Source organism: Bufo gargarizans, chromosome 3, assembly GCF_014858855.1.
Source record: "Bufo gargarizans isolate SCDJY-AF-19 chromosome 3, ASM1485885v1, whole genome shotgun sequence".
Lineage (NCBI taxonomy): Eukaryota > Metazoa > Chordata > Amphibia > Anura > Bufonidae > Bufo > Bufo gargarizans.
This window is the reverse complement of record NC_058082.1, coordinates 365287462-365431640: the sequence shown is the minus strand read 5'-3', so window position 1 is coordinate 365431640 and position 144179 is coordinate 365287462. Positions and strand designations below refer to the sequence as shown.

Sequence of the window (144179 nt, the reverse complement as noted above, 5' to 3'; positions counted from 1 at the left end):
ATTTTCGCGCATGCGCAGAATTTTCGCGCATGCGCAGATTATACACAGAGACGCGGAAGCCTCGTGTTGTAATGTGAGAACATCGATATGCACCAGTAGTGAGGAGGATGGGACGGAGTCTCCTGCAGCATGGTAAAGTAAGGGAGCAGAGGATGAAAGTATGTTATTAGGGATCATGGAGTGGGCAATATGTAATATGTAAATGTTTGTAAGAAGTAATGAGGGGGTTAATGGGTAGGGCTCAGCAGTAACCAATGCGGAGCCAGGGGACTTACCTGTCTCGAGGCCGGAGTGGAAAGAGCACTGGGAGTCGTCCGCTGTAATGAAGGGGGTCGCTGCCTACAAGTAAATCTGCAGTGGAGAGGTATACGCGGTGGAGTGTGACGTTACACTTGGACGGGCCGGCTGGCTGAAAACCTGGTGAGATCGGCCCTGTGTGTTCTACCTACTGACATCCGCTCCAGCTAATTAGCGTTTTGTATACCCACCCTGCGCACATAGAAATTTGCCCCCCCCTTGATCCATTCGACCCGGCTCTCCTACTTACCTTCGTCTCGCTGCCCCTGGTGCCACGCTGGTCGGGTGTGTGCCTCCGGTTTGTCTCTGCTGATTGGCGATAGGGGAGGACTCTGTGGTCGCCTTCGGTGAGGCTGACGGCCTGGGAATAAGAGCCGGACATAACCTTCGTTCTCTTTGGATATAGGGGATACAGGGGATATAGGGGTACTCTGTGGCCTCATGTGATTCCATCATTGCTCAAGGGTTGTAATATATATATACCCCTATACACCATTGTTCAAGGGTTGTAACATATATACACCCCTATACAGTGAACGTGCACTGGTTACATCACCGGAAAAAAAAAAAAAAAAAAAAAAAATCTATAAAATGTGTATTATAGAAGAATACGGGGGGCTAATACGGTTTGCTGGACATGTTTGACATTTTTCCTACAACAAGCCAATAGAGGCCTCCTGAGGCGACACATTGGATTCGCTGGACTATCCCTGATATAAACCTCCGGTGACTACTGGAGACTATTGCCAATTACCCTGAAAATTCTGAGGGAAGGAAGGAAGGACTTGGTCCATCTGGTCCATCGCTCTACTCTTGGGCAGTTAAATGACTACTAGGCGAACTTTTGGCATGCGCAGAGAGTGACGAGGGGAGTTGCGACCTCTTCCCCTTACTAATTTACTAACTTTTTTTCTCCCCTCCCTTCCTTTCTTTCTTTTTTGTGTTATTAATATAATTAGGCGCCCTCCCCCCGCCTGCTCTCCCCTTTTCTTTTTTTTGACCTTTTGCAAGACCTGGGTACCTACTGGACCTATTGCTATGTTAATAATTGCTGTTGTTATTTTATGTGTACATGCATATATATATGTTCTAAATAGCAGTCTATATCTATACCCCTTCTAAAAAGGTCTTTGATAAATTAATGCTTTAGGGAGGGAGGAGGGAGGCGGGAGAGAGAGGGGAGGGAAAGGGGAAGGAAAGGGGAAAAAAAAAAAAAAAAAAAAAAAAAAAAAAAAAAAAAGGGGGTACAGTGCTAGGATATTCACGTCAGGGGGCGATATTATAAGTGCGTCTGCCTTTTGAATTGCCTGCCTTCCTTCCTTTCCATCCCACCTCTTTTTTTCCTTGTACGGATTATCCGTGACTCATATATTGGAACTATGCCCGCTAAATATAATAGGAGATCTGGGGGTATGGGATCCCCGAGGGCTGGTGATGAGAATAGTTCACAAGCGAGATTGGACAAATATCTAAAATCGCCTCCATCTAAACAGAGGGGGGGGAAAAAAATACCTGAACCAGTGGAGACACAAATAGATCTGCCTGCACAGATTGAGCAGTCTGCGCGATTTGACATGATTGAGAATAAATTAGTGGATATACTATCGGCAGTGCAGACTACCAACCAATCGGTTTTAGATGTTGCCAGCACAGTACAGACATTACAGATTGAGCTTATCCATATCAGAGAAGACATGAATAAAATCAGGGCCGGCGTTTCAATAGTTGAAACCGAACTATCCAAGGTCCAAATAGAACAGCGACAAATGTCAAAAAAAATAGATGAATTGGATAAGGAAAATAAACGGATTAATATAAAATTGACTGATATGGAGGATAGAGCACGCCGAAATAATCTTAGAATATTGGGTCTCCCAGAGGGAGTAGAGGGGGGGAACCCCGCGGTATTTATGCAAAAATGGCTGATTGAAATGCTGGGACCCTGTGGAGATACTCCTGGATTTTGTGTAGAGAGAGCGCACAGAGTCCCTGCAAAAAAGGCCCCGCCGGGGAGCCCCCCCCGCCCCCTCTTGATTAGGATACTATCGACTAGTGATAGAGATTGGGTTCTTCGACGTAAGCGGGAATTGGCAGAGGTAACTCTGGACGGCCATATGATACGGATATACCCTGATTTTTCGAAAGACACTCAGAATAAGCGTAGGGAGTATTATGACATTAAAAAAAGATTACGGGATGGAAACATCAAATACTCTATGCTATACCCGGCTAAGCTAAGAGTAGTATACAGAGATACTGTAATGTTTTTCTACTCGCCCGAAGAAACCCTGGAGTGGTTAGACACTGTTAGGAATTAGATGTTGAGTCTTGACTGATATGGCAGGAGGCTGATCGGGTGTAGGGGCTGGGGGAACAATTGGGGCGGCCCACGGATGGAGGGGCGAAATGTAAGAGGTTTACAATGATGCTTCGCATCCGTGAACCAGTAATGGGGGTATGGGGGGGCGGGTGTCAATTGGGAGGGGTGGGTGGTAGGTGGGGGTGGATTCTGGTCTGGGTGCGGCTGCCCGCGGGGGGCGATGGACGCCTCATTCATAATTCATGATGATTAATAATAGAGTTATGATATGGAATGTACGTGGGCTGGCGGATAGAACGAAACGGGTTGTGGTCTTTGATTTGATTAATCGTCACCTCCCTGCAATAGTGGCCCTATTGGAGACACATGCCACACCAAACATTCCAGAATATTTAATAAAGAGATGGGCGGGGCATCAGTTCCACTCTGGCTTCTCGCCATATTCCCGTGGGATCAGTGTGTATGTACATCAGAATATTGATTTTATTCCGCTTGATCAGTTGATCGATAGGGATGGGCGATTCATCTTCCTTTACGCCCAATGGAATGGTAGAAAGTGTGTCCTGGCCTTTTTGTATATCCCGCCACCATTTACAATGAATGTTCTAAAGCAACTTGCCCTCTTTTTGCATAGTAGGGAGCGGTCTCCGGTATTAATATGCGGCGACTTTAACTGCGTACTGGATCCGGCGCTAGATAGATTTTCGTCTGCCCGGAAAAATACGCAGGAAAAGTATGCCCTATTTCGTGGGTTCTGTGAGGAGATGGGACTAATAGATGTCTGGAGACGGCTCTATGGTAATAGACAGGTGTTCTCCTGTTTTAGCAGAGCGTATACTGCTATGTCCAGGATTGATATTGCCTTGGCTAATGGCGAGATGCTTGAATCTATTCTAAAAATGACATATGAGATACATGGCATCTCTGACCATTCACCAATTGTACTGGTGATGAAGACCGGACAACAAGTCGGTAGTAGGCCGTTTAGATTGAATGAACACTGGTTAACTATATTAAATGACTCTGTAGGGATTGATAAAGAACTTATACAATTTTGGCAGGAAAACATCGGTACAACACATGTTCACTATGTCTGGGATGCCATGAAGGCATTTATACGCGGGATATACTTCTCCCGAATAAAAAAGAAAAAAAAAGTCTTCTTTGAGGAACAAAGGAAGTTGGAGGTAAATATTGCATACCTGGAGGGCTGTATTCGCATACAAAATGATGCTAACACACGCATTAAGTTAAAATCTGCTAAAGATCAATACTCCATCTTTATGCGGGAGAAAGCTCAGAACCAACTGTTTTTTATGGGATATAAAGACTTTTGTGAGTGCGGCACTCCGGGTAGATTATTGACCTCCATTATTGCGAATCAAAGACCCTCCCAAAAGATCCAACAATTATTGACAGATGATGGGCATAGACTGGGAGGTGGAGTGGAGATGGAGGGAGAGTTTTTTAAATACTTCGATAATCTATATCGCTCTGGCGTGGCGGATGCAGGACCTCAGATAGATGAATTTCTGAAACAAGTTAAGATCCCGGTACTGTCGGATTTGGACTCGGCCGCCTTGGGCTCCCCCATCTCTTTGGGGGAGCTACAGGCGGCCCTACAAGAGACTCGGGGCTCCTCGGTACCCGGGTCGGATGGGCTCCCGTTTGGCGTATATAAATGCCACGCGGGGGTACTTCTCCCCGGGTTATTACAAGTCCTGAATGGATCCAGTGAATGTGGAAAACTGCCCCCGTCCATGACTGAGGCAACAGTCACACTGATCCTAAAGAAAGGAAAAGACGGCAATAAGGTTGAGGACTATCGGCCTATATCACTGCTTAATGCGGACTATAAAATTATTGCCAAAGCTCTTTCTAATAGGCTAAAAAAAGTAATGACCCGGTTGGTCCATGTTGACCAGACTGGATTTATACCAGGGCGACAGATACAGACTAATATACGTCGGACCATTCTCAACATCCAGATTGGGGGGGGGGAGGACCACTCCATCCTGTCATTAGACGCCGCTAAGGCGTTTGATCGGGTGGAGTGGCCCTTCCTCTGGCGTGTTATGCATAGGATGAACCTGGGTCAGACATTTATTGGATGGGTCAAATTGCTATACAGTGGCGCCACCGCTAGAATCAAGGTCAATGGGGTACTCACCCCTGCCGTCTCCCTAAAGCGGGGGACGCGCCAGGGGTGCCCACTCTCTCCGCTCCTCTTCTCGATCTTTATGGAACCATTTGCTTGCAGGATACGCGCAGAACCTGGCATTGTGGGCTTTGGGGGGAAGGGTACGGATGATAAGATCTGTCTGTATGCAGACGACGTGTTACTCTACCTGAATGACGGATGGAGAAATGTCCCCGATGTCATACGGATAACAGAGGAATTCGGTAGAGTCTCCGGCTATGCGATAAATTGGGCAAAGTCTGTGCTCTTCCCCATTAATCGGACGCCCCCCCCGAACGACCTACGGGTAAGAATCATTGCTCCAACTGATCATTTAGATTATCTTGGGATAAAAATTAGTAATACCATCAGCGACTATAATAAGTTAAATATTATCCCCTTAGTCGGGAAGATAAAAGAAAAAATAAGGATCTGGCAGAAACTCCCACTGTCGCAGATAAATAGGATTGCGTTGATTAAAATGATTTTACTGCCATGGATACTATATACGGTAAGCTCTTGCCCGGCTTGGATTGAGGACAGCGTTTTCAACCTGATTGATCGATTGATAAACGACCTGATATGGGGCAGGAAAAGGGTTCGCATTAAACTACAATACTTGCGAATGTCAGCTAGCAATGGAGGCTTAGGCTTGCCCCATTTTCAACTATATTATTTGTGTGCACAACTACAGTGGTGTGGTAACAACGGAGATGGAGCATTACTGCCCCATATTCTAGGGCAACGACATCAACCCACGTATAACATATTTAATATACTTGAAACTGGAATTCTCCAGCGCACAAATCAGTCTTGTCCCATTGGGGCTGTGCTGCAGAAAGTTTGGAATAAGATTAAGAAATTGACTCTGGCTCCGAAAATTCTGGACTTCTCCCCGATATGGGATAATCCCGCGTTAATGGAATTCTCGACACTTAATGCAAAGGAATATTGGACGCAAAAAGGCATCACACTAGTTTCACATATATATATGAAAGGGAAAATTAAACCAATAAGGGAACTGAATCAATTGACACCAAGAACTGCACTAGAGCACTATAGATACTCTCAACTATATCACGCACTAACATGTACGCTTAAAAAAATACCCATAAAAGACACCCCAGGGTTTTTAGTATTTTGTTATAATTTAGTCGGGAAGAAAATTAAGATTTCACTAATATATAAGAGATTTATTGAGGAATTAAGTATTACCACTAAATTTAAAAGTATAGATAAGTGGAATGCGGACATAGGGGAATGTAATCCCTCACAATGGCGGGAAATATATCAAAATATCAAGAAGGCCTCCTCTTCACGACAACATCAATTGTTACAATTTAAAATAATACACCGTTTATATGTCACTCCGAGCCTCTTATCCAAAGTATATAGCAATAAGGGTTTAGAATTTAGCTGCTTGAAATGCTCCCTTGTAGCCGCCGGGATCGTACATATGCTGTGGGACTGTCCTGTGATTAGGACCTTTTGGGATAGTATATTTCAGATAATGACGGCACAAAACAGGATCAGCCCCCCCCCTAACCATTCAAGTAGCTGTGCTTGGCTTTCTCCCCCTTGAATACAAAAAAAAAACCTCCAAAACTGAACAGGCTTACTGGTTGAGGGGCTTTCTATTGGCCAAGGCAATAATCCTGAGACAGTGGGTGAAAGATAGACCTCCGACAATTAATGAATGGCAAACCTTAATGACAAGAATAACAAATTTCGAGAGTATGAAACGATGTGGGGTGCATTTTGCTACTGAAATGGGAATATAGAGAAAGTTGATATGGGGAGAGGAAATTCCCTGACTGGAACTGATGCTCCTTTAGTGCTATCAGTGAGGCTACACTCCCACATTAATAAATATACCCGATCTTCTTGAATAAAAATGTCACTGAACATGGCCCACATTAACTGGATCGGATACTATAAAACTCTGATAGATATCTTAGATGGGGGTAGGAGTGCTCCATCGCCCCGCGGGGCCGCCGCACCAGACCAGACTAGATGGGATCGGCGGGTGGGGGATAATGGGGGGGGGGGGGGGGGAATGGGTCTACCACTTTTCTATTGTTTCTTATCCTGGGGATAGAGTTGATGAACCTCGACATGTGATTAGGAAAAGATATTATTGTCAGGATAACCTCGGCTATAGATGTTTTTTATATATGTATGTCACCATAATATGTAATTAGACACACTGTTTTAAATGCATTGACATATGTATTGCTATATGTGCTCAAAATAAAAAAATTACAATAACAAAAAAAACAAAAACAAAAAAAAAAAAAAAAAAGATGTCATCCAAATAGACCACCACACACTGCTGCAACAGGTCACGGAAAACATCGTTGATGAATTCCTGGAAGACTGCGGGCGCATTGCACAACCCAAAGGGCATAACCAAGGATTCATAATGACCGGTCCTGGTGTTAAACGCGGTCTTCCACTCATCGCCCGCCTTGATCCTTACCAGGTTATATGCCGCCCTCAGGTCGAGTTTGGTAAAGACCGTGGCCCCTTTGAGGCGATCGAACAGCTCGGAAATCAAGGGTATCGGGTAAGCGTTCTTGATCGTGATGCGATTGAGACCCCTGTAATCGATGCAAGGCCTCAACTCACCGCCCTTCTTTTTCACAAAGAAAAATCCAGCCCCTGCCGGGGACGAGGATTTGCGAATGTGTCTGCGTGAAAGCGCCTCCCTCACGTACTCCTCCATGGCCTCATTCTCCGCTACCGACAGTGGATAGACCTTGCCACGAGGAGGAACGGCACCAGATTGTAACTCTATGGCACAATCGTATGGGCGGTGCGGAGGTAGGGCAACCGCATGCACCTTATCGAATACATCCCGGTACTCCTCGTATTCAGGAGGCAACAGAGAGTCCGAGGAAGTACACAGCAACTTGACAGACCCATGGATGCAACTAGCCCCACACTGCGGTGACCACGAGAGGATCTCGGCCGATCTCCAATCGAAAGTCGGATTATGCTTCTGGAGCCAGGAGTACCCCAAGACCACCGAGTAGTGTGGAGACGAAATAACCTGGAGACAGACCGACTCTCTGTGAACGGCACCAATGGCCATCCCCACTGGAAGGGTCTCATGAGTCACGTGTGGCGGCAGAAGGGGTCTGCCGTCTATCGCCTCAAGAGCCAGTGTGGAACCTCGAGGCTGCAGAGGAATGGAATTGGCGGCAGCGAACACACTATCAATGAACAAACCACCAGCACCAGAGTCCACCAACGCCTGGGTCGTCACCGAGCCCCCGACCCAGGAGAGGACAACAGTAATCAGTGGTTTGTCAACACGGGAAACCGGGGACGAGGAGACTCCACCCAAGATCTGCCCCCGACAGGATCTCAGGTGCGAGCGTTTCCCGGACGGTTCGGGCATGCCAAAAGAAAATGCCCACCGAGACCACAGTACATGCATCGGCCCTCGCGTCTCCGGAGTACCCTCTCACCCTCGGACAGGCGAGCAAACCCCAGCTGCATGGGTTCACCCCCAGACAAGTCATCCCCAGGAGGCGTGGGAGGAGAGGGAGGCACGGGTGGGACAGCAAACGTAGGCGCCAATCTGTTAGAAGACCTCCGCAGGCTCTCCTTAAAGGAAGGTCTCTCCCTGAGTCTGGTGTCAATCAAAATCAGGAAAGAAATAAGAGACTCGAGCTCCACTGGTAGGTCCTTAGCTGCAACCTCATCCTTCAAGGCATCCGAGAGACCATGAGAGAAAGCAGCGACCAGAGCCTCATTATTCCAGCCCACCTCTGCTGCCAGGGTACGAAACTCAATGGCGTATTCAGCTACGGATCGTGAACCCTGTCTGATGGACATAAGGAGCTTCGCAGCAGAGGCAGCACGAGCCGGCACATCGAATACCTTCCGAAGAGAAGCAACAAAACCGGAAAACTCGGCAACCACCGGACTGTTGTTCTCCCATAAAGGGCTGGCCCAGGCCAAGGCCTTGTCCGAGAGCAGCGAGATCAAGAAGCCCACCTTTGATCTCTCAGTAGGAAAGGCATGTGGCAGCAACTCGAAATAAATGCCCACCTGGTTAAGGAAACCTCGGCACTGAGTTGGCTCTCCCCCAAAGCGCTGTGGAAGGGGGGCAGAACCGGTCATACCCCGAAACACCGCAGGCGCAGCAACAGGTGTCGGGGTAGACTCTGGCGCAACAACCGGAGCGGCAGTAGGAGCGGGCCCAGGAGCGACAACCGACCCATCGGCAACGGAAGCTAAATGAGCCGTGCGTTCAAGCAGGGTTTGCAACGCCACAGCGAACCGACCCAACAGGTGATCCTGCTGATCAAGTCTGGCAACCAGCGTAGGTAGCGAGGATGGCCCTGTACCGTCAGAATTCATGGCTTGGTCCTAATGTCATGGAACCATGAACCAGACGTACAACAAGAGATAAGTGGAAATAAGAAGGCTTTATTGAAAATCAAGTTGTCAGGCAAAAGTCCAAACGGATGGCTAAACCGAAGCAGGGTCTTGCGAAGCCAGAGGTCAGGAACCAGAAGGGTAGTCAGACGAAGCCTGGATCAGGAACCAGCAGGGTAGTCAGACGAAGCCAGGATCAGGAACCAGAAGCAGCAGCAGTCTTAGAAGCATGTGAACACAGGAGGACCAAGCAAGGAACTGAAGCCACAGACCTCCTATATATATATGAGCTAGGCATCCAGCTCCTCCCAGTGGGAAGGAGAAGCCGCAGGGTGGGAGGCTACAAGAAACCCAGAAACCAAGATGGCCGCCAGCACATGTCAAACGAAGGAGAACAGCAAGAAGGTAAGACCATGACAGCGACCCCATCATGTGCCAGTAACAAAAGACACCCATCATGTGCCAGTAACAAGAGCCCCCACCATCATATGCCAGGAACAAGAGCCCCCCTTCCCCATCATGTGCCAGGATCAAGAGCACCTTCCAGGCCCCCAATCATGTGCCAGGAACAAGAGACCCCCCATCATGTGCCCGTAACAAAAGCCCCCCATCATGTGACAGTAACAAAAGCCGACCCAATCATGTGCTAGGAACAAGAGCACCCCCCCAATCATGTGCCAGGAACAAGAGCCCCTCCAATCATGTGCCAGTAACAAGAACGCCTCTCCCATCATGTGCCAGTAACAAAAGCCCCCCATCATGTGCCAGTAACAAGAACGCCCCTCCCATCATGTACCAGTAACAAGCCCCTCCCATCATGTGCCAGTAACAAGCCCCTCCCATCATGTGCCAGTAACAAAAGCCCCCCATCATGTGCCAGTAACAAGTCCCCCATCATGTGCCAGTAACAAAATCCCCCCATTATGTGCCAGTAACAAGAGCCCCCCCATCATGTGCCAGTAACAAAAGCCCCCATCATGTGCCAGTAACAAGAGTCCCCCCATCATGTGCCAGCAACAACAGTCCCCCCATCATGTGCCAGCAACAACAGTCCCCCCATCATGTGCCAGTAACAAAATCCCCCCCATCATGTGCCAGTAACAAAATCCCCCCCATCATGTGCCAGTAACAAGATCCCCCACATCATGTGCCAGTAACAAGAGCACCCCCATCATGGGCCAGTAACAAGAGCCCCCCCCATCATGTGCCAGTAAAAGTATTGTAATTGTACAAATAAAAAAAATACAAAAAACACTTATACTTACCTCCATGTCAGCGATGCGATGCAGGCCTTTTCCGGCCTGTACACAGTGCCTAGTGTCAGCAGCCTATCAGAGACACAGAGAACGGTAACGCCTCTACCTCCCCTGCCCCGCCACAACAAATGGCGATACAGATGACTATGGACATGAGCGCTTCCACAATGGAAGCGCTCATCTCCCTGTGCCCTGCCTCCACCGCCTAGCGGGCTGCTGGGCCTATTTTCACACAGGGGCCTGGAGCTGCAGCTCCATCCGCCCCTGTGTTAATCCGGCCCTGATCTGTGGTGTAAAGTAGGTGGGTAAAACTAAGCGTGAGTTGAGGCGACGGATTGGGGAGCACATAGCTGATATAACAAAACTGAAGGACATGCCCATTGCACGTCATTTTGAGGAATGTCATGACGGGAGAGTGGCATCAGTGAAATTTCAAGGCATCAAATTGGTTAAGAGATCACCGAGAGGTGGCAATATTGACCGGATGTTACTTCAAAAGGAGGCCCAGTGGGTATTCAGGCTAGATACAATCAAGCCCGCTGGCCTCAATTATGCGATTTCTTTTGCATCATTTATTTGAAGAGCAGTCTGTTTTAGCATAGGAAATTTTACGCTCAAGTCCCTCCACTTAACGATGGCCTATTAGAATCTCCATGTGAGATTATGTGTGAAGCTTTAGATCACCTCCACTTGGAACTCATGAACCAGGAAGCTCAGGATGAGCAGCTGAAGGCTTAGTTCTGGGGAATACACTAAAAACAAGCAAAATTCAAGTCATGAATTAGTAAGTTGCTGAACAATGTGATATTATGTGTGAAGCAGTAGGCCACCTTCATCTGTAATTCATGAACCAGGGGGGCAGGATGAACAGCTGTAGGCTCAGTTCTGTGAAAGTCACTGAAAGCAAGCAGAAATTCAAATCATGAATTAGTAACTTGCTGTACCATGCGATACAATGTGTGAGGCGGTAGGTTAACTTTACTTGCTATTCATGAACCGGGAAGCTCAGGATGAGCAGCTGAAGGCGTAGTTCTGGGGAATACACTAAAAACAAGCAAAATTCAAGTCATGAATTAGTAAGTTGCTGAACCATGTGATACTATGTGTGAGGCAGTAGGCCACCTTAACCTGTAATTCATGAACCAGGGGGCCCAGTATGAACAGCTGTAGGCTTACTTCTGGGGAATAGACTAAAAACAAATTCATTCCTGGAATACTTTATTCTCCCTGGGATAGCTGCCGTAACTTCTTCGCAGAAGTTCGGGTTTGGGTTAGGTGTTGTGTAGATTTTATTATTTCCCCTTATAACATGGTTATAAGGGAAAATAATAGCATTTTTAGTACAGAATGCTTAGTAAAATTGGGCTGGAGGGGTTAAAAAATAAATAATATAACTCACCTTAATCCACTTGTTCGCGCATCCCGGCTTCTCTTCTTTCTTCAGGACCTGGGTAAAGGACCTTTGATGACATCACTGTGCTCATCACATGATCCATCACCATGGTGATGGATCATGTGACGGACCATGTGATGAGCACAGTGACGTCACTACAGGTCTTTTTCCTCAAAGAAGAAGAAGAATGATTTGTGTCCGAAAACATACGATAAGGTACCTCTTTGGCGCACAGGGACGACCACAGTTTCAAGTTTTTTTTGGTATAAATACTATTTATTGTTCAGTTGACAACGCGTTTCGGAGTTTATAACTCCTTTTTCAAGTCTAAAGTGAAACAACAAAGAAAAAAAAGAGAAGAATTGCCGAAGCCCAAAAAAACCCAAAAATCCACAGAAAGGGCCCCCACACAGTTGGGGAGGGATATATATATATATATATATATATATATATATATAATATATCCATAAAAAGATTCAGGCAGCACTCCCTTTAGTGCAAATATAGAAATGCAGGTGCCCGCGGTGGTCCCTCGATATGGGACAAATTCAGTAGAGAAGGAAAGTCCGCAGCACTCCTTTAAGTAAAAAAGTGAAATTTATTCACACGTCAGACAACGTTTCGGTCCTCTCACAGGACCTTTTTCAAGTCAAGTTGACTTGAAAAAGGTCCTGTGAGAGGACCGAAACGTTGTCTGACATGTGTGAATAAATTTCACTTTTTTACTTAAAGGAGTGCTGCGGACTTTCCTTCTCTATATATATAATATATATATATATATATATATATATATATATACACATATAAAAAAGCGCATAAAATTATGATGGATAGAATAGAATGCAGATATAATAAATAAATCAATTGATTAAAATTAAAGCATATAAAAATATATATAAAAAAATATTGCGCGTTGAATTTTACACATTCTGGATAGTTGGTGGACCTAGTGCTAGCCCAAAAATGAACGCAAAAAATGTTCTAACCACTTCTATTCGCAAGGACTTAGAGTACTCCAGTCTGTCAAATTTGGACGCTGTTTTAGTAAAGTATATATACATATGTACATACGCACAGGGATGGTGTAGGGGGGGGGGGTATAATGTTAAACCATAATATACAATATACATAGGTATTATACTGATGTAGTAGGACGTGGTGCTTGTGTAGTATAATATGGCGACATAAAATGGAGTGTGATGGATAGATGTCGGTACTATTAGAATAGTGATGTTGAGAAATTCATTAGTCTAGTCTCTGCTTATAGTTAATCCTTTTATTTTTGTTGGAGAACAGGAGGAAAATATAGGGTTTACCTTAGGGGTGCCAACAGCAAAAACCAACAGGCAAAGGATGGCCGGTGGCTACAGGAGGAAAAATGGATAAATAAATAATTAAATAAATGATAATAACATAATTGGATAAAAGGCCCAATGTCTAAATGTATAAAGAGAAATGAAGATAAGCTGCAGAGGGAAGTAACAATGAAGTTCTACAGGGCTGTTGGACGGCTTGCTAAATAATTAAATTATTGAATAAATAATAATAAAATAAATGAATAAGAGGCCCAATGTCCAAATGTATAAGGAGAGTTGAAGATAAGCTGCAGCTTATCTTCAACTCTCCTTATACATTTAGACATTGGGCCTCTTATTCATTTATTTTAACCCCTAAAGTAAACCCTATATTTTCCTCCTGTTCCCCAACAAAAATAAAAGGATTAACTATAAGCAGAGACTAGACTAATGAATTTCTCAACATCACTATTCTAATAGTACCGACATCTATCCATCACACTCCATTTTATGTCGCCATATTAAACTACACAAGCACCACGTCCTACTACATCAGTATAATACCTATGTATATTGTATATTATGGTTTAACATTATACCCCCCTACACCATCCCTGTGCGTATGTACATATGTATATATACTTTACTAAAACAGCGTCCAAATTTGACAGACTGGAGTACTCTAAGTCCTTGTCAATAGAAGTGGTTAGAAAATTTTTTGCGTTCATTTTTGGGCTAGCACTAGGTCCAGCAACTATCCAGAATGTGTAAAATTCAACGTGCAATATTTTTTTATATGCTGTAATTTTAATCAATTGATTTATTTATTATATCTGCATTCTATTCTATCCATCATAATTTTATGCGCATTTATATATGTATTTTTTTCTCTCATATATATATATCCCCCCCCCCCCCCCAACCGTGTGGGGGCCCTTTCTGTGGATTTTTGTGTTTTTTCGGGCTTCGGCAATTCTTCTCTTTTTTTCTTTGTTGTTTCACTTTAGACTTGAACGCGTTATCAACTGAACAATAAATAGTATTTATACCAAAAAAACCTTGAAACTGTAGTCGTCCCTGTGCGCCAAAGAGGTACCTTATCGTGTGTTTTCAGACACAAATCATTCTTCTCGCCCTTAACAATCTCTAGGAGTTTTTGGCAACTCCATCCAAAGGACTGAACAGGTACCGGCAGCACGGACCTCCCCCACCCTCCCAAACTATTGTGTGTCTACCTTTACGGACGTTGCGCCTACACATGCACAACACTCAAAGGTGATCACATTCCATCCATTACACTTATCTGCTTATCATCGCTTACCACCCTATGAGCGCCTCTCCCTTTTCTCTCTTGCCATAATTGCTCAAAGAAGAAGAAAGAAGAGAAGCCGGGCTGCGCGAACAAGTGGATTAAGGTGAGTATATCTAGTGTGCCCTTACGGCGATTAAATATATAATTTAATCTTGTGCTATCTTGTATCTCGATCACGAATCCCCACGTCCGTGTTTTGGCCTAGTTATAAGCTTCCGCGGGTTGGTTTCTCACCCTATATAATCCCGTTAGCGGACCGGGCTTATATCAAACGAGAAGCTGGTGGCAGATACCAAGGCTGAGACAGTGCTGTTTTCACTGCAGCAGTGAAAAGGCTCTCTCAGCTTGTTGCCTCTCTGTGTCCGCGCGGACAGGAGGTGTCTGTGTAACCTGTACCAAGCTGACCTTACCTGCTCCTCTAGAGGGCGTAACGTCACGTTTTGACCATACCGCGTCTTGCGAGCTCGATGCAGGCGACGTCAAGCGGGCACAAGGTGTGGTATTCGTCACATATTGGTGGCAGCAAAGTGGTATTGATATACTAGTGTGTGTGTGTGAGACCCATACTCCCAGACACTAAAGACGACCAGCAGTAGGTTTTGCTGCTGGAGTCTGAAGATCAGCTCAACACTTGACAGTCTGAGTACAAATACAATAAGGTGTGTGTGCATCGGGGGGGGGGGGGGGGGCAGTCTGTTTCAGTGATCATCCATGGCAATGATGGCCAGTTACACACGGAGCAAAGTTAAGGAGATGGCCAATGCTTTGAATGGTGGGGAAGACGCAGTCCAAATAATGGGCCCAGAGGAGCTGAAGGAGCTCATTGCCACATAGCAGTTCTTGTGGAATTGCCCGGAGGACCTACAGCAGTACCTCCGCGACGAGAAGCCAAAGGAGGCCTCCGCAACAGCACCCCTGGCCGATCAATACACCAACAGGACTTCAGAGGCCCGGAAACCTGTCGGCTGGAGAGGGGGGTAAGACGCGCGCTGCACCTAATACCCCTGCCCCTAGGCCCAAGTGGGCACCAACCCCTGCTACACTACGACTGTGCCACCTGTGTAAGCAGCCAGGACACTTCAAAGCCATGTGTCCCCAGCGCCTGAGGAATCCGTCCCAGTCATCAACCCGGAAACCGTCCACCGTGTTGTGTGTGGGTGGAAGTGGTGGGAGGTCCCTTGACAATTTTCAACCGGTCACCGTGGGCCAGGCCGTGGCCATGAGACTTAGAGACACCGGCGCTGAGATGACTGGTACGGCCTGAACTGGTGGCACCCCATGATTTATTGCCTGGGGGATCCCTTACTATCCCCGGGATCGGAGGAGTAGAACCATCGCTGCCCGTCGCCAAGGTCTATTTGGACTGGGGAGCCGGTCGAGGAGTAAGGGAGGTGGGGGTATCCTCAAATATCCCTGCCAGTATTTTGCTGGGGACGAACCTGGGGCAGGTTGTGTCCAAGTACGTGGCCGCCGACACCCCAAGGACCGATCCCCCAGAATATGGTCATGTCCACCCCTGTTGATATTGTTCATAACATGCCTGTTGATGGGGATGTTGGGGTGGGGGATGTAATGTGTGCCTCTCCCCTCAAGGAGGAGGGCGTTATTGACGCCAGCTGTGGTGAGGCTCTAGGGTGTGGCCAGCAAGCATGCTGGGACCTGTTGTCCTCAGGTGTGGCTACTGAAGGGAAAAGCAGGGGGCAGACAGCTGCGGGGGAGGAGGATGCAAATGAGGTCAGGGCTGTCCCAGGAGAAGTAGGGCTGCCAGGTGAAGCCTCAGTGCAGGGTTCCTCCGCCACTGGGATGTTAGAGGGCCAGGTTAGTTAGTCTGGACTGGCGATTTGGTCGGAAGCCGATGGGGAAGCAGGCACTACCAGCGGCCATAGCTGCGGTCACACTCAGTGGGAGTGCTGGGGCCCCTCAGGGATCTGATGGCTTCCGACCAAGTGGCTGCCAAGTCACATGGAGGCCAGGAGACAAGTCCCGGGGACCTGACGGAGGACGCAGCAGCCTTGTCTATTTTGGCCACGTCCAGTCAGGAGTTTCAGGCAGCGTTATTGGCTGACTCCAGCCTGAACGCTCTCAATGAGCAAGCAGAACAGCCCCCCTCTGCCTCAGAACTTGAGCGGATGGTCTGGGACCAAGGGCGGGTTTACTGGGTCACGGTCCAGCAGGGCTCACCAGAGGCGTGGCCTAGGGACTGACAGCTAGTGGTACCCTATTAGTTCAAGACGGAGTTGTTGCGGGTTGCACATGAGATTCCAATGGCTGGACACCTAGGGGTCGCTAAGACAAAGGCCAGATTAGCCCAGCACTTCTACTGGCCAAAGATGGGGGCCGATGTGGGTGCCTACTGCCGTTCATGTGACACCTGCAAGCGGATGGGGAAGGCGGGGTGGCGCCCCAAAGCCCCACTGGTAACGCTGCCCATAATTGAAAAGCCTTTCAGGAGGGTGGCTCCGGGAAGCGCTTTATACTGACGGTAGTAGACTATGCCACCCGGAGGCGTAACCTTGTCATCCATTTGGGCCGACAAGGTGGCCACCGCCTTGCTGGAGACTTTCTCCAGTGGGCTTTCCCCAGGAAATGCTCAATGATCGGGGGACCCAGTTCATGTTGCAATTGATGGAGTCCCTCTGTAGGCAAACACAAGTGCAACATCTGTTGACCAACCCGTACCACCCACAGACCAACGGCCTGTGCGAACGGTTTAATGGCACCTTAAAGCAGATGCTTAAGATAGTGGTAGACTCCCAGGGGTGTGACTGGGAGCGGTACCTCCCACATCTACTGTTTGCCTACCGAGAGGTCCCACAGGCCTCCACGGGGTTCTCCCCCTTCAAGCTCCTGTACAGGCGACATGTGCTGGGGCCCCTGGCTCTGGTGAAAGAGGCCTGGGAGGGAGATGTAGCCATCCCTGGAGTGTCGGTCATCCAGTATGTCATGCGCTTCCAGGACAAGATGCAGGCCTTGTCGCAGCTGGTGCACGATAGTATAGAGTGGGCCCAGGCCGACCAGAAGCGATGGTATGACCAGAACGCTTGCAAGAGGACCGACCAGGTGGGTCAAAAGGTATGGGTGCTGGTCCCCGTACCTCAGGACAAGCTACAGGTGGCCTCAATGCTGTAACGTACCTGGTCACCCTGGACCATGCCCGAGGAAAGCAGAAGGCCTCTCACTAAGAAGCACGTGAACATGAAGACACATCATGAGAGGGAGGCATGTGCCCACCCTGTCTGCAACCTCCCTGAAGAGGGGGAGGAGGAAACCCTCCTTGACATGCTCACCCAGGTGAAAGCAGGTGGGTCCATCGAGGATGTGGAGGTGGGCCATAAGCTCTTGAAGGACCAACGGTCCCAGCTATGGGCCACCCTTCACCCCCTTCCGGGAGTTGTTCAGCAACAAGCCTGGAAGGACGGATTTAGCCGCCCATCACGTGGACACTAGTTCGGCATGAAGAATGCCCCTGCCACTTTTCAGCGGATGGTCAACACGCTGTTTATGGGAGTATGCGGCCACGTACCTGGATGACATTGCCGTCTTCAGCTCCACATGGGAGGATCAGCTATAGCACCTGATGCAGGTGCTGGGGCGGATCCACCAGACAGGCTTGACTATCCAGCTGGAAAAGTGCCAGATGGGCATGAGCGAAGTCCACTACCTGGGGCATCGGGTAGGTGGGGAAAGCCAGAGCCCAGGAAAGTGGATGCTAATCGTATCCTGGCCCACCCCCAGGACCAAGAAACAGGTGATGTCCTTCCTGGGCAACACCGGGCACTATAGGAGGTTTGTCCCCCACTATAGTAGCCTGGCGAAGCCCTTGACGGACCTCACCAAGAAGAAGCTGCCCTCCGCAGCAGATTGGACAAACGACTGTGAGATGGCCTTCCGGGCGCTGAAAGTAGCCCTCTCAAGCTTCACGGTCCGACAAGCAGCCAAATTAACACAGCCGTTTACAGTACAAACGCCAGTGATTTTGGCCTCGGTGCCGTACTCAGCCAGGTCGAAACTACGAGCCATGAACACCCCCGTTCTGTACCTGAGTCGGAAGCTCCTGCCGACAGAGGTGGCGTACTCCACAATGGAGAACGAGTGCCTGGCCATTGTCTGGACACTGCATCGGTTGCAGCCATATTTATATGGGGGCGACACTTCACTGTGGAGATCAACCACAACCCCATCAGCTGGTTAAACACCATATCCGGGACGAATGGGAAGCTGCTACACTGGAGCCTAGCTCTCCAGCAGTATCACTTGACTATTTGCCACAAGAAGGGCCGTGACCACGGGAACGCGATGGGCTATCCTGGCAAGGAAAGGGTGCGGATGGGCACATGGGGGAAACACAGGAATGTGCTGCTCTCTCTAAAGGGGGAGCTGTGAGGAATATGGATTAATATTTACTGTCATATCCTCACACCCACCATTTGCTGAAAGATGGCAGAGGAAATAAAGCTCCACAAAGCCGATGCCAGTTAGTAGAGAACTTCTAGCATGCCACCTTTTTTTTTACATTTCACACCTCCAGACAGCCCGGAGCTTGCCAGACATTTCACACCTCCAGACAGCCCGGAGCTTGCCAGACATTTCACACCTCCAGACAGCCCGGAGCTTGCCAGACATTTCACACCTCCAGACAGCCCGGCGCTTGCCGGACCCCCCCCCCCCCCCCCCGCCCGCAGGAGGTATCAGCCCTTGCCAGGATCAATGCTAACTCACAGAAATGTTGGCACCTACAAACTTCATAAGGAATTATAAATCGCCCGGCCATCGCAGGTGCAAACCGGATACATATTTGTCCCGGTGGCCACGAGGAATGTTCCCATGTTCTTTGTTTGATAGTGGGATGCCAGGGACACCCATCTCCCCACAGAAACCAACTGTTTGGGGAACTTAGGCGGAGCCGTTGGTCCCAGAGCCATCTCCCTGTGACCTTCTGGACTGGAGCTATGAACTCTAAAGGGTTTTGTGGGTCATTTGCAGCCAGTCCAGCGGGGGGGTTGGTGGACCCCTCCCAAAGGCCGGGAGAAGGGCCAGCTACTGATTAAAAGGCTTGTGCCAGCAAGCGGGCGCGTCTTTCTCTGAAGGTCACATCGTCTAATGTGTTTAGGGGGACCCAAGAACTAGCTGAGATCACTGCCCTTCATGTGACTATAGTGACTATAGCGAAGAACACACCACAACCGAAAGGAACTTTCATCTTACCCGGTAATTGACTTTTGCTTTGCTTAACCCTATTGTACCCATGTATCTGTAACCTCACACCACTGTATATATTGTGTTATATCTAGTATGCCCTTACGGCAATAAAATTTATAATTTATTCTTGCGCTTTCTTGTAGCTCGATCACTAATCCCCACGTCCATATTTTGGCCTAGTTATAAGATACTGCAGGTCGGTTTGTCACCCTATATAATCCCGTTAGCGGACCGGGCTTATATCAAACGACAAGCTGGTGGCAGATACCTAGGCTGAGACATCGCTGTTTTCATTGCGGCAGTGAAAAGGCTCCCTCAGCTTGTTGCCTCTCTGTGCCCACGTGGTGTCTGTGTAAACCATGGATGTCAAACTCATGGCCCTCCAGATGTTGCAAAACTACAACTCCCATCATTCCCTGATAGCTGTAGTATGCCCAGGCATGATGGGAGTTGTAGTTTTGCAACAGCTGGAGGGCCACGAGTTTGACATCCCTGGTGTAAACTGTACCAAGCTGACCTTACCTGCTCCTCTGGAGGGCGTAACATCACATTTTTGGTAACACGTGACCATACCGCATCTCATTAGCTCGACGCAGGCGATGTCAAGCAGGCACGGGGTGTGGTATTCATCACAGGGCCCAATACTGACCCCTGTGGTACCCCCCCCCCCCCCCCCCCTAGTGACAGTGACCCAATTTGAGTGTGTACTGTTAATAACCACCCTCTGCTTTCTATCACTGAGCCAGTTACTTACCCACATACAGATATTTTCTCCCAGCCCAAGCATTCTCATTATATATATATATATATATATATATATATATATATATATATATACACACACATACACATATATATATATATATACACATATATATATATATATATATATATATACACACACACACTAACCTTTTATTTGGCACAGTATCAAATGCTTTGGAGAAGTCAAGACATAACATCTATTGACTCGTCCCAGTCAAATCTACAACTTACCTCCTCATCAAAACTGATTAAATTAGTTTGACATGACCGATCCCTCATGAAGCCAGGCTGATAGTATTATACACTTATTTTCATTGATGCACTCTAAAACAGCATCTCTTAGAAAACCTTCAAACAGTTTACCCACAACAGATGTTAAATTTCCCGGCCTTTCAGGTTTAAACATTTTACCATTTATATACCCTATTTTTCGCCCTATAAGACACACCTAGGTTTTTGCGGCGGCAAAATAAGGAAAAAAATATTTTGAACCAAAAGATGTGCTTTTGGCGAGTTTTCAACTAATGGTGGTCTGTGGATGACACACTGTTATGAGGAGGGGAAGGGAGAAATCTGTGGAGCGATTGCGTAACATCACTCATGTTTATGAATGAAGCAGATGCATGACGTGAGTGACATTACGCTGCCGCCTGGTCTGCCTGCTACAGGAATTTCAAGTACCGCAAGTACTACAGTTGATTTCTCTACCGCTGCAAAAAATTGCTATAGTTTAACAAAGCACCCCTGCCTTCAGGTTAGATATGAATACTACAGTGAGCGGGGCCCGGTGTAATAGAATACAGTGACTGCACCGGGCCGTTACCATTGCAATATCAGTTGCCGGCCCCTCATCCCTCCGCACTGATACATCGCAGCCCGCAATGTATCCGTTTTAAATGGCAGCATTCACCCCATAAGACGCAGTCTTATAGGTCAAAAAATACAGTAACTAAAGAATATTTTAGGGTTAGTTCTACTCTGTCAATGAATCTCTCTCTCCGTTTCCAGCTTGGCTGCTTTTATTTGTCTTTTACATATTCTATTTTTTTGCCGGTCCTTTGTTTTAGTAATTTAAATGCTTTCTTTGCATTTTTAAATTTTCCACATTGATTTTTTTTTTCTTGTTCCTTAACATTTTATTCCTGTAAGGTATGTACTTATCAGAGTTTAGGATGCTTTTAAAACAAAACACTATTGAATGACAATTGGAAGGTTATTTTATGGTCACTTCCCCCCCCCCCCCCAACATGCACATCTTTTGTTCTATTGGTTGATGCCAAGTCCAGTATGGTATTCCTCTAGTTAGATCCTGAACTAGTTGGGAAAGGTCATTGCCAAGAACCTGTTTCCTTTTCAAGAGCTACAGCTTTCAGTTTCCTGGTCTATATCTGGGAAGTTGAAGTCCCCCATAATGACCACCTCATTATGATTTGCTGCCTCATCTATTTAGTTAAGAATAGGCCTGCACGATATATCACCAAAGCAATCGTATCGAGATAATCGACGATTACAATATGGCAGCCATAAAAATGCTGCGATTACCTATACACAGAGGGAGGAGGGGCTGGCGTCTGTATTAGGAATGACCGTGGTGACCGGTGCAGTCCCTGTATTCTAATGCACCGGCCCCGCACACTTTTGTATATTATGCAACATGTAGGCATTGTTAAAATATAGTAATCCTGTATAATCTAGCTGTATTACTTACAGCCGAGTTCCGTAGAAGAGAGGAGGCAGGCCGGGTGGCGCGTCATTCACTATGTCATGCACCAGCACCGCACGCGTGACGTAGTGAGTGACGCGCCACCTGCCCTGCCTCCTCTCTTCTACGGAACTTAGCTGTAAGTAATACAGCTGGATTATACAGGATTATTATATTTATTTGGGGGGGGGGGGGGGGGAAGAGATCTGTGGATGGCACATAGCATAAGATGCTATATATGTTTCATCCACAGATGCCCCCAGCACAGTGCCATCCCCAGATCCCCATCCATAACAGTGCAAATAGACCTCTAGCACAATGCCCTTAAAATATCGCATATAGTTATAGCAATTTTTAGGGCCCTAATTGCAATCGCACAAAAATTCCATATCGTACAGCCCTAGTTTAGAAGTATATTGTCTGTGGACTCTGGTATATTAGGTGGTTTATAATAAACTCATATCAGTATTTTTTTATTTATTGTTTTTGCCTCCATGTATTTCTACCCACAGTGACTCCACATGTTCATGTCCCTCACTTATATCTTCCCGGAGTGTGAGCTTTAGACATGACTTTACATAAAGAAAAACCCCTTCCCCCCTCTGCTTTGTTACATTAACTGCCCAATCAAAGCTATCATCCAGCCATGTCTCAGTTATTCCCACTATGCCATAGTCCTCTTCAGACATTACTCGTTCCAGTTCACCAGTTTTATATTAGTCAGACTTCTAGCATTTGTATACCTACAATTACACAAAACTGTATCGTATTGCGGTTCACAAATCACATCTGCAAGACACAGTGGCTCAGTGGTTAGCAGTGAGGTTCGAATCTGACCAAGGACACAGTCTGCAAAGAGTTTGTATGTTCTCCCTGTGTTTTTGCGTGGGTTTCCACCGGGTACTCCAGTTTCCTCCCACACTCCACAGACATACTGTTAGGAGACTTAGATTGTGAGCCCCATTGGGGGCAGTTGGATTCTAACATCTGTAAAGCACTGTGGAATAGAGCAGCGCTATATAAGTGCATACAATAAAAAAGGACAAATCTCGGCTGAGTCTGCAATACGGACAAGAATAGGTCATGTTCTAGATTTTTTTTTTTTTTTTTTTGTGGGGCTGTGGAATGGACAGCACATGGTGTGCTGTCCGCATCTTTTGCGGCCCTGTTAAATTGAATGGGATTGCTTCCAATACTCAATGTGGATTGGATACGGAAAGAACATATGGTCATGTGCATGAGGCATATTATATCTATTTTTTATTTTATTTAATAATAATACAAGACAAAAAGTACTAACATGAACCCATCCTTAGAGAAAAGTGTAAGGAGAGAGGTACAAATGCCAGCATGTCCAAGCTATTATGGGATATCCAATGACATTATAGGGAGATTAGAATAGGAGAAGAGGACTCTGACTCCCAGCACAACCAAGGTGTTATCAGTTATTAGAATATATTACTGGGAGCAAGTAGACACCCAGTATTTCCCTATAATGCTGTCAGTTCAGGTCTGGGGAGCGACAGTCAGTCCATGAGTTACAGCCGACAGACCGTGTATCCCAAACTGAGCACGGTCCTGTGAATTAGCCCCAATATCTGTAGTTGTGGTGTAATTTGCTCCAAATTTATCAAAACATCATGTTTATTAAATTGGCTCATCTTTAAACCTAACACTTTTGTGCAGCTGTTTCTCGCCTACTTTTCAGAGAGTGATGTAAAAAAGCAAAAAAAAGTCACTAGTCTTTTGCACACGTGACCTCAAAAAGGAGCAAAAACCCTATTTTGCCATTTTTTGAAGATCAAACTCTAGAGTACAGGGCTTCATAAATTCCCCCCATAATTTCCACGAATTGCAATACTTAATGTATGGAGAACGTACAGCATGGTGAAAAGACCATGGTTTGTGGCAGAGAGAACATGAAATAAAGAGAGACAACATAAAAATCACACATTTATTTTCCATTTCCTAAATAAAAAAAAAAATAATAAGTCTTCCAAAGTCCATAGACAGACACCAGAAAACTTTACCTTTATACAGTAGGCTGCAGAAGAACCACTGTGTGTGGGAGAACTGTGCATGCAAAGGCAGCTCTGCACACCCATGTATGTACACACTTTTTAATGCTCCTCTTGTTCTATGTGCAGAGCAAAGGCACATGATACATGCATGTATCTCCGTCACACTAGTGTTCACAAACATAGCACTATTATTGCACAATCATTTGTCTTCAACTGTTGAAGCAGTGTGGCTTAAGAGGTGTTTGTTCCCTAAATGTGACTGCAAACTAAATGGGAGGAATGTCCCAGTTGCCAAATACATAACCCATGCTGAAATGTCTTGTATCTGGTCCATCTAAATAGCTTATAATACACATCTACTGACAATGACAAAATGCCAAGCACATGTTTCCAATACACCCAAAGGTTAATAAAATGTGCCGCTCTAGTAATGTGATTTTTTTACCCTAAGAAAGGGGTAGGGAAGCATTTTAAAACACTGTACAAAAAAAGAGCAAGGATTTAACAAGGTAAAAAAAAAAAAATCTCATTTTATTCAATATAAATCACATGATCATTACAGGTGAGACTCAAAAGGGACAGAACATGGAGACGGGGCCACAAAAGGGCTCTACAATGTGGAGAATCACAATGGGGGGATAATGTGACCATATACAGCAGGTAACAGACAATTGACAGAAGCTGTGAATATTGGAGTAGTTGCGGGTGCAATTGCCGTTCCCTAGTATTGAACAATACCTACCAGGTACCTCCTGACGAAGCCTACGTGGCGAAACACGTGTTGAGGTTGAAGCAGTGGGGGAACCGTGTCACCATTTTTCAGCAGCAACATGGGCAGGTAACATGGTATCTGGATTAGGGTGGGACTAGTGGCTTGCAGTTGTTCTATGCCATCTTTATGAGTAGTATTGCACCGTCCTAGTATACCCTACAGCATCCATTGTTTGGACACTGTGAATAAGAGTCAGGTAGTTGTTCAATACTAGGGAACAGCAATTGCACCCGCAACTACTCCAATATTCACAGCTTCTGTCAATTGTCTGTTACCTGCTGTATATGGTCACATTATCCCCCATCGTGATTCTCCACATTGTAGAGCCCTTTTGTGGCCCCGTCTCCATGTTCTGTCTCTTTTGAGTCTCACCTGTAATGATCATGTGATTTATATTGAATAAAATGAGATTTTTTACCTTGTTAAATCCTTGCTCTTTTTTTGTACAGGTTGTAGTGGGTTGGGGAGTGAGGTTCGGTTTTTAGGATATTGTAGGCTCTAAGCATTTTAAACACTGGCCATGAAGCTGGAGTACCTTGATGGTTTACATATTTACTGCTGGTGTGTGGGGGTCTAGGGGTTACATTAGTGTGTGCGCATTGATAATTTCATCATACATTCACATGAACAGAATTGGAGGCTGGAAAGCAAGCTTTAAAATCTAGGTATCTGATATCTTTATAGACATGACTGAGGTTCACAGAGGGATCCTGATATTTTACTATGCCTCTGTTCTTAAAGTAAAACAGGCTTGGATCCGTTTTTAAAACAAGATTATTAAAGTATAACAAGAGCGCAAGACCTATCACCATGTATATAAAAAGCAATAAAATAAACAATAAAGGACACAAAAATATACAGCAATTCAAATTTCTTTGGTTAGAAATATAAAATAAAAAATAATATATAAAAATATGGCAATGAGGGCTAATGAGAACACAAGTGACAAAAAAAAAGAATTCATAAATAGTTGAGAAAGTCTAATTTAAGAATGAATGTATACCAACAGATTCGGAGGGGAGGGATGTGGAGTGTAGAATGACTATTGCCTGTGTCTCATTTGTTTCAGCCCAGTTACATACTGTACAGATCACTCTGCTTTGGGCAGGAAAGGTTGGTTTTCTTCAGGCTGAGGCCCAGGATCACTTAAACATCTTTGTAAGCGCTGGGTGTTAGAACTTTCACTAGGATCAAACACATCATCGGCCCCAGGTGAAGGGGGCTCCTGGGCTACCATGGTGATCCCACCTTCATCGTCGTCTTCTTGCGTTTCATCAATAAGATCCACTGACTCAGGGGAAGCAGGGTCAATGGTAATTACTGGAAGATTTCCAGCATTTGACTTTGGCTCGTAAGCGATAGGATCTGGGTATAAGAACAAGTTAAACTTTTAAAAGGTATAAACAAGTACACCAACACCTGAAGTCCATACCATTGAAAATACAGTGCAAGTAATACGTTGCCACTTTAGCACATAGCAGAAAAGCTGTTAATTAGTCCATTACTTATCACTTAGAATTACTGTTTATACACAACAACATATCACAACTCAGAACAAAAGAAAAACAGAAAAAAAAAGTGAATTTTTTCTGTCTGGTAAAATAACTAGAAAGAATTATACTGGATTACCCACCAGCTTTAATTAGTCACTATTTTGGATTGCTCTCTTATTTCAGTATATGGCGGCCCTGCGGTGTGTAAACATGCCTTTTTTTTATGGGAGAATTGCCAGATAGAGCAATTTATATATGCCACTTATTTTTTTAAACATTTATTTTATACTACACATTCATTTGTGGCCATTTATACAATTAATTAGAATTTTTAATAAATAAGTTATATTCCAAAAGAAATATTTTTTTGAGCAAATGGTGCCAGAAAGCGAGTGCCAATCGAACTATAGAGTTTATTCCTTTTTGGTCTGATGTTCGAACACCCAAAACATCCATATACCAGTATTTGGTGAGCCACTGGTTTCTTTCTGGATTAAGAACTGTCCAATTCTGGTTTGTGGATACTACTAGGTTAAAGAACCTTAAAGCTGCCAACACAAACTTATAAGTAGACCTGGTGTAATAAATGCAGCAAGAACTCTACATAAGGCCCTGCCTGAATAAGCTGTAAAATAGTACATAGTGGCATAAAACAGTGTCTGCTATGCCATCTAGACATTGTTAGACCAAGGCGAATTACTATTTTCTATATACCACAGATATACTTTTATTGTTAATCACATTCTCACCTGAACCAACACGTGCCCTGGAAAGAGTAGGCGAATCCAACTTGTGCACAGGAACGGTTAAGTAATTAGCAGCCTGGAAAAAATGCAATAAACAAATGACTTCATCTGGTACCACTTTCACCTAAAACTACAGCATTTCATAGTTCACATACATTAAAAGTATTGTGCCCATAATGAGAAACATTTATGGCGTATGTATACACAGGTATGTACAATCCCTGTACTGAAGTTTATCACTAGACTGGATCAATGTAGAATAATCCCATAATTTAGACTTTCTTACTATATTTTTGGCAAAACAGATTTTCCAGGTTAAAAGAATTGGACCTAATGTAAAAAAAAAAAAAAAAAAAACTAGATTTTTGTGAACTCGCCTGTAAAATCTCTCTCGCTTAGTTCATTGAGGTATAGCTGCTTGCTGCCACTAGGAGGCGACACTAGGCTAAAAAGTGTTAGCTCCTACTCTGCCGGCTATACCCCCTCCAGCCTGGAGAGAGCATATTAGTTTGTGCTCAAGCAGCAGAAGAAAAAAAAAAAAAAAAAAAAAAAAAAAAAAACACATAAAAAACAAACAAGTAATGCCAGAAGGGCCGAACCAAACTGAGGACCCCACTGGCAAACAAAAACGCCAGCACCTGCAGTTATAATGAAACCGAATGGGTGGCAGCTGTGTCCCCCAATGAACTAAGCAAGAAAGATTTTACAGATGAGTTCACAAAAATCTTGTTTTCTCGCTCGTATCATTGGGGGACACAGAACCGTGGGATGCTCCAAAGCAGTCCAAGGGGTGGAAGAACACATCCCCATGGAAACAGCCTCGTGGAAGCTCAAGACACCGCTGCCTGCAAGACCTTGCGGCCCAGCACAGAGTCCACCGATGCAAAAGTATGCACCTGATAAAACTTGGTGAACGTGTGCAAGGATGACCATGTCGCGGCCTTGCACAGCTGTGAAGCTGAAGCTTGATGGAAACGAGCCCAAGATGTGCCCTGGTCGAGTGAGCTGTAATACCAAGGGGCGGCACCTTGCCCTGGGAGTGGTATGTCTCAGTAATTGCCAACCAGATCCACCTGGCAATAGTCACCTTGGAAGTCGCCAAACCCTTGCGAGGACCTTCCGGAATAATGAACAGAGTCCGTACGGCGGAAAGTTCGAGACAGACAAGTAAATCCTGAGAGCTCTAACGGAAAAACTATGTCTTCGTTGACATGGAAGGCCGAGACTACCTTTGGCTGAAAAGGTATAGGTCGGAGTACTGCCTTATTTCGGTGAGGAATAAGGAAGGGTTCCTTACAGGAAAGCGCTGCCAATTCTGAAACGTGCTTGATGGAAGTGATAGCCACCAAGAATGAGACCTTCCAGGAGAGAATACGGAGGTGAACTGTGTTTAAATGCTCAAATGGAGCCGATTGGAGAGAACACAGAACCAGATTCAAGTCCCAAGAAGGCAAGGGAGGACGATCAGGAGAAACTGTATGGGCCAACCCTTGCAGGAAGGTCTTATCCGGAGCCTGAAGTGCCAGAGGACGCTGTAAAAAAAATTGACAGCGCTGACACCTGTCCCTTCAAGGAATTAAGGGCAAGGCCCAAATCCAGACCTGACTGCAGAAATGAAAGAATGACAGGAAGAGAGAAGCGTAGCGGGGAGAGGCTACGTTTTTCACAGAAACGCAAAAAGGACTTCCAAGTTCTGTAATAAATCCTGGACGACACCTGTTTCCTGGCTTTATCATGGTGCAGATGACCCTGAGAGAGAAGATCTAGTTTGAGTCTCCTAGGAGACAAACTATGTCTGTGTACCACGCACGACAAGGTCAATCCAGAGCGATGAGGATCGTTTGGATGCCCTCCATCTTGATTTTGCGTAAGACTCGGGGCAGTAGAGAGAGAGGTGAAAATACGTACACCAGGAACACCCGCCCCATGGTGTCACCAGCGCATCTACTGCGCATGCCCTGGGATCTTTTGTTCGAGAGAAGATAAGGAGCTTGTGGTTGAGTCTGGATGCCATCAGGTCCACCTCTGGTCAGCCCCACCGGAGACATATCACTTCGAACACCTCCAGATGCAGAGAGGGGGGGTGACAGAACCGGTGTTGGCTCACAGCATGCGGAGCAGACAGAGTCTGGCTGGCCACGAGGAAACTTAATGTTGCATTTCACACATGCATAATAAGTGGCGGCTGTTGGAATGCGGGGGTTACCAGTGGTTTCAGACATGGCTGCTCACTGATGTACTCAAGGCTGGAGGGGGAAGGAACCGTCCTACCAGTATGCAAGGGACCCAGGCTCTGTGGTCCCTGAAGACGCGTGCTGCCGGCTAAAGTCCGAGTCCACTGGTGTGGCCGCGGTCGTCTGAATCCTCCGAGCTGCGGTGGGAAACTTAGCCCTGCACCCTTGGGTCACAGTGGGAGGCCCGAATGCTGCCTACCCTTCCCAAGAAGCCGGGGCCTAAATTTGCAGCGCCTGGCGATCAGGAGTCACTTCCGGTCTGCCAGAGTGATCCGAAGCAGAGCACAGAGGCTCCCGCTTGTCTATACCGGCCGTGGGAATAAATATTCGTGGTCCGAAAAAACAAAAAACAAAAACACACAGGAAGCCCAAAGGGAAGCCGGGACAAAAATACAAAAGGTAATCGGCCGGAGGTAATATGACCAATGTGCCCAGTGCCCCTATCCCAGAAATAAAGAGATCTCTCTGGGGACTTGAACCTATAACATGACCATGTTAAGTCCCCTTACACACACGAGGTGGCCGAGAGGGGATGAAGATGGGGTGAGTAGTCATCCCGACTACTCACCCCATCTTCATCCTCTTCTCTTCACCCCTCCTTCGACTACCAACAGGGTCACATCTTCAGCAGCTGGCACCCAAAGTGGCAGGAGACTGGAATGGCGGGGGGAGGTTTCGCCAGATCAAGGTGACCCTTTGGCTGGCGGGAAGCAGGAGACCTGGGCTTCCCCTGGTCCACTTTTGCTTCTTGGGGAGGTTGAGCGGTGAGAGAATCCGAAATCAGACACCGGTCTAGCTCCCGGGGTAGACAGAGGGGCTCGGTGCCCGTTTCCCCTACCTAAAAGGGAAAGAGATGGAAAAAAAAAAAAAAAAAACTGATGTGCTCTCTCCAGGCTGGAGGAGGTATAGCTGGCAGAGGAGGAGCTAACACTTTTTAGCCTAGTGTCGCCTCCTAGTGGCAGCAAGCAGCTATACTCACTGTTCTTTGTCCCCCAATGATACGAGCGAGAAATAAGATCATGCAATACACTATAAAGCATTGTCACAGACGACACTTTACCATGTCAGAAAATAACAAAAGTATCATCAGGTTCCCACAGGAAATGGAGGCTACATAATTGAAAGCATAAACCGCAAGGTCTTTTTTTAAATGTATAATTCATTGCACAAATTCATTGCACACTTACCCGAAGATCTATCTGATTAATTTTTTGCCGTCTGAGTAACATCTGGTTCCAGGCTTCCTCATATGGATCAGCAACCAATGTGTGCCTGTTGTAAGAGCGTAGCTAGATTTGGATGAACAAAAAATGGTTCTTTTTAGCACAATATAAGAAGGGGTCACACATAAAATAACATGGCTAGAGACAAATCAATATATGATAACACAAAAGATAATTAAGGTGCATAGGGCCTCTGAAATCAACTCACCCTTTGACGTGTTTTTTGTAAGTTGTTGCGGAGAATCTTGCGGATCTCCTCCTCTTTAACTTTAGATAGTGTTGGAATGAATCTATCTGATAGCTTAGGCTTTGGTTGAATATTCCTGCAAAGAATGATGTGTGAATCTTACATGCAAGCTTTCCAAATAGATATTGGTTTGTTTTAAGGGAATTTGAATAAATCCTTATTCTGATAAGTCTCAAATTGGGCAACATACATGCATACAGACCAGTCTCTCATGCATTTCACTAACCCAGCGCACTAACAAATGTGCATTGTCGTAATTATTGGCCCAGAGGAACCAAGCAACACCTACAGAGGTTAGAAGACAGGCTTAGACACACAAGGACAAACTGAGCTCTCTAGAGGGGGTCTATCAAGATGAAAGCCATGGTAAAATATGCGATGATGGACCACCCGACTTTCCTAGGAGCATAAGTGAGATTCCTACTAGGACTTGGTAAGAGACACAAAAAAATGATATTTAATTTTATTAAGACTAATTGGATAATGTGGGTGAAATTATACCATCTAGATTGGCGAATAAATAAATTAACTGATTATCTTCATATTGAGATGTAGTCTTAGGATATTGTGAGGATTCATTCTACCTGCAGAAGAATCTAGACTCAATCTATCAAAGCATTAAATGATTGCTTATATATATATATATTGATAGTAATATTCTTCGCCAAGCTAAATGATAGATTCCCACAGGAAAGACTTGTTCCAAGTTTTTCCGATTTAATAATAATAGCTTTGATCATAGATCCCTGTTTGTCTTAAAGGGAACCTATCACCGGGATTTTGGGTATAGAGCAGACATGAGCTGCTAGATAGTCGCTAACACATCTGCAATATCCATTCCCCATAACTCTGTGTGCTTTTATTGTGTAAAAAAACCCAATGATTTTATATATAGATACACACACATAAAATAATCTTTCTCTGCGCAGTGTAAGAGAACACTGGACTCATCTCTCAAGCATGGAGGAGACAGGAATCATCTAAGGTTACTTTACATATCTATGAAATCGTTTTTTTTACACAATAAAAGCACAGAGAGCTATGGGGACTGGATATTGCGGATGTGCTAGCGGCGATTTAGCAGCCCATGTCCTCAGCTTTATACCCAAAATCCCGGTGACAGGTTCCCTTTAATAGTCTTCCCAAAGTCATATGTGTAAAAATAGTCCAGGATGGGGCTGAAGGATACAGTTATCCCCAAGTTATATCCTTTAATGGATTTGCCCATTCTTGAAGTCATGTGACGTATAGTTGGTTAGAAGGGGGCAGAATATATTTAGCATTCTATATTGATGTCTAGGATTAGACATGTCCATGAGGTTTCCTCTGAACAGAAGTGATGTATATAAATAATTTTCCCATTTTGATATCCTAACCTAATAGCTTTGTTATAATGTGACAAGTTACTTCTACTCACATGTATTAAGCTTGTAATGCTTTATATCAACGCTGAATATATTAATTTGCATATATCAATGTTTATTTACTTATTTATGTTTATACCTTGTAACCAATAAATCTGCATATTTTTATACCACCTGTGTATTATTGTATAATGGAAAACTACACCTTTAGCATTAACGCTAAAAGAACTTCCTATCCGAGGAAATAGTCGGACTCAGATGTGAATTGTATCGATTAGGTTGTCTACAACTCACCAGGTCACGATTTCAAGAATTTATGACAAATTTTATTTTTTTTCAGGATTTTAAGACCATAATTAATAATTCTTAATTGCATTATGACCATAATTAATAATGATTAAATTATGACCGCCCGACAGCACTTACTGCATGGATACGGTAGATACAGCAGACGGGATCCTTCCAATGCCACCACTCTCCACTAACTCTATTGCCTGCTTCATCTCCATTTTATGATAAAAGGCAATGAGCTGTGGCTCTGTAGATCTCTCCCCTGCAATAAGGCACTTCTTCACATAAGTTTTATTGAAGCGGTTCAATCTGCATCAAAAGAGATTTTGTTAGGTCAATACTCCTTTAAATACTGAACTTACATATTGATTATTCACATAAAATAGACAACTGTAAGAAATGTATGATGTTTTCTTCTAATGGACTGACGCTGGCCAGGCACCAGGTTTAGCAGCAGTATCTCTAAAACCTGGCACTCCACGTGTCCTCCAACTGTGGCAGAATGGATATCCAAAGTTGACCGGGTTTATTGGTTGGAGGAATTGGCTCAAAATAGTAGCTTAAATTCCAGAAAACTTGGGAAGCTTAGGTTACGTTTAGAAACTTTAAATACCGACACCTTTATGTACCCTCTTAGGACATAGTCTACATCAAGAAGGAACACTCCCCATTATAGCGATCATCGAATACTTGGTATTTACTAAATTTAAGATCTGTCATACTCATCCCCTACCCACACCCCCTTGTTTTTCATGGAGCAAGAAGGAAGAACCCAAGACACATCCTCGCATATTGCTCTAGGATTCTTATATTACTGCTGACAGTATTTCCTGCAAGATAGTTCCTACCTATTATTAACGATTACTGTTATACCATCAGCCCCTATTGGTATATATTTTCGCGACTGTATACACACACACACACACACACACACACACACACAAGGATCTGGTTTGGATAATTTCTCTGTACTGTATTGTTATTATTGAAACTTGCAATAAGAATAAATTAAAGGCTATGTACATCTTCAGGGGCAATTTTTGTTAATGATTGCATTTTACAAATTTTTGTCTAAAAATAATATTTTCAATTGGCCTTTATTAAAAATATTGAGCCATTCTGTCACTAAGCATTAACAGTTTTTTCTAACTTTGTGCTGGTCATTTAATAAACATTATCTCTATACTAAGGGTGCTGGCACAGAGTGCAGTTCTGACATGCATTCAGGATGCAGTTTTTTTATTGTAGCTAGCTGAAATGAACTAAATCATTTCAACTAAATTGAAAACTGCATCCTGATTCGTGTCAGAAGTGCACTGTGTGCCAGCACCCCAAATTGTCATAAACACTTATTTAAGCCAGATTCTAATCAGTAAGCCAAGAACTGAGCAACAATGAGTTTTTAGTAGGGCAAAGATAAGGAACCCATCAGCTCCTGGTCTGACGGAAAAGACAAAAATTCCACAGGCTGCTACTATAATATCTCAGCTATGTACACAGAAAAGGATTCATATTTTTTTTATAAAGACCTATTGACCTTTTTTTACCTCAAAATAAGTACAATGCAATAATAATAAAAAATGAGGGTCTACATTTAAAAAAAAAAGAAATTCATACCATTTCTGGTGAACAGTATTTCCCACACATAAATAGACTTTTAAGATGCAATATGGGACATGATCAGAATCTGTAACCAGTCATGGTTCGAGGCAGCTTATTGTTCACCTAAACATATTCTCAGTGACTCATTAACACCTCTTCACACCAGCGCTTTTTAGCATTTCGCAATGTGGCGGCCAATTATGGCCTTTTTGACCAATATATAAATATGGAGAAATGTATGAAAGAGTTAGTTAGTACCAATCAACAAGCTTTTGGGTTGTGTTAAACCAGAGTAGGTTCCCCTATGAATAAAGGGCGAGGCTAGAGTCCACACTTTAAATATAATTTGTCACCTGGTCTAGGCTTCAATGACCTCTGCGCTAGTATTTTTATTGCTGTTGTGCTTGTAACAGCAGAATCCCTTGATCAGTTGCAGGATGGACACAAACAGTGCCTAACGGACCCCAATGACTACAGAAGATAATTGGTTTTATAAAGGCTAACAGGTTTATGTTGCCTTATCCAAGGGCAGTATAAATTAGTGACAGAGGCACAGATTCAAGCGCTAGGTTACTTATTTTACGGAAAGTACAGCAAGAAAAAAGGTCCCATTAACCTTCTGCGACAACCTCTATAATGTTTGATGCATACTTTAAGTGTAAGTAGGGTGTCACTGATAGTACAGAGGGAGCCGAACTGCAGCCCAAATGGCCTCCTAGCATGCCCGCCCCCCCGGATGTTTTCATTTGTGCACAGGGAGAAGCAGCAGAGGCAGTTCGGGAACCAGGAGCGGAGGGTCCGGTAAGTAGAATCAGTGTGAGGGGCATTTCCAGGCTCCGATGACCCCTTTAAGTCAGTCATTTACCTTTATGTAGCCTGATCCTTTCGCTGCTGACAGCCAACATTCTCACTGAACTGGGCATACAGAGAAAGCTGTCAATCATCACCTAGGGCAGTGGTGGGCAAACTTTTTAGTCAACTGAGCCAAATATCAACAAAACCGCGATTGAAATTTCTTTTATGAGCCAATTTTTTTTTCCACTACCCTCGTCACTTCCTGTTGTGACGCAGCACGTTCCGACGTTTGGGAGGAGGTGTGTACACCCTCGATTACTCCAGTTTCCTGTGTGATAATAGTGGGAGGAAAAATGCGTTATATGAGATGTACACGCCCTCTCCAGCTTTGCAGAACGCAAATGCGTTCCACAGGCAGGGCCGGTTCTAGGTGAAATGAGGCCCTGGTGCGAAAAACAATAGGGCCGCCCCCCCCCCCAATGCACATTTCTCCAGTCCAAACAGAACCAGGGTGGAAGCGGCCCCGGGGAACATTTCTCCAGCAGTGCCAGTACATGCACAGACATCCCTCTCATGAATCTGAGATGTCTGTGCATGTGCTGGCACTGCTGGAGAAATGTGCCACGGGGCCGCCCTGGTTCTGTCACATCTCTCTCATGACGCCGAGTCATTCGCGCCACCCCCCCATTCACATTTTATCCAGTTCAAACAGAACCAGGGCATCCCCATGGCACATTTCTCCAGTCCAAACAGAACCAGGGTGGGCTAGTTACAGTACACTGGCTGGCACTACTGGGACGGGTGAGATGGTGGGAATGGGATCCAGTAACTAAGTGGTTACTGGCTATATACCTAAGTGGTTACTGGCTATATACCAGTAACTGTTGGAACTTGGCTGCCTCCTGTCACAGTCTCAGAAGAGTCTGTGGGCGGCGGGCCGCAGGCCTTCCCTGGCAGAGTCTGTGGCTGGCTGCCGCTGGTTCTTCCTCTCTGCTCTGGGGGCGGAGCTGTGGCAACGTCAGACAGACGTGGCACGCTCACTCACAGCCATGCTCATCGAGTCTCTTAGAGGCAGGCAGAGCGCCGCCCAGGACTCCATGTGCAGCTGCGCTTAGCGTAGTGACAGTAGCGGAGTTAGAAAACTTAGCAGCGCCGCCACACAGGTCACCTGTAAGAGCAGCATTCAAGGGGCTAAAGAGCCGCTTGTGGCTCGCGAGCCGCGGTTTGCCGACCACTGACCTAGGGGAATAGGCAGCTCATGAATACTAAAGAAACCACAGTGCATGTACAGCACTGAGGACTCCAAACAGCTCTGGTGCAGCAGAAACTGGGATTTTATGAAAATACAGCTAGAAAAAGGCACTGGAATCAGGGCCCGTATCACCATTTTATACTGCCATTGGACATGCAGCATAAACCTCGTTAAAGATTTCCTTTAACAGTGAACAGCGACAATGTGACTTACTTGTCCTTCCAGTGATGATGGCCATAGTGACCACAAATGTCTTCAATTCCAGTCAGAAGATGATCAAGAAACTAAAAAATAAAAAAAAATTACTAATCTAGTATCAAGAATTTTTCTGAATACCATACATGTGTTGACACTCAAGCATGTTTAATAAAAGACAATTGAATGTCATGGTGTACAGATAGCTCCACGGCAAATAATTACTAGTTTCAAAAGTTATATGGTTCAATACGACCATGCACCAATATAATAATAGACCATCAACATGTTAAAGGGGTTATCCCACTTAGCGTTTTTATACTTACCTGCTGCCACCGCGCGTTCACTTCCTGGATTCTGGCTGGGGGCGGGCTTCATCTTGATTGAAGTCTTCTCCCGGCCGGGTCGCGCGCTGGACTGAATGCGCACGCCGCCGCGCATGCGCAATGGTGACTTATTTCTGGCCAGTATAGTACAGAGCCGGCGTGCGCGTTCGCAGCTCTGTACTATTCTGGCCGGGAAGAAGTCACCGTCGCGGGTGTGCGTTCAGAACAGCGAGCGGCCCGGCCGGAAGAAAAGGCGGCGTCTTCTGGGCAAGTGCGACCATCGAGATTTTGGAGAAGAGCGGAGGTCGTAACCAGGGGAGACCGAGTCACAACAATCAGGTAAGTGGGGATGAATTTTATCCTAATCGGTGGGAATTTGTTAATAAAGTATATTTACAAAAATGATCACTGTCAAATCATTAACAGATTTAACAGTGATCATTATGATGGGATAACCCCTTTAATAAAGGCTAATGGAATTTTTGTCCTGCACTACCAAGTCACTCCCTCTGTATTTTGGATGAAGTTGTGGGGTTTGCATCCAGCAGAATTTAAATAAAGTCTGTTATATTGGTTTGAGCTGCAGTACCCAGGCTGATGCTTCCCCTGTCATTAACACAAAATTGGGTCTAGATTACAGATAAGCGAATCGGTTCATCTCAGCCACAATTCTACACTGCTGCTTGATTGACAGGGCTGGACATCTTGGCCTGCCCCAACAATCCTGCGCTGTTGCTCTGAGTAGAGGCAGAAGCATCGAGTGGTCATGCATATACTACCTGGAAGATTAGCAGTGCATGCACAATCGCTGCTTCAGTAGCAGAGCCTCTGCACTTGCACCGCTACTCGGAGCAGCAGTGCAGGCGCAAGATTGTTGGTGCCAGTCAAGATGACCAGCCCTGTCAAGGGATCCCCACCGGTCCTAAGAATGAAGAGAATGTAGGCCACAACACAACAGATGTGTGCTCTATGTGCATGGGACCGTTTGTTCCCAATCGCTGAGCAACAGTAGAGCTGCAATTACATGCAGCAATCATCTCCTCTGTATGGGGATGAATGACTGGTACTGCTACGGTGTTCCTTAGAGATGCAACATTGACACATTCAAAGAGCTATAACAAAGCTGTAAGATGGCTTTTTCAGGACAAATTGCAGCTTTTATTTGGGGGTTCTATAAATTTATTGTTAAATGGGATGTCCTATGTGGATATGTCCTGATGGGAAAATCTCTACATTTCTAAATAAAAAATAATTTTGTGTTGCACCATTCCAAGACCTATTTTCTTTTTATTCTTCTGCCAATGTAGCCATATGGAGGGACAAGTTGGAGGTTTTTTTTTGCTCCAATTTGGGGTATATATAATTTTTTTGTTACAGGGTAATGGGTGAAAAGAAAAAAATGGCAATTCCACTATTGTTTTCCTTTTCTTCCACACCATGTGCAATAGGTTACCTTTTAACTGGTTCATTATAGTTGCGGCTGTACCACATCTACCGTATTTTTCGCTTTATAAGACGGGGGGGAATAGCAGTGCGTCTTATAAAGAGAAGGTGGAAAGTTTTACATTGCAGACACTGATACATCGCCAGCCGCTATGCTGCACAGCGTGGCCTGCGATGTATCAGAGCTCTATCGCACGGGGTGGGAGGAGGGGCTAGAGACTGGCAGCTGCTGTTTCACTCACGGCAGGGCCCGGTGCAGTCACTGCACTCCATTACACCGGGCCCCGCTCACAGCAGTCTTAATATGTAAAGATTACTCAAGTAAGTGAAGACTGATCCATTTTGACTTAAGACTTTTTTTAAAATTAATAATGCAAACGGAACCGTTATATCCGTTAACAGATACAAGCGTTTGCATTATTGGTGCGGATCTGTCTGTGCAGATTCAAGACGGATCCGCAGCAAACGCGACGGTGAAAGTAGCCTAACCCTCAACAAGTGGCTCTGCTTTGTTAAAGTACTGTAATGGTCTGTAGTAGTACTCACTATCAAGCTAGTAGGCCGGCCGGCAGAGTAACATCACTCAGTCATGCCCCTCCCACTTCAAAAATAAACCTGGCGGAGCAGGAGCGTGACTGACTGAGTGCTATGACCCGGTCGGCCTGCTAGCTTGATAGTGAGTACTACTACAGACCATAACAGTACTTTAACAAAGCAGAGCCACTTGTCTGTAACTAGATGGGCGAGAGGAGCTATAAACTAGCTGGGCGTTAGGGGCAGTGATAGGGGAGAGTCCATGTAACTAGCTGGGTGGGAGGAGCTATAAACTAGCTGGGTGTTAGGGGAAGTGATAGGGGAGAGTCTATGTAACTAGCTGGTGGGAGGAGCTATAAACTAGCTGGGGGTAGTAAGTGGCAGTGATAGGGAAGTGTGTGTAACTAGCTGGGTGGGAGGAGCTATAAACTAGCTGGGTGTAGTAAGTGGCAGTGATAGGGAAGTGTCCATGTAACTAGCTGGTGGGAGGAGCTATAAACTAGCTTGGGGTTGTAAGGGGCAGTGATAGGGAAGTGTCTGTAACTAGCTGGGTGGGAGGAGCTATAAACTAGCTGGGGGGTTGTAAGAGGCAGTGATAGGGAAGTGTCCATGTAACTAGCTGGTGGGAGGAGCTATAAACTAGCTGAGTGTTAGGGGCAGTGATAGGGAAGTGTCCATGTAACTAGCTGGTGGGGGGAGCTATAAACTAGCTGGGGGGTAGTAAGGGGCAGTGTCCATGTAACTAGCTGGGTGTTAGGGGCAGTGATAAGGAGTGTCCATGTAACTAGCTGGTGGGAGGAGCTATAAACTAGCTGGGTGTTAGGGGGAGTGATAGGGAAGAGTCCATGTAACTAGCTGGTGGGAGGGGCTATAAACTAGCTGGGTGTTAGGGGAGATGCTGGAGCTGTGGCAGAGAAAGGAGAGTTCAAATTGAGAAGAAAAAGCACAGGGAAGATTTATATGAGGTAAGCAAGTACATGAGCTTATCTGATAAAAACAATAGTAATGTCAGAAAAACCCCTTTAAAAAGGTACATGAAACGCATGGGTTTTCCTACAAGATCCAAGAATGAATTACAATCTAAGAGGCACTGGACAAAATGCACAGAAATTAGCCTTCTCATTAATAAAGTCAACTCTGTACCACCAGGATACTTCATTTACCTGAGTATGGATCTCTTCATTTATTGAACGCTTGGTCTCTTGCTTCTTTTTCACAGCTAAAAGTTCCACCAGTGGGCGAATTGTCATTCCCTGTATTAAATAAAATAAAAATATTTAAAAAAAACAAGCCAAAGAACACAGCAGTAAATTAACCACTTAAGGACCACAGGTTTATACCCCCCTAGTGACCAGGCCCTTTTTTACAAATCGGCACTCCACAACTTTAGCGGTTTATTGCTCGGTCATGCAACTTACCACCCAAATGAATTTTACCTCCTTTTCTTCTCACTAATAGAGCTTTCATTTGGTGGTATTTCATTGCCGCTGACATTTTTACTTTTTTTGTTATTAATCAAAATTTAACGATTTTTTTGCAAAAAAATGACATTTTTCACTTTCAGCTGTAAAATTTTGCAAAAAAAAACGACATCCATATATACATTTTTCGCCAAATTTATTGTTCTACATGTCTTTGATAAAAAAAAAATGTTTGGGCAAAAAAAAAATGGTTTGGGTAAAAGTTATAGCGTTTGCAAACTATAGTACAAAAATGTGAATTTCCGCTTTTTGAAACAGCTCTGACTTTCTGAGCACCTGTCATGATTCCTGAGGTTCTACAATGCCCAAACAGTAGAAAACCCCCACAAATGACCCCATTTCGGAAAGTAGACACCCTAAGGTATTCGCTGATGGGCATAGTGAGTTCATAGAACTTTTTATTTTTTGTCACAAGTTAGCGGAAAATGATGATGATTTTATTTTTTTTATTTTTTCTTACAAAGTCTCATATTCCACTAACTTGCGACAAAAAATAAAAAAATTCTAAAAACTTGCCATGCCCCTCACGGAATACCTTGGGGTGTCTTCTTTCCAAAATGGGGTCACTTGTGGCGTAGTTATACTGCCCTGGCAATTTAGGGGCCCAGATGTGTGAGAAGAACTTTGCAATCAAAATGTGTAAAAAATGACCGGTGAAATCCAAAAGGTGCACTTTGGAATATGTGCCCCTTTGCCCACCTTGGCAGCAAAAAAGTGTGACACATCTGGTATCGCCGTACTCAGGAGAAGTTGGGGAATGTGTTTTGGGGTGTCATTTTACATATACCCATGCTGGGTGAGAAAAATATCTTGGTCAAATGCCAACTTTGTATAAAAAAATGGGAAAAGTTGTCTTTTGCCAAGATATTTCTCTCACCCAGCATGGGTATATGTAAAATGACACCCCAAAACACATTCCCCAACTTCTCCTGAGTACGGCGATACCAGATGTGTCACACTTTTTTGCTGCCAAGGTGGGCAAAGGGGCACATATTCCAAAGTGCACCTTTCAGATTTTGCAGGCCATTTTTTACACATTTTGATTGCAAGGTACTTCTCACACATTTGGGCCCCTAAATTGCCAGGGCAGTATAACTACCCCACAAGTGACCCCATTTTGGAAAGAAGACACCCCAAGGTATTCCGTGAGGGGCATGGCGAGTTCCTAGAATTTTTTATTTTTTGTCACAAGTTAGCGGAAAATGATGATTTTTTTTTTTTTAATCTTTTTTCCTTACAAAGTCTCATATTCCACTAACTTGCGACAAAAAATAAAAAATTCTAGGAACTCGCCATGCCCCTCACGGAATACCTTGGGGTGTCTTCTTTCCAAAATGGGGTCACTTGTGGCGTAGTTATACTGCCCTGGCAATTTAGGGGCCCAAATGTGTAAGAAGTACCTTGCAATCAAAATGTGTAAAAAATGGCCGGTAAAATCCGAAAGGTGCACTTTGGAATATGCGCCCCTTTGCGCACCTTGGCATCAAAAAAGTGTGACACATCTGGTATCGCCGTACTCAGGAGAAGTTGGGGAATGTGTTTTGGGGTGTCATTTTACATATACCCATGCTGGGTGAGATAAACATCTTGGCAAAAGACAACTTTTCCCATTTTTTTATACAAAGTTGGCATTTGACCAAGATATTTTTCTCACCCAGCATGGGTATATGTAAAATGACACCCCAAAACACATTCCCCAACTTCTCCCGAGTACGGCGATACCACATGTGTGACACTTTTTTGCAGCCTAGATGCGCAAAGGGGCCCAAATTCCTTTTAGGAGGGCATTTTTAGACATTTGGATCCCAGACTTCTTCTCACACTTTCGGGCCCCTAAAAAGCCAGGGCAGTATAAATACCCCACATGTGACCCCACTTTGGAAAGAAGACACCCCCCAAGGTATTCAATGAGGGGCATGGCGAGTTCCTAGAATTTTTTTTTTTTTTGCATAAGTTAGCGGATATTGATTTTTTTTTGTTTTTTTCTCACAAAGTCTCACTTTCCGCTAACTTAGGACAAAAAATTCAATCTTTCATGGACTCAATATGCCCCTCACGGAATACCTTGGGGTGTCTTCTTTCCGAAATGGGGTCACATGTGGGGTATTTATACTGCCCTGGCTTTTTAGGGGCCCTAAAGCGTGAGAAGAAGTCTGGAATATAAATGTCTAAAAATGTTTACGCATTTGGATTCCGTGAGGGGTATGGTGCGTCCATGTGAGATTTTATTTTTTGACACAAGTTAGTGGAGTATGAGACTTTGTAAGAAAAAACAAAAACAAACAAAAAATTTCCGCTAACTTGTGCCAAAAAAAATGTCTGAATGGAGCCTTACCAGGGGGGGGGGGGGGGTTTGATCAATGACAGGGGGGTGATCACCCATATAGACTCCCTGATCACCCCCCTGTCACTGATCACCCCCCCCTGTAAGGCTCCATTCAGACATCCGCATGATTTTTTACGGATCCATGGATACATGTATCGGATCCACAGAACGCATGCGGACGTCTGAATGGAGCCTTACAGGGGGGTTATCAATGACAGGGGGTGATCAGGGTAATCAGGGTGATCACCCCCCTGTCACTGATCACCCCCCCTGTAAGGCTCCATTCAGACATCCGCATGATTTTTTACGGATCCATGGATACATGTATCGGATCCACAAAACGCATGCGGACGTCTGAATGGAGCCTTACAGGGGGGTTATCAATGACAGGGGGTGATCAGGGTAATCACCCCCCTGTCACTGATCACCCCCCCTGTAAGGCTTCATTGAGACATCCGCATGATTTTTTACGGATCCATGGATCGGATCCACAAAACGCATGCGGACGTCTGAATGGAGCCTTACAGGGGGGTTATCAATGACAGGGGTGATCAGGGTGATCACCCCCCTGTCACTGATCACCCCCCCTGTAAGGCTCCATTCAGACATCCGCATGATTTTTTACGGATCCATGGATACATGGATCGGATCCACAGAACGCATGCGGACGTCTGAATGGATCCTTACAGGGGGGTTATCAATGACAGGGGGTGATCAGGGTAATCAGGGTGATCACCCCCCTGTCACTGATCACCCCCCCTGTAAGGCTCCAATTAGACATGCGCATGATTTTTTACGGATCCATGGATACATGGATCGGATCCACAGAACGCATGCGGACGTCTGAATGGATCCTTATGGGGGGTTATCAATGACAGGGGGTGATCAGGGAGTGTATATGGGTGATCACCCGCCTGTCATTGATCACCCCCTGTAAGGCTCCATTCAGACGTCCGCATGTGTTTTGCGGATCCGATCCATGTATCCGTAAAAATCATGCGGACGTCTGAATGGAGCCTTACAGGGGAGTGATCAATGACAGGGGGTGATCAGGGAGTGTATATGGGTGATCACCCGCCTGTCATTGATCACCCCCCTGTAAGGCTCCATTCAGACGTCCGTATGCTTTTTGCGGATCCGATCCATGTATCCGTGGATCCGTAAAAATCATACGGACGTCTGAACGGAGCCTGACAGGGCGGTGATCAATGACAGGGGGGTGATCAGGGAGTTTATATGGGGTGATCATGGGTGATCAGGGGTTTATAAGGGGTTAATAAGTGACGGGGGGGGGGGGGGGGGGTGTAGTGTAGTGTGGTGTTTGGTGCGACTGTACTGACCTACCTGAGTCCTCTGGTGGTCGATCCTAACAAAAGGGACCACCAGAGGACCAGGTAGCAGGTATATTAGACGCTGTTATCAAAACAGCGTCTAATATACCTGTTAGGGGTTAAAAAATTCGGATCGCCGCTGGCAGGCTGGAGATCCACTCGCTTACCTTCCGTTCCTGTGAGCGCGCGCGCGTTCACAGGAAATCTCGCGTCTCGCGAGATGACGCCTATTGGCGTTAGTGTGACCTGGGAGCGCCGCAGCATTGACGCCTTTCGGCGTTAGTGTGACGGGAGGAGGTTAAGAAGCGTTTTGAAAAAGAATAAACAAAAAAAAGTAAACAACCAAGACTTTTTCTAAAATGAGTCATCAACACACCATAAAGTACTTCGACTGGATTGTGGACATTAGCCCCTTCCCGCATTTGGACTCAATCATGCATACAATTATGCTTAAACTGTTACCCAGGGCTTTGACACTTTAATGCATCACAACTAAAGATGAGCGAATGTCATATTTTAAAATTCGTTCACGCTTTGGTTGTAAAAGCAGAATTGCGTTATGGATTCCGTTACCACAGACCATAACGCAATTCTACGACGGAACGCATTTAGAGGCATTTCGTTATTCATTCCGTCGTAATGGAAGTCTATGGGCTGCAAAACTGATTCATCCCACTTCTATTATGACGCATGAATAACGGAATGCCTCTAAAGGCATTAAGTCATGGAATTGCGTTATGGTCAGTGCCAACGGAATCCATAACGCAATTATACTTTTACCACCAAACAAAAGCGTGAACGAATTTCATAACATGAAATTCACTCATCTCTAATCACAGCACCTGATCAAAAAATAAAAAATTTGGTATCGTCATAACCGTATCAACCCACAGAATAAAATAATCATACACAGTATTTTTTTTTTACCTATAAGATGCTCTTTACCACAACCCCAAATTGCAGCAAATACTAATGAGCGCTTGAATTATGGAAGTGGTCATTGGTACGGGAGGACCGGGAAACCGTGAATGCAGTGCTCCCCGAACTCTGTACTGTGATTTCACTTTGTGTGGCATCGGGTCACAGCGCGTGACTGAAAGAGCAGGAGCTGAATCCCCAGAGCAGAGTCCGAAGCAGGAAAGGTACGTTTTTTGTTTGTTGGGGGAAAGGGGTCAGATCTGATATCTATTTCAGGGTCTTCTTAACACTGAGGGGCTGATCTGAGGTCTGATTAACATTGGAAGTGTGATTGGGGCTCTGAACAGAGGGGTGATAAAAACTTTTTTTTTCCTTCTTATTTTCCTTTTCTAAAACCTAGGTACATCTTAGGGTACACTCAAGCGACAGTGTTTTGTGGTCTGCAAAACACTGATACTAGTTTGTATACGTTCCGAATTTTATGTACCGCACAAGGCTGCCACCATGATAGAAAATGTCTATTCTTGTCCGGACCAAAAAAAGGACATCATTTTTTTAAGGGGGCCATGCAACAGAACTATAAAATGAATGGAATTGAAATTAACGGGTCCGCACCTGTTCTGCAAAATTGGATGCGGACCCATTCATACGGTCGTGTAAATGATCCCTTATGGTGAGATCAGTTTTATCTGGCGAAAAATACAGTATACCACATGAGGTAGATATGTACCCCAAAATTATACCAATAAAAACTACAACCCGTCCCGCAAAAAACAAGCCCTCATACAGCAACATTGGAGAAAAAATAAAAATGTGGTCCCTAAAAACAATTTCAGCTAATTCCATATTAGAAAATGCTTATGCCGCTACTTCCTTTATGAATGCTCCGGTGCCCCGTAAACAGCAGTTTATGACCACATATGATGTTGCCGTATTCAGAAAAAAAAGCGTAACAAATTTTGGGGGTGCATTTTGTCCTGTTATGCCTTGGGAAAATGAAAAATTTGGGGTTAAAGCAACATTTTATTAGAAATGAGATTAACATTTTTTGATTTTCACAGCCAAGTGTTGCTAAATTTCTATGAACTGCTTGTTTGGTCAAAGCATTCAGTTCACCCCTTGATCAATTCCTTGAGGGATTTAGTTCCAAAATGGGGTCACTTTTTGGGCTCTTCTTTCTAGGTACCTCAGGGTCTCTTCGAATGTGACATGGTACTCGAAAACCATTCCTGTAAAATCTGCCCTCCAAAAACAATATTGCGCTGCTTTCCTTCTGAGGCCTGCCGTGTGCCCATGAGAAGATTTACAACCACATATAGGAGGTTTCTGTAAACTGCAGAATCCGGGTAATAAATATTCAGGTTTGTTTTGCTGTTTACCCTTGCTGTGTTACAGGAAAAATGGATTATTTCGCGTTAATTCCTGTAGAACACCTAAAGGGCTAACCAAGTTTGTAAAATTCGTTTTTAATAAATTGAGTGTAAAGGGGAAGTTTGTAAAATGCGGTCGTTTTTGGGTGGTTTGCAAAGTGTCAACCCCTTTAACATACTCCAGGAAACCAAAAACATCAATGTTTCCACCTAAAATGGTCTTGCTTACAACTGTTTTTTTTCTTCCTATACACAGCTTAAAAAACGGGTATGGTTACTTACCTGTACGAACACTGTAAAGAATATGACTGTTATTATAGCAGTCAGGAACATTTCCCTGTTGTTGCTATGTAATAAATATCCCAGGGAGAAGGCAATGGCACCACGCAGACCACCGTAGGCAATAATAAACTGATCTTTACTTGTCAGTTTGACTATGCGGAACTTGTTAATAAACCAAGTCAAACTTATGACACCTGTAGGAAGACAAGCAAAAAGAAAGTGTAAATATAAAGTATATACATGCAAACTGTATAAATACATACAAGCTCTTAAGAGTACTATAGATTATAACCAGGCAATGAAATACAGTAAGAATGTGGCAAGCCTATTCACCCTATTCAGTTAGGACACCAAGGATAAATCCACCATAAAGTCATTGAATTTGCCGCTACTGTAAAACTCCACGGGGAAGGAAGGGGGGGAAAGCTGAGCCTCCAGGTGTAACAGCAATGCCCCTGTTGCTCCTAGAACCTCATTTGCATATATACAACTTTTTTTTACCAATGCGGGCACATATGAATATGGGACCAACACAAATGCCTTCAGCTGCCAAGTGCACATGTAACAGGTCGGCCAGGGTCATGGGTAGAAATCTGCTGACAGATGTCCTTTAAGGGCACTTTCACACTAGCGTTATTCTTTTCCGGTATTGAGTTCCGTCCTAGGGGCTCAATGCCGGAAAATAACTGATCAGTTTTATCCTAATGCATCAGTATGTCTTCACTTCACTCACTCTTACGGTATTTGGCCAGAGAAAAATACCACAGCATGCTGCTGTAATTTCTCCGTCCAAAATTCTGGAACACTTGCCAAATCCGGCATTAATTTCCATTGAAATGCATTAATGCTGAATCCGGCACCAAGTGTTGTGGCAAAACTGCAAAACAATATAAATAGCAGATCTGTTTTTCCGGATGACACCGGAGAGACGGATCCGGTGTTTCAATGCATTTGTTAGACTGATCCGGATCAGTCTACAAATGCTGTTTGCACACGGATTTCCGGATCCAGCATGCAGTTCTGGCGACGGAACTGCCTGCAGGATCTTCACAACGCAAGTGTGAAAGTGCCTACCTGTATCCTCTTATGCACATAGTTGCTGAACAGCTCCAGTGCCTACGCTGAGGATGCAATGGAGGACAGACAGAAAAGTGGTCACATGACTAAATAGAGTGACTGCTGGAATACTGGTTACCATGAGCAGGTCTCCAGCAGCTCCGCGACCGGCAGCCTTTGTAGGAAAAACTTGTAAGAATTAGCAGACCCTTTTAACCCCTTCAAGACCCTGCCATTTTTCACCTTAAGGACCAGGCTATTTTTTGGAAATCTAACGTGTCACTTTACGTGGTAAAAACTTTGGAACACTTTTACTTATCCAAGCCATTCTGAGAATGTGTTCTCGTGACACATTGTACTTCATGATAGTGGTAAATTTCAGTCAATATTTTTATTTCTTTTATTTAAATCCCAAAATTGACAAAAAATAAAAATAAAATTTGCAACTTTTCACATTTCTATTTCTCTGTTCTTAAAACAGATAGTGACACCTCATATAATAGTTTTAAACAATAAAGGCATTTTTAAAAACAAAAAAAATTATTTAGTGTCTCCATATTCTGAGAGCCATATTTATTTTATTCCCCAATTGTTTTATGTAGGGGCTCATTTTTTGCGGGATGAGGTGACTGTATTATTGGTACTATTTTGGGGGCATACGCCTTTTTTGATCGCTTGGTGTTGCACTTTTTGTGATGCAAGATGACAAAACAAAAAAACTAAAATTGTTGTTTTAGCACAGTTCAAGTCAATGGGTCCGTGAAAAATCACGGATGCACACAAGATTGTCATCCGTGTCCGTGATCCGTGTCCGTTTTTTCATATCATTTCAATGGCAAACTTGACTTAGATTTTTTTTTTTTTCATTTTTCATGTCCGTGGATCCTCCAAAAAACAAGGAAGACCCACGGACGAAAAAACGGTCACTGATCACGGACCCAGTTTTTGCGGACCTTAAAAAAAAAAAAAAAAAAGGTTGTGTGCATGAGGCCTTAAGGTGAGGGGGTGGATCATGCTATATTTTTTATAGAGTCGGTCAAAACGGATGCTGCAATACCCAATATGTCTGTTTTTCTATGTATTTATTTTTTACAATTTTACCTGTTTATTTTGGGAAAGGGGCTGTTTTTTTTTTTTTTTTTACTTGAAACCCAGTCCACTCTGGGACTTCAACTTCTGGGGTCTGATTCCCTCTGCAGTGCATTACAATACATCCTGTATTGTAATGCATTAAGTGTCAGCTTGTATGCAGACAGCCTGTAAGACCCAGCCCAAGGGCTGGATCTCACAGGCTTACGTAGAAGACAAGCCTCGATTGCCTATGGAAGGCATCGGGCTGCCTTCTCTGCCATCGGGTTCCCGTCAGTGCAGCGCGGGGACCCGATGGAGATGCGGAGGGCAATCGTACCCTCTGAATGCCACAGTCAGCTTTGACCGCGGTATACAAAGGGTTAATACGCCAGCAATGGCGTTTTTCACAAATGCCGGCGTATTCAGCAGGGGCCCGGCTGTCAGTGACTGCTGGGTCCATGCTGGGTCAGGCAAAAGGTAAAACCGCAGCATGCTACGGTTTTATTTCCAGCCAAAAAATCTGAAGACTTGCCTGAATGCCGAATCTGGCATTTTTTCCCATAGGAATGCATTAGTGCAGAATGCCGGTAAAAAATTAATAAAAAAAGTGAGAAAAATAAATAAATGCCGGATCTGTTTTACCGGATGACACCGGAAAGACAGATCCGGCATTTCAATACATTTTCTGACTGATCAGGCATTTTTAAGACTGATCAGGATCCTGATCAGTCTTACACATGCCATCAGTTGGCATACGTTTTGCCTGACCCGGGAGCAGTTCCGGCGACGGAACTGCTTGCCGGATCACTCTGCCGTGTGAAATTAGTGAAAGTAGCCCAAGTTTCAAAACTTATCACTATCAAAATCTGTCCAGCTTGCCTTATATACTTACTGCTGACATCAGCCTAAGTGTGTCCAAACAGGTCTGGACATATCTATTGGGATATCTCCAATATAATGCATTAATACTATAACTAAATAGGCTTTGTATGAACTTAAACCTTTATGGACCTCCGCCGTACAGGTCCCCAAACATGGTGCCCGCTTGCACGTGCAGCGGGCGCCATAGCCTCCGAGTTTCTGCTATTTTAAATAGCGGAGACCCTCGGCACATGTATGCGATCAGCCTTAAAGGGGTATTCTCATCTCGCTTATTCATCCTTCCCTGCAGTCACTCTGCTGGTAACTTCCTGGTTTTCTGCAGATAAGGCTGGGCGGGCTTAGGCAGCTAGAGTGAAGGCCGGCCACGCCTCTGTATGACATCACACTGAGAGCTGAGTCCTGTGCTAGTTCATGTGAAGAGAATGAGTCATCAGTCTGGAAGCCTGCAGTATCTGAGGCCCCTCCCCCTGCTGGGGAATCCTCAGAGAGTGATAAGTGAGCTCAGTGTACAGTAACATGTGGCTGTTCTGCAGTTTTACACACAAAATCTCAGTCTGATCTCTTACAAACCCATTTAGTTTATCAAGAACTATAATTCCATATTATACATTAGCTCAAAAGCTTGTCAGCTAGTAGACTTCTAATCTGTGCTTTTGTCTCCCATAAAACACGACAATCCCCCAGCACTGATGCAGATTTGTTTCCATTACAGCTGTACTCCAGTTGTGTATAAACCTTACACTATGTATCTGTATAGATGCATATACAGCTCAGCTACATGTGGCCACTCCAGCCCCCTAACATCACTTTGGCTGAATGGCTTCCTATACAGCTCTGCTACATCTTTATTCTACTCCTCCTCTAGCACTGTGTCTGAAAAGCTTCATATACAGCTCTGCTACATCTGTCTCTCTTCCATCAGCATTGATGCTGACCCACCACATATACATCTCTGCTAAATCAGTCTATTTCCTTCACCTTCACCATTATTTCCTTCACCGTTAGTACCAATGGTGCCTCAAACAGCCCCCCAATCGTTGGTGGAATTAGCAGTGAACATAGAAGCAATACTCACCCACCGCTTGTCCTCAGACGCTGTCCGTCCGCATTGACTTCTCTGCACAAACTGTTCGGGCGGCCACGTATGCGCAGAACTATATTAGACGCGGCTGAGAAGAAAATGGATTTGCACATGCGCGGCCTGCCGGCAACGTGCGCACACAGTGCGAGTGAGAGGCCGGCTGCAGGATCACAATAGAAACCAGTGCGCAAGTGCGGCCCATGGATGCGGCTGCCGAGCGGTGGCCGTATCCATGGGCAGCAAAAGTAAACAATGGAAAAAGAAAAGTGCATTTCCAGGATAACAGTGCGATTTTTTTAATAACATATTTAGAGAAAAGTACACAGGGGAATAAACAATTTTATCAGATATGATTAGTAAGATGGGAATACCCCTTTAAGGCTGATCGCATACATTTTTCCCTTCAAGATGCCGTGGTCAAATGTGACCACAGCATCTGCGCAGTCCGGAAGTGGAAGTAGCACACTACCGCTATTGTAACAGCGTTCCCCGGCTGAGATCGGGAAACATGTTACTTTAATCTAATAGGCTGAAGCCACAAGCAGGATTCGGTGCCTATTAGATGACTATAACAATACAGGCCACTAGGTGGCAGCATTGTATTGGTAGTATTGTCACCCAAGGTTACTTAAAAAAAAAAAAGTTAAAGTTTTAGCAAAAAAAAAAAAAAAAAAAAAAAAAAAAAAGTTCAAATCACTCCCCCTTTCCTTAAAATAAAAATACTTAAAGTGGTTGTCAGAGTTATAAAAAAAAAAAAATAAAAAAAAAAATGCATAGCAATATATAACGAAGCTAAGCAAGTTTTATGCAAAAAATAAAAAATACCGTATATATTTCCTAATTTCCTTGGTTCTTTTCTGGCCCTTTGTTTACATGCAATAAAAACAATCTCTGCCCCTCCCCCTGCTCTGCTAAGGATACTTTCACACTAGCGTTTTTCATTCCCAGCATAGAGTTCGTCACAGGGGCTCTATACCGGAAAAGAACTGGTCAGTTATCCCTATGCATTCTGAATGGAGAGTAATCTGTTCAGGATGCATCAGGATGTCTTCAGTTCGGTCGTTTTGACTAATCAGGTAAAAGATAAAACTGTAGCATGCTACGGTTTTATCTCTGGCGAAAAAAACTTGCCTGAATTTTTCCCCCATAGGAATGTATTAGTGCCGGATCCTGCATTCAAAATACCGGAACGCCGGGTCCGTCCTGCGCATGTGCAGACCGGTAAAAATTAAAAATAATATACAAGACGGATCCGTCTGTCCGCATGGCAAGCGGAGAGACGGATCCGTTCTTGCAATGCATTTGTGAGACGGATCCGCATGCACCCGTACACAACTACAAAAAAAGTTATAGGGGTCAGAATATGGTTATAAAAAATAAATTGTTTTCCTTAAAAGATTTACATTTTTGTTTTCAGTATTAAAACGCCCCAAAAAATATACAAGTATGGTATCGTAACTGTACTGACCTGGAGAATGAAATTTTACCTCAGTGTAGGTGTAAAAAATGAAACAAAAAAACCTTTAGCAGAATTGCGTTTTTCCCCCAATTCTACCCTATTTGGAATTTTTTTCCCCGCTTCCTACTACATGGTATGCAACCGTAAATGGTGCAATTAGAAAGTACAACTTGTCCCTCAAAAAATTATGGGAAAGGCGGGGATTGAAAACCAAAAATGCAAAAATTGAGAATCCAAGGGTCCTTAAGGGGTTAAAATCAAGACATGTCAGGCAAATTCCGAGTTTATATTTGGAATCAGCATGCTCATTGACAAATTTAAAGCTATTGCCCTCAGGAGCTTCTACATCGCGCAGACAGAAGTATTGCAGGACAGGACTTATTTTTTGCAGGACAAGTTGTACTTTCTAATGCCACCATTAAATATGGCATACAATGTAGTGGGAAGTGGTAAAAAACAAAACAAATCCAAATGAGGTGGAATTAGAAAAAAATGCAATTCCTCCACAGTTTAACAGATTTTGTTTGTACGGCATTTCGTTTGCAGCAAAACTGACACTTGCCCTTTATTCTGTGGGTCAGTACGATTACAACAATACCCCATTGGTGGCAAAGAGTTCGGGTGTGGGCAGTTACTTATGCTGGAAGAGGCGTGCTTGGGCTGTAAAGGAAGGCAGGCTGGGCACTGTACAAGGGGGTGGGAGTTACTGGGCTCCAGAGGAAAATAACACCCCTCTGGGCACCTTGGACACTCATTTGCATAACAAAAAGTGTATTTTAACAAAATGAAGACTACAGCAAGAAATACGGTATTTTATTGTACATGGCAGTAGTAACACCTTAATATGCTCTAACCAAGTGACAGATTCCCCTTAAAATATAAAAATATTTTTCCAAAATGGTAAATGGCGTAATGGAAACAAAGGGTCAAACATTTGCCATTTTTTATTGCTTCTGTTACCCCAAAAACATTTGATCAAAAAGTCACACACATTTCAAAATGGTATCAATAAAAACTACAGATTGTCCAGCAAAAAATGAGCCCCCACACAGCTCAGTAGAAATAACTATTAAAAAAAGTTATGGGGGTCAGAAAATGGTGATGTAAAAAAGAAAATGTAGTAAGTTAAAATGTATTTTTACACTATTTAGACATAAAAAAACGATGCATATGGGGTATTGATGTAATCGTCCTGACCCAGAGAATGAAGGGAAAGTGTCAGTTTTGCTGCAAATGGAAATCCATAAAACTGGAGGAATTGCATTTTTTTCCAATTCCAATTTTTACTGCCACTTCCCACTACATTGTATGCCATATTTAATGGTGGAATTAGAAAGTACAACTTGTCCTGCAAAAAATAAGCCCTCATACAGCTATGTGAAAAAAAGTTATGGCTCAAGGAAGAAAAATAAAAAAAACAAACAAAAAAAACCTCCGGTATCCTAAGGGTAAAGTTTCTCTACATGATAAAGGCCAGTTGCTGAAGTGACAAACCCCCTTAAGTATTTTCAGTAAAAAAAATAAATCTTAAATTTCCTGAGATTTCCTTTAATAAAATCTATACACCGAATACAGGAAAGATGTGTGCAACTCCAAAATGGCAGTCCCCCAATCTGTATACTCCATGCAAACACGCATCAAGAACAGTAGTAAAAGTAATAAAATGTTCAGTACCTAGTACACGTGCCGTCAGACAGAATATAAGGGTACTGATGACATAGGTCCAATTCCAAGAATGGGGTCCAGCCACAGTAGAGACCCCCAGGAAGATGAAGATTAAGGTCTCGCTGACACTGCTCCACATCTTCAGGAAATACTTGATTGTGGTATGAGACTTGTGGGAAATGTTTGCCTCAACATAAGGTCGCATTACTACACCTGAGGCAATGAGACTGCAATAAAAAAATACACAGCGTGTCAGTTAAATTCTACACAAAGCTCTGCAATGGAAACAGTATAATAGGCAGTAGCGAGGTAGAAAATATAAAACTTACGCCATAATTCCAGAAAGATGGAAGAGTTCTGCAGACATGTATGCCATATAACTATAGAGGAAAACAAACAATGGCTCAATAACTCTGATGTGCGATGTGAAGCGGGAAGTGAAGGCTGCGATTATGCCGTATACAAGTCCTACAAACACCCCTCCAAGGGAAACGATGAAGAAACTCAGGAACCCCAGGGCAATATCACGGAATGTCACCTGATCCAAGTTAGAAAACTCTTCAAACAGATGATACAAAACCTAAAAGAGACATATCCATGAACTAGAGGCAGAAGTCTGGAGTCTACAAGAAAACAGCAGTCCTGCATTCCCCCTGCCACACATTGCTTTGTTTGGCCTGGACGGACTCAAACACTAGTGTTGGCCTCCATGTGCAATAGCTGGAAATAGCAATAAAGAAAAAGCTGAATTACTGCACGAGAATGTGAGTACTGTGGTTACTTTCTCTAAAAAGTACCAAAACACAAGAACATAATATACTAATACTTACTGCAAAAAATACATAATAAATTGCACTTGCAATAGATAGGTCATCAATTTCAGATTGGCGGAGGTCCGACTCACTCTGCATCCCCGACTATCGGTTGTTTGAAGTGGTTGTGGCACTAGTGCGAGAGCTGCGTTCTCTTTAGTGTTTACCTGCACACCATCTTCATTGTACTGGAGGTGCAGTGTAATTTCAACTTTTTGTCCCATTCAAGTGAATAGGAGAGGACACTGTAATTAGCCTGCACTACCACAACAATGTAGACTGTGTGCAGGTTAACACAGAAGAGAACGCAGCTCTCCAACTAGCGCCACAGCCTCTTCACACAGCTGATCGGGAGAGCCGAGTCGACACCCCACCGAAGTAATGTTGATGGCCTATCCTGACGAAAGGTCATCAATATCATGAAACCAGTGCTGAACTTGCCAGCCAGTCCTCCTGTAGACATCCCAGTGTCACTCATTATAGGCAGGCTGGTGTATTTACACATTAACAATCCTACAACCAGTATTTTACATGGTAGCGCTAGAGTTCAAGAGGACCTGTCACCACAAGACTCACTGCAATCTGCAGACACCACATTACAGAGCAGGAGAAGCTTAGCAGGTTGATATATATTTGGGTGGGAAAAGACTGTATAACTTGCAAATTATAGGTTTATATCTCTCTGCTTTTTCTAACTTAAGACCGCCCCTGTGAACAGCTCTCAGTACAGGGGAGAGGCGTTATTCTCTGTAAAATGGTGCATTTACACAACTGCAAGTGTTGTGCGGTCTGCAAACTGCAAGTTTGCAAAACACGGGTACCAGCTGTGTGCACACTGCATCATGGTGCAGACCCATTGACTTCAATGGGTCAGTGGTCCGCATGTTGCAGCGAAGCATAGGACAGGTCTTCTCTTTTGTGACACGGATGCAGAAGAGCTTTTCTAGGCTAACCCTATAAAGTGACAATAAATACAACATTATCACATATTACCATCACATATTGTTACAGCCAAATCCTTTTCACATCTAGCAATAAAAGCTCATGGGGCCATGTACACATTCACATTTTTTTTTTTGCAGATCAGTGTGGCTGTTCTGCAAATTATAGATCATCTGTTCTGGCCCATTTTGAGGATGAAAATATTCATTTCTATTGACAGGAGTGAGAAATGCAAAATGGACTTGGAAGGTATCTGTATTTTGCAGACCAAAATATGAATACGGTCGTGTGCATGAGGCCTAAGCATGCAAGACACAACATGGCTATGACAATAGGAGATACTGTAAACCAGCCTAAGGCCTCTTTCACACTTGCGTTGTCCGGATCCCGCGTGTACTCCACTTGCCGGAATTACACACCGGATGCGGAAAAACGCAGGTGAACTGAAAGCATTTGAAGACGGATCAGTCTTCAAAATGTGTTCAGTGTTACTATGGCAGCCAGGACGCTATTAAAGTCCTGGTGGCCATAGTAGTAGTGGGGAGAGGTATACTTAGGCCTCGTTCACACTTCAGTGTTTAGTCAGTGATTTCCATCAGTGATTTGTGAGCCAAAACCAGGTGCAACTCTAAACACAGAACAGGAGCAGATCTTTCCCGTCTACCTCATGTCTGTGGAGGCTCCACTTCTGGTTTTGGCTCACAAATCACTGATGGAAATCACTGACCAAACACTGAAGTGTGAACTAGGCCTTACAGTCCGTGCGGCTCCCGGGGCGCTCCAGAATGACGTCAGAGCGCCCCATGCGCATGGATGACGTGCCATGCGATCACGTGATCCATGCGCTTGGGGCGCCCTGACGTCACTCTGGAGCGCCCCGGGAGCTGCACGGACAGTAAGTATACTGCTCCCCCGCTACACTTTACCATGGCTGCCAGGACTTTAGCGTCCCGGCAGCCATGGTAACCATTCAGAAAAAGCTAAAACGTCGGATCTGGCAATGCGCCGAAACGACGTTTAGCTTAAGGCCGGATCCGGATCAATGCCTTTCAATGGGCATTCATTCCGGATCCGGCCTTGCGGCAAGTCTTCAGGATTTTTGGCAGGAGCAAAAAGCGCAGTATGCTGCGGTATTTTCTCCGGCCAAAAAACGTTCCGGTCCGGAACTGAAGACATCCTGATGCATCCTGAATGGATTTCTCTCCATTCAGAATGCATTAGGATAAAACTGATCAGGATTCTTCCGGCATAGAGCCCCGACGACGGAACTCTATGCCGCAAGAAAAGAACGCAGGTGAGAAAGAGCCCTAAATCCCCCAGAATAGAATGCTCACTATGTTGCGCTAGCCTAAATGATACTAATCTGATAATGTCCTCTTTATGCAGGCTGACAGTAGGCATTTATCAGGAATTAACCGTTTGTTCCTGATAATTCGCTGGTTGTCAGAAGAGGTAAAAGCTGCATTTACATGCAGTAATAAACCTCCGCTGTATGGGGACAATTGCTTGTCCCCAGAAGATCTGCTCACTTAGGTATTTGCACCAGCAATGCTTTTATCTGATGAATGCGCAATTTGCCACTTTATGTCTGTCATTCAGTTCATTTTCTTGTGTGGGTCCTGATGATCCATCACCTTGATTTTCCACCATGTATCCTCAGCATAGGTTATCAATATCAGATTGGCAGGGGTGTGAGCTGTATGACGGGAAGGCACGCGCAGCCAGCAGGAAAAGAGAAGGGAGAAGGCATGTGCACACTGCGCGCCCCTTCCTTTCATACAGCCGATTGGCAGGTCCATGTGTCAGACCCCCACCGATCTGATATTGATTGCCTATCCCGACAGGCTATCAATATTAAAAGCCAGGAGAATCCCTTTAACATTTAAAACCAATGGTACAAATATGAATTTTTCATCTAGAAGTTATGCAACACATGCACACGACTTACCACTGTGACGGCATCATTAAGTAAGGACTCTCCGAACACCAAGATGTGGAGCAACTCATTGATATGGATCTCTTCAAAAACAGCCAAGACAGCAACCGGGTCGACAGCCGAAATGATACTACCAAACAGCAAGTTGTCCAAGAGTCCTACTTTCGTTAGCTCTGCCCCGCTAATCTGGCACACACCATACAACAAAGAGCCTATAAAGAAAGCATTCCACAGTGTCCCCAACACGGCAAACATTAGAATTGTTCCCAAATTTTCTGAGAAGGGGCGCAGTGGAAGGAAATATCCAGCATCCAGGATAATAGGTGGCAAAAGGTAAAGGAAGAAAACATTTGACTTCAAGACTAGAGGCCTTTCACCAACGGCCTTCATAAGGCCACCTACTAGTAGGCCAACGACGATCAGCAGACAGCTCTCTGGGACAACATTGGACAGAGTAGGGATCACATGGAATCCTGCAGAAAAACAGAGCGGCAGTCCTTTATTAAGAGAAAATTATAGAGGCAAATATATTCTAGTTGTAACCACATTAATACAACGACAATTTCCTAGCTGAGAGGGACATAGTAGGTCTAGAAGTGAAAAACAATAGTAAATGCTCGTCTTACAAGCAGGAACATGACTGAAAAGATCATCTCCAATATCGCCTTGAAATACAGGTGAAACTAGAAAACTTAGAATATCGTGCAAAAGGTTATTTATTTCAGTAATGCAAATTAAAAGGCATTAAAATTAGAATTTAGTGAAAAGGTTCAATATTCTAGGCTCAAAGTGTCACACTCTAGTCGGCTAATTAATCCATACCCCCTGAGCAAAGGGTACCTCAAAATTGTGACTTTGGGGTTTCATAATCTATAAGCCATAATCATCCAAATTATAACAAATAAAGGCTTGAAATATCTCACTTTGCATGTAATGAGTCTCTCTCATATTAGTTTCACCTTTTAAGTTGCATTCCTGAAATAAATGAACTTTGCACGATATTCTAATTTTTCAAGTTTCACCTGTAATGCCACGTAAACACACGATGAGTGGCAGCTAAAGCCCAGTACTCTCATATTGACCTCTGTACTGTACCTTTGTAATCTGCAAATGTTTAGTCATAGGGAGGGGGCTAAACGCCCACACTGGGATCACAAGGGTGAGGTAACCCAAGTCCTTTGAAAGGACTGTGCCCGTCAATCATACAGACAAGACTCCAATTGAGAATAGAGTTGACTTTATTAGGAAATTTAAAGGGGTTCTGTCACCCCACTAAAGTCTTTTTTTTTTTTGGGGGGGGGGGGGGGGGTACTTATAATCCCTATACTGCGATATATCAATACATAATGTTATTAATCATTTTGGTTCAGTAGATAATGCAAAAAACTGACTTTATCATATGCAAATTACCTGTCTACCAGCAAGTAGGGCGGCTACTTGCTGGTAGCAGCCGCATCCTCCTCTCATAAAGACGCCCCCTCCTCATGTTTATTGACAGGGCCAGCAAACGCGCTCGTTCTCTGCTGGCCCCGTCTGCATTCAAAATCTGGCGCCTGTGTCAGCACACTGACGGGAGGATGCTCGCTCGGCCGCTCCTTCCTCAATGCGCCTGCGCCGGGTGTAGATGTTACGTCATCGGCGCATTGAGGATGGAGCGCCGAGCGAGCGTCCTCTCCTCAGTGCGCCTGCGCTGACTGAAGACAGGTACGGCGCAGGCGCCAGATTTTGAATGCAGACAGGGCCAGCAGAGAAAGAGCGCGTTTGCTGGCCCTGTCAATCAACATGAGGAGGGGACATCTTTATGAGAGGAGGATGCGGCTGCTACCAGCAAGTAGCCGCCCTACTTGCTGGTAGAGAGGTAATTTTCATATGATAAAAGTCAGTTTTCTGCATTATCTACTGAACCAAAATGATTAATAACATTATGTATTGATATATCGCAGTATAGGGATTATAAGTACACAAAAAAAAAAAAAAAAAAAAGAAGACTTAGTGGGGGTGACAGAAGCCCTTTTAGAAAGCAGTTTTAGGAAAAGCTTGCTTTTTAACGTTTTTTTTTTTATATGTAGTAGTGCAGCTCTTTAGTGCTCTTAAATGTAGCCTAATAATGGCCTCAAACATCAACTTTGGTTCAACATTGAAAAAACATAGCTGAAAGGCTATTTCCCAAACTCTTCCTAAGGGCTCATGCACACAACCGTTGTTGTTTTGGGGTCTGTTTTTCACGAATCCGTTCTGTATCTGAGGTTTTTTTTCCTCTGATTTAAGTCCTCTTCAGTTCAGTTATTCCACAAAACATATCCGTATGCGATTCGTTTTTTGCGGATCGGAAACAGTAACTTATTAATCACCAAACACATTAGCAATATGGGCTGGGCATAGCATTTCTACAGTATGGATCCGCAAAATACGAATGTGTTCCGTATTTTTTTTTTGCGGACCCCTTGACTTGAATGGGGCCTCGGACCGTGATTTGCAGACAATAGGACACGCACTACTTTTTTGCGGAACGGAAATGGAATGGTTCCGCATACGGTTAAAAAAAAAGGAAATTAAGCGGAAAGATAATACATTCAATACATTCGTGTGCATGAGCCCTAAAAAGAAGCCCTGTAGCTGATTCTTGTGGTAATATCATAAATCACATTACCCAGATCAAATAGAGGTCATCTGAGCTGTGGTTTATAGAAACGCCATGGTCATACTTGCCGTATGTTACATCAACAAAAAGTGTGGATTGTATGTAATATGCAAGAAAAGGGGAACTTTCGAGGCACTCACGCCGAATCAAATACTCCCCCGTTTACCATGGTTTTCTCAACACCCCACTTTCTGGCTATGAAGCTAGACACTGGTGAGCTTTGGTTAGCTCTACTGCCTGTACCCTAGATAGATGCTGGTGAAAACTATTCCTCCTGACTTCACCATTATGTTTTTGGGGGGAAATTATGAAAAGTCACTGCCCTTCCCCTCTCATATTCAATATCTGCCAGACATCTGCTGCTGAGAGATTCCCCAAGTCATATAATTGGCCAGTAATGCTCAATTCACTGATCTGGTTGACTTGTCTACTTGATTTGGTCACCTTTAACCCCTTAAGGACACAGCCCTATTTCACCTTAAGGACCAGGCCATTTTTTGCAAATCTGACCACTGTCACTTTAAGTGCTGATAACTTTAAAACGCTTTGACTTAACCAGGCCGTTCTGAGATTGTTTTTTCGTCGCATATTGTACTTCATGACACTGCTAAAATTGGGTCAAAAAAGTTAATTTTTTTGCATAAAAAAATACCATATTTACCAAAAATTTTGAAAAATTTGCAAATTTCAAAGTTTCAGTTTCTCTACTTCTGTAATACATAGTAATACCCCCAAAAAGTGTGATGACTTTACATTCCCCATATGTCTACTTCATGTTTGTAGCATTTTGGGAATGATATTTTATTTTTTGGGGATGTTACAAGGCTTAGAAGTTTAGAAGCAAATTTTGAAATTTTCAGAAATCTTCAAAATCCCACTTTTTATGGACCAGTTCAGGTTTGAAGTCACTTTGTGAGGCTTACATAATAGAAACCACCCAAAAATGACCCCATTCTAGAAACTACACCCCTCAAGGTATTCAAAACTGTTTTTACAAACTTTGTTAACCCTTTAGGTCTTCCACAACACTTCATGGCAAATGGACATACATTTTTAGAATTTAGATTTTTTGGAAAATTTTCCAATATAATAAGTTTTTTCCAGGAAAAAAACAAGGGTTAACTGCCAAACAAAACTCAAAATGGGTTGCCCTGATTCTGTAGTTTGCAGAAACACCCCATATGTGGTCGTAAACTACTGTTTGGCCAAACGGGAGCACGTAGAAAGAGGGGAACGCCATATGGGTTTTGGAAGGCAGATTTTGCAGGACTGGTTTTGTTTATACCATGTCCCATTTGAAGCCCCCTGTTGCACCCCTAGAATAGAAATTTCAAAAAAGTGACTCCATCTAAGAAAGTACACCCCTCAAGGTATTCAAAACTGGGTTTACAAACTTTGTTAACCCTTTAGGTGTTCCACAAGAGTTATTGGCAGATGGAGAAACAATTTAGAAATTTCTATTTTTTGGAAAATTTTCCAATATAATCAATTTTTTCCAGGAGTAAAACAAGGGTTAACTGCCAAACAAAACTCAAAATGGGTTGCCCTGATTCTGTAGTTCGCAAAAACACCCCATATCTGGTCGTAAACTACTGTTTGGCCGAACGGGAGGACATAGAAGGAGGGGAATACCATATGGGTTTTGGAAGGCAGATTTGGCACGACTGGTTTTGTTTATACCATGTCCCATTTGAAGCCCCCTGTTGTACCCCTAGAATAAAAATTTCAAAAAAGTGACTCCATCTAAGAAAGTACACCCTTCAAGGTATTCAAAACTGGGTTTACAAACTTTGTTAACCCTTTAGGTGTTCCACAAGAGTTAATGGCAGATGGAGAAACAATTTAGAAATTTCTATTTTTTGGAAAATTTTCCATTTTAACCCTTACTTTATTACTGAAAAAAATGGGTTAACAGCCAAACAAAACTCAAAATGGGTTGCCCTGATTCTGTAGTTTGCAGAAACACCCCATATGTGGTCGTAAACTACTATTTGGCTAAACGGCAGGACATAGAAGAAGGGGAACGCCATACGGTTTTTGGAAGGCAGATTTTGCTGGACTGGTTTATTTACACCATGTACCCTTTTCAAGCCCCCTGATGCTCCCCTAGAGTAGAAACTCCATAAAAGTGACCCCATCTAGGAAACTATGGGATAAGGTGGTTGTTGTTTTGGTACTATTTTAGGGGTAAATATGATTTTTGGTTGCTCTATATTACACTTTTTTGAGTCAAGGTAACAAAAAAATAAAATTCTAAAATTTTTCTACATTTGCTATTTAGTTTTGTGGAACACCTAAAGGGTTAACAAAGTTTATAAAGTAACTTTTGAATACCTTGAGGGGTGTAGTTTCTTAGATGGGGTCACTTTTTTGGAGTTTCTAGTCTAGGCTACATCAGGGGGGGCTTCTAATGGGACATGGTGTAAAAAAAAAAAAAAAACTGTCCATCAAAATCTGCCTTCCAGAAACCATATGGAGTTCCCTTCGTTCTATGCCCTGCCGCGTGGCTATATAGCCATTTACGACCACATATGGGGTGTTTCTGCAAACTACAGAATCAGGGCCATAAATATTGAGTTTTTTTTGGCTGTTAACCCTTGCTTTATTACTGGAAAAAAAGGATTCAAATGGAAATTTTGCCCAAAAATGGGTGTTTTGGCACCGTTTTTATTTTATATTTTTAACACCGTTCATCCGAGGGGTTTGGTCAAATGTTATTTTTATAGCGACGACTTTTACGCACGCGACGATGCCCAATATGTATGGCTCTCAGACTTTGGAGACACTAAGCAGGCATCCTAAAACTGCGGCCCTCCAGATGTTGTAAAACTACAATTCCCACCATGCCCTGCTGATGGCTGTAGGTTGTCTGGGCATGCTGGGAGTTATAGTTTTACAACATCTGGAGGGCCGCAGTTTGAGGAAGCCTGCACTAAAACTAATATTTTTTTGGGGAAAAAAAATTGTTTCTGTGTCTCCAAAGTCTGAGAGACATAGTGTTTTATGTTCTCTAGGGGACTGTTGGAGATTATAAAAATTTAGTACTCCATGGAAGTGTGATACTCCCTGAAGCAATCGATAACGCAGAGGCCCGGATGATCGGGGCAAGTGTCACACTGAGTAGTGGTGTCCTTCCGTATCCCCCTCTTGTGACACACTCTGCATCTTTTTTGGGTTCGTCCCTTCTTTCCAGTATGGGGGACCACACCTGGAAAGTGTTGGCCAGGGACGATCCGGGCGCCTCCAGTTCCCGAGGTACTCCGGCCTGCTCTTTCCCGGTCCGAAAAGATCAGGTCTTTGAGGACTGCCTCATAGAATTGGAGGAATGTCCCTGTGCTGCCAGCGCTTCGGGATAGTACAAAAGAGTTGTACATGGCAACCTGCACCATGTAGACCGCAACTTTTTTGTACCATGCCCGGGTTTTGCGCATGGCATTATATGGCTTGAGGACTTGATCAGAGAGATCAACTCCTCCCATATACCGATTGTAGTCGACGATACAATCGGGCTTGAGGACCGTTGCCGTGGTACCTCGCACAGAGACTGGGGTGGTGCTGTTACCGTGGATTGTGGACAGCATAAGGACATCCCTCTTGTCCTTATACCTGACCAGCAACAGGCTTCCACTGGTAAGGGCACGGGTCTCACCCCTGGGGATAGGTACCTGGAGGGGGTGGGCAGGGAGGCCGCGTTGATTTTTCCGCACGGTCCCACAAGCGAACGTGGATCTGGCGGCAAGGGACCTGAACAAGGGAATGCTGGTATAAAAGTTGTCCACGTACAAGTGGTAACCCTTATCCAGCAGTGGGTACATAAGGTCCCACACGAGTTTCCCGGTAACACCCAGAGTGGGGGGACATTCTGGTGGTTGAATCCGGGAATCTCGCCCCTCGTACACACGAAATATGTAAGTGTACCCTGAGGTACTCTCACAAATTTTGTATAGCTTCACGCCATACCTCGCCCGCTTTGTGGGAATGTATTGGCGGAAACTGAGTCTCCCCTTGAACGCAACGAGAGACTCATCAACCGCGACCTCCCTTCCAGGTACATAGGCCTGCTGAAATGTGGCCCCAAAGTGATCGATGACCGGCCGTATCTTGTACAGCCGGTCATAGGCAGGATCACTTCGGGGGGGACATGCTGCATTATCGGAATAATGCAGACATTTCCGGATGGCCTCAAACCGGGAGCGTGTCATGACCATACTGTACAGTGGGGTCTGGTATAGGACGTCCCCACTCCAGTATTGCCTGACACTGGGTTTTTGCACTAGACCCATATGCAGCACGAGGCCCCAAAATGTCCTCATCTCGGCTGCACTGACCGGCGTCCAGCCACCGGGTCTAGCCAAAAATGAGCCCGGGTTTTGAGCGACGAACTGTTGGGCGTACAGATTAGTCTGCTCCACCATCAGATTCACCAGTGGGTTACTGAAAAAAAAACTAAAAAAGTCTATTTCAGTAAACCCCACTGTGGGAATCTGGATTCCAGGATTGCCAGCGAAATCCGGAATCTCAGGCTCAAAGTCCACTGGGGGACACCAGCTAAGTTCATCGGCAGGGGGCTCCGGTGAACTTATTTGGTGGGACGGGAAACCAGTACGAACCCCAGGGCGGCTCGTACTAGGGTGGGCCACAGGATCCCTAGCATGTGTGGCCCCTGGCTCCGCCTGGCGGCGTCTCCGCTGCCTTGGTGGCTCATCGTCACCCGATGATGAGGAGGATGCGGATGACAAAAGGAACGTGGGGTCATCCTCATCCTCACTGGGGCTCTCAGAGTCGGAGGCAATCTGGGCATATGCCTCCTCGGCCGAGAACACCCGGCGGGCCATGGGTGTGTGTGTGTGTGTGTGCGTGTAAACCTTTATTCTATGTGCGTGTGTGTGGGGGCACGGGTGTTCACGTACTAAAAAGTCCAGGCAAAAAAAATGGGCAAGTGTTAGAAAAAAAAAAAAAAAAAAAAAAAACCTTGCTGATCAGCGGTTCAACGCTGATCAGCGGTCGGTGGGGTGGTGGGGCGGGCGATGCGCTAACAGTGGACGGACGCTAAAAAGTGCCGGCCAGTCAGCGCACGCAGAAAAAAAAAAGTGGTGGTGGGGGAAGGGCAAGTGGGGTCTGGTAGCTGAAACAAAAAAGTTTGGAATAAATGTGCTTTTTTTTCTTCTTTTTTTTTCTAACTTTTCCCTTCTATCCCTGCCTAAAGGTGCCTCTCCCTCACTGACCCTAACCTACCTGGGTGGCGATGGGTGCAGGAGGGTGATGGATGCCGATTAGGGGGACACAGGAGCTGGTGCTGGACGATGCTGCACGGTCAGGGTGCTGGACAGGAAGAGGAGGGGAGAGAGGAGCGCAGGAAGTTTGAATCTCGCGCCTCTCTCCCCTGCACCAATCAGCACCCTGGACAGCGGCATTCAGCACCAGGGCCAGCTCCGCCTCTGCAAATCCTCGGACTGCGATTGGTGGTGTAAAATTACGCCACCGATCGCAGTCTTTTTCCGGTTCATCGGGTCACAGGACACCCGAATGGACCGGAAACGCAGAAAACCGCAGGTCTGAATTGACCTGCGGTTTTCTGCGATCGTCGATGCGGGGGGGTCAAATGACCCCCCCCTGCATTGTTACAGGATGCCGGCTGAATGATTTCAGCCGGCATCCCGTTCCGATTAACCCCCGCGGCGCCGGCATCGCTATTTAAAGCCATGACGTACCGGTACGTCATGTGTCCTTAAGGACTCGGGAAACATGCCGTACCGGTACGTCATGTGTCCTTAAGGGGTTAAACTTTTATCAGATTTTTTTAATTTTCAATTGCACAAAGAAAAATGGCCTGCTCACAATTTGCAGTTACTTTGCATATGTACTGCGGATGCTGTATTTCATTTACATAGTGACATCAGGTTTCACAGTACGGTGCTATACACAGATTGGCATTCAATTTCTCCGCTGGCTCACAATTTAAAATCTGAAAAGTGATAGTGGTGCACAGAAATTTATAATGGAAAATGCCAACATTTTCCTCATTTTCGGGGTTTGTTTTTCCTAAGGCTACTTTCACACTCGCGTTTGGTGCGGATCCGTCATGGATCTGCACATACGGATCCGCACCGATAATACAACAGTTTGCATCCGTTCAAAACTGATCCATTTATATTATCTTCAACATTGGCCAAATGGGTCCGTCTTGAACACCACTGAAAGTCAATGGGGGGGCATCAGTTTTGCATTGTGTCAGTGAAAACATTCCGCTTTAGAGGCAGACACCAAAACACTGTTTACAGTCAGTCGGCTTGTGGCGGCAGAAATGCGATGACCTGGAGAACAGGGCCTGGCGCAACAACGTGAGGATCCTAGGCATCCCTGAAAGAGCAGCGGGCCGGGACCCTGCCAACTTCTTGGAGCAGTGGTTCAAAGCGTATGCAGTTGAAAGAGCACACAGGAGCCCCACCGCGGCCTTTACTAGCCCGCTTACTCAATTGGAAAGACCAGGACCTTATACTTATCCAAGCAAGGAACAAGGGGGCGATTACGCATGACAACGTGAATGTATCACTGTTCCCTGACTTTTCTGCGGAATTGTAAAAGAAGATGGCCACCTTCATCTCGGCCAAAGACGCCTCCGAGAACTGAATTTGCAGTACTCATTGGCCTACCCAGCGCGCCTTCGCGTGATAGACGGCGACCGGTCAGTCTTTTTCACTGACCCTAAGGAAGCGGAGGACTGGATCTCCAGGCGCCCAAGACCGCGCCGATACTGTTGCTCTGGCCGACATCGCAAGTATATCAAAGCACCGTGAGGTGCCATGTGGGAGCCTTGCTACCGTACATATGCATATTTTTAGTACAATGTGGGACACTTTGCTTCCAGGCCTCTGCGGCCCATCGGCTTTAGGCCCCATGCACACGGCCGTTGTTCACGGCCGTGGAACCGCGGCCTGGATCCCTTCCTGTGAGCTGGAGCGCACGGCGTCACTGGTTGCTATGACGCCGTGCGCTCCCTGCTGCCGCCGCAATACAGTACTACACTGGTATGATCTATACCAGTGTATTACTGTACTGTGCCGGCAGCAGGGGGCGCACGGCGTCATAGCAACCAGTGACGCCGTGCGCTCCAGCTCACAGGAAGGGATCCAGGCCGCGGTTCCACGGCCCGCACACAGCCGTGAACAACGGCCGTGTGCATGGGGCCTTATAGTGTTGTTTAAGGATGTAGCCTGAGGGGGGGGCTTGGTTTACATCCATTTCTATTCCTCTGTTCCCGCAGCTTACTCACTTTATATGTACGGGGAACATTCGGCCACCTGCATGGGCTTACCAACTACTATCCTGTGCAGGTCCCCGAACACTTTGCCACAGAACAACCAAAATAATGTTTGCACTGGTGTGTATCAATGGTTGTTAGTTAACTGCATGCAACGTTACATGTTAATTTTTATGTTGAAGGCATGGTCATCTGCTAGCTGCTACTCAGGTGAGGGGGACTGGCAATTACTAATGTTGCAGAGGGATCTCTACCCTCCTTACCCTGAGGCTCTGCTATACCCGGGTGGGAACTTTGTGCATTTCTCATGGGGTCCCTAACCGTAATGTCCTGGAATGTGAGAGGCTTGGGGGCTCCGAACAAGAGGATAGCTGTATTTTCGCATATAAGAAGGTATAGCCCCTCACGTTCTGAGACTACAGGAAACTCACTTGACATCTGACACCGGGAGTAGACTCATTAAACCAGTCTCTGCAGGCGTTTGGAACTTTGCACTCTAGGGGAGTGTCCATACTTGTCCACAGGAGTCTTAAGTGGGAGGTTCAGCAATCTGTAGCAGATCCTGAGGGGCAGTACACCTTTGCATATGGGTTTATCAACAATGCTCCCTATGTTATAATTAACCTCTATAACCCTCCCCCTGCCAATTTCTCCTTACTTCAAACGATGCTGAGCTTTCCTGCTCAACATCCCACTGCCCGATTGCTCTGTATAGGAGATTTTAATATGGTAATGCAGGAGAGCCTGGATAGATACCAACCAGCCGGAGTGAGAGTAGACGGATCTTTTCCCGTTACTACTCTGTACAGACTTGCTACGGAGATGGGCTGGCTGGACATATGGAGACTTAGAAATCTGCAACAGAGGGAGTACTCCTGTTTTACACCCGCTAGAGGCGCGCGCTATCTAGGATCGATTATTTACTGGGCAATGCTGCAGTCTACACTGATCTGGATGATATTCAGTATGAATCGCAGGGTCTTTCAGACCACGCCCCTGTACTGGCACGACAGAGTGCCGGGAGCCGCCTATGGGGGGGGGGGGGGGGGGGGGGTAAGATGAGAATCCATCCCTTCTGGCTCTTTCTGATGACCCCGAATGACAGAGTCCCTGATCAGCTCCAAGTATTTCTAGAAACACAGGGTGAAGAGACTGATTATTTGCTTCTCTGGGACACCTTAAAAGCCTACCTGAGAGGCTGCTTAAAATCCTCTATTTACTATGTCAAAAAGGGATCTGTGCGCCAGGAGATGGAGTTACACGTAAAACCTGCTAGATATAACTGGAGGAGATCCAGTTGGCTGTGAAGGAGCTGCCTGCTGGGAAGGCGCCAGGCCCTGACGGGATCCCCGTGGAGGTGTATTCCAGATACATAGAGATACTAGGAGCCCAACTCCTTAAACTATACTCAGCATCCCATCAGAGACACCAACAACCTGAAACCTTATACGATGTTACCATTGTAGCAATTCTGAAACCGGATAAAAACCTGAGTGAATGTGGTGCTTATAGGCCGATTTAACTATTCAATTTAGACTACAAGATTTTAACTAGGCTCCTTGCTACCCCTCTAAACAAGGTTAGAACCTCCATTGTACACCAGGACCAGGCAGGATTCATTCCGGGCAGAACGACTTCTGATCATGTTAGAAGAGCACAGGTTGTGGCACAGATAGGGATGGCGGAGGGGAGACGCTGGGCCTTGGCATCCCTTGGCACAGCCAAGGCCTTTGACTTCATAGAATGGCCCTTCCTGCTGCAGATCTTGGAAGACTTCAGTTTTGGACCTAAGTTTGTGAGATGGGTTGAAATCTTATATCAGAGACCTACAGCTAATATACTTGTTAACAGAACACAATCTGAATAATTTACGCTCCACAGGGGCACCAGGCAAGGTTGCCTCCTATTCCCACTGTTATTCGCGGTGGCGATAGAACATCTGGCCTTGAGGATTAGACAGGATGAGTCCTACTTGGGGATATCTCTGGGGAGTAGGGAATAAAAAAAATAGGCCTATATGCTAATGATCTCCTCCTGTTTATGGCTGAGCCTGAGCGTACTCTCCCAAGTGTGATAGCCTTGATAGAGAAGTTTGGCACTTACTCGGGCTTACACATAAACTGGACGAAATCTGCTATTATGCCTCTATGTGAAACCTTGACGGCCAGTCATGTGACCAATCTGCCTGTGGTGGACAATTTCAAATACCTAGGTATTGTAATCACCAGGGATCCTTCCACGTCACTGGCTAGGAATATAGACCCCTTGGAGCTACTGTTTATGGATAAGTTTAAAACGTGGAAGTCCTTGCCGCCATCAGTAATGGAAAGATTAAACTTAGTCAAGATGATACTACTTCTGCAGGGTCTTTACCTCCTGGCGCATGCATGTGCACCTGTACCCAGAGCCTTCTTCGACCGCTTGCACTGATTAACAGCTGCTTTAGTTTGGTGTAGGGCTAGAAGGAAGCTTTACCTTAGGCCTAGTTCACACAAACTTTTTTTTGCGAGTGTACGGGCCGTTTTTTTGTGTTCCGTATACGGAACCATTCATTTCAATGGTTCCGCAAAAAAAAAACTGAATGTACTCCGTATGCATTCCGTATTTCCGTTGAAAGATAGAACATGTCCTATATTTGGCCGCAAATCACGTTCCCTGGCTCCATTCAAGTCAATGGGTCAGCAAAAAAAGGAACACATACGGAAATGCATCCGTATCCATTCCGTTTTTTCTGAACCATCTATTGAAAATGTTATGCCCAGCCCAATTTTTTCTATGTAATTACTGTATACTGTACATGGCATACGGAGAAACGGAAAGGAAACACAACGGAACAGATCCGTGAAAAATGGAACACAAAAAAAGTCAGGCCTTGCCTGACTTTTTCTTGCATTACATTCCCGGTCAGTTCAAGTATATAACCTCATGGGTAACACTGGGGGACTTACCGGGACCGGAGTATTGGTTAAAAGAGTACTTCCACTTGTCCACCTTATGGCCGGTGTTAGAGTCTCCAAATTCAGTACCTGGGAGATTACTCCCTATTCACAAACTGGCCAACCAGGTGTGGAAAGCTGCCAAAATGAATTCATATAAAGATGTGCCTGATGCAGCCCCACTCTGGGATAATCCCATGTTCTCACACCTGGCAGACTTGGAGGGCTCTGCTGTCTGGAGGCAGAGCGGGGTTACCTCCCTGGAGTACTGCGCTCCTTTCAGCAGATCCAGGAGAGGTTTGGGATACCTCATACTCTTACCGCTATCTCCAATTGAGACATGCTCTCAAAGCCCAGTTCCGTGGTGCGGGCCGCAGCATCTCCAAGTATCCCTTGATAGGCGTGCTGAAATCCCAGGTGGATCATATCTGTGCTGTATACACATTTACTGGGAGGCCGTATGTTACTCCAGCCCCTTGAGGTGGAGGAGAGGTGGAAAGCCTCCATACCTACACTCACAGCGGAGGACTGGGAGGAGGCCTTGCTGACTCCTACTAGAGTCTCCCCATCGATTAATAATAGGCCGACTCAGTTGTTTATACTGCACAGAAGCTACCCGTCTCCAGATTGTACAAAATGGGAAGATTGTCCTACAGCAAATGTCACAAAACTGGAGCGGACTTCTGTTATCTGATTTGGGAATGTGATCACTTGCAGGCCTTTTGGAGGAATGTGGTAGATGCCCTATCGGTAATGGTTCCTGATCTGATACCAGTGTGCCCCAAAATATGTATCCTTGGAGTGTTAGATGAGGAGCAGTGGACGCATCAGAGAGCGTTTCTGGGGGAGGCCCTGTTCCTAGCTTGGAAAGCGGTAGCTCTGAGGTGGATGGCTGACAAGATACCTACAGTTAGTCAGTGGAAGGCACTGGTCAACCATGGAAAAAGTAGTTTACATACACAGAAAGTGTCCGCAGAAGTTTTAAAAAGTATGGGGGGGGGGAATGGTGCTCTTCTTCCCAGACCCTACACCCTCTACATATGTACTCCATCGGGGGAGTCCAGACCGTAGTATCTTACCGAATTGTGGACTCTCATGCTCCGAATAACAGGCCCTGAAGCAGGCCTCACTGTAACTATCGATTTGATAAACTCATGTATTATGTACCCACCTCTCACTTATATGTTATGGTATATTATGCAATGAAGCTTGGAACTACCCTGCGTGGAATGTGTCAGCTTTGCAAGGTTGTCTTATGCCTCTTGTTAAACTTCAATAAAACGAGTAAAAAAAAAATAATGAATGATAAACACTCACATAAAAAACACACGAAACTGACACATTTACTGCAACCCTTGTAACAAAGCTAACATGTTATTTAAAGGGAGTCTGTCACCACTATATGACCATATACAGCACTTACATGGCGCTGTAGCACACCTATACATGATTCTAATGGTACCTTTGTTATTTTCTTTAGACATCCAGAAGAAGGAAAAACAACATTTCATATGCAAATGAGCACTCGCAAGTGCCCAGGGGCGGCGTTCAGTGTGTAGGTGCCCAGGCTGCTCTGTCTTATTTTCACTTTACTCCTCCCCAGCCTCTTCCTTTGCCCGCCCTCCTATTCCCTTGCATCATCTTTAGGCCGGTCAAGATCCCACGCCTGCGCACTGCTTCGCCGGGCCGAGGCATGCACACTGCGTTTTGGGTACGGCATCAATTCAACTAGTGCGCATGCGCCAGCCGGCAAAGCAGTGCGCAGGATCTCGGCCGGACCTAGGGATGATACAAGGGAATGGGAGGGCGGGCAAAGGAAGAGGCTGGGGGAGGAGTAATGGTTAAAAAAAAGCAGAGCAGCCTGGGCACCTACACACTGAACACCGCCCCTGGGCACTTGCGGGCGCTCATTTGCATATGAAATAAAACATTGTTTTTCCTGCTTCTGGCTGTCTAAAGAAAATAAAAGTTACCATTAGAATCATGTATAGGTGTGCTACAGCGCCATGTAAGTGCTGTATATAGTCATATAGTTGTGACAGACTCCCTTTAAAACTTTGCATGAAGGTACATAAAATACCTGTTTGCGCTGCCAAAGCAAGCCTGGCCTCTAGGGCGGCGTCATCACTGTGCCAACCAGCTCTATCAATCTGCAGGGACGCCGGGCCAATCTGGTTCGGTGCCGGCATCCCATACATCATGACAATAGGGCTCCTGGACCCATTAGATAGCAGGGACACTGGGCCAATCAGGCTTGTGAGCCAGCGTCCCTTGCTTCCTTACAGCGAGTTATTTAAACAGGTCACAGTTGCCTGTGATTGGTTTTCGGAGCCTCACTAGCATTTATAGTAGGGGTGGGCGATATGGCCTAAAATCTATATTGAGATATAATTTTAAGCATGTGTGATATATTGTTTTCTATATTGGGGGGGGGGTTTAAACTTTTTTTTTTTACTTTTTATTTATTAACTATTGGCCTCCTTAAGGGCTAGAGCCCTTGTCATATTCACCCTAATAGAGCTCTATTAGGGTGAATAGGACTTTACACTCTCCCTGCTGCCCTGTGCTTTGTGCACACAACAGCAGAGAGCTGACCATGGCGCCAGCCTCTCATGTGCCCCCCCCAGCCTCTGATCTGCCCTCCCAGGCAAACCCCCCCCCCAGTATTAATCATTGGTGGCAGTGGCCACAGGGTCCCCCTCCCCCATCATTGGTGGCAGTTTGCAGTTCCGATCGGAGCCCCAGCAGTGTAATGCTGGGGCTCCGATCGGTTACCATGGCAGCCAGGAGTCACGCTACTGAAGCCCTGGCTGCCATGGTATGTTAGTGAGCAGAGAGCAGCGCATTATACTCACGTGCGCTGTGGCCGCCAGTCGCTCCTTTTCATAGGTCTGTGCGGCGCATTGCTAATGCTGTAAGCATTAGCAATCCGCGGCACAGACAGAAGAAGGAGCGACCGGCGGCCACAGCGCACGCGAGTATAATGCGCTGCTCTCTGCTCACTAACATACCATGGCAGCCAGGGCTTCAGTAGCATGACTCCTGGCTACCATGGTAACCGATCGGAGCCCTAGCATTACACTGCTGGGGCTCCGATCGGAACTGCAAACTGCCACCAATGATGGGGGGGGCGACCCTGTGGGATATGGCCGGCACATTCATTGGTGGCGCAGTGGCCACAGTCCCTCCCCTCCTCCTCCTACTCTGTCCTCATTGGTTTTCAGCGGCAGCCGCGCACAGTGGGGAGGGACTCCCTCCGCTGTGCCGGCCGGCTCAGGAGAAAATGGTGCGCGCGAAAATATTGCGGTCCGGCGATATGGCGAAAATCCATATCGTGGCCCAAATTCATATCGCCTATATCGCCCACCCCTAATTTATAGTAATATCTTTTGAAATGATTGCCCCTGATTTTGCCATGGACATTATCTCCTAGCGCTGATTGTGTTTGGTATTGGACTCTGTGCTTGTCTTTGGTCCTGATGTTACTCTCTGGCCTGTTCTTAGTTCTGCTTTTGAATTCTTATTAAGTCCTTGTAGTGTGTCTGGTTTTGACCTGGTCTGTCTCAATACCCCTTTGGCAATATGGAGAATCACAATACATAAGTAGGTTCATTGTATTAACTTGTCTACATAATGCCATTTGATGAAGTGAAACAACCTCTCAGTGATTAGCACTGGTGCCTTGCAGCGCTGGTTCCTAGGTTCAAATCTGACCAAGGACAGCATCTGCATGGAGTTTGTATGTTCTCCCTGTGTATGCGTGGGTTGCCTCCTGGTACTGTTTGTTTCCCACATTTCAAAGACATAGGTCATAGGGAATTTAGATTGTGAGCCCGGCTAATGTCTGCACCGGCAGAATAAGTCAATGCTATATACATTAGTAAAATAAAATAACCCCCTTTAAAGAGGCCCTTTCACCGATTATGACACTGTGAGCTAAGTATAAAGAAATGGAGAGCGGCACCCGGGGATCTCACTGCACTTACTATTATCCCTGGGCGCCGCTCCGTTCTCCTGCTATGCCCTCCGGTATCTCCGGTCACAAAGTTATAGTAGGCGGAGTCTGCCCTTGTTCTGCTGTAGCGCTGGCCAATTGCATTGCAGAGCTCACAGCCTGGGAGAAAATAACCTTCCAGGCTGTGAGCTCTGCGCTGCGATTGGCCAGCGCTACAGCAGAACAAGGGCAGACTCAGTCTACCATAACTTAGTGACTGAAATCTCCGCCTACAATAACTTAGTGGTCGGAGATACCGGAGGGCATAGCGGGAGAACGGAGCGGCGCCCAGGGATAACAGCAAGTGCAGTGAGATCCCCAGGCACCGCTCTCCAGGTTTGTATTCTTAGTTCACAGTGTCATAATCGGTGAAAGGTCTTTAAGTTAAATCTCTACTAAAATGTCTACATCGGGTAGTCATTCACATCAGTAACTTTAAAGGGGCTTTCTGAAATTTTTTACTGTTTTACTGATGACCTATCCTCTCTATGCTTGAGGAGGCTCCTGCGAGCGCTGCAGCCTTTGCTTTACTTTCCCTACGCCAGGACGACATGTTTATCTGTCACAGGCCTAGGAGTAGCTCAGCCCCATAGAAGTGAATGGGTCTGAGCACGATACCAAACACAGACGCTATACTATGTATGGTGTTACAGGGCTCCAGATGGCGACCAAAACGGTCGCCAATGCACCTTAAAATTTGCAGATGGCGACAAGACTTTAGTCTTGTCACCATTTGCGACTATACCGCCGCACTCCTGTGCAGCCTATGTTCTCTTCAGTAGCACAGTGGAGAAGGAAGGAGTCCCTCCCTCTCCACATTGACGCCACTACCACCAATGGGGAGATAGCAGGGAGGAGGAAGGGAGGAGCTGTCGCCACTGCGCCACCAAAGAATGTAAACCATAAGTATAGGCAGCGGTATCACAGCCCCGGCACCCAGCCTCAATAACAGGGCATGCGATACGCGGCAATTAACCCCTTCAGGTACCACATCTGAGTGGTTAATTGCCACAAATCGCATGCCCTGTTATTGAGGCCGGGTCTGTGATACCGCTACAGACAATTGTATAAAGGAGTTAAAGAGGACCTTTCATGGGTCCAAAGAATATGAACTTAGTAGCAGGCTGCATAGAGCAGCGCCCAGGGATCTAAGCGCACTTACTATTATTCCTGGGCGCCGCTCCGTTCATCCGCTGTGGCCCCCGGTATTTTCAACATTCAGAGCAAGGAGGAGGAGACGCCAGTGTCTCTCCGTCTCCATGATAGCAGCGCTGTCCAATCAGAGCGAGGGAGGTTTTTTTTTCTCCCTGGCTCTGAGCTGTGATTACATTCATTGGTGGTGCAGTGCGGCCTCCCAAATCCTCGCGCCCCCCCCCCCCCCCCCATTATCACTGGCCACAAGTCTCTCCCCCCCCCCCCCCCTCCATTTGTGGCAGTGGCAGATTACACTGCTGGGGCTCAGATCGTTACCATGGCAGCCAGGACGCTACTGAAGCGGGGGTGAATAGCACAAGGGATAAAAAAGATCCAGGTTCTCCCTAAGGGAAGAAATGGTTATTAAATAAAAAGTTAAACAAAGAACAAAAAAAAAAAAAAAAAAAAAAAATACTAAATGTTTAAATGGCCCCCTTTCCAGTTTTACATATAAAATTGACAAACCATAAAGAATAAAAATATTACATATCGCCACGTCCCAAAAAGTGTGAGCTAATATAAATATATATTTCCGCTCGGTGAAGGCCGTAAAAAAAAATAAAAAATCTAAACCACGCAATTCGCCATTTTTACCTTGTCCCCCAGAAGATGTCCCTGGATGTGAGAGGTATGTGGTGCTGTTTTCTCCTATATGTAGTGCTGGCTCACTACTGTGACCCGTGTCTCATCTTCTCAAAGTCCTTTTTTTTAAAAAAAATTATATGCATTTTAAATTTGGCGACTAAAAAATGTAATTTGGCTCCTAAATTTTTTAGTTTAGGATGGCTCCTGGTCATTTTTCTTTTTGGGTCTGGAGCACTGTGTTATGCTTGGTGAGCTGAGAGAAAGTTGTCAGAAAAACACACAGAAGTTTTATGATAGTTTTCTAGTTTGTTTTAAAGTCACAAACATGATTTAACTACCGGATGTATTTCTACTTGTGTTTTATAAGGTATGCTACGTTAGCTTCTCTGCCCTGTAGGTATAAGTAACAGGGCGGAGTCCCAGAAAGTGGTTGCACTACATTTTTTCTGGAAGAGTAAAAATCTTCTGGCATAAAAGACAGAAATCTCATCTAGGGGCAGGTATAGATTTCAGTTTAGGCAAATGGACTGACGGAGATGCGCATAATTTATGATGAGGTGTGCACATTGGGATATCAGATCAGTGTAAAACGTCTATAATGAAGTCACCCATGTGTTTCAAAACTCTGTGCAACAATGAAGAAATAAAGGTATTGAGATACCAACAAGGACTGAGCATGAATCTGGAAACTCACAGCTACTGCATGGTTTATAGCGATCCTGTGTTTTATATGGCTAATGGATTGGAGTGTGGTGGAGCTTCACAGCAAGAACAGAGACATACAGTGTGAGGTCTGAATGGTGTCTTGATGAGTGGTTTATATACCAACACAGGATTCCAAGAGTAGTGAGACTATGGAACACTGCCAGAGGAGATTGTGCGATGGGTCACCGATTTATTCTCACAGAATTCTTCCATAATATGAGAAAATTTGACTTCTACCTTATGGGGGTCTGCCCTGTCCTGCAAGGCTGATCCAGGCATTTTTTTTTTCTTCATCAGCCCTACAAACTACTGCAGGAACAAACTAAATGGAGTATTCACATGAGGCAGAAATCTCAACGACTATTACATTCTTTTTGATGGAGCTTTTAGAAATCCATGCACATGCTGAACCAACAACCCCATTCAAATGTATGATATGTAAATTTCTGAACACACACACACACACACACACATCTGCCGCATGTGAATACACCACCCTTCAGATAATAAATTGCTCTTACCAGTAATAGTTTTTCCTGAAACCCATGACGGCACCCATGCGACCGGGACCTCCCATCCAGGACAGGAAACCTCAGAAGATAAAATGGTTCACACCCCACTGATTCTAATAGATCTCCGTAGGCGTGCCAACCAAGAAAATCATCAAAAGAAGTAAAGGAGGGAACAAATTCGGCAAATGATTTCCCTTTCAAACCTACCCCAAAAGCAACTAAACGGTTACTGTGGTTTTGGGGGCGCAGTCATGGGTTTCAAGTAAAACAATTACCGGTAAGAGCAATTATTGTTTTCCCTTCACCCATGACAGAATGAAATATAAGCTGAAGAAAATGAAAACTGCAGGCTTCCCCAAAGACAGGAAACCACACTGAATTGGGAGGAGAGTGTCCGCCCTTTTGTTCTCAGCAGGTTTCCTGTCTCTGGGGGGCGGATCCTCTCTCTCGTGGTGCTGTCATGGGTGAAGGGAAACATTTTCTGACATAGAAGTAGAAGGGAGGGGACTCTTGTTCCGCGGAGTAGAACCCCTTGCCCCACTCTGTCTTAGGGACAGAGCAAACCACCCCCTTGTCCAAGAGGGAAAGAACTTCTAGTTTCAAGGCCTTTCTCCTATCCGGGTTTTTGGGACAGGCTGTCTGAACGAAAAAGTTGAAAAGTGTGGGTGAGAAAGGAATTCCAGCCGGAATCCATTTTCCATCACTCCCAGGACCCATCTGTTTTGAGATATTGCCTTCCAGGCTGGGACAAAAAAAAGTGACAGTCTTCCCCCCCACCTGAGACCTAGCATCACTGTTTATCCTTGGGTTTGAACAAAAAAAAAATAATATTTTAGGAAATCTATCCTCATCTCTCCTGTCACCCTGTCTCGTAAAACCGACTTGGGTCATACGAAAAAAAAAGCATTTTTTGAGGAACTGGAAACCATTTCTTCCTATCCGACGCTTTCTCTAAGATGTCATTAAGGGAAGAACCAAACAACCTAGACCAGTGATGGCTAACCTTGGCACTCCAGCTGTGGTAAAACTACAACTCCCAAGATGCCCCCCTTGCTTGGCTGCTCCCAGAACTCTATATAAATAAATGGAGCATGCTGGGAGTCGTAGTTTCACCACAGCTGGAGTGCCAAGGTTAGCCATCACTGACCTAGACCCTTCACATGGAATAGAGCAGATCCTAGATTTGGAATCCTGATCCCCCCTCCATGATTTAAGCCAAATAGCCAGTCTAGCTGAATTAGACATAGCAGCTGCTCTAGCGGAAAACCGGATTGCATCCGTAGAAGGGTCCGCCAGAAAGTTTGCGGCCTTAGAAAAAGTAGGGAGGGAAGCTAACTATTCCTCTCTAGGTTTTTTGTCTCTAATATGAATCTCCAGTTGATCTAGCCATAGTCTTAAGGACCTAGAGACCCAAGAGGCGGCCACGGCCGGCCTAAGACAAGATGAGGCAGACTCCCAAGCACGCCTAAGATAAACATCTGCCTTCTTATCCAAAGGATCCGCTAAACATCCTAAGTCATCAAAAGAGTAGAGCCGATCTTTTAGCTATTTTTGCCACCGGGGCATCTACGGTGGGAGCTTTATCCCATATTCCTGCTACCAATTTCTCAAATGGGTATTTCCTCTTTACAGAGTTTGGAATTAAAAATTTTCTATCAGGATTATTCCATTCTCTTTTGATTAGGGCTTCCATATTTTTATGAACGGGGAAAACTGTATGCTTTCTAGGGCAAAGACCCAGAAAACCTACAATAGATTTAGGTTGTTTTAAATCTTCTAATTGCATGGTGGCTGACAGCTTTCAGTAAAAAAGCTCGGTATCTTCCGGTAGAAAAAAAGCCCTACCACAGAGTCCTTATCTGAAGAGAAAGAATCCTCAGATTCTATATCCTCTTCTTAATCTGACAAAACTGAATCAGAGTTTTTATAATAAGACCACCTGTCTGGAGTCCTTTGGCGACTCCGACCAAGTGATGTAACGGACGCTTTAACCTCTGACCATATTAAAGCTCTCATATTTCTAGATAAATTGGTTATGGAAGAGTCTCACAACTTATCTATACATGCTTGACATAGCGGCTTAACGTAGGGGGCAGCTAAGGCTACTCTACATGCTCCACACTCCTTATACTAAGTTTTCCCAGACGATTACTAATAGTGTTTTTGCTGCCTATAACAATAAAGCAAAACACCCCCATTAATTAGGAGAGGATAAGTCTCACCATAGCAGAGTCAAGTTTCCCCACTCCTCAGGACCAATACCGGGCTTGCGGGCCTAAACGGTTCCAGGGGGTTGGCGCATCCTGTATCACCTGGTTCCGTAAAGCTGGGGGAAACCCAGATCCTGAACAGCACTGTGTGCATCCCTTTATGGTAGGGTAGACCCGGACCTCCCCAGCCCCTGAAGGCGAGAACCAAAACGTAGAGGGAGCCAGAGCTCCTCAGGTACCTCCTATCCGGAAGACAGGAAACCTGAACTGAGGTGTGATGGGGGTGTGAACCATTTTATCTCCTCAGGTTTCCTGTCCTGGATAGGAGGTCCTGGTCGCATGGGTGCAGTCATGGGTGAGGTGAAAATAATTTTGCTAAATAAACAGCGCATGGTCAAGGTCCATATCTGGATATACCTATCTACCGAGTTGCTGCAAACTAATCAAGAATGTATAATATATTTTGCTATAGCCACTCTGTCTGAAATAAAAAAAACTCTTGTAGCACCTTAAAAGCCTCTCTGATCTAGACAGCTTTCATGATGCACAGTAATTTCTAAAAGCAGAAACACATGCTAGTCACTCACAATTTCCAAACTATTAATTATAAATTGCTCATTTCTGCACAAAGGCTGACATTATACCGGGTTTATTCTGTGAGAAACCATCATTAGGAAGTACAAATGTAATTACTACTGATATAACTGGATCCACAACATCCCTGAGTAAGACCTCTGACCAGCTTTATTCATTATAATCGGGTCACACAAGGAATGAGTAACAGCTCTTCTGACGAGTATAAGGCCTCATGCACATGACAGTATTTTTTCACGGTCCGCAAAACGGGATTCCGTTGGTCCGTGATCTGTGACAGTTTTTTTCGTCCGTGGGTCTTCCTTGATTTTTGGAGGATCCACGGACATGGAAAAAAAGTTGTTTTGGTGTCCGCCTGGCCAAGCGGAGCCAAACAGATCCGTCCTGAATTACAATGCAAGTCAATGGGGACGGATGCGTTTGACGTTGACACAATATGGTGCAATTGCAAACGGATCCGTCCCCATTGACTTTCAATGTTAAGTCAGGAGTCCCTTTTATACCATTGGATCGGATTTTTCTCCAATTCGATGGTATATTTTAACTTGAAGCGTCCCCATCACAATGGGAACACCTCTATGTTAGAATATACCATCGGATTTGAGTTACATAGTGAAAACTCATATCCGACAGTATATTCTAACACAGAGGCGTTCCCATGGTGAATATACTACGAACTGTGTACATGACTGCCCCCTGGCAGCACACGATCTCTTACTGGGGGCTGTGATCCGCACAATTAAACCCCCCCTCCCCGATCATTGGTGGCAGCGGAGAGTTCGGATCAGAGTCCCAGTTTAATCGCTGGGGCTCCGATCAGTAACCATGGCAACCAGGACGCTACTGCAGTCCTGGTTGCCATGGTTACTTAGCCATATTAGAAGCATCATACTTACCTGCTTGCTGCTGCGCTGTCTGTGACCGGCCGGGAGCTCCTCCTACTGGTAAGTGACAGGTCTGTGCGGCGCATTGCTTAATGATTTGCCACTTACCAGTAGGAGGAGCTCCCGGCCGGTCACAGACAGTGCAGCAGCCAAGTATGATGCTTCTAATATTGCTAAGTAACCATGAGAACCAGGACTGCAGCAGCGATTAAACTGGGACTCCGATTGGAACTCTCCGCTGCCACCAATGATGCAAATACACTGGCCACCAATGATACAAATACAATAGAGGGAGGGGGGCCGCACTGGCCACCAATGAAATTGAAACTGGGGAGGGAGGCCTCTCTTACAGGGGGCTATGATACGCACAATTAACCCCTTCAGGTGCGGCACTTGAGGGGTTAATTGTACGGATCACAGCCCCCTGTAAGAGATTGGGTGCTGCCAGGCAGCAGGGGGCGGTCATGTACACCGTTCGTAGTATATTCTAACTAGAAGCATCCCCATCACTATGGGAACGCCTCTGTGTTAGAATATACTGTCGGATCTGAAAAAGCTTTTATGCAGACGGATCTTCGGATCCGTCTGTATGAAAGTAACCTACGGCCACGGATCACGAATGCCAATCTTGTGCGCATCCGTGTTTTTTCACGGACCCATTGACTTGAATGGGTCAGTGAACCATTGTCCGTTAACCACTTAAGGACCACAGGTTTATACCCCCCTAGTGACCAGGCCCTTTTTTACAAATCGGCACTCCACAACTTTAGCGGTTTATTGCTCGGTCATGCAACTTACCACCCAAATTAATTTTACCTCCTTTTCTTCTCACTAATAGAGCTTTCATTTGGTGGTATTTCATTGCTGCTGACATTTTTACTTTTTTTGTTATTAATCGAAATTTAACGATTTTTTTTGCAAAAAAATGACATTTTTCACTTTCAGTTGTAAAATTTTGCAAAAAAAACGACATCCATATATAAATTTTTCGCTAAATTTATTGTTCTACATGTCTTTGATTAAAAAAAAATGTTTGGGTAAAAAAAAAAAAATGGTTTGGGTAAAAGTTATAGCATTTACAAACTATGGTACAAAAATGTGAATTTCCGCTTTTTGAAGCAGCTCTGACTTTCTGAGCACCTGTCATGTTTCCTGAGGTTCTACAATGCCCAGACAGTACAAACACCCCACAAATGACCCCATTTCGGAAAGTAGACACCCTAAGGTATTCGCTGATGGGCATAGTGAGTTCATAGAACTTTTTATTTTTTGTCACAAGTTAGCGGAAAATGATGATTTATTATTATTATTTTTTTTTTCTTACAAAGTCTCATATTCCACTAACTTGTGACAAAAAATAAAAACTTCCATGAACTCACTATGCCCATCACGTAATACCTTGGGGTGTCTTCTTTCCAAAATGGGGTCACTTGTGGGGTAGTTATACTGCCCTGGCATTCTAGGGGCCCTAATGTGTGGTTAGTAGTTTGAAATCAAAATGTGTAAAAAATGGCCTGTGAAATCCGAAAGGTGCTCTTTGGAATGTGTGCCCCTTTGCCCACCTAGGCGGCAAAAAAGTGTCACACATCTGGTATCGCCGTACTCAGGAGAAGTTGGGGAATGTGTTTTGGGGTGTCATTTTACATATACCCATGCTGGGTGAGAGAAATATCTCTGCAAAAGACAATTTTTCCAATTTTTTTATACAAAGTTGGCATTTGACCAAGATATTTATCTCACCCAGCATGGGTATATGTAAAATGACACCCCAAAACACATTCCCCAACTTCTCCTGAGTACGGCGATACCACATGTGTGACACTTTTTTGCAGCCTAGATGCGCAAAGCGGCCCAAATTCCTTTTAGGAGGGCATTCTTAGACATTTGGATCCCAGACTTCTTCTCACGCTTTCGGGCCCCTAACATGCCAGGGCAGTATAAATACCCCACATGTGACCCCATTTTGGAAAGAAGACACCCTAAGGTATTCAATGAGGGGCCTGGCGAGTTCATAGAATTTTTTATTTTTTTGGCACAAGTTAGCGGAAATTGATTTTTTTTGTATTTTCTCACAAAGTCTCCCTTTCCGCTAACTTGGGACAAAAATTTCAATCTTTCATGGACTCAATATGCCCCTCATGGAATACCTTGGGGTGTCTTCGTTCCGGAATGGGGTCACATGTGGGGTACTTATACTGCCCTGGCATTTTAGGGGCCCTACAGCGTCAGAATAAGTCTGGAATATAAATGTCTAAAAAAATTTACGCATTTGGATTCCGTGAGGGGTATGGTGAGATCATGTGAGATTTTATTTTTTGACACAAGTTAGTGGAATATGAGACTTAGTAAGAAAAAACAAAAACAAACAAAAACTTTCCGCTAACTTGGGCCCAAAAAAATGTCTAAATGGTGCCTTACAGGGGGGGTGATCAATGACAGGGGGTGATCAATGACAGGGGGGTGATCAATGACAGGGGGGTGATCAATGACAGGGGGGTGATCAGGGAATCTATATGGGGTGATCACCCCCCTGTCATTGATCACCCCCCTGTAAGGCTCCATTCAGACGTCCGTATGATTTTTTACGGATCCACGGATACATGGATCGGATCCGCAAAACACATGCGGACGTCTGAATGGAGCCTTACAGGGGGGTGATCAATGACAGAGGGGTGATCACCCATATAGACTCCCTGATCACCTCCGTCATTGATCACCCCCCTGTAAGGCTCCATTCAGACGTCCGTATGATTTTTTACGGATCCACGGATACATGGATCGGATCCGCAAAACACATGCGGACGTCTGAATGGAGCCTTACAGGGGGGTGATCAATGACGGAGGTGATCAGGGAGTCTATATGGGTGATCGCCCCTCTGTCATTGATCACCCCCCTGTAAGGCTCCATTCAGACGTCCGTATGCGTTTTGCGGATCCGATCCATGTATCCGTGGATCCGTAAAATCATACGGACCTCTGAATGGAGCCTTACAGGGGGGTGATCAATGACAGGGGGGTGATCAGGGAGTCTATATGGGCTGATCAGGGGTTTATAAAGGGTTAATAAGTGACAGGGGGGGGGGGGTGTAGTGTAGTGGTGTTTGGTGCTACTTTAGTGAGCTGCCTGAGTCCTCTGGTGGTCGATCCTAACAAAAGGGACCACCAGAGGACCAGGTAGCAGGTATATTAGACGCTGTTATCAAAACAGCGTCTAATATACCTGTTAGGGGTTAAAAAAAATCACATCTCCAGCCTGCCAGCGAGCGATCGCCGCTGGCAGGCTGGAGATCCACTCGCTTACCTTCCGTTCCTGTGAGAGCGCGCGCCTGTGTGCGTTCACAGGAAATCTCGGCTCACGCGAGATGACGCCTATTGGCGTTAGTGTGACCTGGGAGAGCCGCCGCGATGACGCCTTTCGGCGTTAGCGTGGCGGCAAGCGGTTAAAAAAAATAAAATAAAAATAGGATAGGTCATATTTTTTTGACGGACAGGTGTGCACACAACGGTCGTGTGCATGAGGCCTTATGCTGTAACTATTACCATTTTAAACAATCCTTTACCTTCCACAACATAAAAGAGGGTCTATCAATTTGACGACCCTACACTAACTTACACCAGTGCCACAAAAGGTCTTAAAGCAGTCTGATGGTCTACTGGTGGTCAAGCTAGCAATGCCCACCTCTGGATCCCCATTGACTGCAATGGCATCAAGCAGTGATTCAGCCAATATGGGGCAAAAACTTGGTGTTTTGGCCAGACATAAACCATTGCATGCAGCAGCTTATGTCTGGCTGAAACCCTGTATTTTTGCCAGAAATCAACCAGATCACCTCCGAACCCCACTGCAGTCAATGGGGATCCAGCAGTGAAGTAGGGGATCCAGCAGGCTGGTCTATGCTGGATCCACAAACAAAGACGTGAACAAGCCCTTAGCAAGCATGGCTGAAGATCTGCAGATTGCGGTTTCTTCAAAAGCGCAAACAACGCCCCACTGGTACTAACCTATGTAGATGTAGGATTGTTCTTATTTGATGACAGGACTAGGCCTTCTACAAGCAAACACGGAGAGCTGGAGCAAGCTTTTAGTCAGCAAGAAATACATAATTATATAATCTAAAAAATAAATACATAACCTACAATATCAAAAAAAGTACATGACCTTTCACAGACTTGCACCAAAAATCAATGCAAAATGCTGGGCAACAGCTTAGGCTACTTTCACACTAGCGTTCGGGGCTCCGCTTGTGAGTTCCATTTGAAGGGGCTCACAAGCGGCCCCGAACGCATCCGTCCAGCCCTAATGCATTCTGAGTGGATGCGGATCCGCTCAGAATGCATCAGTCTGGCAGCGTTTGGCCTCCGCTCCGCTCAGCAGGCGGACACCTGAACGCTGCTTGCAGCGTTCGGGTGTCCGCCTGGCCGTGCGGAGGCAAACGGATCCGTCCAGACTTACAATGTAAGTCAATGGGGACGGATCCGTTTGAAGATGACACACTATGGCTCAATTTTCAAACGGATCCGTCCCCCATTGACTTTCAATGTAAAGTCTGGACGGATCCGTCTGAGGCTACTTTGACACTTAGACTTTTTTTTTACAATATAATGCAGACGGATCCGTTCTGAACGCAAGTGTGAAAGTAGCCTAAGCCACCAGCACAAACTGGGTATATCTAAAGCCGACCATACAAATAAGATGAAAGTTAAGCAAAATAACGGATTTCAACCATATCAGCCATTAGCAGTTCATACATTTTAGATGATTCTTGTCTGCCAAAAGTGTAAACCTTTAACTCGAATATTTCAGCTGGTCAGCAGATGCATACATGGTATGATAATACCCACATTGTACCCAGTTCTAATCTTACGGGGTGGCACATACAGTGTTGTATGGCTTCCTGATATCTACTGTACCTCTGCGTGCATGTATAAACGAGACAAAAACACTGTGGCATGCTCCATTGGACTCTGAAGGTGTGGAGGCAACTTTGATCAGCAAAATTCATTTTAGTAGCATTTGAGAGCATTTTGAGGGCTGCATCGCTGCACAGAGCTGGAAGCTATTCCTTCTGCATCCTTTCCTGACCTGTATTCTTAATAAACAAATCCCCAGCACTATCCTCCTAGGACTAAACGATCTCTGTTGGGAATCAAATTTCCCACAGCTATGAATGGAAAAATGCAAACATTAAACCATTGCAATAACCATATTCCATCAAGATCAACAGCAAACTGCAAGTAAAATAAGTAACAAAAAAAGAGAAACTGCTGCCATCTGTTTGCTGCTCAGACAATTTCTTCACAAGTGATGGCTTTGAGAGGAAGATAAGATTGCATTGGGTCACACAGCACATTGACCAACAGTCCTTCCCTTATGACCTGCTCAAAGTTCTCCCAATGTTGCTGAAGGTCTAGAAGCAAGCAATTAAATGGGCTTACCGGGCATTTAATATTGATAACCAATGCTCTAGATAGGTCATCAATATCTGGATGGCGGGGGTCTGACCCCCACCAATCAGCTGTTTGTGAAGGCACCAGCGCTCCTGTGAGGGCTACAGCCTTCTCAACTTTCCTTCGGCCAGTGACGACATGTTAATGGGACTGAGGGCGACACCAAGTACAGCTGCTATATAATGTACGGTGCTCTGCTTGGTAAGCTGCGAGGAGGCAGCAGTGCTCACACGAGCACCGATTCCTTCTCAAAACAGTTGATCAGCAGGGTTCCCGGGTGTCAGATCCCCACCAATCAGTAGTAAAATGTCATAAAAACCTTTTAATATTGTTAACAAATCCTCAAGATGGGTCATCAATATGTGATTGGTCGTGGTTAGGGATGAGCAAACGTGTGTTATCTAAGAATTCTGTTATGGATTCCGCTACCGCTAACTTATGGTCCGTGGTAGCGAAATCCATAACAGAATTCGTAGATAACCCGAACTTTAAAACACAACTTCACTCAACACTAGTCGTGGCCTGACTACCGATGAGCTGCTTGACGAGACTAAGGCCAGTGACATCATGTTCATCAGTCACATGGCTTAGGGGCAGCTTAGTCCTGTGCAAGTGAATGGGGACGAGCTGCAATGCCAAGCACAGCCACCATGCAATGGACGGTGCTGTGCTTGATAAGCTGGGAGGAGGCAGTGGTCCCTTTAAAAACAGATGATTGGCAGGGATCCGAGGTGTTGGACCCCCACATATCTGATAATGATGACCTATTCTGAGGATAGGTCATCTATATTAAAACACCAGGAAAACCCCTTTAAGGCTGGGGCTACAAGGGAAAAATGTGTTATATAACAGCAAGTGCATTTGTGCAACTTGTTTGCATATAAGATCTGTGACTTGGCAAAAAAAAAAAAAAAAGTATTAAGGTTTCATTTTTATTCATTTAATTTTGGGTGTAAGAAAAATTACTGAGATGCAAGACATTAAAAAGAGGTGCCATTTTTCAGATACTGGAAACAGCACCATCAGGGTATGACCACACAGTGTGGTAACGTGGCCGTGCTGCAGTCGACCACCACGCACCTGTAGATGCGGCAGCAGGCTCTTACTAAATTAATACTGCACTGTTAGGTAGTCTGTATTAATAATGTCCACGTGGCACCTTCAATACTGAACCGCAAATAAAGACCAACTAAACTGTGTGGTCCTAATTAGTTTAATTAGAGCCCGCTGCGGCTCATAGGATGGCCAGTACTCGACAGCAGCGTGGTCGCACCCTTAGCAGAGCTGTGCGTTGAGCACTACTCCCACCACAGATTTTACAAGTGCACGTGAGATCATACAAGTCTTATGAAACAGTCTTTGTTGCCCGTAGCAACCAGTCACAGAACAGCTTGCATGTAAAAAAAAAAAAAAAAAAAAAAAAAAAAGGGAAAGCTCTACCACGATTAGTTGCTATAGGCAACAAAGCGTTTTTCAGATTCAGTCTTCAGAAGTCTTCCCCATAGTGCACACGCTGTCGACACAGAAATGTGACCACTTAGCTAAACACTGGCAACTGCGGGGTCTCCACTGCAGCTTCTGTCCATAGCAGGACCACCCTACTATAAAATGACCACACTATCAGCCAGAGAAACTTTAAAGCACAGCTCTTGAGAACTTTTAAATTTTAATGGGAACTGTAATACTTCATTTTCCCCGCAGCACCACTAAAAGGGCTTGTCTCACTTCAGCAAATGACATTTATCATGTAGAGGAAGTTAATACAAGGCACTTACTGATGTATTGCGATTGTCCACATTGCCTCCTTCGCTGGCTGGCTGCATTTTTCCATCACACTAGACACTGCTCATTTCCATGGTTGCGGACCACCCTGCAATCTATTAGTGGTGGCCATGCCTGCATAGGGGGCCAGCCTACGTGCACTCCCACGGTCCCGTCACCTATTGTGTGCAAGCACGGGCACCACTGCTGGATTGGTGCCCGTGGTCAGAACCATGGAAACCAGCAGTGTATAATGTGATAGAAAAATTAATGTAGCCGGCAAAGAAGGCAATATGGACGATCACAATACATTAGTAAATGCCTTGTATTAACTTCCTCTACATGATAAATGACATTTGCTGAAGTGACAACTCTTTTAGTGGTGCTGTGGGGAAAATGAAGCATTACATAGTTCCTATTAAAATTAAAAAAGTTCTCAAGAGCCGTGTTTCGAAGTTTGTTCTCTGGCCAATAGTCTGGTCATTTTATAGTAGGGTGGTCCTGCTATGGACAGAGGCTGCAGTGGCTTTTATTAAATTTCTATACATGATAAATGCCGACCTTAGATCGCATTAATTAAAATGTATGAACAGTTCCTTTAAATGGTAATTTCATAATACCCTGAATCTATTTAAAAGGCTCTCCTTAGGGTACTTTCACACTTGCGGCAGAGGATCCGTCAAAATGTATGCAAACTGATGGCATTTGTCAGACAGATCAGGATCCGGATCAGTTTTGCCAGAACACTCAGGGCCGGATCCGGCATTAATGCATTTCAATGGGAAAGAGTGCCGGATCCAGCATTCCAGCAAGTGTTCTGGAATTTTGGACGGAGATAAAACCGTAGCATGCTGCGGTATTATCTCCGTCCTGAAAGGGCAAAAAGACTGAACTGAAGACGTCCTGATGCATCCTGAACGGATTACTCTCCATTCAGAATGCATGGGGATATACCTGATCAGTTCTTTTTGGGTATTGAGGACGGAACTCGGTGCTGTAAAAGAAAAAACGCTAGTGTGAAAGTACCCTAAGGGCTTATTCAGACGGCTGTATGCTGTCGGCAAAAACGCGGATCCGTTTTTTGTGGATTAGATGCTGCCCCATTAATTTCTATGGGGCCCTTTTCTTCCATTGCACGGCTCAGCAAAAAAATGAAACGTCCTATACATGTCAGTGAAAAACAGGCTATGTCCCTATTGAAGTCTATGGATCAGCAAAAAAATGGAATGGAATCCGTTTTTTGCAGACATGCTGAACTGTCCACAAAAAAAAAAAAAAAAAAAAAAAAGCATTTTTGCGGACAGCATACGGCCATCTGAGCCCTTAGGCTACTTTCACACTAGCGGCACAGACCTCCAGCAGGCTGTTCCGTCGGATGAACAGCCTGTCGGATCTGTCCTGCCGCTAGGGAACATGTACCCCTGGACTGCGACTCCGTCATTGACTATAATGCGAGCGGGGTTCCAGCGGAGGCACAGCAGCACACAGCGAGAGGCTGCCGGAATAAAACTACGACATGTCCGACATTTATTCCAGCAGAGTCTCACCGCGCACTGCCGTGCCGCGCTTAGGAGACCAGCTGGCAGCCTTATCAGTGGTTGACAGCCTTCCCCATATCAAAGTCCTTACAGAAATAGTTGTCAGTGAATAGAACACCCACATGACAAGCAGAAAATGAGCAGTGATAGCATTGCAGTCAACAATATATACATTTTACAGAATAATTTTCATTATAAAAAGGTTTCCATAACAACCCAGCCATTTCTTTTCACTGCTGTAGGTCACCATTAAAGGAATTCTGTCACCTCGTTTTCAGTTATAGAACTGCGGACATCCACGGCTAGATCACCACTAGCATGTCCACAATATACCGGTCCTATAGGGCTGTACGAACCTTCCTGGTGCCCAGCCATGCCCCCTCTGAAGGAGCCCAGCAGCGCCTATGTCCTCCGAATCTCCTCCTTTCGTCACAGTTAGATTGCCGAAATCTCACGATGCGCGAGCTCGCGCATGCGCAGTGCCAATATAGTGTTCCTTCCCTGTGCTGGCATCAGCCTCAGGGAAGGAACTGCTCATGCGCGAGCTCGCGCATCGCGAAATTACAGCAATCTAACTGTGATGAAAGGAGGAGATTCGGAGGACATAGGCGGTGTTGGGCTGCTTCACAGGCGGGCGTGGCTGGGCACCAGGAAGGTTCGTACAGGCCCTTGGGCACCTTACAAGGCTCATTTACATATCTCTAATGATTTTTTTAACTACATTAAAGGACACAGCCCTATAGGACCGGTATATTGCGGACATGCTAGCGGCGATCTAGCCGTGCATGTCCACAGCTCTATAACCGAAAATGAGGTGACAGAATCCCGTTAAAGGGGGCAGGGCACCATGGAGGCCACTGTTAAAGGGGGCGAGTTGTATGACGGGGGGGGGGGGGGGTCACTTAAGGGGGTAGGACATTTTTTTTAAAATTAATTTCTTTATTCATTTTTCTCAGTATAAAAGGACAACATGACATTGGCCAATACGCCCCACATATTACAAACATGTAACATAGTAGTTATATTCATAATCAGTTAGCGGGGTACTCAGACCCCAGGATCAAGTATTTTAAAACAACAATGGGATCCAATCACAGGGAATTAACATCTTATCAATGAAATGTGATTTGGTGAGTGGTACAGATAGTATAATGTGCAAAGTAGAGATCATGACATTTAAATTGAGGTCAGTAGCTATAACCTAGAGTTAGGTTGATTCTCCTCGAGTCATCGTTACCTGCAACCTGCCTAAGTTCCCCATCAGCTGCTCCGCCAAGTACCATTCTGTTAGTGTAAACGGTTCCATAATGGAGCGTAATTCCGCGATGGACATGAACTTTACCAAGTATCTTCTCCATTTCCGAAACAACTTCTGCGTATGTTTTTCTTTTGTTTGAAAAATCATTGATCTTTCCATATAGAACAAAGCTTTTAACTGGTGGAGTATTTCTGCAATAGTGGGTAATTCCGGTTGCAGCCACCTTTGTAGTATCATTCGTTGTTTTCCTCTTTCCTCCTCTGCATCGTAGTGGAATAGGTACAACAAAGGGTTCAGTGTAAATCTTTGTCCCCATATCTCAAATGCCACATCACTAATAGCAGACCATAGCTGAGTACATTGTGTACAAGACCATAATCCATGGAAAAGGTCCGTATATCCCAGTCCACATTTGGGGCAGTTTGTTACGCGATCAGGCCTAAGTGGATGAGGTGGAATGTTAAAACCGTAGATCGCTTTGTGCATGATGCGTAGCTGGGTGTCTCTCCACATCTCATTAATAATAAACTTACGCACCTTCAGCCATCCTTTTATTATGCACTGAGATACATTTTCAGTGTTCAATTGTTCCTCCCACTGACTAAAGTCGCCCATTTTATTGTACCGCGAGTCTTCCTGCCTTAGACCATAATAAAGATCAGTCCTATCATTCAGAAATAGTATTTCACTTTTGTCAGTATTGACTTTCAGTCCCGAAAATGATCCAAAGCTGGATATTGTTTGAAGCACCTTAGGAAGATGTCTGGCTGGGTCTTCCATAAATAGCACTATGTCATCCGCGAATAGAGCTACCTTCATGCTACGGGAACCAATCTCTAGCCCTTTATAGAGTTCTGGGGAGTCGAGACATCTGGCCAATGGTTCGATAGCTAAATCAAATAGGAGGGGGGACAGGGGACACCCTTGCCGCATTCCTCTTCCTAACGCAAACTCCGGGGACAGAAACCCAGTCATAAAAATCCTGGCTGTGGGATTGGAATAAATCGCCTTCAAATAGGTACGAAAGCTACCCCGAAAACCCAACACGTCTAGTATTTGGTTGAGCCACGACCAGCTTATGCTGTCAAAGGCTTTTTCGGTATCCAGTGTGACCACTGCTGGGGTTAGGCCTTTGTATCTAGGGGATTTCGCCACGAAAGAGCCAGCAACACTTTTCTTATATTCGTTACCGCAGATCTCCCTTTAACAAATCCCACCTGCAATGGTGACACTAGGGAAGGGAGAATTTCCACCATTCTATTTGCCAGAATTTTAGAAAGTATTTTCATGTCCTGGTTGATAAGGGAGATTGGCCTATAAGATGCTGGATCTTCAGCATCTTTACCTTTTTTATAAATAAGGGACATCAACACTGTATTCATCTGATCAGGGATACCCTGTCCCTCCAGGACGGAGGAGTATAGAGTAGTTAAGGTAGGAGTCATTTGCCGATTTAGGGCTTTGTAAAAATCAGATGTATAGCCATCTGGGCCTGGAGCTTTCCCCGTGGGGAACGATTTTATGGTAGCTTGTATTTCCGCCACTGTGATTGGGGCATTTAGTACTAACAATTGATCTTCTGAAAGTGTAGGCAATGATAGAGTTTCCAAAAACTGCCGTCCTAACTCCCTATTATTTTCCTTAAACTTGGCAAAGTATTCCCCCATAACCTTGGTTATCTGTTGGGGATTGTGTATCCTAGTATTTTCGCACGTACGAATGCTGTGAATATGTGTCTTCTGTCTCCTCCCCTTTGCCAGTGACGCCAAAAGTTTGCCAGACTTATGTCCAAATTTATGTAAATATCTATCTAGTTTAGTTTTTTTTACATTGTTCTATTTTTTCTACCCAGTCCTCAAATTCTCTCTGGGCTGTGGACCAGTGCTCTTTATGTATCGAGGTTTTATCTGCTAGATAAGTACTGTATGCGTTCCTCAGTTTCTCACTAGCAGCTTGATATCGTGGTCTCGCTAACTTTTTAATGGGACACATAGGCTATTAGACGGCCCCGCAGGACAGCCTTCCCCGCTTCCCAAAACAGTGTAGGCGTATGCACGTGTTCCTGATTGTCCCCAAAATATTCCATCCACCAACCCTGCAACAACTGTTGAAAGGGACACATTTTAAGGAGGCGGGGCACTGTTTTGGGGGATACTGTCAACACTAGGGTTGCACCGGGTATCCATACCTTCATACCCGGATTGACACGATACCAGGTCTTACTATTTAACGATACTAGGCTGCGCAGCCCAGTATCTGTTAGCGAACAAGGCACACCCGCTCTCAGCGCGTACCATGTTCTCTTAACTAGCACAGTGGAGAAGGAGGGAGTCTATCCCTCCCTCGCAACTATGACGTGGCTGCCGCTGCCACCAATGGGGAGACAGCAGGGGCTGTGGCCACTGTGCCAATGAATGTAAAACATATTAATTCAAATATAGGTAGCGAGTGCAGGTAGCGGTATCACAGACCCAGCCTCAATAACAGGGTATGCGATCCGCAGAAATTAACCCCTCAGGTGCCACACCTGAGGGGTTAATTGCTGCGGTTCAGCTGATCGCATGCCCCGTTATTGAGGCCGGGTCTGTGATACAGCTGCCGACACCCGCTGCCTACACTTGAATTAATGTGTTAATTACATTCATTGGTGGTGCAGTGCGCCCTCCCCCCAGTATTAGTATCATTGGTGGCGCAGTGCGCCCTCCCTCCTCCCCTGAAGCCATGGCAAGCCCCTGCTGCTGTGTGCACAAAGCACAGGGACAGTGTAAGATTCTATTCACAAGAGTTCTAGTCCCTAAGGGGGCTAATAGTAAATAAAAAACACACAACAAAATACAAAAAAGTTGAAATCGCCCCCTTTCCCAATTATACATATAAAATTTACAAAAAATAATAAAAAAAAGGACATATTACAAATCACCACGCCCGAAAAAGTGTGAACTTTGAAAACATTAAAATAATTTCCTCTGCGGTGAACGCCGTAACGGGGAAAAAAAATAAAATTAAATAAAAAACGTGCGATTCGCCATTTTTTGTCACCTTGTCCCCCCCCAAAAAAAATAGGAAAGGATTGTTCTATTATGGGCCAGACGTTCTATAAAATATGGAGTGCACCCAGCTTTTTTGCGTGGTATTTAATGGTATCGAGCAATACTTTATGGTATCTATATCGAATCAAAATTTTGTTCTCGTGGCAACCCTAGTCGACACACACACATTAAATGAAAAAGATGATATATACAATGTGTGTGGGATAGATGAAATTATACATACACGTTCCGCGTTCCCTCAATACGCAACCATCGATTTCAATGAAACTTGGTATACACATCCCTTTCTACCTGGAAAGAAATCTTGTGTGTGTGTGGGGGGGGGGGGGGTCTCAGCTCTCTAGCACGTACCGTTCCCAAGATATTCCCAAAAAAAATGCAAATATGGTACATGATCTACATTAGCCAATAGAAGCCTGCAGGTCCCTCTCTTCATATCCCAACTGCCATACACACAGTTACATGTCCCTTATCGGCCAATAGAAGCTCGCAGGTCCTTAGTCTCCACATACACACAGTTTTACTCCAGGTTTTCTTAACAACCCAGCCATTTTTCTTCCCTGCTGTAGGTCAGCTTTAGGCTAGGGCTACACGACGACAATAAGTCACACAACACATAGGGCACAACTACATGCATTCATCTTGGATGGCTTTTTTGCGACTGTCGTGTAGCAGCATGTCGCAGTGCGACACCATAGCCTATCATTATAAAAATTCTTTAGACAAAATGTCACGCTAGGTGTAGCCCTAGCATTAAAGGGGCAGGGCGCTGTGGAGGTCAAAGTTAAGGGGATGGCTGCTGTAGAGGTTCCATTTTAAGGTGGCGGGGCACTGTGGGGGTGTCAGTATTAAGGGGAGGGGTACTGTAGACTGTCACTGTTATTGGGGATACTGACGATATCTTAACGACACACACACACACACACATTAAATATAGTGTGTATATATATATATATATATATATATATATATATATATATATATATATATATATATATATATATATATACACACATACACACACACACACACCATATAGATAGATAAATGGATTACATATATAAATAAATAATCTATGATCAACAGTTTAAGAATATTTGAAATATGGCAAAAAAAAAATCATATTTAGCATGGCTGGATCTTAACAAGGTTCCAAGTAGAGCTTCAGCATGCAACAAGAAGAAATGGGAGCGAGAAAACATTTTTTTTGAGCATTCAATTTAATGAAAACAACGAATAAACTGAAACAGGCAGTTTTTCAGCTGATCAAAAGTTTAGGACCACACCTCCAAAAAACACTAAACCCCCCCTACCAAAACAGAAATCCAACCTCCAAACATGAACTCAGTAATGAGTAGCTCCGCCGTTATTGTTGATCACTTCAAAAATTCGTTTCGACATGCTTGATGCAAGCGTTTCTATGAGGTGAGTGGGAACATTTCTCCAAGTGGTGAAGCCGGCCGCACGAAGGCCATCTACTGTCTGGAACTGTTGTCCATTTTTGTAAACTTCCCTTGCCATCCATCCCGAAAGATTCTCAATTGGATTTAGATATGGGGAACACACAGGATGAGCCAAAAGAGTGATGTTATTCTCCTGGAAGAAGTCCCTTGTCCTGCGGGCATTGTGTACTGTAGTGTTGTCCTGTTGAAAAACCCAGTCGTTACCACACAGACGAGGGCCCTCAGTCATGAAGAATGCTCTCTGCAACATCTGGACATAAGCAGCGGCTGTAAAGGCCTTAATTTGGGTCGAGGATCGTCCAGTGTTTTGACGGACAGCCAATTGGATCCTCCAGCTCAGTGCTGATGACATTTTTTTGGGGTCTTCCACTTGACTTTTGTTCCATAACCCTCAGGATCATTTAAGAAATTCCAAATGACTGTCTTACTGCGTCCCACCTCAGCAGCGATGGCCCGACCAGGTTCAAAAAGGGAGTTTTTTTGCCTTTGCCCTTACAACGTGTGACTACCTGACAGAAAATGACAATGAATCCACATCTTTGCACAGATTTAGCCTTTTAAAAAGGCATGTGGTCCTAAAATGTGGATCGGCTGAAAAACAGCCTGTTTCAGTTTAAACGTTGTTTTCAATTAATCGAATGCTCAAAAAAATGTTTTGTCTCACTCTCATTTCTTCTTGTTGCATGTTGAAGCTCTACTTGGAACCTTGTTAAGATCCAGCCATGCTAAACATGATTTTTTGCCATTTTTCAAGTGGTCTTAAACTTTTGATTAGCACTGTAATATAATATATATATATATATATATATATATATATATATATATATATATATATATATATATATATATATACATATATACATATACATATACACACACACACACACACACACTTTACAAGTTCCCTTTAAATAAGAGCTGGGCGATTAAACGGAAAGAAAAAAAAAAAAAAAAAAACACACGCAGCCTGATTAATCTTGGCCCTGTCAATTGTCTTGTTTCAGTTACATCCAGCTCCGCTCTACTCCTAGTCCCCCCTCTGGTTTAAAATGTGTAATGCTCCTCCACTCACTCCAACACCATCACAACTAGGAAATGTCACAGGAGAAGTGGTTTAAATTAGACCGCAACATGCGAGGTGCAAGCCCAGTTCATGGTCCAACGGGGCCCATCATTCTATGCAGAGCACAGCGGCCAGGGATGTGCCTTTGGGACAACTGGGATCATACAGCGGAGGCGCCTCCCTCTGTACACCTGAGGAGCTCCACCAGAGCATCTCTCTGGTAATGAGAGGCTCCCTACTTCTCGTGAGCGTCAGGTGGCGGGAGGCTTATCTTGGAGCAGTAGGGTCGGCATCACATGAGGATGGGGAGTGCAAGACACCTAGCCAGAGCACTGCAGATTCGCTGTGGTTAACACTAGGGCGGAGCAGTATCTATGCCCCTAATACCAATTTGGCCAGGGCAGTCGTGAAGCCCCATTATAAGAGCTTGCTTCTTGATATCCGCTGATGGCAGCTTGCAAGGAGGAGTCCTGATGCCTGGTCAGGAAAGCTGGGCCAGGGCCATCCTGTAGTGCAGCATTCCCCAACTCCGGTCCTCAAGGCACACCTACCGGTCACGATTTGAGAATATCCCACAGAATGAATACCTGAGGTAAGTCCTGATACATTGACAATAATTATATCACCTGCTGAATACTAAGGAAATCTTGAAAACATGACGGGCAGGTAGGCCCTGGGGTCGAGGAACACTGCAGTAGCTCCATCATACTAGCTTGGCTATTGCAGCCCTGATGCTTGGTCACAGCAGTCTTGGCCAATGCATGCTGATCTCCATTCGCTACTTGGCCAAGTTTGCATATGTATGTGAAGAGCAGGAGCGGTAACTGTCAGCCGACAATTATATGTACTGCCGGCTATGGAACAGAGTGGCGAAAATCACCACCGAGTAGAGTACATTGAAAGAGAACAGCGGCATCCAAATAATAGTAATAATTTTACCGGCCAAATGTCCTTAGCATGGTACAAATATGTGCATTCCTTCAGAAAAACTATGAATCCGCACGGCGCCCCTGACCTCAGATCACAAGTTCTGCGGCATGACCATGACTCAACATGCCTCCATCTAAGGCTACTTTCACATCTGCGTGTTCAATTCCGGTATTGACATCCAGCAGAGGATCGCAAAACTAGAATTAAAGGGAACCTGTCACCTGGATTTTGGGTATAGAGCTGAGAACATGGGTTGCTAGATGGCCACTAGCATATCCGCAATACCCAGTCCCCATAGCTCTGTGTGCTTTTATTGTGTATAAAAACCGATTTGATACATATGCAAATTAACCTAAGATGAGTCAGAGCTTGAAAATATGACTCTTCTCTGGTCACACAAGTAAGATATGACTCTTATGTTAATTTGCATATGTATCAAATCGGTTTTTTGACACAATAAAAGCACACAGAGCTATGGGGACTGGATATTGCGGATGTGCTAGTGGCCATCTAGCAACTCATGTCCTCAGCTCTATACCCAAAATCCTGGTGACAGGTTCCCTTTAAGTTCAGTTTTGTCCCCATTCACTGATCAGGAAGCATAGGGGGTCATGCACACGAGCGGTTGTTTTGCGGTCAATTTTTCACGGATCCGTTGTTCCGTATCTGAGTTTTTTTTTCTCTCTGATTTAAGTCCTCTTCAGTTCCGTTATTCCACAAAACATATCCGTATGTGATCCGTTTGAGGATCGGAAACAGTAACCTATTAATCACCAAACACATGAGCAATATGGGCTGGGCATAGCATTTCTACAGTATGGATCCGCAAAACACAGATGACATACGGATGTGTTCTGTGTGTGTTCCGTATTTTTGGTGGACACACTGACTTGAATGGGGCCTCGGAGTAACTTCCGTTGCTTTTGGGGATCTATTGAATGGTTCTGCCACAGTCCGCAGAAAAAAACTAAATACGTTCATGTGCATGAGCCCTAAGCCTTCCTGCACATTTTTTTTTTCCCCCGTTTACGTTCCATTTTTTGCATTCTGTATACTGAACAACTCATTTAAAAAAATCCGCAAAAACGGAAGGTACTCCGTATGCTTTCCGTTACCGTATTTCAAACATAGAACACGTCCTATTATTGTCTGCATAACGGACAAGGATAGGACTGATCAGGGGGCCAGCTGTTCCAGTCCGCCAAAAAAACGGAACAAACACGGACGTCATCCGTATTTTTTCAGATCCGTTTTTTGCAGACCGCAAAACACTGAAAAGGCTATACGGTCGTGTGCAAGAGGCCTAAGTCTGATAAGTAGGCATACGTTCCATTTTATTGCATTTGGTGCTGGACACAAAACTGCTGCAAGCTGCGGTTTTATGTCCGGTTTGTGAAACAGAATAAATTAGATCAGGCATGAAAGGCAAGGTAAGTCAATGGTGCCGGATCCGATAAAAAGTGATTAGGCGCCCGTTGACTTACAATGATTTTCATACCGGATCCAGGTTTGTTTAATTATGATTAAATACAACCAGATCCGGACGAAACGGAAGCATCCAGATGCATGAAATGGCACGGATCCGCTTAATTCCGGTTTTGAGATCCTCTGCCAGATCTCAAAACCGAAAAGCCACAACACAAGTGTGAAAGTAGCCTAATTAGTGATTAGCAATAAAATACGCCTATAGTACAGCAAAAATATGGTGCCAAAAAACAATCAAAGTATGGTCAGTAGTCCTGAAATTTACTTGGCTAGAGAGTCAAAATGACAGCGACACATACTTATGACCACGAAACCACGTCTTATAAGTGACAACCAGCATTAGCAGCTGTTCACATCACATGTTTGTCCCAGGTTTAAAGTATAACTAGTGTTTCTATTTTCCGGTATTGAGATCCGTCAAAGGGGCTCAATATTGGAAAAAAAAACAAAAAAAAAACGCTTCCGTTTTGTCCCCATTCATTGTCAACGGGGACAAATTGAACAGAATGGAATGCTGCAAAATGCAATCTGTTCCGTTCTCATACCGGAGAGAAAACCGCAGCATGCTGCAGTTTTCTTTCTGTCGTGGGATGCGGAACAAGACGGATCTATCATGACCCACAATGCAAGTCAACGGGACGGATCAGTTTTCTGTGACACAATCGAAAACTGATCCATCCCCCATTGACTTTCACTGAAGTTTATGACGGATCCGTCTGGGCTATGTTACAGATAATACAACTGGATCCGTTCATTACGGACGCAGACGGTTGTATTATCAGTAACGGAAGCGTTTTTTGTTAAACCCTGCCGGATCCAGTAAAGACGCAAGTGCGAAAGTAGCCTAAAAGAAACACACATTAAACAATATTTTTTTTTGTGACGGGCACCCACCTGAGGCAAGCATTCAAAGTAAATGTTTGACAAAAACCTAATGTGAACACAGCCCAAGTAATTGTCCCCATCAGGCACCGGGCACGGGCTGCCACTTACCCAGCTTCATCAGACAGGCCAGCAGGATCCACAAAGCGATCTCGAACGGTTCCCTGACGTAGTCGTAGTCCAAGTCCAGCACAGGGAACAGTTTGCGGCGGCCGTGGCTAGAGGTGTTCCCAGCACCGACTGGAGTCTTGGCGGTGACCCCATTAGGCTCATGCAGGTAGTCAGTGAATCCCTGCGGCTCCAGCTCCGCAGTGCTGGCATGACTGGGTAGATCGGGCACCAGGACCAGGATGAGGAGCACATACACTGCCCACCGGCACCGGGGGAGCGCTGGCAGGATCATGTCTACAAGGGCACAGCAGCCTCACACACAGCACGGACACCCCGCTAGACCGCCTCTAGACGTGCCATCCTGGGCTCTGCCAGCACTGTACACACGGGGCATGCTTCATAGCAGGACCCTACAAGGAGAGGGCAGTAGGCACATGACCTACACTTCAGCATACAGGAAGCAGGGTCTCTGTGGAAGGCGCATATGTGCGCCGCAGAGAAGTGCCCGGGTGTTCTGCCCGCAGCCTTCACTCTCTGAGCTCTCCTCCAACTGCCAGTTCCTTCCAAACCCTGGAAGAGTAGACGCCTCTACTGAAGGATTAGGGTGGACCCGAGATGTTGGGCGACCTCTGCTGGACTGGAGGCCCATAAAGTGCTTCTCTAATAAAGGGGAATTTTCTTTCATCCTTCTTTAGACCTGATGAATAGCAGGAGTGTGCTACCAATAAGGCCAGTGAAGGCAATCGCCTCAGGCGGCACCAGGTAGGGGCAGCCAAAGGGCCATGGGCTGAAGGGAATGAGTTAGGTTAAGAAATTAGCATTGGGGAGGGACGCAATTTCAGTTTTCACCTCAGGCAGCAGAAAGGCTAGGTGCACCCCTGAGGAATAGATGTGTATTCCCCCAGTATAGAATAGATATAGCACCCACTGTGAGGCCCTATGGTACCTTTTCCATCCGTGTTTAATCAATTTTAAGGCTAGATTCACACTGCAGTATCTGTTTTCTGGACACCGGCCTTGTGCATCCGACTTTTCACAGGCCATTGTCAATATACTTATCTTGTCTGCAAAAAGGACAAGAGTAGGACATGTTCTTTAATTTGCGGCACGGCTGCCCAGATGCAGACAGCACATGGATGACATCCGTATGCTGTTCTCACTTTTTGCGATCCCATAGAAGTGAATGTTTCCACATTCGATCCGCAAAAAACAAAGATCGAACACGGACTGAAAAATATGGTCGTGTGCATGAGACCTTAGTCTGTGTGTTTTTTTTTTTTTTACATCCTTGTAGCATCTGTTTTTCACATACAAGGAAGGGGGCCTATTTTGACCGATCCCACTTTCCAGAGCGTGACCTAGGTGTACATGGATGGCATGGGCGTGTGTGTTCTGGAAAACAGCCCAAAGTAATATATGTGTGAATTTTTTTTCATGCGACCTGGTTTTGTGGGGAGCAGAGGTGTCCAGGAATGGTGCAGCTGTGGGCCCAGGGACAGGTGAGTGGGGGTTTTACACATTAAAGCGGTTGTCTGAGTGTATATCCAATATCCTGTGGATAGGTTATCACTGTGTGATCAGTGGAGGTCTGACACCTAGCATTCTTGCCGATCAGCTATTTGGGGTGGCTTTGGTGCTGCAGTGAGCAGAGCGTCTTACCAAGCACAGCACCGTCCATTGGATAGTGGTTGTGCTTGGTATTGAAGCTCAGCCCCATTCACTTTTATTATTTTATTTTATGCACTTATATAGCGGTGCAATATTGCGCAGCACTTTACAGACATTAGCATCAAGCACTTTAACAGGACTGAGCTGTGCTAGGCAGTGTGGCCGATAAACGTGATGTCACAGACCTAACAAGAGGCCGCAGCTCTTACTGTAGTGCCGCAGTCTCTTCAAACAGCTGATGACCTATCCTGAGAACAGTTTATCAGTACTGTATTGCAGTGACCCAGTGTATCACTACTAACAGGCTAAATACTGTGAATCTCTGTTAAAGGGTCAAGTTCAGTATTTCAAACTCTGTTTACTCTGATGATTTATGAACTGTGAGTCCCAAAGGTCTTAGGGCCTGTTCACATGGTGTTTTTCCCCAGCGGAATTTTTGTGCAACACCCACGCTGAAATTCTCCCAGCGGCCTTATTGTTTTGCCTTCTATTCTTTTAAATGGGAGGCAGTGCTGAAGTTCGCAATGTGGCAATCGTTTGTACTTTCTATAATGGCACCATTTAATAATGCATATGATATAGTGGGAAGCTGGAAAAAATGGTTTGGAATTGGGAGAAAAACAATTCCACCACAGTTTTATGTGTTTTGTAACGTTTCTATGGCATTTCCTATGCTATAACTGACCTACTACCTTCATTTTCCAGGTCAGTACGATTACGGCAATACCACATTTACTCTATACAGGGAGTGCAGAATTATTAGGCAAGTTGTATTTTTGAGGATTAATTTTATTATTGAACAACAACCATGTTCTCAATGAACCCAAAAAACTAATTAATATCAAAGCTGAATATTTTTGGAAGTAGTTTTTAGTTTGTTTTTAGTTTTAGCTATTTTAGGGGGATATCTGTGTGTGCAGGTGACTATTACTGTGCATAATTATTAGGCAACTTAACAAAAAACAAATATATACCCATTTCAATTATTTATTTTTACCAGTGAAACCAATATAACATCTCAACATTCACAAATATACATTTCTGACATTCAAAAACAAAACAAAAACAAATCAGTGACCAATATAGCCACCTTTCTTTGCAAAGACACTCAAAAGCCTGCCATCCATGGATTCTGTCAGTGTTTTGATCTGTTCACCATCAACATTGCGTGCAGCAGCAACCACAGCCTCCCAGACACTGTTCAGAGAGGTGTACTGTTTTCCCTCCTTGTAAATCTCACATTTGATGATGGACCACAGGTTCTCAATGGGGTTCAGATCAAGTGAACAAGGAGGCCATGTCATTAGTTTTTCTTCTTTTATACCCTTTCTTGCCAGCCACGCTGTGGAGTACTTGGACGCGTGTGATGGAGCATTGTCCTGCATGAAAATCATGTTTTTCTTGAAGGATGCAGACTTCTTCCTGTACCACTGCTTGAAGAAGGTGTCTTCCAGAAACTGTCAGTAGGACTGCGAGTTGAGCTTGACTCCATCCTCAACCCGAAAAGGCCCCACAAGCTCATCTTTGATGATACCAGCCCAAACCAGTACTCCACCTCCACCTTGCTGGCGTCTGAGTCGGACTGGAGCTCTCTGCCCTTTACCAATCCAGCCACGGGCCCATCCATCTGGCCCATCAAGACTCACTCTCATTTCATCAGTCCATAAAACCTTAGAAAAATCAGTCTTGAGATATTTCTTGGCCCAGTCTTGACGTTTCAGCTTGTGTTTTTGTTCAGTGCTGGTCGTCTTTCAGCCTTTCTTACCTTGGCCATGTCTCTGAGTATTGCACACCTTGTGCTTTTGGGCACTCCAGTGATGTTGCAGCTCTGAAATATGGCCAAACTGGTGGCAAGTGGCATCTTGGCAGCTGCACGCTTGACTTTTCTCAGTTCATGGGCAGTTATTTTGCGCCTTGGTTTTTCCACACGCTTCTTGCGACCCTGTTGACTATTTTGAATGAAACGTTTGATTGTTCGATGATCACGCTTCAGAAGCTTTGCAATTTTAAGAGTGCTGCATCCCTTTGCAAGATATCTCACTATTTTTGACTTTTCTGAGCCTGTCAAGTCCTTCTTTTGACCCATTTTGCCAAAGGAAAGGAAGTTGCCTAATAATTATGCACACCTGATATAGGGTGTTGATGTCATTAGACCACACCCCTTCTCATTACAGAGATGCACATCACCTAATATGCTTAATTGGTAGTAGGCTTTCGAGCCTATACAGCTTGGAGTAAGACAACATGCATAAAGAGGATGATGTGGTCAAAATACTCATTTGCCTAATAATTCTGCACTCCCTGTATAGTTGTTCTTGTGTTATAATACTGGGGGTGACGGGGGGGGGGGGGACTTTGGAAATAAATGTTTAGGAAAAGTATAAAATAAGGTTGCTTCCCTGGGATAGGGTACACTGTTCGGATTGACTCACCCCGTCTGTAATAAATAGTTTATATGGAAATCGACAGGCACTTTCACATTCGGAAACGTATGGATGCAAATGTATTTATTAAATACTAAAACAATATAATACAATGACTTAAAAAACCTGAAAAATAAGATAATATATAATATACCCAAATAAATATAGGAAATTCTCTGATGGCGTTTTATGGTAGCAAATAGTGTAGTATAGCGAATGATAAGTTCCAATTACTCCCCCGCTCTGATATATAGTAATGATGAATAAATTAAACAGCTTGGTGGAGTGATGGACTAACACTCATATTAGGGAACCGCATGATATCAAGTCTGTCCGGATCAGATAAATATATGAATCAGTCCTTACAAAAGCTTGTATGAGTTGTATAGATAAATCTCACTCTATTCAGTTAGATCATATATTATCTTGTTGTTGGTGTAGTCCAATAATATATATATAATCAGCAGACATACATATCTTGTTTTTCAGCTGAATCATTCTAATGTTCACAGTGTATTTACTCACAGTTCGGTGGTTTATACTGAAGAGCTGTGCCTCGGCGTGGCGTCCCACGTGGTCACTGGCACAAGTCTCTCTTACCTCTGCGTCTTTTCGCATCTTTGTAAGCACTGTGGATACGGCGTTCAGTCAGCTGCTCTGTTTGCAGATCGGGAACACAGCGTCCCACGTGGTCTCTAAAATTGCGTCCCACGTGGTAGACGGAATTTTTTTAGGTGGTAGCAAAAGTCCTCATGGAACGCTCCATCTTATTTCCATTTTGCTGATATAAGAAATGTGTAATATCACATAAGGAGGTCCCCAACTTTATCAAACGCGTTTCGAAACTATAACTTGTTCCTTCTTCAGTGGTCAAGACCTCCACGTTATCAGTGTTCTTATATACATATTGTGATAAGGATCCATGCAAAAAAAAAAAAATGGATCTCAGTTTCGGAATGGAGTCATGTGTGATTGTCATGCGGTTCCCGTTCAATCGCACCTTATATTTCATGCGGTTCCCTTTTCATTATATAAACGCCTTACCATTATTGGTATATTTCTAATAATTCTACTTGTGTATAAAAATATGAAAAATATAAGCAAAATGGAAATAAAAACTCAATGCATCTAATATGCGATTTATATGCGTTTTGGATGTGTTTTGATATATTTTCAATGTAATAAGTCAAGAAACTCCATATCTATACAGATAAACTAAATACTATCTATCTAGAAGTTTTTATTTATTTACTTTTAACCCTTTAATGGCCAGCGCCATACATGTATGGCGCAACCGGAAGTGACTTAACACCTAGCACGGTACATGTACGGCGCGCTGATCGGGCAAGAGCAGCTCCTGCAGCAGGGGTCCGGCAGTCACCCGGCAGTAGACATATTAGGTATTGCCGTGTCCGTAACAACCTGCTCTATAAAACATGACCTAACCCCTCGGGTGAGCACTGAAAAAAAAAATAAAGAAAAAAACGGTGTCCAAAAAAGCTATTTTTTGTCACCTTACATCACAAAAAGTGTAATAGCAAGCGATCAAAAAGACATCAAACAATTAAACTGTCATCTCATCCCGCAAAAATGATACCCTACCTTAGAAAATCACCAAAGAACTAAAAAATAATTTTTTTCAAAAATGCTTTATTATGTAATACTGAAACAAACAAACTAAAAAGTAGTCATATTCAGTATTGTCGTGTCCGTAACAACCTGTTCTATAAAAATACCACATGATCTAACCTGTCAGATGAACATTGTAAATAACAAAAAATAAAAACGGTGCCAAAACAGCTATTTTTTGTTGTTATCTTGCCTCACAAAAAGTGTAATATAGAGCAACCAAAAATCATATGTACCCTAAAATAGTACCAACAAAACTTCCACCTTATCCCATAGTTTCCAAAATAGGATATTTTTGGGAGTTTTTACTCTAAGGGTGCATCAGGGGGTCTTCAAATGTGACATGGCAGCTTAAAATTATCCCAGTGAAATATGCTTTCCAAAAACCATATGGCGTTCCTTTCCTTCTGCGCCCGTACAGCAGTTTATGACTACATATGAGGTGTTTCTGTAAACTACAGAATCAGTGCAATAAATATTGAGTTTTGTTTGGCTGTTAACACTTGTGGTTAGTGGATTTTTTTTTATTAAAATGGAAAATCTGCCAAAAAAGTGAAATTCTGAAATTTCATCTCCATTTTCCATGAATTCTTATGGAACACCTAAAGGGTTAACAAAGTTTGTAAAATCAGTTTTGAATACTTTGAGGGGAGCAGTATCTAAAATGGGGTAACTTTTTTGAAGTTTCTACTCTAGGGGCGCATCAGGGGGTCTTCAAATGTGACATGGCAGCTCAAAATTATCCCAGTGAAATCTGCTTTCCTAAAACCATATGGCGTTCCTTTACTTCTGCGCAATGCCATGTGCCCATACAGCATTTTACGACCACATATGGGGTGTTTCTCTATGGGTGCATTTACACGACCGTAAGTGTTTTGCGGTCCGCAAAACACGGATACTGGCCGTGTGCGTTCCACAATTTGCGGACCACACACGGCCAGCGCTATATAGAGAATGCCTAAGCTTGTCCACGGTTGAGGACAAAAATAGGACATGCTCTATCTTTTTTGTGGGGCCACAGAACAGGACAACGGATGCGGACTGCACACGATTGAAATGAAATGAATGTGTCTGCACCCGTTATTTATACAGTCATGTGAATGCACCCTAAACTACAGAATCAGGGCAATAAATATTGAGTTTTGTTTCGCTATTAGCCCTTGCTTTGTTAGTGGATTTTCTTTTTATTAAAATGGAAAATCTGCCAAAAAAGTGAAATTCTGAAATGTTCTCTCTATTTTCCATTAATTCTTGTGAAACACCTAAAAGGTTAACAAAGTTTGTAAAATCAGTTTTGAATACCTTAAGGGGTGTAGTTTCTAAAATTGGGTCATTTTTGGGTGGTTTCTATTATGTAAGATTCACAAAGTGACTTCAGACCTGAACTGGTCCATAAAAAGTGGGTTTTGGAAATTTTCAGAAAGATTTCAAGATTTGCTTCTAAACTTCTAAGCCATCTAACTTCCCCAAAATATAAAATGGCATTCACAAAATCCAAACATGTAGTAGACCTATGGGGAATGTAAAGTATAAAAAAATATTATAAAAAAATATTTATAAAAAAGTATTGAAATTTGCAAATTTTTCAAAATTGTTTGTAAATTTGGTATTTTTTTTATAAATAAAAATGACATTTTTGACTCAAATTTACCACTGTCATGAAGTACAATATGTGACGAGAAAACTGTCTCAGAATGGCCTGGATAAGTAAAAGCGTTATTACCACATAAAGTGACATGTCAGATATGCTAAAAATTGCCTGGGCAGACAGGTGAATAATGGCTTGGTCCTGAAAGGGTTATAGAGCTTATCATTTCTTTGTGGTTTTTCTTTACTTTTACTTTTTATGGTTCTCACTTTTTCAGATACTTTATGATCTCTCATAAAGTATCGGAAGAACCAGAAAAGTAAAAGTAAATAAAAACAATAAAAAAATGAGAAGCTCTTTAAAAGTAAATAAATGGAAACTTCTAGATAGATAGTATTTAGTTATCTGTATAGATATGGAGTTTCTTGACTTATTACATTGAAAATATATTAAAACGCATCAAAAACGCATAAAAATCGCATATTAGATGCATTGACTTTTTATTTCCATTTTGCTTATATTTTCATATTTTTATACACAAGTAGAATTATTAGAAATATATCAATAATGGTAAGGAGTTTATATAATGAAAAGGGAACCGCATGAGATATGAGGTGCGATTGAATGAGAACCGCATGACAATCACACATTGCTCCATTCCCAAACTGAGATCTAGTTTGGTTTTGCATGGATCCTTATCACAATATGTATATAAGGGCACCGATAACATGGAGGTCTTGACCAATAAAGAAGAAACAAGTTATAGTTCCGAAACGCGTTTGATAAAGTTGGGGACCTCCTCATGTGATATTACACATTGCTTATATCAGCAAAATGGAAATAAAATGGAGCGTTTCATGAGGACTTTTGCTACCATCTAAAAAAAATCTGGGATCGGCTCCGTCTACCACATGGGACGCTGCCCGCTCCTCCAGGCCGGCACTGACCTCATCAATCTCAGAGACAACGTGGCTGTATTCCCGATCTGCAAACAGAGCAGCTGTTTGAACGCTGTATTCACAGTGCTCACAAAGATGCGAAAAGACGCAGAGGTAAGAGAGACTTGTGCCAGTGACCACGTGGGGCGCCACACCGAGGCACAGCACCCCGCTCTTCAGTATAAACCACCAAACTCTGAGTAATTGTCACGTAAGGTAGGTAAGCAGGGAAATAACCAAACACAGGGAAAACAAACAGAACAATTGACTAGGCCCAAAAGCTAGGGAGAACAGGGTCACCTCCTAGCGATCCCTAAGGCTTTCCCTATACTGCTGTGCACATGTGCATACCCTTATGGTAGATATGCACATGTCCTTGTGCCTAAATCTATATACCCTGGGAAAACCTAGAGCAAAAGGGAAAGGTGAAGAGGCGACCTGCTTCTTCAAACAGGAGGAAGCAAGCGTCTCCCTAGAGGCCTAGATAAAAGATACCAAGGGAAGAAACAGAGAGGACTTATCTTGAGCTGAGCTGGAGCAGACGATCCACAACACATCCAAAGCCCACAGGAATGAACTATAACCCGCACAGACCACTGGGAGAAGGAGGAATAGATAGCCTTGCTAACAATCAACCCAGTACACTGGAGGGAAGGTGGAACCAGCTCAAAACAAAGAGAAGAGTCAGACATGTACAGCCAGCCTGGCAGATCACCGCACATTCACAGGGCAAGGCGTGACAGTAATACACTGTGAACATTAGAATGATTCAGCTGAAAAACAAGATATGTATGTCTGCTGATTATATATGATATTGGACTACACCAACAACAAGTTAATATATGATCTAACTGAATAGAGTGAGATTTATCTATACAACTCATACAAGCTTTTATAAGGACTGATTCCTATATCTATCTGAATCGGACAGACTTGATATCATGCGGTTCCCTAATATGAGTGTTAGTACATCACGCCACCACGTTGTTTAATTTATTCATCATTACTATATATCAGAGCTGGGGAGTAACTGGAACTTATCATTTGCTATACTACACTATTTGCTACCCCAAAACGCCATCAGAGAATTATCCTTTATTTATTTGGGTATATTTTATCTAATCTTATTTTTTTGTTTCTTTAAAGGGCTTCTGTCAGCCCACTAAACCGTCTTTTTTTTTTTGTTAATAATAATCCCTATACTGCGAGCTCCCTATACATAAGCTAAATATTCATTTTGGTTCAGTAGAATTTGTTAAAAAGCTATTTTTATAATATGTAAATTACCTTGCTACCAGCAAGTAGGGCGGTTACTTGCTGGTAGCAGCCGCATCCTCCGATCCTAATGACGCCCCCTCTGCATTGTGATTGACAGGGTCAGGGAACGGAATCGTTCTCTGCTGGCCCTATTTGAATTCTAAATCTCGCGCCTGTGCCGTACCTGTCTTTAATCGGCGCAGGTGCACTGAGAGGCGGCCGCTCTCTCGGCCGCTTCATCCTCAATGCGCCTGCGCCGATGACGTCACATCTACACCCAGCGCAGGCGCATTGAGGATGGAGCGGCCGAGAGAACGGCCGCCTCTCAGTGCGCCCGCGCCGATTAAAGTCAGGTACGGCGCAGGCGCGAGATTTGGAATTCAAACAGGGCCAGCAGAGAACGATTCCGTTCCCCGGCCCTGTCAATCACACTGCGGAGGGGGCGTCATTAGGATCGGAGGATGCGGCTGCTACCAGCAAGTAGCCGCCCTACTTGCTGGTAGCAAGGTAATTTACATATTATAAAAATAGCTTTTTAACAAATTCTACTGAACCAAAATGAATATTTAGCTTATGTATAGGGAGCTCGCAGTATAGGGATTATTATTAACAAAAAAAAAAAAACGGTTTAGTGGGCTGACAGAAGCCCTTTAAGTCATTGTATTATATTGTTTTAGTATTTAATAAATACATTTGCATCCATACGTTTCCGAATGTGAGAGTGCCTGTCAATTTCCATATAAACAAAAATAATAATTGCATTGCCATATTATGACCCCTATAACTTTTTTATAGTTACGTCTATGAAGCTGAGTGGGGGCTAATTTTTTTGTGGTGAAATCTGTAGTTTTTAGTTACCATATTTTTCACTCAATAAGACGCACTTTCCCCCCCCCCCTAAAATGGGGGGAAAACAGTAGTGCATCTTATGGGGTGAATATAGGGCAAAAAAATATAAAATGTGCGGTGAATTGCTTGTGCACGGTACATCGCAGGCTGCGCTGCATAGAAACAGCAGAGCCCGGCAGGTGCGCAGCATGTGCTTGTTAGGGACGGCCGAATCGTGTGCTTAGTGGTAGGGAAAGGTCTTCTGTGGAAGGCGCTGGGTGGTAGGGTCAGGTGGTTTGGCTGGTGCAGGGTGATAGAGAACGGCCGGCCCCGTTTGGTGGTGGCGGTTGACAGGGACCGGCCGGCAGATTTGCAGGGAGACGTTGAAGGGAGCGTGAGAGCAGGCAGATGAGGGGCGGAGCAGGCCTTTCTTCCACACATGCCTGCTCCTGTGTACGTGCCCTGGAAGCTGATAAGAGGCTGGATGTCATGGCGGACGAGCACTCAGACACACAGAAAAACCAACAACCAGGCTCTAGGCGAGAAGCAGGGGAAGGGTCACCTCCTAGCTAATCCCTGACCTCTCTCCCTGCACTGCTCAGCCCACATTCAGACCTTGGTGGTAGGAATGATGTGTCCCCATGCCTGGGCTAAAACATCCTAGATTCGCTGAGATGGTGAAAAGGGGAAATAGGAGCAGCCTGCTTGCACAGAACCTGGGTGGGAGAGATGACACAAACACAACCTAGACAGCAAACAACAAAAACTGAAACCACACTTATCTTTTCTGAGCTGGAACAGACAACTTTCCTTCCTTGCTTCCAAGGCCAGACTGATTTCTATAACCCGCCCAGAGCACTGGAATTGAGAGCCATTTAAACTAATGACCCCACCCAGTGCACCTGATGGGAGGCGGATCCAGCACGATGATAAGGTATGAGGGCTGATAGGAGGTATGGGGTCTTATAGGTGGCATGGGGTCTGATAGAAGGAATAGGGGCTGATGATAGGAGGCATGGGGGCTGATGATAGGAGGCATGGGGGCTGATGATAGGAGGCATGGGGGCTGATGATAGGAGGCATGGGGGCTGATGATAGGAGGCATGGGGGCTGATGATAGGAGGCATGGGGGCTGATGATAGGAGGCATGGGGGCTGATGATAGGAGGCATGGGGGTGGTAGGCGTAGCACTATGAAGTGCCTTTTGTGCTGTGGCATTAGAAGAATTTTGGTATTTCAGACTTTTAGTCTAACCAGACTGTCTATTACTCTGTAATTCCTCTAGCGCCGTTCTATAGAAACAGGTTTAAAGAGCACACCAAATTGAAATAACTTTTTTATTAACTTCAACTTTTCTTCATAAAACACTGCCGCCTCCGCAGCAGATAGTCCATGTACATAACACGTGTTGAAAAGATATCAAAATGGCGGTATAATTAAGATGGTGGTTCAACTGTTCAATCTTGTCATTCAACATAAAAAGGTGGATATATTTCTCTCTTGAGTATCTATGCTCTCACTTTGTTATTTAAGCACTTTATGATCTCTCTGAAAGGTCTAGCTAATAGTTCACTTGCAGTATGCAGTTAGCAGTGACTATTTGCAGATTGGTTGAATATGATCTGGTATGGTTGTGTGCAATTTGGATTGCAATATGGAATCTGAATGCTTGCAATTTGTATTTGCAATTGTATGGTTGCAAATGGTGGAACTGTAACTAAACACATATTTATCTAGTTCAGTATACAGTTCTAAACACAATACTGACAATATGAACATTATATAACAGTTTTAGATACCTATTTTGGTCTCTTGATCCCATAAAACTGGACTCTCAGTGGAGTGAATGTCTCTTCAGCTCCTGTCTCTGGTGAATAATGATTCCAGCAGCTCCTGCTACGGGAATTCCCAGACAGGCTGTCTGTGAGGCTGGCTGTGATTGGTGAAAACTCTTGCTGTGTGAGAAGCTGGCTGTGATTGGTCTAGACTTCTGCCCAGAAACAACAGATTGATTCTATACTGTCAGTTGTTTCTACTAAGCTTACCTTTCATTACAAAATGAATCTTAAAGGCATATTATCTTTTTCTGCTTCTGTGAACACAACATTTTACAGTTATATGACATCCAAAACATGATGTCACAGTAAATAACTCTGCTTTTGTCTTTAACACATAAACATAGGAACTGTTAACGTTATTAGCAGGTTTAGCTGTATACACATATAAGCTATACTAGCTAACTAGGACAGGTCTTAGCTGGCCAGCTACAATGGGGGCTGATAAGAGGTATGAGGGCTGATCTGAGGTCTGATTGGGGGTCTTTCACATTGGGGTCTGAGCTGAGGTCTAATTGGGGTCTTATTAACATTGGAGGTCTGATTGGTGGTCTGACCTGAGGTCTAATGAAAAGTATTTTTTTCTTATTGTCCTCCTCTAAAACCTAGGTGTCTTATGGGTCGGTGCGTCTTATAGGGTGAAAAATACAGTATACCATTATAGTGTGTATGACTTTCAGGTCACTTATTTTTCAATTTATTTGGGAGATGAAGAGTTGAAAAAAAAAAATCGGACATTTCGATATTTTTTTTTCCCATTACAGCGTTTACTGTACAGGATAAATACATTTATGTTTTAACCACCTCCCGTCCGCCCATAGGATATAAACGTCCGGGAGGTGGATCTCTATTTCTGAATGGACGTTTTAAAACGTCCGTTCAGAAACTGCAGCTGCACGCTAATCGTGCAGCTGCTGATCGGGTTGCCCGCTGTCAGTGACAGCAGGGCAACCCTAAGAGAAGGCAGGGACAGTGCCCAGGTGTCCCTGCCTTCTAGATCGCTGCATACACAGCGCTCGCCGAGCGCTGTGTATGCAGAGCAGGAAGCGCTATGCTCTTCCTGTTCCGGCCCGGCAGTCATGTGACCGCCGGGACCGGAGCGTGCAGAAGCTGTGTGAGGTCTTTCACAGACCTCGATCAGCCCTGCACTGAGGCTGTACAGCGCTGTATTGCGCTGTACAACCTCTCTGGGGGGTGTATTTCTGCTGTAACTGGGGCTACTATGTCAGCCCCAGTTACAGGAGAAATCAACAGTGAAAAAAAATAGAAAAAGTGAAGTAAATGTCCCCCAGAGGTCTTGTATGACCTTATGGGGGACGAAAAGTGTAAAATAAAAAATAAAAAAATAAAAATGTTGAAAAAATAAAATAAAGGTTTCACATGTAAAAAAAAAATCCCCAAGTAAGGAATAAAAAAAATAGAAAAAATAAATTAGACATATTTGGTATTGCCGCGTCCATAAAAACCAGCTCTATAAAAATATCACATGACCTAACCCCTCGGGTGAACACCGTAAAAAAAACAGTGTCAAAACGACCAATTTTTGTCACCTTACATCACAAAAAGTGCAACACCAAGTGATCAAAAATGCATATGTCCCACAAAATGGTACCAATTAAACCGCCACCTCATCCCGCAAAAAATGAGCCCCTACATAAGAAAATCTCTCTCAAAAAAAAAAAAAAAAAACTATAGCTCTTAGAACACTAAAACATCATTACACTAAAACATTATTTTTATGGTTTTAAAAATGCTATTATTGTGTTAAAGTAGAGAAATAAAAAAAAGTATACATATTAGGTATTGCCGTGTCCGTAAAAACCAGCTCTATAAAAATATCACATGACCTAACCCCTCGGGTGAACACCGTAAAAAAAAAAAAAACGGTGTCACAACAAGCAATTTTTGTCACCTTACATCACAAAAACTGCAACACCAAGTGATCAAAAATGTGTACGTCCCACTAAATGGTACCAATAAAACCGTCACCTCATCCCACAAAAAATGAGCACCTACATAAGAAAATCTCTCAAAAAATAAAAAAATATAGCTCTCAGAACATGGACACATTAAAACATAATTTTTTTGTTTCAAAAATGCTATTATTGTGTAAAACTTTAATAAATAAGAAAAAGTATATATATTGGGTATCGCCACGTCCGTAACAATCTGCTCTATAAAAATGTCACTTGACTGAACCCCTCAGATGAATGCTGTAAAAATAAATAAATAGAAACTGTGCTAAAACAACCCATTTTTTGGTCACCTTGCCCCATATCTGTGGATAGAGACCTACGTAGAGCCTCGACCTGCATAGGTTCAGTTGCTGACCGGGAGTCGCGCTGGGCGGTGGAAGAGAAGGAATAAGTGGGTCTGTGGTCCAAGGACCAGAGTCTTTCTTTCTTCCTCTCGGAGAGTCTTTGATCTATCCGGATGCATAACTGAATGAAGTCATCCAGATCGTCCGGGGCCTCAACTCTGGCGAGTTCGTCCTTTATTAATTCGGACAGGCCTCGCCGGAATTAGCTCCTCTGTGCCGCTGGGTTCCAGGTGGTGTCCGTGACCCAACGGCGAAACTCAGCGGTGTATTCGGCGACGGAGCGTCTCCCTTGCCGCAGACTATGTAGTCGCGCCTCGGCTGTCGCACAGCGGTTGGGGTCGTCGAAGACTTGGCTCATTGCGGTGATGAAGTTGTTCAGGAGCTGACTGTTAGTCTCCACGTATGGTGATGCCCATGCTAATGCTTCAATCGTCAGGAGATTGACCATGAATAGCACCTTCTTCTTCTCGGTGGTGAAGGGGGCCGGGTACATCTGAAAATAGATGCGGCATTGGTTTAGAAACCCCCGATACTGACGTCTATCACCGCCAAATCTTGGTGGGAGTGGCATGCGGGCGTCTGCAGCCGTGCCGCGGACGTCCAGGAGTTGCCTCTGTAGTTCAATAATCTCGCTCTGTTGGCTTTGGACTACGACTTGGAGCTGGGCAAATTTCTCCTGATATGTAGTACCAAATTCTTGAAGTTCAGAGACCTGCTTACGCAGAGTGGCCATTGCGGACTCCATAGTGTGGCTGATTATTCTGTAACAGTCCTACAGGCTCACCTGTGTCAGAGAACCGCTGGCTGGAGGTAGGAGTGGAGCCCAGTGGCAAGGACCGCAGGCAGGTAGTAAGCGTGGTCAGACAATCCGGATGGCAACGGTGGTAGCAGTTCAGTAGGTAGGGATAAGACAGAAGAGTAGTCGGTAGGCAGGCGGTGGGTCAGGGCAGGCGGCAGTAAGCGTGGTCAGACAATCCGGATGGCAACGGTGGTAGCAGTTCAGTAGGTAGGGATAAGGCAGAAGAGTAGTCGGTAGGCAATTCCTGGTCAGCAGTGGACTTCCAGCAGTAGCAAGAGCAACAGATGAGGAGAAGCTTGATCAAGGCTCAGGAGCTCAATAATCAGCAAGCTAGAGTGCAAGGGGCTGGACTTATATAGGGAAGTACCAGGTGTGGGGAATCAAGGGTGATGAGCAAGGCTTGGCAAGACTAAGCTTAACTAATAGGTTTCAGGGAGGAATGTCCAGAGAGGATGGTAGCCTAGTAAGCAGGGCTACTGCCTGGGATGTGGCTGGTCACGGGTTCGAATCCCGACAGTACTCCCCCCCTTCCAAGGTGACCTCCGGGCACCGCAGGGGCAGGCTTACCGGGGTGCCGTTGGTGGAACTCTTTTACCAGTCTGGGGGCGTGGACATTCTCTTCTGGCTCCCAGGAGTTATCCTCGGGAGGGTAACCCTCCCACCCAATTAGGTATTGTAGTCTTCCCCGGTGAATCCTGGAGTCGAGGATCTTTGCGACAACGTATTCTTCTTCACCCTGTACCCTCACGGGTGGTGGTGGGGGCGAGTGGCGGCCTGTGAAGGTGTTCTCCACGTATGGCATGAGGAGAGAGCAATGGAAGACAGGGTGCACCCTAATGGAGTCCGGAAGGTCGAGCCGGAACGTGACCTCGTTGATTTGTGCGGTGATCCGGAACGGACCCATGTATCTTTGGGCAAATTTTTTGGAGGGGACCTTCAATCTGAGGTTCCTGGTGGACAGCCATACCTTGTCTCCCACATGGAAGCCCGGGGTGTGTTTGCGACGTCTGTCTGCTCCCTGTTTAAAGCGCCTCTGGGCAAGCTGGAGGTTGTCTATAATGTTCTCTTGTGCCTCCTGTAGGGTTGTTAGGCGTTCGGCCACTGCTGGGAGGGTGGAGGCAACGGGTAGGTGGGGAATGAACACCGGGTGTGAGCCTGTGTTAGCAAAGAAGGGGCTGTGCTTGGTTGAGCTGTGCTCAGCATTGTTGTAGGCGAACTCGGCCGTGGGGAGATGATCAAGCCAGTCATCCTGCAGGTGGGAGCTGAAACAGCGTAGGTATTGCTCTAGGGTCTGATTAGTTCTCTCCGTCTGCCCGTTTGACTGAGGGTGGAAAGCAGAGGACAGGTTCACTTTAACCCCGAGCGCCAGGCAGAAGTTCTTCCAGAACTTTGAGGCAAATTGTACACCTCGGTCGGAGACCACATCGTCCGGGATCCCATGCAGCCTGAAGACCTCTCTGAGAATAAGATCGGCCGTCTGTTTGGCTGTGGGTAGGCCTTTGTAGGGGATGAAATGGGCCATCTTGGTGAGACGGTCGACCACGACCAGGATGGTGTTCATCCCTTTTGAAGGAGGAAGGTCTACCACAAAGCCCATGGAGATCGAGCCCCAGGGGCGGGAGGGAATCGGGAGAGGTTGTAACAGACCCACGGGAGAGGAACGAGGAGTCTTATTGCGGGCACAGACCGTGCACGAGGAGATGTACCTCTTGATGTCCTCCCTGTATGTTGGCCACCAGAAGGAGCGGGAGAGAAGCTCCTGGGTCTTTCTTGTGCCAAAATGGCCGGCCACCTTGGAGTCATGGTTGAGTTTGAGCACTTCGAGCCGTGCGATTTCTGGTACATATAGTTGTAGGTCCTGATGAAACCAATGACCGTTCTTAAACGTAAGGCTGACATTGCCTGTGGGGTGGGAGAGGAAGGGGTCATTTTCATATCCTTCTTTGATTGTGCCCAGGAGTTCTTTAGAGTAGGTGGCCCCTACGACCCTTCTCTCGGGCAAGATGTTATTTTGGCCCTTGTTACTCTGTGAGGGCTCGGAAAACATTCTGGAGAGGGCGTCAGCCTTGCCGTTTTTTGATCCAGGGCGATAGGTGATGAGATAGTTGAAGCGGGAAAAGAATAGGCTCCATCTGGCCTGTCTGGCTGAGAGTCTCTTAGCGCTGCGGATGAACTCGAGGTTCTTGTGGTCAGTTAGTACGATTATGGGGTTGGTGGCTCCCTCCAGCAGGTGTCTCCACTCGGAGAAGGCATCCTTGATCGCCAGTAGTTCTTTGTTCCCGATGTCATAGTTCTTCTCAGAGGGGGACATCTGGCGGGAGAAATATGCGCACGGGTGTAATAGCATCCTCTCCCCTGTCCGTTGTGACAAAACTGCCCCCACCGCAGAGTCTGATGCATCCACTTCGACTGTAAATGGGAGCTCGGGGTTCGGGTGGATTAGGATTGGGGCAGAAGTGAAGAGGAGTTTCAACTTGGTGAAGGCCTCCTGGGCCTCGGGTGTCCAGGAGAAGGGGACTGCCTTCTTGGTGAGTTGGGTGATTGGTGCTATGACCTTGGAGAAGTTCCGGATAAACTTCCGATAGAAGTTGGCGAAGCCAATGAATCTTTGTATCTCCTTCTCGTTTTTCGGAACGGGCCAGTTCATCACAGCTTGGACCTTCCCCGGGTCCATACTTAGGCCCTCTGGGGAGATGATGTATCCGAGGAACTGAGTGGTGGTTCGCTCAAACTCGCATTTCTCTAGCTTGATATAGAGAGAGTTCTGTCTGAGCCTCTGCAGTACCCTGCGGACGTGTTCGCGGTGCTGCTCGAGGTCTTCAGAGAAGATCAAGATGTCATCCAGGTAAACGACTACAAACAGATCCAGCATGTCCCTGAGGACGTCATTAATGAAGTGCTGGAAGGTGGCGGGAGCATTGCAGAGTCCGAAAGGCATGACCAGGTACTCGAAATGACCATAACGTATCCGGAAGGCGGTCTTCCATTCGTCCCCAGGGCGGATTCGGACGAGGTTGTAGGCCCCTCGAAGGTCGAGTTTGGTGAAGATCTTCGCTTCCCGGAGTCTCTCAAGGAGTTCGGAAATCAGTGGGAGCGGGTACCGGTTTTTTACGGTTATGTCATTAAGCTTTCTGTAGTCTATGCAGGGACGCAGGGAGGAGTCTTTTTTCTCTACGAAGAAAAAGGGGGCTCCCGCGGGAGAGGTGGAGGGCCGGATGAACCCCTTCCTCAGGTCCTCGTCCAGGTACTCTTTCAGAGCCTTGAGTTCAGGCTCTGAGAGGGAGTAGATACTGCCAAAGGGTATTTCGGCCCCGGGCAACAGTTCTATAGGGCAGTCGTAGGGTCAGTGTGGTGGCAGCTTGTCTGCGTTTTTCTTGTCGCAGACATCCTGGAACTCGCTGTATTGAGGGGGTAGCAGATCCTTGACAGATAGTTTTGAGATGGTGGTGTCTTCGGGTGGAAGGACGGGTTTGTGGGAGCAATTTAGCGTGCAGAACTCGGACGGGAATCGTATGCAGCGGGTTTCCCAGTCCACCGAGGGGTTGTGGGTGGCCAACCATGGGATGCCCAAGATCACTGGGAACTTCGGGGAGGCGATCAGAGAGAAGTGGATCTTTTCACGGTGATCTGGTTCTATGAGGAGTTGTAGTTCGGTGGTCTCGTGAGTGGCCGGCCCCGAGGAGAGTGGGGATCCGTCGACGGTTTCCAGGTCAACGGGGGCTGCCTTGATTGTCAGTGGAATATTCTTTTCGCGGGCGAAGGTTAGGTCCATGAAGTTGCCTCCCGCCCCGGAGTCTAACATCGCTGAACAGGGGAGTTGTCGCCCCTCAATCTCGATGAGGATGGGGACGATGAAGTGGGATCCATGAGCCGCCGTGTTGTTATTTTCAGGGGCTGCTGGTGGGGTTGGAGTCTGTGGTTGCTCCTTTAGTTCCGTGACGGCAATAGTCTTTCGGATCTTATGAGGACATTTGATGGCAAAATGACCCGGCTCCCCACAGTAGAGGCAGAGGTTTTCGGCCAGCCGTCTCTCCTTCTCAGCTGTGGATAGAGACCTACGTAGAGCGTCGACCTGCATAGGTTCAGTTGCTGACCGGGGGTCGCGCTGGGCGGTGGAAGAGAAGGAATAAGTGGGTCTGTGGTCCAAGGACCAGAGTCTTTCTTTCTTCCTCTCGGAGAGTCTTTGATCTATCCGGATGCATAACTGAATGAAGTCATCCAGATCGTCCGGGGCCTCAACTCTGGCGAGTTCGTCCTTTATTAATTCGGACAGGCCTCGCCGGAATTGGCTCCTCTGTGCCGCTGGGTTCCAGGTGGTGTCCGTGACCCAACGGCGAAACTCAGCGGTGTATTCGGCGACGGAGCGTCTCCCTTGCCGCAGACTATGTAGTCACGCCTCGGCTGTCGCACAGCGGTTGGGGTCGTCGAAGACTTGGCTCATTGCGGTGATGAAGTTGTTTAGGTTGTTCAGGAGCTGACTGTTAGTCTCCACGTATGGTGATGCCCATGCTAATGCTTCAATCGTCAGGAGATTGACCATGAATAGCACCTTCTTCTTCTCGGTGGTGAAGGGGGCCGGGTACATCTGAAAATAGATGCGGCATTGGTTTAGAAACCCCCGATACTGACGTCTATCACCGCCGAATCTTGGTGGGAGTGGCATGCGGGCGTCTGCAGCCGTGCCGCGGACGTCCAGGAGTTGCCTCTGTAGTTCAATAATCTCGCTCTGTTGGCTTTGGACTACGACTTGGAGCTGGGCAAATTTCTCCTGATATGTAGTACCAAATTCTTGAAGTTCAGAGACCTGCTTACGCAGAGTGGCCATTGCGGACTCCATAGTGTGGCTGATTATTCTGTAACAGTCCTACAGGCTCACCTGTGTCAGAGGACCGCTGGCTGGAGGTAGGAGTGGAGCCCAGTGGCAAGGACCGCAGGCAGGTAGTAAGCGTGGTCAGACAATCCGGATGGCAACGGTGGTAGCAGTTCAGTAGGTAGGGATAAGACAGAAGAGTAGTCGGTAGGCAGGCGGTGGGTCAGGGCAGGCGGCAGTAAGCGTGGTCAGACAATCCGGATGGCAACGGTGGTAGCAGTTCAGTAGGTAGGGATAAGGCAGAAGAGTAGTCGGTAGGCAATTCCTGGTCAGCAGTGGACTTCCAGCAGTAGCAAGAGCAACAGATGAGGAGAAGCTTGATCAAGGCTCAGGAGCTCAATAATCAGCAAGCTAGAGTGCAAGGGGCTGGACTTATATAGGGAAGTACCAGGTGTGGGGAATCAAGGGTGATGAGCAAGGCTTGGCAAGACTGAGGTTAACTAATAGGTTTCAGGGAGGAATGTCCAGAGAGGATGGTAGCCTAGTAAGCAGGGCTACTGCCTGGGATGTGGCTGGTCACGGGTTCGAATCCCGACACTGTTATAATGAATGATAAAAAAAATCATATGTACCCAAAAATAGTAGCAATTAAACTGGCACCTTATCCCCTAGTTTACAAAATGGGATCACTTCTTGGGAGTTTCTACTGTAAGCAGTGGTGTATCTTGGTTTTGTGCTGCCCTAGGCGAGACTAAACTTGGGCACCCCACTAATATAAATTTGGCCCACCCCTTCCTGTCAAGGCCAAACCCCTTCCTCTGTAAACCCCACCTCTTCCTCTTTAGGCTCCACCCTTTCCTGTTAGAGCTTCACATCTTCCTTTCTGTATTTAAAAGGGAATAACGATCAGTGCATTGTTGGCGGGGGCCTGGCCTCAGTTTTCAAGGTGCAAACAAGGCATTTTGCCGCCCCATTGGCAAGTGCCGCCCTAGGCAAATGCCTTGTTTGCCTCTTGATAGATACACCCCTGTATCAGGGGTGTATCAGACTGTAAGGGTGCATCAGGGGGCTTCAAATGGGACATGGCATCTAAAAACCACGTGGAGTTCCTTTTCTTCTGCCGTGTGCCCATACAGCAGTTTATGACCACATGTGGGGTGTTTCTGTAAACCGCAGAATCTGGGTAATAAATATTGAGTTTTGTTTGGCTGTTAACCATCGATGTGTTAAAGAAAAAATTGGATTAAAATGGAAAATCTGCCCAAAAAGTGAAATTAAAAAATTTGATCTCCATTTTCCTTTAATTCTTATGGAATGCCTAAAGCGTTAACAAAGTTTGTAAAATCGGTTTTAAGTAACTTGAGGGGTGTAGTTTCTACAATGGGGTCATTTATGGGGGTATCCACTATGTAGGCCCCACAAAGTGACTTCAGACCTGAACTGGTCCTTAAAAAGTGGGTTTTGGCAATTTTCTTAAGAATTTTAAGAATTGCTTCTAAACTTCTAAGCCTTCTAACGTCCTAAAAAAATAAAATGACATTTCCAAAATGATGCCAACATAAAGTAGACATATGGGGAATGTTAAATAATAAATATTTTATGAGGTATCACTTTCTGTTTTAAAAGCAGAGGAATTGAAATTTAGAAAATTGGTGAAGGTGAAATATATTGACTCAAATTTATGACTATCATGAAGTACAATGTGTCACGAGAAAACAATCTCTGAATGACTTGGATAAGTAAAGGCGTTTCAAAGTTATTACCACATAAAGTGAGATATGTCAGTTTTGCAAAATTAGGCCTGGTAGGAAGGGGGCAAATGGCCCAGATGGCAAGTGGTTAATAGTTAGGGCTTTTTTGGGATGCCGAGGTACAAATGATGATTTTTTTGTGTGTTTGCTTTTATTTTTAATGTAGGGAAAGGGGGTAACTTGAATTGTTATATTTTTTATATTTTTAAAACCTTTTTCCCATATTTTTAACTTATTTTAAGTTTCTCTACAGGATTTTAACATGCAATCATTAGATCGCTACTCCTGTAGGCTGCATTTACTTAAGAATTCTTCATATTCCTTTGGAGCATTGACACTTGCAGGCCTTGATAGGAATATATTAGTCTTGAATCTATCACCACTAACAAACAGCTTCCCTGATTTGAGTGCAGGGAAATTGACCACAGCATCTGAGGAGTTAAATGTTTGCGATCAGCATTATTGCCAATCGCAGACATTAGCCCCGGGTGTCTGTTGTTTGAAACATTTTTAAAGACCATATATATATGGCAGAAGTCTGGATAGGGTTAAAGGCCATGCTTGACTGAGACAGAAAGATAAACGCACATTTATGGCAATAGACTTTACTGCATGTGGAAAGGGTTAATTGCTTCTGGTGTCTGCCACACTTCTGAGAAGGACTAGCCATTTAGTCTAGGACTGCATCCTGTAATTGGAGACTGCAGAAAGTATATTGATCGTTTCCATGCCTGTGGTTATATGGGAAGACTGCATAGAGACGCAGGGAGGACTACTACCATGTATGCCACCTTCTATATACCAACTTTGGGAAAAGCCTGATCTGTGATATACCTCATAACTGTGACTGCCAGTTTTATTTGTGCTACAACAACCATCATCTATTCAGTAAAGAGAGACATTTTTTATTGTAACCAAATGGGCCTGGTTATTTGCCTCCACCTTCTGCCAGCCCCTTCTCTTCTTCTCCTGCCTTGCACCTGGCTATCCATCCACCTAACATGAAAGGCACCCCAGCCACTACCATGGAGGAGCCCCCAAATCCTAGGGTGTGCCCCAAGCGTAAGAAGGATTGCGCCCCTCCACCCACTGCGCACACAGAGCACCTGGGAATGCTGGGAAGAGGGACTAGCCACTGTGAGGACTACCACCACCACTATTCCTATTCTCCTCTTCAGCTCCAGCAGCCTCCACACCTCCCCCTGCAGCCCCAGTGTGCTGCAGTATTAAACACTCATTTACATGGCCATGTAACGGATTTGCAGAATGAGAACCTCATCAATAGAAAGGACTATTTTTGTTTGTAATACAGACAGGAATAGGACATGGTTTATAATTTTCAGAACAGTCACACAGATCCTCCACAAAAAACATGGATGTGTGCATGGCCCCATAGAAATTAATGGGTCAGTGCACTATCATATACATGAAGCCTAAAATTTAGATTGATAAGGTCAACCATGTTCATCCCATAAGTAGAGCCTAGTGCAGGGATCAGCAACCTCCGACACTCCAGCTGTTGCGAAACTACAACTTCCAGCATGCTCCAATCACTTTTTGGGGAGATCTGAGAACGAGCAAGCAATTGTGCATGCTGCATGTCGTACTTTCACCACAGCTGGAGTGCCAGAGGTTGCTGATCCCTGTCCTAGTGGCAAATAATGACTAAACTTTGTAATCAGCGGTGCAATCAAATTGCAGCATGTAAATAAACTGTTAGCAGTCACTATTTTACCTTTGTACAATTTCATAAAAATGTTTGCTATCCAATCTTTATAGACAAGCCCATTATTCAAACATAAGAAGAAAGGTTGATCTTATCCGAAACTCTACAAAGACTTGAGGTAAGAACGTGACAAAGGCCCTGATTTATCTACAGAGGACAATTTGAAGTTTGTCTCTACATTTGTCTATTTGTGTAAAGGTTATATAGTACTCCAGAACCAGAGGGGGAAGGGGGTTTTGTGTTGTGATTGCTGGGGGGTATATAAGATTGTAATGTTTGCCACAGCATTGTTGTTAAGAGCAGTGGGTAGGGCCCACCAGTCAAACCAAAGAGTGTGGCTTCTATGTGTCAAGTAAAGGAAGGCAGCCACTAACCCCTAGGATGTTATTCAACACTCTCACAGGAGACAGGACAGAACGCAGCAAGAGAGAAACTGAACCCTTGCCTCCCAACCAGGGGCGTAGCTATAGAGGCAGTCGCTACCGGGCCCAGGAGCTTAAGGGGTCCCAAAGATTATGACACCAGTATTATAGAAAGTGCATGCTGGTCAAGTTACACCTCTGGCTGGAGGGAAGGGGTTAGGTCAAGAATTTGGCATGGAGGGGATTCCATTTAAATGTTTGCCTCAGGCAGAAAAAAGGGATTTGCTTCCCTGGCCACAAAGCACTGAAAGAAGGGGGGCCCAAGCTGAACTCTTGTACCAGGGCCCATGAGCATTTAGCTACGCCCCTGCTCCCAACTGTCCCAGATTGCAGTGGCTGTCCCGGTGGCCTACAGTACAGACCAAAAGTTTGGACACACCTTCTCATTCAAAGAGTTTTCTTTATTTTCATGACTATGAAAATTGTAGATTCACACTGAAGGCATCAAAACTATGAATTAACACATGTGGAATTATATACATAACAAAAAAGTGTGAAACAACTGAAAATATGTCATATTCTAGGTTCTTCAAAGTAGCCACCTTTTGCTTTGATTACTGTTTTGCACATTCTTGGCATTCTCTTGATGAGCTTCAAGAGGTAGTCACCTGAAATGGTCTTCCAAACAGTCTTGAAGGAGTTCCCAGAGATGCTTAGCACTTGTTGGCCCTTTTGCCTTCACTCTGCGATCCAGCTCACCCCAAACCATCTCGATTGGGTTCAGGTCTGGTGACTGTGGAGGCCAGGTCATCTGGTGCAGCACCCCATCACTCTCCTTCATGGTCAAATAGCCCTTACACAGCCTGTAGGTGTGTTTGGGGTCATTGTCCTGTTGAAAAATAAATGATGGTCCAACTAAACGCAAAGCGGATGGAATAGCATGCCGCTGCAAGATGCTGTGGTAGCCATGCTGGTTCAGTATGCCTTCAATTTTGAATAAATCCCCAACAGTGTCACCAGCAAAGCACCCCCACACCATCACACCTCCTCCATGCTTCACGGTGGGAACCAGGCATGTAGAGTCCATCCGTTCACCTTTTCTGTGTCGCACAAAGACACGGTGGTTGGAACCAAAGATCTCAAATTTGAACTCATCAGACCAAAGCACAGATTTTCACTGGTCTAATGTCCATTCCTTGTGTTCTTTAGCCCAAACAAGTCTCTTCTGCTTGTTGCCTGTCCTTAGCAGTGGTTTCCTAGCAGATATTCTACCATGAAGGCCTGATTCACACAGTCTCCTCTTAACAGTTGTTCTAGAGATGTGTCTGCTGCTAGAACTCTGTGTGGCATTGACCTGGTCTCTAATCTGAGCTGCTGTTAACCTGCGATTTCTGAGGCTGGTGACTCGGATGAACTTATCCTCCACAGCAGAGGTGACTCTTGGTCTTCCTTTCCTGGGGCGGTCCGCATGTGAGCCAGTTTCTTTGTAGTGCTTGATGGTTTTTGTGACTGCACTTGGGGACACTTTCAAAGTTTTCCCAATTTTTCAGAATGACTGACCTTCATTTCTTAAAGTAATGATGGCCACTCGTTTTTCTTTACTTAGCTGCTTTTTCTTGCCATAATACAAATTCTAACAGTCTATTTAGTAGGACTATCAGCTGTGTATCCACCTGACTTCTCCACAAGGCAACTGATGATCCCAACCCCATTTATAAGGCAAGAAATCCCACTTATTAAACCTGACAGGGCACACCTGTGAAGTGAAAACCATTTCAGGTGACTACCTCTTGAAGCTCATCAATAGAATGCCAAGAGTGTGCAAAGCAGTAATCAAAGCAAAAGGTGGCTACTTTGAAGAACCTAGAATATGACATATTTTCAGTTGTTTCACACTTTTTTGTTATGTATATAATTCCACATGTGTTAATTCATAGTTTTGATGCCTTCAGTGTGAATCTACAATTTTCATAGTCATGAAAATAAAGAAAACTTTTTGAATGAGAAGGTGTGTCCAAACTTTTGGTCTGTACTGTATATTATGATGAAGGATAGAGTCGGCATCGGCTTCCTACTTCATCATCCCTCCTCGCTGTCGGCTCTCCACTCCTCTAGTCTGTGTGGGCGGGGGCGGCCGGCAGTCAGCCTTGGCTCCGCCTATTTCACAGACTAGAGCAGCCCATCGCCATCCCATTCTTCCTGCTGCTGCTTGGAAGAAGGTAAATATGTGGTGTTTATTTTTGTTACTTTCTGTGAGGGGCAAAATGTGGGCATATTACTGGGGGGCACAATGTGGGCATATTACTGGGGGGCACAATGTGGGCATATTACTGGGGGCACAATGTGGGCATATGAGTGGGTGCACAGCTGGGCATATTACTGGGGGCACAATGTGGGCATATTACTGGGGGCACAGCTGGACATAATTCTGTGAAGACACAATATGGGCATAAATACTGTGCGGTGGCATGAAGGGGTAATAATTACTATGTGGGAGCATTAAGGGGACTGGGTGGGATTAGGTGTATAGTTATGTTTTGAGTGGTGTTAGAGGCGTGGCCTAGTGTGGAAACAATTTGCCGCGGCAATGTGTCCCTCTTTATTCGTTTACAAAGTTGGGAGATATGAATTAGCTAATATGGTTGACAGCGGACTCACTGAGTCATACAACAGGTAACGCTCCAATAGCTCAATTTTGCAGTAAGTGTTGAGAAGTGGTATTGCAGAGAAGACTGGAGTAAAGGCAGCAGCTGATGAAGATGATTGATTGTCAGAAGCTGAAGTGTGGTCACAGACAAGCCAGAGGTCAGAAGACGGTATCAGATAATAGCTGTGGTAAAGAGAATCAGACAGGCTCAGGGTCAGACAGTTCCAGAAGTCAATGCAGGCTGCAGGCAAACAGAATGGTCAAACAGGCTGGATCAAACACAGAAGATCAGATCAGAACCCCTTTGCTTTAGTAACGAAACACTAAGGCAACTTCCTGGAAGCTTCTATTTAACCTTGTAACCCCACCCAGGGGCCATGCTGGGAGGTAGGAAGCTGGTCCCAATGGGACACCAGCATGGGGTGGAGCACGGAGGCAGCGTGGCCAGAGGATGTGTCTAGCAGGCACACGCCTGCCACATCTGGTGGAGATAGCAGCGAGGCACGAGATTCAAGAGAGACAGTGGTAGGTATGGCAGAAGGCCCAGGCCTAACAGTACCCACTCCCTTATGCCGCCCCCTCCTCTCATTGGACCTGAGGGCAAGTTTTTTTGAAAAGAAGAGGAGCATCAATGTTGTCTTCAAGTTCTCAGGATCTCTCTTCAGGACCGTAACCTAAATGCAATGTTTTACCTCTGACAAATTTTTTTGTCCACAATTTCCTTGATCTCATATCCATCATCCGTGGTGACTGGAGGAGGTTTCTCAGAGGCACCTTTAAATAATCTGTAAAATACAGCAGGCTTTAGTAATGAAACACAGAAAGAGTTAGGAATGAGAAGAGATGCTGGCAGCTTGAGTTTGTAGCACACACGGTTAATCTTGTCAATGACAGGAAAAGGACCCAGGAAGCGAGGAGCCAACTTATGAGATGGAAGTCTGAGACAAATATTCTTAGAGGAGAGCCATATCTTGTCTCCAGGTGAGAATTGAGGAGGGATCCTGCCTCTCTTATCTGTGTTTCTCTTCATCTGACCAACAGCATAATTCTTCAATTGAGGCATTTGTGGCTGATACCCCTAGAGGAAGCAGACACTGGAAGGGGAATATTAGGATGGAGATTTACCTGTAGCATCACAGACATGATTATTGTGTGAAAATTCAGCCCAGGGCAGAAGGTCGACCCAGTCATCTTGATGAGAATCACTGAAGTGCCGCAAGAATCCAGAGAGGATTTGATTCACTCACTCCACTTGTTCATTAGATTGATAATGATAGGCTGAAGAAAAATTGAATCCCCCTAGCGGATTATCTCTTCTGATTTCCAATCCAGAACGGGTTCATAGACTTGGTGCCAGGGCAGCCCCAACAGTACAGGGTGAGACAGTTCCGGAAGAACATACAGGGAAATTTTTTCAGAATTTAGAACTCCTACTTAAAGATCCAGAGGCTCTGTGACATATAACACAGATTCAGATAGGGCTTTGACGTTGACCGACGTCACCGCCAGGGGATTCTTGAGTAGTCTAACTGGAATACAATACTGATCCACCACGGCCTGATGCAGGAAGTTTCCTGCTTACCCAGAGTCAATGGTGGCCGTAACAGAGAACAGCACCGTGATGGCTAACCTCCGGCACTCCAGATGTGGTAAAACTACTTCTCCCAAGATACATACTTGCTTTGCTGTTCTCAGAACTCCACAGAAATGAATGGAGCATGCTGGGAGTCATAGTTTTACCACAGCTGGAGTGCCGGAGGTTAGCCATCACTGACCTAGCATCACCAAATAACAGTAGAACAGAGGTTTTCAGAGAGGAATTATCATCGCTTAGGATCACCTCTCCTAATGACCCTAGGCACTGGAGTTTCCCGACTTCCTAGGACAGTTGTGAACCTCCGCAGAATAGACAAAGACCAGCAGATAGACGGTGCCATCTTTCTTCAGCCTACAGCCTGAGATAGTTCACCTGCATGGGTTCAGAATCAGCAGACACAGGTGGTGGAGCCACCCAAGACTTGGGTGCTATAGCAGAAGACTTCTTCTCTCTGAGGGATTCATGGGATCTTTGAGACTGACAGATGTCAATTCTAGTAGCCAGAGTCACTAAGACATCCAAGCAGTGGCGTACCTACCAGGGAAGCAGCTGCTTCTGGGCCAGGCTGACAAGGGGCCCAGAGCGGTAGTAAACAGTCAGACTGGCCACACCCCCCTCACTTCACTGCTGTTTTGGAATGTCCTCAGAGCAGAGCAGGGAGCTAAGCCCCGCCCATCAGTACGCACCAATAATAGAGGAGCCTGGCTGCTTAATAGTACAGTGTGCTACAGGGAAACCCTGTCTCCCCTCCCTCTCCTAACTATTAGTACAGCCCAGGCGGCAGTAACAGGAGGGAGAGGGGAGACTGAATGGTGACAGGAAGTGCTGCAGAAAGAAGATGCTGTGCCTGTCACTATCAGGAACCCATACATTCCAGGCTTATCCCTGCCAATCCTAGCTGTCCTGCATCTTATGTAGCCCCCTCCCCCAGCTGCATTCATCTGCTGTCCTGCATCTCATGTAGCCCCCCCCCAGCTGCATTCATCTACTGTCCTGCATCTCATGTAGCCCCCCAGCTGCATTCATCTGCTGTCCTTTGCCCCCCAGCTGCATTCAACTGCTGTCCTTTGCCCCCCCTAGCTGCATTCATCTGCTGTCCTTTGCCCCCCCAGCTGCATTCATCTGCTGTTCTTTGCCCCCCCCCCAGCTGCATTCATCTGCTGTCCTTTCAGAAACCCCCCCCAGTCCTGTCCCGTGGGCCCCCTACTTATATGATGCCCTGCCCTCTAGGCCCCCTATCCATCTGATGCCACATTCCTCTGGGCACCCATGTGCAGCTTGGGGACACCAGTATAAGGCCAGAATAGGAACTGGAAGATCACGGAGCGGCGGGGAGCAAGCGAGTATGGTTTTTTCCACAACTGTACAATGCACCGCTAGTTCACATCACATTTTTGTCCCACAATTAAGGCTGGGTTCACATCACGTTTTTTCCCATCTGTTTGGCAAAAAACGTATTCGCATGCCTCATACTAATGCCAGGACAGTGACAACCGTTCACCATAGCGTTTCATTGTAAAAAAAAAGTATCCTTTTTTTTACCGGATTGTGCAGGATACAAGAACATGGAGTACTGCATTTTTGTATCGTCTACGTCATAGTCCAGTAAAAACACATGTATGTTAAAGAATCAAATGCCACTGTATGACGCCTGCCCGCCCGTTTAAAAATTTGCTGTGGGGCCCAGTCATTTCTAGCTACTCCACTGGTTACCAGGGGCTCAGACCATGGGGACGGACTACAGTCGGTGTCAGCCCTGCAGCAATACATAGAATGGGCGCCTATGCTACAGCAGGGGTCATACTGTGCTGTACATACAGTGTAGTGTGATGTCATGTTCACCTCTCCGGGCATATTACCCAGGAAAGCACAATTCTGCAAAAAGGATATGTTCTATCTTTTGGTGGAACGGAAGTGCAGAATGGAACCCCACGGAAGCACTGCGTAGTGCTTACGTAGTCTTCCGTTCCGTGATTCCGTTTCGCACCCTTCTGCATCTCCGGATTTGCGGACCTATTGAAGTGAATGGGTCCGCATCCGTGATGCGGAATGCACACGGAAGGGTGCCCATTTATTGCTAATCCACATATGCGGTCCGCAATACTGGAATGGCTGGCCCCTTTCACACAAACGATACGGCTTGGCTCCAGATGCGTTCAGGGTGCATTCAGTGAAACTCGCACCCAAATTACTATATATCAATCTGCTCAACAGATTCTGCACTATAATATAATGCTGGCAGTATGCTTAGCAATACAAGTATGACTGGTGTAAAAGTCTATTGAAATGTACCTTCCTTTACACTACATTTGCAGTACCCCAGAACAGGGTTACCTGACATAATGTTGTATTTCTTAAGTAAAAAGTTCTGATTTTGTGTATTTGTATGCCTAACACCAGTGTATGGACAGTTTACAGTTAATAACTTTGGCTCATCCCCTTAGGTTGCCAGTAGATGGACAAGGGTCTGCCCTCTGGTTAGTCAGAGAAGTCTGTTCTTAGCTGTGCTACAGTGAGGGCCTACATGTAGAGCTAGGTGCGAGCTCAGAGAACTTTAACCTCTGAGACACACAGCCGGCGAATTAGCTTTACCACCAAAGTGTTCCAGAGTAAAATAAGTTTTAGAAGTCCTAGCATCTACAAGGCCGTGCATGGGAGTCAATCAGTAAGGCATTGTGCTTATTTATGGCAGAGAGACACCTTACTGCTGTGAAAGGGAATATTGCCAGAGCACCCTTGCACATTTTGTGCTGGTTTGGCCATTCGTGTCTTAAATCTGCTCACCTCGATCCAGGCATTTACAGAAATGTTTACCAAGAACCTCATTGCCATCCTATGGTTCTGTTAAGAGACTTTAGGAAGACAGAGAGAAGGGGTACTATAACCCCTGTCATTGCTGTTGTCCATTCCTTGATTGTGAGAGGTATTACACTGTGATCTACTTGGAACTGTGCCTTGTTACTATTGGATGTAATACTACTCCTATTCTAAACTTTAGTAAAGAGAGAGCTATTTATTTACACTAACTGGCTTGGTTACGGACTCCACCATCTGCCGTTTCCATTTGGATTTCTGTGCGTTTCCACAACAAATCCACGTCAAAAACCACATGTGTTACTTGCAGTTTTTGGTGTTGATTTGATACAGTTTTGCTGCAGACCTTACCCTTAGGCCTCATGCACGCGGCCGTTGGATGGCCGTGGCCGTATTGTGGCCCGCAAACGGCGGATCAACAATTCACGCCGGCCGTTTGCACCACGCATCACTTGAATGGGTCCGCAATTCCGGAGATGCGGAATGGAGTCACGGAACGGAACACCGGAAGCACAATAAATATGACATGTCAAGTTAAATGGGTCCGGCCCGCTGCACGGATGTTGCCGTGTGCATGCGGCCTTAGATTGAAATCCGCACAAAAGAACCACACAAAGAATTGACATGCTGCAGATTTCAAAATCCATATGGCAGGCCAGTCTCTAAATAGAGTGAATAAGAAAAGTGTACATGAAATTTATGTAACTAGCGACTGCTAGAATGAGGAGAGAGAAGCGCATGCATATCTCGCTCTCTCTCCTCACTAAAATTTTACCAACAGATCTGTACGGAAATTGACCTGTGGCCTGACATGCCCAACATATTCATTTGTGTTGTGGATTTTCCCATTGGATTTCATCCTTTGGAATACATAGTGTAAAATCAAATCTGCAGCATAATGCGTGACAAAGCTGAATGTAAGGCTACTTTCACACTGGCGTTTTGAATTCTGTTTATGAGATCCGTTTCAGGGATCTCACAAACAGTTCAAAATTGATCAGTTCAGCCCCAATGCATTCTGAATGGATAAGGATCCTTTCAGAATGCATCAGTTTGGCTCCGTTCCGCCTCCATTCCGCTCTGGATGAGGACACCAAAATGCTGCTTGCAGCGTTTTGGTGTCCGCCTGGCGATGCGGAGCCAAACGGATCCTTCCTGACTTACAATGTAAGTCAATGGGGACGGCTCCGTTTTCACTGACACAATATGGTGCAATTGAAAACGGATCCGTCCCCCATTGACTTTCAATGTAAGTCAGGACGGAACTGTTTTGACTTAGATTTTTTTAAAAAGAATAATGCAAACGGATCCGTTCTGAACAGATACAAGCGTTTGCAATTATATGTGCGGATCTGTCTGTGCAGATACCAGACGGATCCGCACCTAACGCAGGTGTGAAAGTAGCTTTACTCGTGTTATTTTGTTACGGATTTGTTGTGGAATTTGCTGAGAATTTGTAGCAAAATGCATAGAGGACTTTTCCATTTAAATGACATCTTGTGTGGACTCATCCAAAAACTAGAGGCTTATTTGCCCAAAATAAATAAATGAATAAATAAATGTGTAATTAATATTATTTTCACACTTAAGCTTGTTTGCATCAATACGTGTATCTACAGTGCACTATTCCTTTGTGTAATTGTCTACATTAACTGCTAACATTATTGAGCTTGTGTCTTTAAATGCAGTCCAACCATCACCATGTCTCACAACCTTCCTGCATCTAGTGGAACAGTCCTGTTTTGCAGGCGATGTCCCAGTCTCAGGAGGGTCTGTGTATGTTCTGCTAGTGCTGCCCTAGCACAGCTCACTGTCACTGGTACTACATGCTGCTTAGCAGAAGCAGACAGGTTAGCGCTTGCTTCCTCAGGCTCTGTTGTCCCCCTGTTATTGCAGTCCTCGGTGGCGAGGAAACTGCTGCACAACAAAACACTGAAGAACTGGTGATGTGTGGCTCTGGTCCTCCTGCATTATTCCCACCCATATCTTGTGGCTCTGAACTGTGGGATGCAGCAGGGTATCGAGCATAGAGCCTGGCCAAATGACAGAAAACAGCCAGGAAGGATATCTTATCCTGCAGGTGAGGAACCTTCCAGGAGTTCATCCATTAATGTGATTACTGCCCAGTGACTGTAGTCCACTCTGGGGATGCAGATGATGTGCACAGTGCTGGGAAAGATTCGACAGTACTGCTGTTTGGTCATGGGGAGGGTTGCACGTACTCCATTCCACTTCTCTATGTTGGTGAGGATAGCTCAGTTGCTTCTGATCAACACTGAGATGCAGTACTAAGCAATCCTCATCAACACTAAGATCTATTTATCTATCTATGTTACAGGCTACTGCAACCTGCCTCTGCTTTGTTAAACTAACCCGCCGGACCCCCATTTCACTGCTATCCCATAGCTGGGCCCGGCCGTTGGGTCTGCCTTGTCTCCTCACACAGGCTGGGACCTCTTTGCCTCTCCTTATCTGCCCATAGGGTGCACGTACCCTCTCCCTCTGGCCTTAATTTTTACCAGTGAATGGCTGGCTAACCAGGAGTACTTTAGGCACCTTCTCAAGTTTCAGAGTGTCTGAGCAATAAGGTTTATTAGCATGAAGTGCAAAAGTGTTCTGTTCTACTGTTTGTCCGTGTATCAACCTTTACCCCTTTAGTTGTATTTGACTGTTCACTACTTGACCCTGTGCCTGTTACCCATATAGATCCTAAGTTGCCCTGCCCTGACCTCTGACTTTTTACCATATTTCATGTTCTCCTTCAGCCTTGATCTGTCCCTGACTATGATTCTGCTTGACCTCTCGGTGCCCTACACCAGTGTCTTTGGCACCAATGAGTCAGCTGTTAACCATACAGAGACTATTCCAATAGGTAGTGGCCTGGTAGATGCCCTGCAACGAAGTCCAGATCCCTATATGAGGGTTAAATGCTGAATGTCAGGGGGCTGCCATGATAATGCCCTTAGGTTTAGCCCAAAGCCAAATCTGTTGGTTTCCACACCAACTGCTGTAACAGTTTGCTTAGGCCATGGACTGTGCTATCTCACCCAAGATGGGTCTGTCTGAAGTATACTGTATAAAGAGCTGACCACTCAACCAGTAGCAACTGCTAAATTACATGCATACCACTTCTGCCCACCTGGACACCCAGTCCACCATCGTTACTGTACCTCAACATAAAGACGCAATGTCTGCACCATCACCTAGATCAAAAGTTATGTCATAGATTTCTGAACCAATGCACCATTCATTTCAAACTAATGGCCCAACAGTTTCCTATTGACTGGTCTTTAATAGTTTTTCTGTTCTCTCTCCAGTCTGGTGAAGCACTTGCCTGGGCTACTCCTCTATGAGAATACATCGACCCTCAGGCCAGTTATCTACAGAAATTCTTGTCTTCCCCCCGCAAGGACTTTGAAGAACCTGGCCATACCTCTTCTGCAGCATCATCTCTTTTGTGTCTCTGCCAAGACAACCTCACCGTCGGGCAGTATGCCATACAGGTCCGCACCCTGGCTTCTAAGCTATCATAAAACACAGAGGATTTGTTGGCAGAGGGGCTGCCAGGTTGCAGAAAAGATGTACTGACTGGTTGTGATGTCTCATCAACTCTGGGTGGCCTGATTATCTGGGCTACCTGAATTGATTTTTGTTTCAGAGAACATCTCAGAGAATCTGCATGTGAGAGGAGAGCTCCAAGGCTGGCACCTACAGTTCAGAGGTCTATGCTTCAGTCTCCTACATCACCTGATTCTGAACCTATGCAATTAGACAACTTCCAATTGTCTGAGGAGGAGCGTCTGCATAGACATAATGAGGACTTATGCATGTGTTGCACAGCCAAAGGACACTATTTGCATACCTATCCTCTTAACTCCAGAGCCTAAGGTCGGTTGGAGAGACAAGCTGTCTCCAAAGTTAACACTTTTTTTTGTCTCTATCTTGTGGTGAGATTCTGTTTACTGTGCAGGCCTTCCTGAACACTGGCTTGGCAGAAACTTTCAGCATCAGGCCTTGGTGACCCAGTACCGCATACCCACCATGCGCTTGGAGAAGTCCCTGGTGATGACATGTCAACTGGAAGGCATTGGAGTCTAAAGTGAGAATTCTACGAACAGAGAAGATCTCATTCTGTTTCCTAATTTAACATTGGTAGGTGAGTGAATATTGTAGGGATTTCCCAAATGGTAGCCTTCAGATAAATACACAGCAAATACAGCCTTTATTCAGCGAAAATGAAAGTAATAAATGTCTTTTATTGTTGGCACACAAGTCAACAGGCGGCAGTGATCGGCTTACTCCAGCCGACACTTAAAGAAAAAATAATTCAGTCCCGTATCTAGTGACATCACACAGGGATGATTAAGGCACAGTACTGTAATACCGTAATCCAGAGGGGGATCTTGCTTTGTTGTCCGTGTCTCGGCAGAGACTCTCCGGCTTTCACTCAGCTAAAGAAAAACAGCCGGCTATACAGAGCTCCACCATCAGCCAGGTAATCACACGCACCACCTGACCCTGCTGGCTGACTTTTGTAAGCCAGTCAAAACCGGGCCTGGACCGTGGTGAGTAGTTACTCGCCCAGCACTATGGCTACTCCCAGTAAAAGCCGTCCTGGATTAGCCTTTCACAGCTATGCTAACTACCAAAGTGTCCATCATCAACTGCTGCGGACATATGCACTACTGGCTCCTACTTCCCCGAGGCCAGGAACCTCGGTGACACATATTTTCCATCTATGATTGTCCCTTGTGCCTTTCTACAATTTGTTTGAATAGTATGCACTTTATTAGTATATATCTAGCTCCTTTAGCTTACTCTGATTCTCACAGGTAAAGGTCTGGAGCATCCTGTATGGGTGTAAGATTTGTGTTGTCTTTCTGTTAATTTGTGTCTATATTTGGTTTTATTTAGGAAAAACTTGATAGGGGCTTCATTTGATAGTCTTCTTCATCAGCAGTTGCCGGTTTCTTCTTCAAGAAAACATACAGATCCTTCATGTATTGATTACTGCAGATTTAAATAAAATTATAGTGAAAAACACATATCCTCTACGGTTAATTCTTGAGCTCCTTGATAGGCTCCGTGGAGCCAAAATTATCATGAAGTTGGACCTTTGAAAACCTTACAATCTCATCTGAATTTGTGAGGGTGACGAGTGGAAGACCACCTTTAATATCCGGGACGGTCACTATGAATATCTCGACATGCCCATTGGCCTCAGTAATAATCCAGCAGTTTTTTAACAATTTATTGATATATTTACCGATCTCATCTATTCCTATGTGATTTCTGGATGACATCCTGACCTACTTTCTCGACCATTCTGCTTATCGCAGACATGTTCACATGGTTGTTAAATGCTTGGGAGAAACAAGCTTTATTCTAAGTTTTAAAAAGTAATGTTTGAAAAGACTTCCTTACTTTACTGGGCTACATTATCTCTGATCGTAGCATATGAATGAACCTGTAGAAATTGTCCGCTGTGCTGGATTGGCCTCACCTTACTGGTCTGCGTACTAAACAGAGATTCCTGGTTGGTGTGGCCTAGCACTGCATGAAGTAAGGCGCACATGTGAAGAGCTCCTGCCGTTTATCCTGTAAATGTCATCTATAAGGCATTTAGCAACACTCTGCAGCGGTGTAACAGCCGTAAGATCGTGGGGACAATGGTCAGGAGTTCGCAGAAGCCGGCAAAAATGTCCAAAGGATCCCGGGTAAACTTCAGAGAGGAGCGGCCGCAACATGGCACCGAGGAGGACGAAGGGGAACACCCGCAGGAAGAAATGAGCCGGAATGTGGCGGCATGGCTCAGTCGATATGCCCGCGATTCGGGAGAGGCGCAAGCAGGCTTGAAAGATCGTGAGGAGACGGAGGAGTCCTCAGATGGGGAGAGAGACTCCTAGGTGGAGAGAGAGAGCGGTCTGGAGGGAGCCCGGGCGGCTGTGAGACCTGGTAAGCAGAGCCATGCAGCTGAGGGAGGAAAAGCACCTCATGATAAAGAGACAACACTACAGGATGTCATGAGAGCAGTGACACAGTGCAGCAGCACCCTCAAATCCCTGACATTGCAAGTGGGGGGACTTAGAGAAGATTTGGTGATCATTAGAAATGACCTGCACAAGATATCGGAAAGAACCACTGAGGTGGAAAAAAGAGTGTCTAGCTTAGAGGATGAAATGGCACCCCTTAAAATGGCTACCAAGACGTCTGGAAGGGACATTGCACAGTTGTTTGCTAAAACGGACGACATTGAAAATAGGTCGCGGTGCAACAATATTAGAATTGTGGGCATCCCTGAAAAAGCTAAGGGCGCTCACTCCACTGATTTTATTGAAAAGTGGCTGTTGGAAAGCTTTCAAGATAAAGGTCTGTCTCCATTGTATGCTGTGGAAAGAGCACACAGAGTGCCTACTAGACCGCTTCCTCCGGGGAGGCCCCCATGCCGATCCTAGCTAAGATACTACACTACAAAGACAGAGACACTATTTTGAAAAAAACGCGCGACCTTCCGGAGCTAACCATTAATGGAGCGACGATCTCTATATACCCGTACTACTCCTCAGAGGTTCAAAAGCGCAGAACGCGTTTCCTGGATATAAAACGAAGGCTGAGGACTCTTCAAGTACCATACTCTATGTTGTTCCTGGCGAAATTGAGGGTGGTGGCCTTGGGAGCCACTCATTTCTTTGAAAATCCGGAAGACGCGTTAAAGTGGCTGGATCTACATGAAAAGTCCTGAAGCATAAAGACCCGGACACTGTTATTTTTTATGGTGACGGTGACATTTTGATAGCAGGAGCACGAGCAGCGTGCATAACCTTACCAAGGACTCTAGCCCGTGTGAGTGTTAACACAGAGCTAGACTATGCCGCACCGCAGGCTACGTAGTGTTGGCTGTAGCTGCCCACCTTGGGCGGAAAATGTTGTTCAGTATAAGAAATCAATTTACCTGTTTTTGGAATGGGGAGTTAACATGGGGGGGTTCATGCTTCAGCACTAAATGGCAATCACGGCGAGGAGAGACACCAGTGAACCTACAAGCTCAAACAAATGTGTTGCATAATTCTAGAAACATAATTGTCAATGACTCAAATAATTAGTTGGAATGTGCGGGGACTAGCTGATGCGACGAAACGCCAAAGTGTGTTTAACTATCTGACGCGGTTCCATCCAGTTATATGCTGCTTACAAGAAACTCACTTGACTAAAGAATCATTGCATACTGTGAGTAAGGCCTGGGCAGGGTTTTCGTCGCATGCAGTGTTCTCACATTCAAGGGGGGTAAGCATAATGGTACATAGAAGTATCCGTTTCTTATGTTTGCAGGAACATGTAGATGAGGAGGGCAGGTTTATATGTTTATTCTGTGAAATAGATGGAGTGCGCATGGTTCTGGTATCAGTTTACATTCCCCCTCCATTTTCGGTGGTCCCTTTAAGGAAAATATTTGATATTTTAGCGCAATATGCTAGTGTCCCTTGGTTGATAATTGGGGATTTCAATAATGTCCCAGATGAGCGAATAGATAGATGCAGAGTTCATGACATTGGCAGGTATCAGAGAACGTCTCTTCTTAATAATATAATGGCGGAAGTGGGATTGATGGACATCTGGAGGATACAACACCCAGAGTTCCTGCAACTCATCCACTTTTGCATCACTATCAAGAATAGATTTAGCCTTGATTAACGCAGCTGCGTTCCCTCTGGTGCACTCCACAGAGTATCTCCCTAGATACCCATTCCCCTCTTAAAATAGAACTGGCTTTAGTAAGAAATGCTAGATTGGGTTCCATTTCACTGAAGGATGTGAAATGGGCGCTGAAGGAGTATTTTTGATTTAACACAGGTACAGCCCCTTTACACATTGTCTGGGACGCTATGAAGGGGTTTCTACGAGGTGTACTAATCCAACAGATTAACAGACATAAATCTCGCTCTAGAGAGACTGATATTCGTATGCATGCAGCTGTCAAAGATGTAGAAGCGACATTTGTTTTAAATCCGTCAGAGGTAGCGAGCCGGAAATTAAAATTAACTCAGGAATATTTAAGATGCCATTTGATTCAGGTGGCGGATAGAAAGAGACAGTTCTACAAACAACAGTTTTTTGCAGAAGGGGAAAGTGTGGGACGCTTACTCTCGGTTATTTCAAAAGCTCAACAGGGATCAACATGTATAACAGAGTTAGTAAATGAGCAGGGTCAGAGTAAACGGACTACTGGGGAAATTCTGAAGGTTATGGAGGACTTCTATTCTGACCTTTACACATCCAAGATGAGTTGTGTGGAGTCAGAGATTGTGGATTTCCTGCATGGCATTGACCTCCCTAAGCTGTCCCCTGAGAACAGAATAATGCTAGATGCCCCTATTAGCTTAGAGGAACTGGATGAAGCGCTAGACTCCATGGCAAATGACAAGGCCCCAGGCTCGGATGGGCTCCCTGCGGAGATATATAAGAAATTTAGGGGTGTTCTGCTCCCGGAGTTGCTAAAGGTTCTCCAACAGTCCTTAGAAGCAGGTTCTCTGCCAGCTACAATGCAAGACGCTCTTATAGTGGTACTGCCTAAGCCCGGAAAGGACCCCAAGTTACCTGATTCTTATAGGCCTATCTCACTTTTAGCGGCGGATATTGAAATATTAGCTAAAGTTTTGGCGGTGAGATTATCAAAGGTAATATTGACAATAGTGCACCCTGACCAGACTGGTTTCATGCCTCAGAAATCCACCTCTATTAACATAAGAAGAGTCTTTGCTATTATACAGTGTACAGCAGATAATAAAGGAGACACTAGACGCGGCTAAGGCATTTGATAGTATAGAGTGGGGTTATCTATGGTGTACACTGCGGACAATGGGCTTTGGGGAATGCTTCATTAAGTGGGCACAAACGTTATAGTCTGCACCAAGGGCGCATATTAGAGTTAATGGGGAGTTGTCATCAAGTTTCAAGCTGTATAGGGGGACGCGGCAGGGATGTCCACTGTCCCCTTTTGCTGTTTGTACTTGCGATTGAGCCTCTAGCGGCTGCTATCAGGTGTTCACAGGCGATCATGGGGTTTAAATATGGCTCTGTTCACAATAAGGTGGCCATGTATGCTGATGACACCTTGTTATTTCTGGGAGACACGTCGACATCCCTGGCTGCGTCTATGTTGTTGCTTAGCCACTTTGGAGGGCTATCGGGCCTTACTAAACTGGCACAAAACGGCTCTTATGTTTTTAGATGGGCAGGTATCCTCGGAAATAGCTACATTAAACAATATCCCCTGCGTTAAAACTATTAAATATTTAGGGATCAACATATCACCTAAACTGACGGACTTTGAGGAGTTGAACTTGTCCCCAATACTGGCAAAATTCAGGCTTTGCTCCAAGACATGGTGCAAACAGTTTTTGTCAGTGATAGGCAGGGTTAACCTGATCAAGATGGTTATGATGCCCCAGTTATTATATGTACTCCACAATGCTCCGACGTGGATCCCACTTGACAGATTTCAGAAAATGTATTCTATATTTAGGGACCTCTGATATGGAAGAAAGGCCAATCTAGAATCAAATTTGAGACTCTACAATATCCAAAGGCAGCAGGTGGTCTGGCATTACCTAACCCATGTCTATACTACCTGGGGGCACAATGTCAGCACTTTAGGGGCTGGATAGAAAGTGACATGTAGGACATGACAGGTCAAATACTGAAACATGCATTTGGGGGTAAGGAGTTATTGTGGATATTGGAGGGATCAGGAATACCCTTTGTAGACAATCGCTTATATTTGGTAGGTCTGATGAGGAAGGTTTGGGAGAAGGTCAAGCAGCTGAAGGGTGCAGTCGGAATCACTTACACCTTTATGGAACAATCGCAATGTACCTGCATTCCGGAATCACAGAGGATTTGTCAAACAATGGCAGTATAAGGGGGTGACCAAAATTGGAGATATAATGGAGAAAGGGGTACTCAAAACATGTATTAAACTACAGGAGGGGTATGGTATACCAAAGAATAGCTTTTACCAGTTTTTACAAATAAGGCACGCATTTAATAAGATGTGTAAAAATGACAATACCAAGATACAGGGGGTGCAGAATTATTAGGCAAGTTGTATTTTTGAGGATTAATTTTATTATTGAACAACAACCATGTTCTCAATGAACCCAAAAAACTCATTAATATCAAAGCTGAATATTTTTGGAAGTAGTTTTTAGTTTGTTTTTAGTTTTAGCTATTTTAGGGGGATATCTGTGTGTGCAGGTGACTATTACTGTGCATAATTATTAGGCAACTTAACAAAAAACAAATATATACCCATTTCAATTATTTATTTTTACCAGTGAAACCAATATAACATCTCAACATTCACAAATATACATTTCTGACATTCAAAAACAAAACAAAAACAAATCAGTGACCAATATAGCCACCTTTCTTTGCAAGGACACTCAAAAGCCTGCCATCCATGGATTCTGTCAGTGTTTTGATCTGTTCACCATCAACATTGCGTGCAGCAGCAACCACAGCCTCCCAGACACTGTTCAGAGAGGTGTACTGTTTTCCCTCCTTGTAAATCTCACATTTGATGATGGACCACAGGTTCTCAATGGGGTTCAGATCAGATGAACAAGGAGGCCATGTCATTAGTTTTTCTTCTTTTATACCCTTTCTTGCCAGCCACGCTGTGGAGTACTTGGACGCGTGTGATGGAGCATTGTCCTGCATGAAAATCATGTTTTTCTTGAAGGATGCAGACTTCTTCCTGTACCAATGCTTGAAGAAGGTGTCTTCCAGAAACTGGCAGTAGGACTGGGAGTTGAGCTTGACTCCATCCTCAACCCGTAAAGGCCCTACAAGCTCATCTTTGATGATACCAGCCCAAACCAGTACTCCACCTCCACCTTGCTGGCGTCTGAGTCGGACTGGAGCTCTCTGCCCTTTACCAATCCAGCCATGGGCCCATCCATCTGGCCCATCAAGACTCACTCTCATTTCATCAGTCCATAAAACCTGTCTTGAGATATTTCTTGGCCCAGTCTTGACTTTTCAGCTTGTGTGTCTTGTTCAGTGGTGGTCGTCTTTCAGCCTTTCTTACCTTGGCCATGTCTCTGAGTATTGCACACCTTGTGCTTTTGGGCACTCCAGTGATGTTGCAGCTCTGAAATATGGCCAAACTGGTGGCAAGTGGCATCTTGGCAGCTGCACGCTTGACTTTTCTCAGTTCATGGGCAGTTATTTTGCGCCTTGGTTTTTCCACACGCTTCTTGCAACCCTGTTGACTATTTTGAATGAAACGCTTGATTGTTCGATGATCACGCTTCAGAAGCTTTGCAATTTTAAGAGTGCTGCATCCCTCTGCAAGATATCTCACTATTTTTGACTTTTCTGAGCCTGTCAAGTCCTTCTTTTGACCCATTTTGCCAAAGGAAAGGAAGTTGCCTAATAATTATGCACACCTGATATAGGGTGTTGATGTCATTAGACCACACCCCTTCTCTTTACAGAGATGCACATCACCTAATATGCTTAATTGGTAGTAGGCTTTCGAGCCTATACAGCTTGGAGTAAGACAACATGCATAAAGAGGATGATGTGGTCAAAATACTCATTTGCCTAATAATTCTGCACTCCCTGTACATAAAGACGCGTCCTTACATTTAATAGTGGAGAGAGGAGATAAAAAAGGAATTATGCCAATGATATATCAAATGTTACTAGATAAATATCTGGAAGCGTTCCCCCTGTCCAGAATGAAGGGCTGGGAGAAAGATATAGGGAAAATATCCCAGGAGCAGTGGGAAGCTATATTAGAAGCCATACCGACAGTATCATTAAGCAAAGGTGGGAATTTGTCTCAACTTTTCACTTTACACAGAGTCTACAAAACTCCGGTCTTTTTACACTGTATTGGCATCAGAACGGATGCAAAGTGTCAACGATGCCAAGCAGAACCAGCTGATTTATTACATATGCTGTGGCAATGTCCACAATTAGAAGACTTCTGGTCGGATGTGTTGGCAGTGATTCAAAATACCTTTTCACTACAGATACCTTGGGAACCAAAAATATGGGTTCTGGGTTATGTGTCAGATATTGGGAAAGAGGATACAGATAGGATTGTAGCTGGCAGACTACTATATGTGTCAAGGAGGTTGATTGCCCTACAGTGGATTCAGTCATGCCCTCCAGTCATTGAGGAATTTAGAAGGAAAGTAAACACGATGTTAGTTTATGAGAAAATGGTGTTCAAGAAGAAGGGGTGTCCGCAAAATATGAAAAATTGTGGGGCTGCTGGAGGTTTAGCACCGAATAAAATAGGATAAGTCCATAAAGTGCTGTAGTGGGAGTTGGGGGAGGGAGGGATGGGAAGGGTATGTTGCGGTAATATTATAATTTACATAGACACTTGTGGTATCATATTGAACAGTGGAATTAACTTTGTATATCAAATTATGGGATACAATATGTTTGTATTTGTAACAATGTTTTATTGATGTACATCTTTACAATAAAAATTATCTGATAAAAAAATAAATAAAAAAATGCTAGACAATTTATTCCTCACTTCTCCACGGTGTCTGCTCCTTTTTCTGCCCTTACCTGGAAGGGAGTGAAAGCCAAGGTGTGGTCTCATGAGGACGAATCAGCTATCCATTCCTTCAAGAAAGCCTTCTCCCCTGTGTAAATTTTTAGTTGTCAGGATGTATACAAACAGATCTTTCTGGAAGTGGATGCATCCTCTGTGGCAGCTGAAGCTGTTCTTACCCAGGAGAGTACCTCTGGCAAAATGTACTCCTGTGAGTTCTTCTCAAAGACCTTTTCCAAAGCAGAACATAATTATTTCATTGGAGACAGGAAGTTGCTTGCAATAAAGTTAGCCCTTGACGTGTGGTGTCATCCGTTAAAGGGGGCTTGTCATCCTGTCATTATTTTATACTGACCACCAGAATTTTACTTACATACTGACAACCCAACATCTCAATTCTCACCAAGCTCCATGGCTACTGTTATTCGATACACCTGGTACCAGTGCCTGATGTCCCGTTGGAAACATCATCGTGAATTTTATCACTGACCTTCTTCCTCTGTGCAGTTTATTAGGGTGGTAGCCCATAATTTTCCAAAGATGGCTCACTTCTGCTCACTTCATACTTTCTTACAACCATTGTAGTGAAATGTCTGCTAAGAGCCCTTTCTTCATAGTATATGACAATCAATTAAAGGTTCCTCTTAGGCCTCATGCACACGACCGTTGTGTGCATCCGTGGCCGTTGTGCCGTTTTCCGTTTTTTTTTTCGCGGACCCATTGACTTTCAATGGGTCCGTGGAAAAATCGGAAAATGCACCGTTTTGCAGCCGAGGCCGTGATCCGTGTATCCTGTCCGTCAAAAAAATAGGACCTGTCCTATTTTTTGACGGACAACGGTTCAC

At 44.9% G+C, this 144179-nt stretch overlaps 1 protein-coding gene across 1 annotated transcript; it reads right to left on the bottom strand.

The window, feature by feature from the left end:
• Positions 1–25553: 25553 nt before the first annotated feature.
• On the bottom strand, positions 25554–100345 carry SLC9A1 (solute carrier family 9 member A1). Its single transcript, XM_044288043.1, has 12 exons — positions 99763–100345; positions 57270–57730; positions 53897–54147; positions 53577–53794; positions 46354–46547; positions 39809–39898; positions 36361–36431; positions 32634–32807; positions 30805–30919; positions 30561–30662; positions 27143–27215; positions 25554–26265 (listed from the first exon to the last, which is right to left on the bottom strand). The coding sequence occupies exons 1-12, from the start codon at positions 100052–100054 to the stop codon at positions 25991–25993; spliced, it is 2316 nt and encodes a 771-aa protein (XP_044143978.1). The 5' UTR covers positions 100055–100345; the 3' UTR covers positions 25554–25990.
• Positions 100346–144179: the final 43834 nt, after the last annotated feature.

Coding starts and splice junctions, on each gene's coding strand:
- SLC9A1 (XM_044288043.1), bottom strand. CDS start 100,054: ATGATCCTGCCAGCGCTCCCCCGGTGCCGGTGGGCAGTGTATGTGCTC. Junction 39,899..46,353: donor TCTTTACAGTGTTCGTACAG/GTAAGTAACCAT, acceptor TATTTAATACAG/GGAATGACAATTCGCCCACT. Junction 26,266..27,142: donor CAGGGCACGTGTTGGTTCAG/GTGAGAATGTGA, acceptor TCTTATACCCAG/ATCCTATCGCTTACGAGCCA.